Below are 142,008 nucleotides of genomic sequence, written 5' to 3'. Positions count from 1 at the left end.
AAACTTCCAGCATGCAAGATGGTCTCTGGCTAGCAGTGGCTCTCCAGGGAGGTGCCGGGGACTGAGCCTAAGCCCTTCTGAATCAAGCCCTTGGTCCATCAAGATTGGTATTGTCTCCTCTGACTAGCAGTGGCTCCACCGAGTCTCAGGCAGAGTTCTTTCACATCACCTTCCAGGGGATGCCGGGGACTGAACCTGGGACCTACATGCAAAACAGGTACTGCCACTGGGTCGCAGCCCCTCCCTATGGGTGACACTGGGACAATTGCTTCCCATCTCCTAAGGCACGGAATTGTTGCAAGGATAACACGCCTCAGGGAAAGCCAGCCGTTCTGCCCTGAACTCTGTGGAGTGACCTCTAACTGGGCTCTTTTTAACTGGGAGCTTTTAGATATTTTAGCCCTGTGAATAATGCGTAGCCAGTTTTCCCTTTTCCCCTGTAGGTGGCAGTGGCAGAATCCCTGTTAGACCTAAAGTGGTGTAAAAAGCAGCTGTGTGGGTGAGTGGAGGGTCAGGACCAGGGGGATTAGGGGGATCTCTCTGTAGAAGGCAGACCAGCCCAGAGCTGAATGAGTCTGCTGCATCATGACACTCATTTTCATCTAAGTTTATGAATGTTCTGTTGAGGAAGCATTTCTGTGCCTCTGGCCTCACCTTGGCCAAGTATGCCAGCCTTCCGTCTGTGCTTCCTGTGCACTTCTGACAATGCCAATGCTGGACAAATTAGGACAAATTTTAATGTTCACATCTGAAAGGTAAAGGGAGTCACCTCCTCGGTCTTCCAGTTTTGGGGATACATCTACAAAACAAAAGCTCCTGCCTCAGCCTTTAAATATCCTCCAAGGTGCTTTTGCTGGGCCTAGAATAGGATTATCAGCCTCCAGGTGGGACCTGCTGAGCGCCCACCACTGCACGTTATCTCCAAATGGCCAGAAACACTTTCCCTGGACAGAATGGGTGCTTTTGGGGGTGGCCAGTCTTCCCCAGGCTCCACCCCCCCCCCCCCCCCAATCTGCAGGTCTTTCCCAAGACTGGCCTTCCCCAAGAGGTACAAAACAGAAACCAGCAGAAGAAATGCCTGGCATGATGCCACGGAGATCTATAGACCCCCCGTGAAATGGTGGCAGAGAGCCAAAGAGGAAGAGCACCGAAGGTGGCCCACATAGCTCCTTTTGATTTCAGAAGAGATGTCAATTCTTTGGTTAACATTCTAGGATCACACTATCTTCCGCTACCCCCCCCCCCCCACCAGCACTTGCTCAGGATCCCCCACCCAAAGGACATAAAACCAGGCTTGGCCAGAGTCACAATCTTTTTGGTTCTAGGTGCAACCTGGTGAAAAGTTCTCCCTGGTGGGATCAGAACTTCTGCAGGACCTGCAAGACAGAGCTCTTCCGCCAGGCCTACGTCTGAGGCCAGGAGATGAACACAGAGGAAACGTTGGCCTCTCGGCTCCCAAAACAGCAATGCTCCTTCTGGAAAAACACCAACCTGCCCAACAGAAATGGGTTCCCCTTTATAATGGGTGTGTGTATGGAGGGGGGGGGTCAGTTTAATATAATTAATATGTCTTAATTTAATAACTTCATCACTATAACTTTATGCCTTGCATGTGTCTTGTTCCTCACCCTGAGCCAACTGGGAAGAGCAGGCTACAAAAATAATATTATTTTCCTGAGTGGACGAAAGCCTCAGTACAGGATTGCCCTCCCTCTTTCCCCTTCTTGTATCTTCAATATCCCAAAACGATCTCTTCAGTAGTAATAAGATTTAACAAGCATTCAGTTTTTAGTTATGTGGGTGGGGGAAGGATGGAAACATAATAGTATGAACTGCAGTCATGTCTGTAGAAAATTGATGGCTCTTTGGTCCCTATTATAGATTAAAGGTAAAGGTAAAGGTATCCCCTGTGCAAGCACCGAGTCATGTCCGACCCTTGGGGTGACGCCCTCCAGCGTTTTCATGGCAGACTCAATACGGGGTGGTTTGCCAGTGCCTTTCCCAGTCATTACCGTTTACCCCCCAGCAAGCTGGGTCCTCATTTTACCGACCTCGGAAGGATGGAAGGCTGAGTCAACCTTGAGCCGGCTGCTGGGATCAAACTCCCAACCTCATGGACAAAGCTTTCAGACAGCTGCCTTACCACTCTGCGCCACAAGAGGCTCATACCTTTATAGATTAATTACCCCTAATATTATAGATACTAGAAGATAAGCCCGCTGTAGGCAAAATACAGCGGGCGCTAGCAGCCTGTGGCCCCGGCCCCCAGGGGGCCCTGTTCCACGCGTTACCTGTTGGATGGCAGCAGAAAGAGAAGGAGGGCTGCGGGGAGGAGGAGGAGGTACGCAAGGGCGTGCGCAGACAAACGCGGAGCAGGCGGCTGTAAAGGAACTGTAAGGCTGTAAAGGCTGTAAGGCTAGCATGGGGGGTGGCGTCCGAGGCTGCGGGAAAGGCAAAGGAGCAGAGGCCTGCCTTGTCTGTCTGCACGGCGAGTCCCGGCCGGGCCAAGCTGCCAATGGGGACCCCCCTCCCCATTGGCAGCTTGGCCCTGGATGGACACTCGGAGGGCCCAATCAGGATTGGGCCCTCCGAGTTTTTATCCTGGACAGGGCCCGCCCTAACTCCTCCCTGACAGCCCTTACCCTTTTATTTAATCCGCTCCGCAGGAGCGGTTAAAGATTCTGTGATCGCTACCAGTGGAGAACTGCTTCTGCCCAGTGATTTGGGGAGCAGGCTTCACGGGAGTCAGACAACAACTAATGAATCAAATCCATCTTCTCTGCGGCCGGTCTTCATAGATTCGCTACTGCGGCAGCCTCTCCCATAATGGGTCTGTAATTATATGCACTGATTAAAAAGGAGAAGAATTCAGGATATTAAAGTGAAATAACATGCTTAATGCATTCAGTGCCGTTTGGGACTCCAGGTGCATTTGAATGACGGCACACGCCAAGCCCTGGCAACCCAAGTCTGAAGCACTTTTCCTCGGTGGAACAGTTGACAAGTTTGAAGCTTAGATAAAGGGTTATGTGACGAAAATTTATACAATCATGAACAATGTAGACGGGGGGGGGAGGGGGGAGATTTTCCCCTGATGTGGTTGAGGGCAGCTTTCACAAGCAACCCTTGGAGTCAGGTTTATGCCGTTGTGAGGCTGATCCAGTTGAGACAATCCCCATGTATTATTGTACTGTCCATTTTATAGTAGTTCAATGGCCCTATGATCACTCAAAGTGTTGGATGCAGCAGTGAAATCAAATGGTGAATAAAACTAGGCTGGAATGCAATGTTAAGCATGAACCGAATATGGAAAGATAAGGATGTCAGCTTTAATACTAAGTGCTGTCTAGTCAACACCATGCAGAGATGAGCAGAAGACTGGGATTTGGATGGTCCCTTAGGAGTGCAGTTCTTACCAATGAAATTTTTGAGAGGCCAGATGTTAAGACGGGGTCCCTCAGGGGCCTGCAGCTTGTGTGCCTGATTGTCCACCTGATTATTAAACATTTGTTGGCCAGATCGGAGCCCCCCCAGGACCTCAGAATCAAACAAGATTTTGTGGGCTATGCGTTTTTGAGGCCCAGCATTCCCTTCCTCAGATGCAAGTCAGAATGGCGATCCTGGAGTCTTTATATCCCAGACTGAAGGAAACAATGATGCTAATTTTCTGCCCCTGAAAATTTCTTCCCTGTTTTAATCAAGCTGATTATATTTCAGACTGGACCGCTGCATCCTGACTTCTTTCTTTGCAACACTCTCAGACTGGGATATAAGGACTCTGGGATCTCCATGCCAACATATCTGATGAAGGGAGCTCAGAGCCTCGATAGCTCACCCCCCCCCCCCCCGCCCTTGCTGGTTTCCAAGCTGCTACTGGGCTTCAATCTGGAGGCAAATATGGCTGCCCTTTGGACCCATCCCAGGGACAATTACTGCCGCTTCCCCTGCAGACCCCTGACTTCCTGCTCGGACAAACTAAGTCCTGCCCCACAGACAGGAGGGAGGGAGGGAGGACATCTTTTTGATGCTGCTTTCGTCAATGCTCGGCTCTCCCTGTTGGTCCGCTAGAATTTAAGCAGATCAATTCTACTTCAACTTGCTGCTGGAACTGCAGTGTCACCTCTGATATACAAAGGCCACGTCTTACCTTTTCTGAAGGCCCACCAACCCCGTGCCACGCAAGCTTCAGAGTCCCCAGAGTTCCCCACCCTGGCAACTGCTGGAAAGCTTCAAGGGACCTGACAAACCCCCCTCCCCCCACCAAATAATAAAACAGCCAGATGGAGATTTCTGGTGAACTCGAATGCTTGCACATTGGGTTGTGTCATCTTGGCTGGTCCTAATCAAATGGATTATGTGGTAGACAATGCTCACAACACCATCATATCAAGTGACATTATACAAGATTCATGGCTACCAGATCTGAAAAAAGCAGTGGACAGGAGTCTTTGTGGCTTGCCCTTTGTTGTTGTTGTTGTTGCTAAGTGCGAAGTCGTGTCTGACCCATCGCGACCCCATGGACAATGATCCTCCAGGCCTTCCTGTCCTCTACCATTCCCCAGAGTCCATTTAAGTTTGCACCGACTGCTTCAGTGACTCCATCCAGCCGCCTCATTCTCTGTCGTCCCCTTCTTCTTTTGCCCTCCATCGCTCCCAGCATTAGGCTCTTCCCCAGGGAGTTCTTCCTTCTCATGAGGTGGCCAAAGTATTTGAGTTTCATCTTTAGGATCTGGCCTTCTAAGGAGCAGTCAGGGCTGATCTCCTCGAGGACAGACCAGTTTGTTGGCCTTGCAGTCCAAGGGACCCACAAGAAGAGTCTTCTCCAGCACCAGAGTTCAAAAGCCTCAATTCTTTGACGCTCGGCCTTCCTTATGGTCCACCTTTCACATCCATACAGTGCAACTGGGAAGACCATAGCCTTGACTAGTCGCACTTTAGGTAGCAGGGTGATGCCTCTGCTTTTTAGGATGCTATCTAGATTTGCCATAGTTTTCCTCCCCAGGAGCAAGCGTCTTTTAATTTCTTTGCTGCAGTCCCCAGCTGCAGTGAACTTGGAGCCCAGGAAAATAAAATCTGCCACTATCTCCATTTCTTCCCCATCTATTTGCGAGGAATTGAGAGGGTCTCTCTCCCTCCCTCCCTCCCTCCCTCCTGTCTGTGGGGCAGGACTTAGTTTGTCCGAGCAGTCCATTCTTACACCCCTTTCCTTGTCTCTGCCTACTCGAGGGACTGAGCTTGGGCCCCACTGGCTTGGATCTCTGGTGATGGAGCTTCGTTCCCTCTGTCCTCTTTCTCGTGCTGCAGCAGCCTCAGATTCTCCTCCTGAGGAACAGGGCCCCACCCCAAGCCCAGGAACTGCCAGGAGCGGGAAGTCAGGGGTCTGCAGAGGAAGCAGCAGTAATTGTCCCTGGGATGGGTTCAAAGGGCAGCCATATGGGCCTCCAAATTGAAGCCCAGTAGCAGCTTGGACACCAGCAAGGGCGGGGAGGGGGGGATGAGCTATCGAGGCTCTGCGCTCCCTTCATCAGATATAAGTTGGCACGGAGATCCCAGAGTCCTTATATCCCAGTCTGAGAGTGTTGCAAAGAAAGAAGTCAGGATGCAGCGGTCCAGTTTGAAATATAATCAGCTTGATTAAAACAGGGAAGAAATTTTCAGAGGCAGAAAATTAGCATCACTGTTTCCTTCAGTCTGGGATATAAGGACTCCAGGATCGCAATTCTGACTTGTATCTGATGAAGAGCCTCAAAAACGCATAGCCCACAAAATCTTGTTTGGTTCTGAGGTCCTGGGGGGGCTCCGATCTGGCCAACAAATGTTTAATAATCAGGTGGACAATCAGGCACACAAGCTGCAGGCCCCTGAGGGACCCCGTCTTAACATCTGGCCTCTCAGAATTTTCATTGGTAAGAACTGCACTCCTAAAGGACCATCCAAAATCCCAGTCTTCTGCTCATCTCTGCATAGCTACCCTGGACGTCCTTGGTGGTCTCCCATCTGAGTAGGAACCAGGACTGAACCCTGCTGAGCTCCCATGGTCTGATGAGACCCGGCTAGACAGGGCATAGGATGGGCCACAAAACCCAGGTAGGGCTCCTGTACACAGACAGCACTGCGGCCCTCCAGATGTTCATGGACTACAATTCCCAGGAGCCCCTGCCAGCGAATGCTGGCAGGGGCTCCTGGGAATTGTAGTCCATGGACATCTGGAGGGCCGCAGTTTGACTACCCCTGGTTTAGAGTCCTTGAAAAGGCCAGGGTTTGAAACTACCCACAAATACAGCTACTTTTTTGTTTTTTTGCGGGGGGGGGGGGGGGGGGCGTTGGCCAGTGCAAGTTTTTGAACAGAGATCCTGAACTTTAGAAGTTTTAAAAGTCTGATTAATTCCCATCAGTCACTTCAATTAGAAGCCCATTTGCTTCAAAGCCCAGCCGCGTTATATAAAGAGGTTACATAACCTGAACACTGAATCATGATTTCACAGGCAGCCCACTGACAAGCGGGCTGCAAGCTTGAAACGATGCAAAAGGTCATCGGAATGAGACGTTAGATCTTGGGAACGTGAAGAAAGCTGTCCGATTTGAAGGATGCCAGAGAGATGCTTAACTGGGCTCCTCACGGCGGCTGCATTGTTGGCCGCTGCCCGTGGTTACCTTCCCAGACACACCCCGAGGCCCCTCCCGGCAACAGCCGTGGCAACGAAGAAAAGATGGATTAAGGATCCTGGATATAAATGGTCTTGCCAGCGTGTTTGAAAATAATCTAGACCAGTAGTCCCTGGACAGCTGGAGACCCTCAGTTTGCCCACCCCTGGTCTAGACCTCACCCACCCCAATTGGCTACAGTCTCTCCACCTCCCCGGCCCAGGAAAAAGAATGGTAGATTCTCTGCCTTGCATGCAGAAGGTTCAAGCCCATCTCCTCAAGCTGCCCTTTTCTTTAGGAAAGCTGATCTCTGTAGCCTGGAGGTCAGAGGTGATTCTGGAAGGTTTGTGGAAGGTTCTGTCACTCCGCCACGACCTTCCTGCCACGACTGATTTAGTTAGCGAACTGGAAGCTCCATGTCCATTGCTGGGGTTAGTTCAGGCAGCTCTCTTTAACCGAAGTGGACAGATTGCTAGGCACAGTGAGGGTGACCACTTGCACCTTAGACTCCTGTCCATCTTGGTCGTTCAAATCGGGGGGCCAGCAGAGAGGAGGTCCTTTGAGGGAGATTATCAACCTCTCCTTGACATCTGGAGAATTCCCCAAAGGACTTAAGGAGGCAGGGATGGCAGCTCTTTTGGCAGAGATCAGCGGCAGGGCTCCCAGGAGGAGCGGAGGGGTGCCGTCAGCGGAGCCAACAGGCAGGCTCGGAGCAGCTCCCTCCCCAAAATGGAAGCACATGGGCAGCCAAAAACACTTTGGCCACCAGACAAGCAAAGTGTTTCTCTCCGGAGCACGCAGAGCTACTCCCAGCCCAGCTCCAGCGGCCCAAGCGGGTGCCAGGTGGGCCTGGCTGAGTGTGCCCCTGCTGTCCCTCCTCCCCACCCCCCTCAAGTCCATTGCCGCTCCGGCCTCGGCGGCTTCACCTGGGCGCTCTTGCTGCTGCTTCTGGGTGGGGAGAGCCTGGCGAGGGAGCGGGGGGAGGGAAGCGCCGCCTCCGCCAGGCGAGGGCACAGGGCTGGCAGAACGCTTTCATAAAGCCCCGGGAGCCGAGACATTTCTTTTCAAAGCGTGCCGGTCCCGCTAAAATCCGGATGAATGGGCAGCTCACTTGAAGGCTATGCGCCAGGGGTCCTCGAACTTTTAAAACAGGGGGCCGGTTCACTGTCCCCCAGACCGTTGGAAGGCCAGACTACAGTAAAAAAAACAAAACCTATCAACAAATTCCAGCTCTATGCTCCAGAGGAGCTATGTGTCTACGATCCCAGTGCCAGCTGGGGACAAGACCTGCTCAACTTGGCCGCTCTGACAAAATGTGAGCTCCTCCACCCCCCAGTGCACTGTCAGGCAGTGAGCTAAATCTGGGAGATCTGCCTCCAATGATCAGTCCTGTCAGGGACTTGCCGACTGCTCTGAATGCTAAAAGCTGTTGCAGAGGAGTTGGTTCTTAGATGCCGCTTTTCTCTACCAGAAGGGGTCTCAAAGCAGCATCCAGTCGCCTTCCCTTTCCTCTCCCCACAACAGGCACCCTGTGAGGGAGGGGAGGCTGAGAGAGCCCCGATGGTGCTGCAGAGGAACAGCTTGCAGTGCTATGGAAAGCAAAGGCGACCCAGCCGGCTGCATGTGCAGAAGAGCAGGGAGGAACCCCCAGCTTGCCATGTAGCTGTCGGGCCACCTGATCACCCCAAAGTCCTGGCTCAAGAGAAGCCCTTGGAAAGCAGCCTGCAAGACCTCATGCAGCTGCTCTCCCAAAATGTTTATTCCTGCTCCCCATATTGAATGTCCTGGCTCTTGTGAACCGGGGGGGGGGGGGAGTCCAGCTCCTCTGTATCCAACATTTGCCCAAAAGGATCCAACAAAAAAAAAAAAGGGGGGGGTGCCCAGTGGCTTCTGGATCCCGCTTTTAGCAGCTGTGCCAAACTTCCAATCCCCCTCCCCCTGCAGCTACAAAGTGGGGGGGGATCCAGGCCACCCCCAGTCACCCGCGTGGAGCAGCACCCCAATGTCCCCAGAAGCACGGGGGGGGGGGGAGATTTCCATGAGCCTAATTTTCATGGATCGAAGCCAGCTGCCCTTCCAACTGCTGTCCAAGAAGGGCCACCTCCCAACTCATGCTCTCCTGGCTGCCCAGCCTGCCTGTCCTGAGGGCTCTGGTCTCCTGAGCCAGCCCATCTTGAGCTCGAAAGCCTGTTGTACGAATGGGGGTGGGGTGGCAGAAACCTTGAAAGCTGCCTGGCTCAAAGGGCAATGCTCTGCTCTTCCCCTGAGAGGACCCCCTCAGCATGGAATCCCTTCCCCCAGCTCTGCGCAGCTGGAAGAAAAGGGGAGGGCAGCAGGCCCGTTTCTGCACTTACCCCTCTATGTCAATTGAGCCTCTCAGGTGGGGGTGCAGAAGAAACCGCAAGTCTCAACTCTGCGGAGCCAAACCAGCCACTCTCCTGGCGGCTGGCCCTGGCTGGGCTGCACCAACAGCCTGCTACCTGGTGCTCTGAAAGAGCTCTGCGCTGTGGGCTAGCAACTCCATCGCACTCGCGTTCCGCCAGCACTGACATGGCCAGGCGCAACGTGCGGGTGGAGTAGGGCACAAGCCCTGTGAGCCCCACCATCTCTGAGGCTGCCGCTCTGCTCTGAGGGAGCCTCCGGCTCCAGCCCCCCCCCCCCCCCCGTGGGCCATCGATCCCCGCCTGCAGCCAGGCCCAGGTGGAGTGGGGTGGGGTGGGAATGGCCTCCTACCTGACCTCTCCACTCTCCATGGCGTCCTGGGCAAGGGATCTGGGACCCACACACGTGGTGCCTTATATAGGCTCCGTGGGTCCTGGCTCACCCTGATGCTGTGTGTGCTGCGAGAGTCATCCGCTGCTAAGCAAAAACACCTGGCGGGCCGGATAAATGTCCTCAGCGTGTTGCATGTGGTCTCCGGGCTGTAGTTTGAGGACCCCTGCTATACGCGTTCTGAGTCCTGCTTACCTGCGGGACCGCTTGGTTGCTTATGTCCCTAGCAGGCTCTTCGCCCTGGAGGGATGAACTTAATGGTAGTCCCGGGCCCTTGGAAAGCTCGCCTGGCCTTGACCCGGGCCAGGGCCTCTTTGGTCCTGGCCCCAACCTGATGGAATGAGCTCCCGGAAGAGCCACAGGGTCTGTAAGACGGAGCTTTTCCGCCAGGCATGCGGTCGAGGAAAGGGCCGGTTCCTGGTATTCAGTCTGGGATCCCCCATCTCCATTGTGTCCATCTGTTCCCACTCTCACCAGTAGAATAGCAAGAATGTGGCCTGGCTGGTCAAGGGGATAAATTCACTTATTCATTTTGCCGCCATCTTTCCGTCTTAATAATGTTAACAAGGTAATTGGGGTATTTAAGGGGTTTTATTATATTTTATTCTTTTATTGTGTAAACCGCCGTGAGCCTAAATGAGAACGGCAGTATATAAATTCAAGTAATAAATAAATAAATAAGGTTGCCCCTGCAGAGCCCCTAGGACAGCTTCTGCCGGATGACCTTGACCAACTGGGCCTGGCTCAGGATACGGTGGCTTCATGGATCTCATGCATTAACATACAGAAGGAATGGGCACAACTGAACAGTATTTCTCTCCATGAAAAAGCTCTGCTTCTTTCCCCCCATCTTTAACTTGTCCTCTTCCTTTTATCTTTTTCAGGCTGCCGCCCCTCCCCCTGCTGACCTGCAGGGAGGTTGATGGCTGAGCCCAGAGGCCCCTTAGAGACCACTGCAGAGTTTCAGGGTTTAGAGACTTCCCAGAGGCAAAGGCCCCATCATTGCCTCAAATGAGCTTGGGAACTCCTCCCAACATTGGTTGGAAGTCGTCAAGACCCCCCCCCCCCCCAAATGGCTGTCAAGATCTCCCTATGTCGTCTTGTGAGAATTCAGGAGCAGACTTTGGAAAAAAAGACATCTATAATTTTAGAGCAGGGGTAGTCAAACTGCGGCCCTCCAGATGTCCATGGACTACAATTCCCAGGAGCCCCTGCCAGCATTCGCTGGCAGGGGCTCCTGGGAATTGTAGTCCATGGACATCTGGAGGGCCGCAGTTTGACTACCCCTGTTTTAGAGGTTTTAATAATAGTCTTCATATATTCCTTCACATCTAGTTTTTACCCCAGGCATGTACCCCACCTATCTATCCATAGCTGTATTATACACTTGTCTTTTATACTTTGTAATGGCCAATGGCTAAACACAAATCTCTCTCTCTCTCTCTCATATATGGCCCCACCAGGTAGACCCTGCAAGAGCTGTTGTGTGCCTGATCCAAAAGCATATGAAGAATATCCTGCAGGGGGCATCGGAGGAGATGTGTGTTTAGCATAATTAGATCAGGAACTTCCTGCTATTTTCAAGTAATCAGTGTTCCGATGGCCTCATTTGGAGACCTGCTGCTTCCCCTTCCTCCCTGCTTGCCTCAGAACAGGCAGGACGAATGCTGTAGGACAGGTAGGGCTTTCACTCTAGCCTCTTTTCTATAAAAAGTGGTTTCTCTTTCCAATGAAACTGTTTCATTCTTTTAAGCAGTTTGGTGCTCTGCTCCATTGCACACCTTGACTCTACCAACATTATTAGGTGGCTTTTTGATCAGCTAAGATTTAGTCGTAATGATATCTTTGCCTTTTTAATACTGACATGGAAAACAAACTCATCATACCCAATATTCCCATGCCTGACTTGGGATGGCCCAGGCTAGCTTGATCTCATCACGCCTTGGCTGCTAGGCAAGCCCTGGTTGTCTAGGATGGCAGACCAACCGGGAAATCCAGGGTTGCTATGCAAAGTTAAACCATCTCTGAACATCTCTTGCCTGGAAAACCCCACAGGGTCCCAATAGGTCAACTGCCCTTGAGGGTCCTGCCCATCAGCCCCATTATCCTCCTTTGATCCCCCTCTGCCCCCCCTCCCCGTGGCTTCTTTGCAGCTCTCTACATTTGCCGATGCAGACATTTTTGAACATAGGTGACAATTTCAGGGGTGAAATTAAAGATGGGCCTATTGGGCCAGCCTGAGAGTCCTCACTGATGGCCACAGCTGCAGGCAACAGAAGCCACAAGGAAGCTGCGTGTTGGAAGGGACCATGAAAAGGAGTTGGGGAAACAGGGGCGGGGCTGTGCCCTTGAGGGAATGAGCCCGGCGCTAGGGCTTTTGAAGGAGAGCCCTTCCCTCCCTGCTTGGAACAAAGCCATCCTGCGATTAGGATAGATGAGGCCCGCCTTCTCCCCGTCCTTTCGAGACAGTCCCTTAATTAGATGAGAAATGAGTGTGCAAAGCAATTTGCTGAGTGACTGAACTCTGGGTTTGGCCTTAAAGAGCCTAAGTGGCCTTCACACCCAGGAGTTGGGGCTCGACTCCCCTCCTTACTTCTAACCGCAGCCCCCGCATCCTGTCACTGCAGCCCCAGTACGAGATGCAGACAAGAGCTTCCTGTTCCTGGTTTGCATCCTGCAGTCAGTTTTACCTTCCTAACCTCGGCTGAGGAGGAGGGTTGCCAGCTCTGGAGATTTGGGGGGTGAAGCCTGGGGAGGGATCGCTTCAGGTTACAGGGCCACGGAGAACACCCTTCACAGCAGCTGCTTCCTCCAAGGGAACTGATCCCAGCCACCTGGAGGTCAGCCGTAGTAGCAGGAGGCCTCCAGGCCCCACCTGAAGGCTTGGCAACCCGGTCACAGAAAGAGGAGCCCTGAAATATGCTGCAGGTGCCCACGGAAGCTACTTCCTTAGGTGTTCTGCTGCTTGCACATCAAAACAGGGGCATCCTATTCTATCCACTGGTAGAAGCCAATCTCACACCTCCCACACCTGGACAAACTGGAGCATCAGGTGACCCCCTTGCTAACCTGCGAGAGCAACACCTTATATTCCTGTCATTCAAAGAATATTGCACTCCATTTCATGTTTTAGCTGCCGATTTATGAGGCAGATGCTGACTTCAGGCAGCCGAAGAAGTGGCACGGAACGCTTTATATTGTTAATAAAGCTGGGATCAAGTCCTCTTTCATAATGAGAAGAACACACGCTCCTTTCCTGTTCTTGAGAGACTTCTCTGGTGCAAATGGAAGGATTAAAAATAGCAACCTTTCCATTTTGCAATTATCTCTGAAGCCACACATTAAAATCCGGGAAGGCTTTGAACACCCCCTCTTAAGTGTCAGGAATCCTTCATTTAAAATCCATATCCCGTTTCTTCTGTTACAATAAAATCTCAGAAGAACAGAAGAGCACAAGTAGAACCCTGCATCCTGCCTCACACAGAGGCCAGCCAGTTCCTCTGGAGGTCCAGACCCAGGGCAGAGAGGCTGAGGCCTTCCCCTGAGAAGACCCTCAGAAGAGCCCTGCTGGGTCAGGCCAGGGAGGGTCCCTCCAGTCCAGCCTCCTGTCTCACCCAGGGGCCACCCAGTTCCTCTGCAGGGCCAGCCACAGGGCAGGGAGGCCGAGGCCTTCCCCTGAGAAGACCCTCAGAGAAGCCCTGCTGGGTCAGGCCAGGGAGGGTCCCTCCAGTCCAGCCTCCCGTCTCCCCCAGGGGCCAGCCAGTTCCTCTGCAGGGCCAGCCACAGGGCAGAGAGGCCGAGGCCTTCCCCTGAGAAGACCCTCAGAGAAGCCCTGCTGGGTCAGGCCAGGGAGGGTCCCTCCAGTCCAGCCTCCCGTCTCCCCCAGGGGCCAGCCAGTTCCTCTGCAGGGCCAGCCACAGGGCAGAGAGGCTGAGGCCTTCCCCTGAGAAGACCCTCAGAAGAGCCCTGCTGGGTCAGGCCAGGGAGGGTCCCTCCAGTCCAGCCTCCCATCTCACCCAGGGGCCAGCCAATTCCTCTGGAGGTCCAGTCACAGGGCAGAGAGGCTGAGGCCTTCCCCTGAGAAGACCCTCAGAAATTCCCTGCTGGGTCAGGCCAGGGAGGGTCCCTCCAGTCCAGCCTCCCGTCTCCCCCAGGGGCCAGCCAGTTCCTCTGCAGGGCCAGCCACAGGGCAGAGAGGCTGAGGCCTTCCCCTGAGAAGACCCTCAGAAGAGCCCTGCTGGGTCAGGCCAGGGAGGGTCCCTCCAGTCCAGCCTCCTGTCTCACCCAGGGGCCACCCAGTTCCTCTGCAGGGCCAGCCACAGGGCAGGGAGGCTGAGGCCTTCCCCTGAGAAGACCCTCAGAAGAGCCCTGCTGGGTCAGGCCAGGGAGGGTCCCTCCAGTCCAGCCTCCCATCTCACCCAGGGGCCACCCAGTTCCTCTGCAGGGCCAGCCACAGGGCAGGGAGGCTGAGGCCTTCCCCTGAGAAGACCCTCAGAAGAGCCCTGCTGGGTCAGGCCAGGGAGGGTCCCTCCAGTCCAGCCTCCCATCTCACCCAGGGGCCAGCCAATTCCTCTGGAGGTCCAGCCACAGGGCAGAGAGGCCAAGGCCTTGCATAAATGTTTAAATAGATATTGGCCACACACCGTTCATTTGTTTTTTTCTGCCACAGAATTTCCAATTCCTCTGGATGGCCAGCAACAGGGCGTGGAGGTCAAGGCCTTAACTGGAACATAAGAACAGCCCTGCTGGATCAGGCCAAAGGTCCATCTAGTCCAGCATTCTGTCCCCCATGGGGGCCAAGCCAGTGCCCTGGAAGGCTGATCAAACAGCAGAAATCTTCCCCTTCCTAGTACCAATATTCAGAGATTTGCCCATCCCTGTGGCTAGGGCCCATTGATTACCATCCTGCTGGTGAATCTGGCTAAAACTCCCTTTTAAAGCTGTGGCCATTTCTACCTCCTCAGGCAATAAGTTCCACATTTTAATCCCAGCTGGATCTGGCCAGGGGTCCATCTAGTCCAGCCTCCTGTCTCACACAGTCGTCAACCAATTTTTCTGGAAGGCCAACACCAGGCCATCGAGGCTAAGACCTTGCCCTGATGTTGCCTTCTGGCCCTGGGCTTCAAAGGTTTAGTGCAGGGGTAGTCAAACTGCGGCCCTCCAGATGTCCATGGACTACAATTCCCAGGAGCCCCAAACTGTGGCCCTCCAAATGTCCATGGACTACAATTCTCAGGAGCCCCTGCCAGCATTCGCTGGCAGGGGCTCCTGGGAATTGTAGTCCATGGACATCTGGAGGGCCGCAGTTTGACTACCCCTGGTTTAGTGTCTCTGAACGTGGAGGTTCCCCTCAGTCACCATGGCTACTAGCCACTGATAGGCTTGTCCTCCATGGACTGAACTCTGTGATCCTTTCTTCTTTAGATTCCTTTCCCCTCAAACCTGAACAGTGGCCACGTTCAACAGTAAAGTCTTCAGTTGTGTCATTTGATGCATCTTTTAAGAATTAACTTAGACGGGTATATTGCAAATATCTCCCAAAGAATTCACAACAGCCTGTTGCCTAGGATTGTGATTTTTTTTTTAAATGAGTCTTCCCAGATAAGAATCATTCCTTTTCCTTTTTATTCAAGAAGCCCTTCTACTTTACTGATCAATAGAATACGTTTTAAGCTGCCTCAGAGAAAATGAAGAAAGAACTGAAGGAAGTTTATTTTCCAGTGGAGCTTGAAGAAAGGCAGCAAACGCGATGCAGACAATAGGCTCCCTTTTTCTCACTGGCTTTGATAAAAGATGAACTACGGAGCAAAAAAGACAGTCGCTTTGTTTTGCTTCTCTCACATTGTTTGCAAAGCTGGTCTTGCTAACTCACCTCGTAAATCTTTTTAAACTGCCCAGTGTATTTTTTTAGTTTTCACATTTTCTGCAAACCTGGGGCCCTTTTAGGGCTGCCATAACCATCCAGGTTAAGAAAATCCAGAGCCTTTTCCGCAGTTGTGATTGACTGGCATGTTTTCGCCGCATTGACTTCTGGATGCCAACCCTGATTGTGCACCTGGCATTCTACATTCGTGGGTTTCTCCAGGGCCATCCAGGAGTCCATTCACAGCTTGGATTTTATACTTCCTTTGGGAGAGTAGGGTGTAAACTGCATGGAGCTTTTATTCCAACCCCAGATCGATTCAGTCCCTGCCCTCTACACAGAATGCGATTTCCGTTTGGATTTGGGGCGATTTAAAATTTCCTTTTGCAGCAAGAAGGATTGATCCGGTGTGACCCTACCTTTATTGTGCGATATCTTGGAGTGCTTTTAATCCTCAATATCCATTTGGGAAAGAAAGCTCCGTGGTAGAGAACCTCTGATAGGCTACACCTGGTCATGTGACATGCTTGCCTTAAAGGAGAAGCCCCTAATTTCTCTCAATTTCTGTCGGTCCTGGATTTTTCCTCCCTCCTCTGCCTTTTTCGATCCTCTCCCCCACCCCTCCAAGAAAAGAAAGAGGCTCCCTGCCTGGCTCCTCTCCCCCCACCCTTCAAGAAAAGAAAGAGGCTTGCCTCCCCCCCCCCTTCTGAGCCTCCTTAACCACGTGCAGAAGACTTTCCTGTTTCAATGGGGAGGGGGGGGAGAGGAAGAATCTAGTTCAAAGCAATCTGAATTCAACAGGATTGACAATGGAATAAAGAAAGTAAGTGCAGACTCTGCCTAGGTGTTCCTGGCTCCTGCCTCGCCTACCTTCCCTAAAAAAAAATCCGAGCATGCACAATAAAGTAATGGCATAACCCCCCTCCACACACACACACACATAGAGTCTTATTCTTGCATCTTGCTCTCGTCTCCCACCTCTCTTCCCCCTCCTATAGACAAGTGCGCAAGTGCTCCCCTTTTCCATATGCTGTGCAGCTCAGGAACAATGCAAATTAAAAGCCAGCTTGGGGGAAATGGTCCCTTTGTTCAGGCAAGCATCAAAAAAAACAACAACCCTAGTCATTAAACAAAAATTATTTTAAATTTAAACATATGTACCAAAATCCATGCATTCATACCAGAAGAAGATAAACAACCAACATCCAAAGTCCAGGAAATATGGCCCCGCAAACCTGCACCAAATCCCCGCTCCATCAAAATATTCAATAAGCATTTTAAAAAGATGATTTCAGCCACTGCAATAGCAACCAACCCTCCATGATGACAACTTCTCAATCCCAGTCATTATGCTAAGATGCTCTCATGTTGTAAAACAAAGAGGTTTTGTGGGGGGGGTTTGTACTTGGGGGAAGCCTTGGGAGAGGCTGCTGGATGAATATTAACAGGGTTCCTGCCTCCCTGCCTGAAACCGACTGTGGCCCCCTTTCTCTTCATCAAATTGACAAGGAATGTTATGTTGGAACTTCAGTCTAGCTGGAGGGGGGAGATGGGAAGGCAGTGTGTGTGCGTGTGTCATGCTTGCACTACTTTGGGACTGCGTTTGAATGCAATCCTGTTCAAAAACTTTACAATATACAGTGGGGAGGGGAGGAGGGCGGGCAGAGATACAGCATCGCTTGGATCTCAAACGTCATCATTTTGAGGCTGGAAAGAGTGGAGGAAGCCAACGTGACTTTTGAGCTTCCACGTTAGGTTACTGCCAATTAACCCCAGGGGAGGGGGGCCTTTTCAGTCCTGGCCCCCACCTGGTGGAATGAGCTCCCAGAAGAGCTAAGGGCCCTGCGGGATTTACCAGCTTTCCGCAGGGCCTGCAAGACGGAGCTCTTCCGCCAGGCATATGGTTGAGGCCAGGGCAGCTCTCCCACTAATCCATCAGAGGATCCCCTCCAATATTGAGATCTCTAACATCGAGATCATGGTTAGATCTATTGTATTGGTGCCACCCTCTTCTGAACATTATTCTCTCCACCAGGCTGAACTAAGATCAGAATTGTGACCACCGCCGCTATATGTTATATGTAACTTTTGCTGATGTTAATTGGGGTTTTATGGAGATTTTATTGTGTTTTAACTATTTATGTTGTAAACCGCCCTGAGACCTATTTGGAGAAGGGCGGTCTAAAAATTAAATAACAACAACAACAACAACAACTCGCATTTTCCCACCCAACTGGGAAACCCTTCCAGGGCCATCAAGAAATCCCAGAGCTTCACAAAACCCTAGTTGAGGAAGCCTGCTATAGAGTCACCCCCCAAAGTACCATTTTACTCAGAGGAACTGGTCACTGCATTCTGGTGATGGAGTTGTAATTCTGGGAGATCCTGGAATCTGGCACCGCTAGGCCCTTTTCAGGTTTGTAGAAAGATCTCTCTTGCCTGCTCACTGCTCCAGTCACCAGATTTAAATATCCTAAGATTTTATTTTATTATTTATTTTATTTATATACCGCCCTCCCCGAGGGCTCTGGGCCGTTTACATGAAACAAGAAACAATACAGGTAACTCCATTTATTGTAATAACAAGGTGATAACAACAATAACATCAACTTAATAACAACAATAACGTTAAAGAATGGTGGAAACTGCAAAGAGCATCAGCTCATACTGATACCATAACTTTGGTATTAAAAAACAGTAGGGCAAACTCCAGTTTGAGGCCCCTGAAGTGGAAAGAGACCAAGCTGATTAAAACAGCCAGGAGAAGGCATTTTCTGACGGTTAATTAAGAACTCGCAAAATCTGCACACGCACGAAAACCTCTGGATCTTGAAGAGCCACCCCGAATCAAGTGCATCTTTAAATTTACAGCCACAGCAAGCTAATGAGGAAATATAGCATATGCTGGCCAGGTTTGTGCTGAGTATAAGACAAATTCCCCTGTGCTCAGAGATGACTCTGCATAAATATCTCCATTTATTTCCTACCTGATGAGCTTTGAAATATTAGTGTTGATCAGAATCCCTCTGTACTAACTGGGGCTGTGTGGGTGTGTGCTTTGTATGTATGCTATAAACTAAGGATCCTGGAGATCAAGAATTGCAACTGATCTCCAGGTGGCAGAGATCAGGTCCCTCGGGATAGGGTGGACTCTCTTAAGATCCCTGCCCTCTCCAAATTCTGACCTCAGGCTATGCTACAAACATCCTGCTGCATTCCCTCACCCCCAAAACCTCTGCCCCTCCAAAACCCCAGGAATTTCTCCACCTAGCTCTCAAGGGCTGTCAATCAATAGACCGTAATGGGCTCGGTGGAGTACTGCCGAGGCCACAACTGTGTTGGATATACAGGGAGCTGTGTACTTGGCTGTATTACTCCCTAAATACATCCTTGAGCCTGTCAAGACAAAGAGCCTTCTCTGTGGATTATGCGTAAATCCTGCTGCATTCTGTCAGCCAGAGACCAGAGGAAATGAGATCGAGCAGGGAGAAATGCGCACGGAATTTATGTTAAACTGAAGAGCATAAAAGGGGTGGGAGGGTATTAGCAACGCTGGAAAGGGGTTATTTCCCCCATCCCCATCTAGCCAAGCAATGCTTCTCGCCTGGCAGGGAGAGCAGCATCTGCGAAATAGGAGTGGCAAAGATGGCTCCACGTGGAAAGACAGAGACCGAGATGTAGGAGACGGGGAGGGATTAATGGGCCGCTTCTGAAAGCTCTCTTTGTCAAAAGGGCAGGCACATGACCCCCATTTTTCAAGGAGGGGGCAGCTTAAAAAGAAAGCCAGAGCCTAGCCGTGCCCTGAGACAGTTTCTAGCATATTAGGATATTTATCAGAGGAAAATGAACTTCACCAGCTGTGATACATACATAAATGCCAGATTGTGCACTGTATGGCACATTAATGTTCATGCGCAGGCATTTAAAGCTCAGGCTTAAGCAACGGCAAGGAGGCTGCCACCAAGAAAATGGTACTTTAATGTACAAACACTCCCCAAATCTTTTCCAGAAAGCCACAAAGGGACTAATTAGGGACAGGTACTGGGGGAAAAAATCAATACTGCCCTAATAACTAAGGATCCATAGAGCACAAGCAAATCTGATGACCAGTTGTACATAACCCTGATAGGATTACAGATTTAGCCATACTCTGGTCTTGGTGAGGCTGTTCTCAGGGCCTGACAAATTTGTGAACTCCCTTCCCTCACAAAAGAGTATCTCATAATACAAATGAATATGAATCATATATGAATCACAAAAGATAAAACATAGTCATCCATGAAGTGCCATAAATATTAAGTTCCCACTTCACCCCAGTAGGGATCATAACTGTGTACCATCAAGTGGCAATCGGCTCACGGTGACCTCAGGATCATGGGGTTTCCAAGGCAAGAATTTAGCAGAGGTCAGTTGCCATGGCCTGCTTCTGCATAGCAACCCCATTCTTCTCCCCCCCCCCCCAAGTTCTAACCATGCCTAGCCCTCCTTCTCCACTCTGATGCGATCAGGCTAGGGTGGGCTATCGGGCTATTCCTCGTTTCCATAAAGAGGTATCTGTCATGGACCAGCCAGCTCCAGTGGGCTTAGTGATGCAGAAGAATTCTTGGAGGAAGAGGCAGCCTGCAGACCTGACCCAAACCCACAGCCAGGAAGAGAGACACTGCAGGAGGTGGCAGTCTCTGAGGAGACAGGCAGAACAATGGCCCTATAGCCCTGAGTTTGCAATAGAGAGGCAGCTGCCGGCCACTTGACCTCCCCTATTGCTGCGGGGAGAGTGTAGAACAGGGGTAGTCAAACTGCGGCCCTCCAGATGTCCATGGACTACAATTCCCAGGAGCCCCCTGCCAGCGAACGCTGGCAGGGGGCTCCTGGGAATTGTAGTCCATGGACATCTGGAGGGCTGCAGTTTGACTACCCCTGGTGTAGAAGGAAGAAAAGGAGGGAGCTGCAAGACAGAAGGGGCAGTGCCAGATGGGCAGCACAACACAGCAATGAGGATGAGTGGTTGCAGGAGCAGGGCTGAGGGAATCAGGCAGGTGCTTAGCCTGATGGGTAGACAGCAAACAAGGGAGTGGCTGTGTGGTGTCCCTTAGCCCCTGACTGATAATTTTGTCTCCGGCCAGTGCCCCAGCAGTCTGCTCTGGGCTTTCCCTTCGGACCTGATGCTCTGAGTGCTCTTGAACCAGTACCTGGACTTTGGAACGGTATTCTGGCGACCTCGGTCTGCCTGAGACGTGTCTGTGATCAGATCAGGATCTCTTGTCCTCGCCCTCCTGTTTGGTGTGTGGCCAACCTCGGTGCGACTTCCTGGCACTCTGAAGGACGGCATCCCTTTATCACTTTCCTTAATTGACAGGCACATAACTGGCGGCAGGGGGGGGGGAGTGTTTTATCAGCTGGGGCAACTGGAATTGAATCTTTTCAACTTTTCTCCCTAATTAGAGAGACATAATCAGTTGGTTTTTAAAAAATTACCCTTTTCTTTGATGAGTCAGGAGTTATCCTAATTACTCTTGAAAAGACTAATTAATCTTCTGTTTCTGCCTCAGCCTTCTAGTCTCTTTAATTCTCACACAAAACAACCCCACACACCCATTTCTCTGTAGCTGACTGAATTCCATATGACTGTGGATGTTAATATTTATTACATTATTTAGTAAAGGACTGATTCAGCCCAAGTTAATTCCACTGATTTACATGGGCATTGTGAAGCACAGGCTTAGATTAGGGATGCTGGCTAGGAATCTTTGGGGAGGGGGAGCCTGGGGGGAGTGGGGACATTACACAGCACAACACTGTGAAAAGAGTTCCTGGGTGGGACATCACAGAGTCTTGCCCATGGCTCCCATTGAGTGATTGGGGGGGGGGGGGCTAGAACTGTACTAAATCTACCATAGAAACACTATTATTATTATTATTATTATTATTATTATTATTATTATTATTATTATTATTATTTCAATTTATAACCTGCCACTTCCCTCAGGCTGGTGATGGGGTAACAACACATAAAAAACCCATAAACCCCCTAATACATAAAAGCATCCTACAACAAAGCATCATCTAAACCAATACATGATAGCGGCAGCACCCCCAGGAAGGAGACCAGGGAACACTGCAAGATAGCTTGTTCAAATGAGAACAAGATGCAGTTTAATAAAGACAAGTGTAAAGTTCTGCATCTGGGTCAGAAAAATGAAAAGCATGCCTACTGGATGGGGGATACGCTTCTAGGTAACACTGTGTGTGAACGAGACCTTGGGGTACTTGTGGATTGTAAGCTAAACATGAGCAGGCAGTGTGATGCAGCGGTAAAAAAGGTGAATGCCATTTTTGGTTGTATCAACAGGGGCATCACATCAAAATCACAAGATGTCATAGTCCCATTGTATACGGCAGTGGTCCCCAACCTTTATTAGGCTGGGGACTGGCAGGGCATCGGGCCGCGCCCGCGGGGACCGCGCCCGCGCATCAGGCTGCGCCCGCGGGCCGTGCCCGTGAGCCACGCCCGCGGATCGGGCCGCACCCGCGGATCGGGCCGCACCCACGGATCGGGCCACACCTGCACGGGCGCGGCCGGCCCTGATTCCCTCTCCCCGCCCTCCCCGCAGTAAGAAGCTTCCCGGGCCGCAAGCTTGCGGCCTGGGAAGTTTTTTACTGCGGGGGGGGGCGGGGAGAGGGAGCTGCGGCCTGGCGCCATGGCCTTTGTGGCCCGGCGCCGGGCCACGGCCCGCAGGTTGGGGACCGCTGGTATACGGCACTGGTCAGACCACACCTGGAGTACTGTGTGCAGTTCTGGAGGCCTCACTTCAAAAAGGACGTGGATAAAATTGAAAGGGTAAAGAGGAGAGCGACAAGGATAGGGCCAAGGGACCAAGCCCTATGAAGATAGGTTGAGGGACTTGGGAATGTTCAGCCTGGAGAAAAGGAGGTTGAGAGGGGACATGATAGCCCTCTTTAAGTATTTGAAAGGTTGTCACTTGGAGGAGGGCAGGATGCTGTTTCTGTCGGCTGCGGAGGAAAGGATGTGCAGTAATGGGTTTAAACTACAACTATATAGGCTAGATATCAGGAAAAAAATTTCACAGTCAGAATAGTTCAGCAGTGGAATAGGCTGCCTAAGGAGGTGGTGAGCTCCCCCTCACTGGCAGTCTTCAAGCAAAGGTTGGATACACACTTTTCTTGGATGCTTTAGGATGGTTAGGGCTGATCCTGCGTTGAGCAGGGGGTTGGACTAGATGGCCTGTATGGCCCCTTCCAACTCTGTGATTCTGTGATAGCTCTGAGAAGGGAGGGGGCCCGATCTTCCAAAGGAGGCGCCGGCTTCAACAAAAGGCCTGTTGGAAGAAATCCATCTTGCAGACCCTGCAGAAAGTGGGTAAATCCCGCAGGGCCCGCAGCTCTTCTGGGAGCTCATTCCACCAGGTAGGGGCCAGGACCGAAAAGGCCCTGGCCCTGGTCAAGGCCAGACGCACCTTCCGGGGGCTGGGAATCACCAACAAATTTGTTCCCGCAGAGCGTAAGGCCATGCAGGGGGCGCAAGGCGGTCCCTCAAGTATGTGGGTCCCAGACCACAGTGGGCCTTAAACGTTAAAACCAAAACCTTGAATCTGATCCAGCTAGCAATCGGTAACCAATGCAGCTGCCTCAGCACAGGCTGGATGTGGGTCCTCCAAGATGTTCCTGTGAGGACCCTAGCAGCTGCATTTTGCACCAGCTGTAATTTCTGGATCAGGCACAGGGGCAGGCCCGTGTAGAGCGAGTTACAGAAATCTATTCTAGAGGTGATGGATCACTGTGGCCAGGTGGTCAGGAGACCCGTAGGGCGCTAGTAGCTGAGCCTGGCGAAGATGGAAAAAAGCCTGGCCTTCTTGACCTGGGCCTCCAATGTTAACGAGGCATCCAAGGTCACACCCAAGTTCCTGGCTTGGGACGCGATGGCCAGTTGCATCCCGGCCAAGGTGGGTAGTCGCGCTTCCTGAGCTGCCCCCCTCGCCCCGAACCACAGGACCTCCGTCTTGGCAGGGTTGAGTTTCAGGCGGCTCTGCTCGAGCCACCCAGCTACGGCTTCCAACCATCTGGCAAATGGATCCGGGGGGGAATCCAGGCGGCCGTCCATCAGAAGGTACACTTATGATGTACCCTGTGGCATAATGATGGTGGGATAATGAGGTATTGGCACCTCTGCGGAGAAATGCTGCCTCCATCATGTGGTGGGAAGGGGCTGATGTTGGTGACCCTGCAGATTTTCCAAGCCAGGGCTCAGCAGAGGGGTCAGCCTTTGCCTGCTTCTGTGTAGCAACCCTGCTTCTTTGGCGGTCTCCCTCCAAGTACTGACCCCGCTTAGCTTCCTGGACCATCCAGGTCAAGGCATCTCCATCATACCTTTTAATCTTCCAGAAATCTGCTATAGGCCTTCTGTCCAGAGTAGACTAGTATGAGAGCTATCAATAAGGCAGAGTTTGCTCTGGAAATCTTTGTCATAGAAGGATCATGCAACAGGCCAACTTCAGCTCCAGTGCCCTTCTGTGCCATGACTGGGCTCCCTCTGGCAGTAATAGGTTTCCAGGTCAGGGTCATGGCTTGGCACTCACTGCAACTAGGGTGACGCTACCTGTGGCCAGTCCTGTCCTGTTCCCTGTTGCAGCAGCCGTTCATGGGCTGGCAGGATCCTAAGACGACAAAATGAGTGGAGCAAGTGGATCCACGTGGCCCGTTTCCCACTGCTGTGGTTCCCTCCCCCACCACTGGGCATCCTGATTCTGAGACTGATTATGGGCCAGCTCCAGTTTGGGGTTCTTAATCTTTTTCAGTCAAATTTGTCATATTAAGATCCGGGTTCCTCGGTCACCCAGTGGTTTGGCTGCTGGGAACAATCTCGGGAGCCTGCTCTGGCTGGGTGGTCTGAACTGCTCGAATGAAGCGAAAGGACAACTGTGTGGCATGATGATACATGGTTCCCACTGTATATTTTTCTTTATCTCTGTGGTGAGTAATTCTCATGCTACAATCAGGGCATTGAATGTGCCGTTGTTTTGTGGCTGTACCCACCACCTTGTTCTGGAATTCCAATGGTGGCCCCAGACTCAAAAATGTCGGAGATGTTTGGCACATGCAGACCTGGGTCTTGCAAGCCACTGGGGGACCCATTAGAGAAGCGGCTGGTTCCGTAGCTTGTGGCCAATCCCATGAAAGCGGGAGGGCAAAGGCTGCAGATCCCCTCGGGAACTCTCATGGACCCCTGCCAAAAAGCAGCTCTTTCCTCCAGGAGAACTTAATCCTGGCTGTTTGGAGATCAATTGTAATAGCAGGATCTCTCCAGGTACCGCTTTGGAAGGTCACAACCCTAGGTGAGCCCCCATTTTGCTCCCATAGACCATAAACTAGACCATAAGGACGGCCGAGCGTAAAAGAATTGAGGCTTTTGAACTCTGGTGCTGGAGAAGACTCTTGCGAGTCCCTTGGACTGCAAGGCGAACAAACCGGTCAGTCCTAGAGGAGATCAGCCCTGACTGCTCTTTAGAAGGCCAGATCCTGAAGATGAAACTCAAATACTTTGGCCACCTCATGAGAAGGAAGGACTCCCTGGAGAAGAGCCTAATGCTGGGAGCGATCGAGGGCAAAAGAAGAAGGGGACGACAGAGAATGAGGTGGCTGGATGGAGTCACTGAAGCAGTTGGTGCAAACTTAAATGGACTCCGGGGAATGGTAGAGGACAGGAAGGCCTGGAGGATCATTGTCCATGGGGTACCTTGGACTGCAAGGCGAACAAACCGGTCAGTCCTAGAGGAGATCAGCCCTGACTGCTCCTTAGAAGGCCAGATCCTGAAGATGAAACTCAAATACTTTGGCCACCTCATGAGAAGGAAGGACTCCCTGGAGAAGAGCCTAATGCTGGGAGCAATCGAGGGCAAAAGAAGAAGGGGACGACAGAGAATGAGGTGGCTGGATGGAGTCACTGAAGCAGTGGGTGCAAACTTAAATGGAATTCGAGGAATGGTGGAGGATCATTGTCCATGGGGTCGAGATTGGTCGGATACGACTTCACACCTAACAACAACAAACCATAGACTTGAGAAGTTGACCTGCTTTTTTCCTTTTTCTTTTTATTATTATTATTATTATTATATTTATATTTATATTTATATTTATACCCCGCCTCCCCCCGAAGGCTCGAGGCGGCTTACATAACCCCATCCCCTAAAACCATAAAATGACAATAAAAACCAATAATTTACAGTAATTGTAACAGCGATGGCGTAATCTACTCATTTGCTCTCCGCATCCTCATCTACGGAGGGGGGTGACGCTCTCTACCACCAGATTGTGAGGGGGGGGCTGATCTTCTTTCCGCCCGGCCTCAGTTATAAGCCTGGCGGAAGAGCTCCGTCTTACAGGCCCTGCGGAATGCTGGTAACTCCCGCAGGGCCCTCAGCTCTTCCGGGAGCTCATTCCACCAGGTTGGGGCCAGGACCGAAAAGGCCCTGGCCCTAGTCGAGGCCAGGCTGGACTTCTGACCTCAGCCTTGTCAATCTCTGCTGGCTGAACTTGGCCTAAAGGATTCCCATTCCAACTTTTGCCAAGAGTACAGTCAAATCCAGACCTGGCTTCCTCTCAATATTACATTTAAAAATCTAAGTAGGGTTTTAAACCACAGATGGAGAAATTAGTGGAGATTTGCTGGTTGAAGTCTGGGGAGAACAGAGTTTGGGGAGGTGAGCAAGCTCAGCAAGGCCTAAAACCACAGAGTCTTTCCATCAGGGGAACTGATCTCTGAAGTCTTGAAATCAGTGGTAATTCCAGACCTCCAGGCATGACCTGGAGCAAAGCAGTCCTGCTAAAAGGAACCTCAGAAAGAGAACATGAGAATACTTCCATACTCCTGGCACTCGCGGCACAGAGTTAATTCAGAAATTGAGTCCAGGTTCTTTATCTTCGTTTGGCTTATCAGAACTGGCTAACAACATATTGAGCAGGGACTCTTACCAAGGCCTCCGTGGAACTCTTGTCCCGGCAGCTGTTCTGGCCCGCTCCTTCGGCTCCCGAAGCACATCGAAGGCCAGGTGCTGATGCGAGGCCTCAGGTCCCTGGCGGTGGGAGACTGGGGCTAAAATCAGAAACTTAGGAACCGAGTTCATGATTTGGAAACCAGAGCAATTCTCTTAGGAAGACAAATAATCTTTTGGCACCCTAATAAATGCTGCTGCGGACAACCACAGGAAGCCTCCCCTTGGGGCTGTTTTCTTGAGTTTAGACTTCGAAGAATACATTCAGATTCAGATTTAGTTTATTCGTTGGCCATTGGCCATTTCCAGAAAACTGACTGTACAGTACAAAAGTCAGTTAAAATTAGGACATCAAACCGATAAGATCACAGGGAGTAATAAAAGTAATAAAAAGTTACACAGATAAAAGGAACCATAATGATTAGGGTTTTAATCCTAATTGCACAATTTGGACCTGATTTTCCTGGCTGCGAGAGCAAACAGTGCAACTCTGTTGGTAACGTAGGCATCGATATCAGACAATAAAAGGTCATATACTCAGTTTTTGAGTGGCGGGTGGTAGGAAGTATTCTGTTAATAAACTTGCCTCTTGGTTCATCATAGAGGGGGCAGACCATTAAATAGTGGGTGAGGTCCTCAATCACTCCCCTGTCACATTTGCAGATGCATTCAGATAGGGGGAGATGGGAGAACCGACCACTACGCACTGCTGTGGGTAAGGATTGGAACCTTAAATGAGTAAATGGAAGAATACATGATGGCAGCAGGAGGAGCATATGGAAAGCATGCCTCCCTGTTCTGCACATTGATTCACTGACACAGCTGATGTTTAGAAACACGGCTCTGCATTCTGGATGCGAGCACATAATATTATGCAAACATTTGCAAAGGCAGTTTTGTGTCCTGTCATTACTGAGGATGTGTGGTGCCAAGCCTCTTTTCTGACGGCGAAAGGTGCCAGGGGTCTCCGGCACAGCTTCTGGCAGCCGGCTCCTGGCCATACTGCTACGAAAGCTTGCCGGAGGCTCTCAAGTGGTAAGACTTGCCAGCTCTGGGTTAGAAAATACCCGGAGATTTTGTGGTGGGGCCTGAGGAGGGCGGGGTTTGGGGAGGGGCTGCCGCAGGATCTAATGCTGTAGAGCAGCGGTCCGCAAGCAGAGAGCTCCTGAACAGAGGTCAGGCTCGATCTCCTATTGGTAAGCCCGTTCATGAAAACTAGTGAGGCAAACTATTTTAAGGGCAATTTCAGGGGGTACCTATGTGGGTCAGGGGGTGAAGGCCTGCCGGATGCCTTTCTTTTGGCTTTCCAATGTGCTGGCTTGATGTTGCTTTGATGTTTGTGGACAGTTACTGGAGTGTCAAAAGCTATGAGCTTGAGGCCCAGTTCTCAGTGGAACAGGCTTCCTTCGGGGGGGGGGTGGAGATTTCTAAACAGAGGCTGGAGAGCCATCTGATGGAGAGGCTGATTTTGGGGCGGCTCAAGGGGGTGGCAGGTGACAGTGGATGAGCGATAGGGTTTTGGGTGTCCTGCATAGTGCAGGGGGTTGGACTAGATGACTCAGGAGGTCCCTTCCAACTCTATGATTCTTAGGCCTGGACTGTTGTGATTTGCCAGAATGACTAAGGAGCCAATGATTGAAGGGTTGTTATGAACCAACCGATGGCGTGTCTTGTGTGTGGCTTCAGCAGTCGCTTGAGGCCAGGCAGCCTGCTGCTGTTCGGCTCTTGGTGTTCACTGAGGTTGCCTTGTTGTCTGGAGCCGCAGAGCCCCTGTCTGGCCAAACCCACCTGCTGAAGAGTCACTCTTTTCTGAACTGCCTTTTGCTGGTCTAAGCTAGTGGTTCTGTTCTGCTCTTCCTCACTGGCCTTGCGTTCGGGACGGGAACGGACTGGGCAGCCCAGCAGGGTCAGGGGCAGACGGGGTTATCCCCCAAAGGGCTTGTTCAGAATTCCTCCGTGTCCTTTGCAGCGCTGTTTCCTTCCCAGCATATGGTCCACTTTCACCGGAGACAAATGAAGATACTCCCACCAAAGAGGAATGGAACGGCCAAGTGCTCATTCACAAAACCTCACCGTTGCTTGGATGAGAAGTCAGCAACCACCAACCAACCGTCCCTCCCCCCACAGAAGAAGAGCGTTTGGTTGGTTTATTTTAGTTAGCTTTAGCAAAACACGGTTTCTTCATCTGGTTCTTCAGGTTCAGCTACATTGCAGTTTTTACTGCAGGATGAGGCCACTTCAACTGAATCTTCTGCTTCCCGCAGTCTTCTGCACAAGCTATCATGGGTCTGTCCCAAACACAACTTGTCCCAAGTAGGCCTCCGTATGATGTTTTCATTTTATTATACACACTAGCTTCAAAGCCCGTTCCTAAGGGTCCCCTCCCCTGGCCAGGCAGCTGAAGGCCTTGGGCGGCGGCTCACAGCCAGATCAAGTGGGGAGGGCGGGGGCTGGGCAGCTTGTTAGCAGGGCCAACAGAGCTCCTTAGCAGTCAGGTAGTCAGCTCCTTAGCAGTCCTTAATGAGCAATCAGCAGGCCAGGAGGCCCTCGTCAGCAGGCCCAGCCTAGCAGGCCAAGAGGCCCTCATGAGGAGGCCCTCCACAACAACCCTTTGCCCAGGGCCTCTCCCCTTACCTGCTGCTGGCTCCAGGCACTGAGGCGTCCGAGAGCAAAGAGGCTAGAGTCCAGGGATGGAGGGTGGGAGCTGCAGGGGCAGGGCCAATCGGGACAAAGCTGGCTGCACCCTGATTGGCCCTATTCCAACTTGGGCAGCCGGACACGTCCCACCCCCTAGGCTGTTTCACAAATATATAGAGGAACAACAATGGATAAGGAGGTGCAGACCCCATTTCAAAGACAACCTGTTTGCAGGTGGGGTGGGGTGGGGTTGGGGAGAGGAAGGTATAGGTGATTGGAAGCCGCGCGGAGACTCCTTCAGGGAGTAAAAGGTGAGGTACAAAACCCCTCTCTTCGCTTTTGGGTGTGCAGTCCTTGACTGGTGGATTCATATTTATTTTGATTTCAGCCCTACCTTTCAGTGGTCAGCTGGCTCCCAAAGGAGCTCACAGGTATCGGAATCCAACACAAACAAAGTGGAGAGAGAACTCTCAAGTGGTAGGACTTGTAGCATCTTCCAGGCAAGAGATGCTCAGCAGGGGCTTGCCTCTGCGTTGCACTCTTGGCCTCCCTTGGTGGCCTCCCTGCCAAGGCCTAACCAGGGCCAGCCTGGCTTCCTGGTCCAGGTGTGATGAGATTAGGCTGGCCTGGGCCATCCAGTCCAGCTCAGGACAAACCTGGGTGGTTCTGGAAAGTGCCCTCAAGTCAGAGCCCATCTGTGGTGACTCCCAGCAGGCTTTTCAAGGCAAGAGAGGTTCAGGGGGTGGTTTGCCAGTGCCTGCCTGCATCATGGCCTTGGGCTCCCCTGGTGGTCTCCCATCCAAGGACAAAGCTTAGCTTTTGAGACCTGATGAGAGGACAGCCTGGGCCCTTCTTAATGAGGACAGAAAATTGTCCCAGCAGCTTTCTCGAGTCAGAGTTTGCTGCAGGAGCATGGACTGGCTGGGGCTGACAGCTCTTCCCCCAAGCTTAGTGGGAGGGAACCCCTGGGATAGCGAGGCGGGAGGCCTCATGTCTTGGCAAGACCTCTGATCCCCAGTTGCTTCCCGAGGGCAGAGACACGGGGGGGGGGAGGGAAGCTGCCCAAGTGGAAAGGGGTTCATGGTCCCCCTGCAATAATTCCAGGGCTCCCGGGCCCACAGGCCGGGCACCACAGCCCACCAGCATCTTCCCTGGGGCCTGTAAAGTGTTTCAGTACATGGGCAGTGCCAGGCAGGACCGTTGCTCTGCGGGGCTCCTGACTCGCCATTGGAAATCTGCTAAAGCAGGGGTAGTCAAACTGCGGCCCTCCAGATGTCCATGGACTGCAATTCCCAGGAGCCCCCTGCCAGCGAACGCTGGCAGGGGCTCCTGGGAATTGTAGTCCACGGACATCTGGAGGGCCGCAGTTTGACTACCCCTGGGCTAGAGTTATGGGAAGCCCCACTCACCTCCCCTATCAGCCATGTCGCAGTGGGCTCCACCTCCTACAGCTGCTGTCTTGCGATGTGCCTGCTGCCTTTTGTGACAATTCCAAAGGTGCACAACAGTTCCAAAAGGCAGGAGACTCGTGGAGCTCCGAGAGGCCCAAGGCAGGCAGACGGACTAATTTAAGTCCAGGGATATCCCTGTGCTGAGCCATTTCATCAGATCACAAGAGATTAATACTCGACAGAATTTATAGCAAGCTGGCAGCAAGATGGCTCCTCTGTAGTTGATGCCTCTAAGCTGTAACTTTGATACCCTTGACCTAACCCATTTCTTAGAACTGGCAGCAGATTTTTGTTCTAAACTAGTATTTTTCCTTCACTGCCCTACTTTTAATAATCAGTTTGGTTTTGCCTCTTGTCTGTCCTTAGAGGCTCCTAGCTTTCCCCCCCCCTCCAAACTACTGTGGCCTCACAGTCTATTCCCCACCCCCAACCATCGCCAAGGGCTTTCCTTTGCAGAAACCAAGGCCTGGAAATGCTCCGGGGCCCAGGGACCCAGCCCTAGGAGGAAAGCGAACATCCAGCCTGGAGGAGGCGGAGAGGGGGCAGGAAGGCTCTCTGCAAGTTAGCTGAAGGGCTGTCTCTTGCAGGAGGGCAGGGAAACAGGAGCAGACTTGCAGTAATGGCTTAAACTATGCTAGATATGGGGGAGGGGGGATTTCACAGCCAGAGTAGTTCAGCAGTGGGATGGGCTGCCTAAGGAGGTGGGGAGCTCCCCCTCACTGGTGGTCTTCAAGCAGCGGCTGGACGGATCCTTCTCCTGGATGATTGAGGCTGATCCTGCCTTGAGCAGGGGTGGGACTAGATGGCCTCTGTGGCCCCTTCCTAGTCTAGGTGCTATTCCGCACAACAGCCAATGTGGCTAAATCTGTGCACTATTGAAAAGCACTGCAATCAAAAGCAGCAGGTCTTGGTGATGCACACAGCCATTTCTATCGAAAAAAAGGCTCTCCCACTAGCGCTGTTCTCGTAACGCACAAGTTTCTGGTCTCACCGAAATCGCAACAAAGGAGGCGATATTTTTTCGTGCTTCCTCCCGCCCCTGGCCGTCAGTCAAACAGAACAGCCAATTAACTGTTGTGTTCCTGCTTCTCTGTTTTTTAAAAACTTGAAAACACCTGTAGCAGCGCATATTTGTTCATTTGATGTATCAGAAAGACCTTTTTCACTGGTGTAGGAGCTGGCGCTTAATCGTTTACACACTCTTAAACTTAACCCCCCCCCACACCCCGTGCAATTTCTGGCTGAAATTTCGGGCAGTGTTGAACAGGGGTTTGCATTGTGCTTGGAAACTTTACAGACAATTGCTTGTGGAGGAATTTCAGCCAAAGAAGCATCGCTTATTCATTGCTTTTGCCGGTTTAAGTGGAAAAAAATGGTGATCATGACGCCGGAAGCACTGGTGCAAGAGATTAGGGAGGGACATGCTTGCTACCACTGTTTTGAGAACGCACATGTCTTTTTCAGATGTGTTGCAAGTTGTTCTCAAGAGTCTAGTGTTTCAGCAACCTTAAAAGTGCTACAACGAAGTGATTTTTGCGGGAGTGTTACAGGTGTTGCAGATTGTGTATGACGTTGTGTGTAACAAAAAAATATAGCAGTACACAATGGTAATACTTCAGCTGTGCGGAATGGCCCTAGGATTCTTCAAAATATTGTGGTGGTTGCTGAGCCTGCCCTCCAGCCCGAGAGTTGGGCGGACAATCTTTCCTTAAAGCAACAGGCGCTCTTCCTTCTGCTACTTTGTGGCCTTTCACTCCCTTCTCAAAGCTTTCCCTGCCCCTGGGGTAGTGGGTGCTCTCCCGCGTGTGTCCAGCCATTGGCCTTGCCCATCCGCACCCCAGGCACCCTGCAGGGATCTGGGAGACAAGAAAAGAAAGAAAGAAAGAAAGAAAGAAAGAAAGAAAGAAAGAAAGAAAGAAAGAAAGAAAGAAAGAAAGAAAGAAAGAAAGAAAGAAAGAAAGAAAGTCAGTCAGTCCTGGGGCCGGCCTTCGCCTCTGCCGGAGTCCCCTCCTGGGGCCGGATCTGCGGACCCTCCGGGCCTCTGGAAGCCGCCTGTTGCGCCGCCCCTCGCCCTCCCGGGGCGGAGGGAGGGAGGGAGGGAGGGGGTGGGCGGGGCGTCGTCCTGCAGGTGGGGCCGGCGGCGCAGGTGGCGGCGCAGGTGGCGCCGGGGGCGGGGCGGGCAGAGCGCAGGCGCCCCGGGGCCAGCGGAGCAGGAGGAGGAGGAGGAAGGCGGCGCGCAGCGAGTCCCGGGGCGGCCTCAGGTTGTCCCTCCCGGCGCTGCAGCAGCCAGGAGGGCGGAGCGCCAAGGAGCCGCCGCCGCCGCCCACCTCTGCCCGCCTTCCCGCTCGGCGGCTCGGCTGCCTGGTTGCCTGCCCGGGCGGCGGCGGCGGCGGCGGGGCGGGGCTGGGCTGGGGACGCGTCGCCTGGCGAGCCCCGTCGGGGCAGCGTCGCAGGATGCTCAGCTTCCTCCGCAGGACCTTCGGCCGCCGCTCGATGCAGCGCTACGGGCGAGGCGGCGGCGGCGGGGGAGACGAGCGCGACGGGGCGCTGCGCGGGGCCGGGATGGGGATCGGGGCCGCCTCCCCGCCGCTGCACCACATCCAGGCGGTGGCGGCGGGCAGCAAAGCGGCGCTGCAGTGCCGGGTGCAACTCCTCGACGGCGCCGAGCTCAGCGTGGACCTGCCGGTGAGTGGGGCGGGGGCGGGAGGGGGGCAACGTGCAGCCGCGCGCCTGGGCCCCGCCGGCCCCCCCCGGGGAGCACCTGTGGCGGCGCTGCGCGGGCCGTGCGGGGGGGGGGCTCCGGGTCGGGGCCCGCGGGAGAAGGCGCCCGTCGGGGACAGCCCCCCCTCCCCTCCCGGATCCGGCCCCGCCCCCGAGACTGAGCCGGTGCGCGGGGAGCGAGTGGCCTTGGCGGCGCCGGCGCTTGCGAGGGCCCGGAGAGGAGGGGAGGGCTGCAGAGATCGGCCCGGCAGGGGGGCCTCTACGGCCCTGCCCCACCCCGGGCTCCGTCTGTGGCCCCCAGAGGTCGGGGTCTCCCCCCCCCCTCTCTCCTGGCGGGACTTTCCCCGCGGCTGGAACTGCGTCTGGAGGCTCCGTGTTTTGCGCTGCGGGGGAAAGTGGGCACGTGCTCGGCCGGTGGGACTTTCGCCGCCTCGCACGTTTTCAGTGTGGCCCGCGTGGCGGTCCCTGCAGGGTCCCTCCAACCGCCCAGGATTCTGGGGGGGGGTGCGGGGGACGGGGGGGGGTGCTCCGGGTCACCTGCTGGCTGCCCCCGTGGGACCCGCTGCCTCTTGCCGCTTCGGGGGAAGCCGCCCGGGAGCTTCGCGGAGACGAGCGCGGATCGGCTTGTGGCCGCAGGGAGAGAGCAGCGCGCTTTGGGGAGGCTGAACTTCCGCAAGTCGGCACGAACGTGAAAAGGGGGCCCTGGGCCTTGCTTGGGGAAGGTGGCCTCGCGTGGGATCTTGCAGGGCACCCCCCCCCCCCCCAGTCTTGTATTCCAAATGGCTGAGTATTTAAACTGGGGTTCAAATATTGCCTTGGTGATAAATTCAGAGAGCCAAGTGGGGGGGCTGCCTGTTGAGGGGGGGAGGGGGTTCTGAGTGGTGAATATCCCTATGTGAAAACCTGCAGGCAATGCAGCTGGAGCTGTGCATGGGCTGCGTGGCTTCCAGCAGAGTGTGGCATGGCCCTTTAAAGCATTGCAGGCTCTCCTGGGGAAGGGCCTCACAACCCCCTTGAAAAAATCCTAACTCTTCTCAGCCTTTCTGTGTCGGGTTGGGGAGGTTTTAAGTGGGAGATGTTTAAAATGTCCTGCTACGTCTGCTTGGCTTGTTTGTGTGGCTGGAGATGGGGTGCTCCTAGCACTGTCACAGAGATGCTGGACTAGCCTGATCTTGTTGCATCTGGAAGCTAAGAAGGGAGACCCCCGAGGACCTCGAGGGTGGCCCCACAGAGACTGGCCTGGCCGTGGGAAACTGTCTCCTGCTATCTCTTGCCTTGAAAACTCCACCTTCGTTGGATCACCTTCTGTCGGTTGCAGTTTGACTGCACAGAGTTGCTGTTGTTGGTATCGGAGTTTTGCAAGGGGCTGCTTCACTTGGACATAGTAATTGTAGAATTATGTCAAAGAGCTGTTAAAAATCCCCTTCAGGTAACTTGTGATTAATAGAGGCAATTAAGTGTAAAGGTTGTGTATGAGGAGTTGCTGCTTCTTTTCCTGCATGGTGTGATGTGGCAGTTGGAGTGTCAGGCTAGGATCTGGGAGACCCGGGTTCAAATCTCTGCTTGACCTGACCTACCTTGCAGGAAGGGGGGGGGGGCGGCAAAGTAAGTGAAAGGGCCCAACAGACAGTGGTAGCTTCTGCGAACATTGTCTTCCTGTGACTGTCATCAAAGTGCACATGGCAAAGGTGGGCTGCTGTTCAGGGATTTTAGGAGTGCCAGCTATATTGACGCTTGATAGGATGGTCTTTACAGGCTGCCAGCCTCGCATGACTGTTGTTCCAGTGGTGGTGATGGATGTGGCATTGCCTCACCTCTGTAAATTTGCAGCTTGTAACATGGGCTCCTCGTTTGCGTGGCTTCTCCTCTCCTTAGTTTGCCGCTGAGATGATTTGAGTCTAACGGCCTCACTGTCTCGTGGGGGGGGGGGTTCATTTGTTTGTGAGAATTCAACCTGGGTCAGAATCTGCACTGTAATCCGAAGGGCTTGGCTGGCTGAGTTGCCCTCGGCACAGAGACACGGGAGGCCAAAGGGCCTGGAAGCTGCGACTTGAGCTTGGGTTGGGTGGCGCGGGGGGTTAGGAACACCCTAGAGATGTGGGGCTTGGGGTGGGGCCTGTGAATGGGCTGTTGTGCTGTGAAAGCAGCCAGTTTCTCTAGGACAGGGGTAGTCAAACTGTGGCCCTCCAGATGTCCATGGACTACAATTCCCAGAAGCCCCTGCCAGCATTCGCTTGACATTTGGAGGGCCACAGTTTGACTACCCCTGCTCTAGGAGAACCGATTTCTGTCTCCTGGAGATCTCTGGAAAACCTCTCCTCGCAGTTGCCCCTCCTCCATTAGGCCTGGATTGGTGGGCCGAGGGGAGGGGGGGAAGCCAGAGGGGACGGAATGTGAGACTGGGGGGGGGGCAGCAGTTTGAAGCTGCTCCCTCCTGGACCAAGGAAGACTGGGCCAGCGCTCTGGCTGAAAGCTTCTCCTTAACAGAAGAGGCCCTCTGGTTATATTTTTGCACCACTTAACGTACCATATTCTCTTCCGCTCTGACCTGGATAGCCTAGGCAAGGCTGAAGTTGCCAGGTCTCGGAAGCCAACCAGAGTCAGCTTTGGTTAGTACTGGGATGGGAGACAGGAGGCTGGACTGGATGGGCCCTCCCTGGCCTGACCCAGCAGGGCTCTTCTAAGGCTCTTAGCTAGCAAAGGCCTGGTCCTCTCTGCCCTGTGGCTGGCCCTGCAGAGAAACTGGCTGGTCCCTGGGTGAGACGGGAGGCTGGACTGGAGGGACCCTCCCTGGCCTGACCCAGCAGGGCTCTTCTGAGGGTCTTCTCAGGGGAAGGCCTCGGCCTTTCTGCCCTGTGGCTGGTCCTGCAGAGGAACTGGCTGGCCCCTGTGAGATGCAGGATGCTGGACTAGATGGACCCTCACTGGCCTGACCCAGCAGGGCTCTTTTGTCCTTAAGGGTGGATTCCCACATCCTAGTCCAACACTTTAACCAGTGCACCATGCTGACTTCTTGAGGACTAATAAACTGGGGTCTGGTGGCATGAGATGGCAGTGAAAACAGTAAAACATGAGCTTTAGTTTCCATTGTGTCTGAAAGTTCGAGCCTGGCACAATTGTTTAGGGTAGCTTGGTTGCTCATGGCCCTGGAGGAAGGCGGCAAAACAGGAGTCTCTTGGGATTAGCCGTGCGGCATTTGTGAGCCACTTCAAGGATTAAAGCTGGACTCTTTGCCCCAACCTTCCCCCAACTATTGATACAGAAAGGGGACTAGAGGCCCCCTGGCTGCCTTTGGAGGGAGTACTTGATGGCTTCAGGCGGGTGCTAGCTTTGGTGAATTTGACCTCGTGGCGTCTTAAAACGAGGGGTGAGTGGCTAGGGCAGTGGTTCTCAGCCTTCTTTGTTTGATGCCCCAGGAAGAGCATTACGCTCAGCCCGTTCCAACCGACGAGTGACCCCTGGCCCCAAGGAAGGACAGCAGGCCTCAACCAGGGCCAGGATGTTTGGTCCTGGCCTCAGCCAGGAATGAGTTCCCAGGGGAGATGTGGGCCCTGTTGGAACTGGCACAGTCCCTCAGGGCCTGCAGAAAGGAACTTTTGGTTGGGGCCAGGGATCGGAATAATGTCTATTGGGCCCTCCGGAACCTGCCCAGAACTCCCATCAGAATGCCCAACAGGGACAGCTAGGATGAGCCAGAATTAAAAGACTGGACTGGCAAATTATGGCTGTGTGATTAATGACCACGGTAAATGTTGACTCTTTTAAATGATTAATTCTTAATAGACTAATTATTATTATAATATTTATTGTGTATATTCTTATGAGGTTCACTGCCCTGGGCTGCTTGGGAGGGCAGTATACAAATCCAATACATCATCTTTCAGCCTCGGTTAGCGCTCAGTAGTCCCTGCTTCATTATGTTGAGAAACCCATTCGTTGCCTTTGCTGCTTCGTGCAGCCTGTTCCGAAATACCCTCCCCGGGGCTGCATCCAGCGTAGGAAAGTGCCCTCTGCCACGCAAGGCCTTCCTTTGGCTTCTCGGGGCCAGCACTGCCTGCTCCATGTGGCTGCCGCTCTCACGCGGAAGCCGTTCGCATGACCCTCCTCTTGATCCGTTTCAGGGAGAAGCTGCTGAGGATGGAGGACGAAGAGGAGAGCACCATCACAGGGGATTTGGGGAGGGGGTTTCAAGATAAAGGGGCAACAGAGGCGATTGGCCGTTGCCTGTCTCTGTGTGGCCATCCCAGACCCTTGGCGGCCTCCTTCTTAAGAGCCAGCCTGGCGTAGCTCCTGAGGCCCAGTGCGAAGGGGCCAGCCTCAGCCACCCTGTGCTCATGTTCTGTCCCTTAGCCACGGCCCTTTGTGCCCCCCCCTGTTAATCCTGTTCAGGCCTGGTGGGTAGCACAGTCCTTTCATTTTAAAGAAGAAGAAGAGTTGGTTCTTATATGCTGCTTTTCCCTACCCAAAGGAGGCTCAAAGCGGCTTACAGTCGCCTTCCCGTTCCTCTCCCCACAACAGACACCCTGTGGGGTGGGTGAGGTTGAGAGAGCCCTGATATTCCTGCTCGGTCAGAACAGCTTTCTCAGTGCCGTGGCGAGCCCAAGGGCACCCAGCTGGCTGCATGTGGGGGAGCGCAGAATCGAACCCGGCATCCCAGATTATAAGTCCGCACTCCTAACCACTGCACCAAAACGCTTTTGACCTAGCTGGGGTTTGTTTTCTTCTGCTAGCCCCAGAGAGTTTAATTTTAAATTCTTGGGCTCTTTGACTGCAGTTCTGAAATGACCGGCGTTTTAAGCAGATAACTGGAAGGTTTGGCACATCCGTTTGAGCTTCTTGGCTCTTGTATAGCGTGATGTCTGATTTAAGTGAATTGCATCCCCCGTGCTCTTGTTTATATTTGATAATGAGGCTCATTTTCTCCCTTCTCATCCCTGGTGGCAAATGTTGAAAAGAGCCCTCTGCCCCCAGAGAATGACTTCCTTTAGGAAAATGTCATTTCAGGAGACTTTCAGTAATTGTACATTGTGAGGTGAAAATCAGCATTTGTAATAATGCTCTGGACCAGGGGTAGTCAAACTGCGGCCCTCCAGATGTCCATGGACTACAATTCCCAGGAGCCCCTGCCAGCGAATGCTGGCAGGGGCTCCTGGGAATTGTAGTCCATGGACATCTGGAGGGCCGCAGTTTGACTACCCCTACTCTGGACATAGAATGGATAACCGTGAGAGTGGGTGAGGGAAGGGAGCAGTGAATTTCCTGCATTGTGCGGCGGGTTGGATTAGATGACCCATGGGGTCCCTTCCAGTTCTGTGTTTCTAATTAAAATGCAGCTTTCCCCCCCTGGTATGAAGAGCAAAATGCTCCCAAGGAGTCTGGTTGTTGGTTCAAATGATCCTCCAGTTATACAATTGATACATATTGATTTTCCCGTTTGCTGATCAATCTGCGTATTGATTAAAAGATGAGTGAAAAACTTGAAATAATGTTTTTTCTCAGACATTGAAGAAAGCGTAAGCTTGTCAGTAAAGCTAAAACCATTGATGAGTTCCTCTAATTCTGCATTTCAATAACACTAAAATGCCTCCAGCGGCTTCCTCGCTTACAGTGAGCTCCCCCCACAAATTAATCAACGTAAAACTTGAATTGGCTGATCCATTATGGAAAGTTTAGTACTTGAGCATGCTCTCACACATGCTAAATAATGCACGTTCAGTGCACTTTGCGACTGGTTCTTGTTATGGGAAATGGCAAAATCCACTTGCAAATGGGTGCTGAAGTGGATCAAAACAGCATTATTTAGCATGTGTGGAAGTGCCCATAGTTGCAGTCAGGAGTCAAGCACCCGTTCCTCTCTCGTTGGGGGTGGCCAAAGTGTGGCTCTCCAGAGGTCCGAGGACTACAATTCCCATGAGCTGGCTATCCTGCCTCTTCTCCAGCAAAGGAGATGACTGAATTCACATATGAGACAGATCCTCTCTCCATTGGAACGAGTTCAGACTCTGATCCAGAGTTCAGACTCTTATGGCGGTCTTCCCTGGTGCCCCTCGTCACAAGTAACGGGGTCATGGCAGGCTCGAGGTGGAGTACTTGCCACGCAGGCCCATAATCGCTCCACAGGTGATTGCCATAAATTGGGCCAGAATCTTTTAGGGTTGGGCACTTTGGTGTCCAAAGCGGCTGTTTGTGCCCAAAGCAGCCAGTGCCACAGCGCTGGCTGCTTTGGGTACAAATGGCCACTTTGGGCACCAACGGTCCCAACCCTAAAGAGGGAGCGCCAACCCCCTATTTCCCCCCAGCCAGCCTGTTCACTCCAAAATCCTTGTCGTGTCTAGTGAAAGCACAGACTCCAGATGTGGCTTTATTCTTTTTCTGTAACATGCTGCTGAGCCCGGAACTTTGCGTCAGAGTTCAGAGACTGCTTTTTTTTTGGGGGGGGGGCTTAAATGCTGGTTGCCGTAGGCCAGGGACACGGTCTCTTTGCACTTAGCGAATTGCATAAGTGAAGGCCGGGCGGCTCTCTGGGAGTTGTGCAACTCAGTTGGCATCGAGAGCATGCGGGAAGCCTGTTCCTCTGTCATGGTTTTTGTTGCTATTTGTGGCATATGGAATGTTTGCCTGAACCAGGAAACTGCCCTCCGGCACGGAGGGAGCAAACAGAGCGAGGGATTCTTTCGTTTTCGTCATGGGGGTGTGGACAGATCACCTTCGCTGTGCCGTCCGGCAGCAAGAAAGCAACCCTGGCGAGGGTGGGGGGAGGCTGGACTTAGAGACCTGCCAATAAGGTTCTCATCCCATCTTTATTCTGTAACCTCCCCCCCCCCCCTGTCCCTCTGCCCTGTCCTGGGAAAGGCACCCTGGGGTGCGTTTTGTCAACCTCTTTGAGGGGGTCAAGGAGGGCCCCATCTCCTTCAGACGGTTACAGCTGTAGGTTGGCCTGAAGGTCTCCCAGATCCAGCTGACTGTTCTTGATGCATTTAATTGAATATGGGCTTGGAAGGAGACTCTGCTGCCGCGGAAGCAGTCCTTGGTATATAATTCTATAAACGCTCTCTAATGAGACTATAATCTCCGGGCTGGCTGGCCTCCCAAGACGCTCTCCCTGTGTGTTGGCAGAGCGGCTGGCTGGAGCCGTGGGCTGGACAAAGGGCACCTTTGAGGAGGAGCGGGATGGAAACATTTGGAAAGACACCGGGCTTCTGCCTCGCATGGCAGGGCTGAATGCCAGCCCATGCCAGGCTATGCGACCCGCTTTCTGTGGGCTGCATCTTCTGACCCCGGAGACGAAGACTCCATTTCAAGACAAATCTGGAGAATCCAAATGCCAGGCAAACTGCAGGGGCTGTTTTTGGGTGTCCCCATGGGCGAATCACTTCTGGCAGTAAGGTGATTTTCTTGGGCCAAGGGAGATGCTCCTCCTGCAGGAGGAAGGCTCTTCTGCTACTGGGATCTGGCCCACCTTACTTCTAGTTTCCTGTGCTACCAAAGCCTTCTTCCTTGCCCCAGAAGTGGGCCTGAAAGGCAGAGAAGAGGACTTCAAAGGATGTTCTTGATCCATCGGCTCTTCCTCTGAAGACTGGAAGGGGCCATTTCTGCAACAGCCATGTAGCCAGTGTTCTCTGGGAAAACTAAACATCTCTGGAGCCAGCTGTTCTGAGTAGCCCTTCAGTCCTAAGGAGACTCCTGGGCCTTGGCTCTGTTTCTTCCAGGGCCCTGCAGCCCTCTAGGGCAGTGGCGCATTGGGAACTGTCCCTGGAAGTGAAATGGCCAGTCTACCCTTGGGTGGTCATAGAGGAAAGGGCCAGATTATAGAATCCCAGAGTGGGAAGGGGCCACCCAGGCCATCTAGTCCCACCCCCTGCTCAGGGCAGGATCAGCCTCAAACATCCAGGAGAAGGATCTGTCCAGCCGCTGCCTGAAGACCACCAGGGAGGGGGAACTCACTGCCTCCTTAGGCAGCCCATTCCTCTGCTGAACTAATCTGACACTGAATTCTCCCCATTATTATTATTATTATTATTATTATTATTATTATTATTATTATTATTATTATTATTATTATTTGAATTCCAGATGAATTCAGGATCAGGCTTAAGGTGTTGGTTATCACCGTCAGGTCCATACGTGGTCCGGGCCCAGTGTACCTGAGGGACCACCTCTCCACCTACACTCCTCAGAGAGCTCTGCGCTCTACTACATCCAACCTCCTGGTGGTCCCTGGCTCCAAGGAAGCCCGCTTGACCTCGACCAGGGCCAGAGCCTTCTCTGTCCTGGCCCCCACCTGGTGGAACGAGCTCCCAGAGGAGATCAAGGCCCTGACTAAAACAGTTCCACAGAGCCTGCAAAAAGGAGCTCCTCCGCCAGGCATTTGGTTGAGGTTGACCCGGACCATCGCTTCCAATTGGCCCTCAGCCCCCCCCCCCCACTCCTATTATATCCGCCACTAGTCTGCCTGGCACTCTGGGTCCCGGTGGGAGTTGAGCTGCGGCTCCTTTGCAGTTCATGTTATTGCTGTTATCATGTTGGGGTTATTGTTGTTGTACTGTTGCTGTTGTCACCTGTGTTCCTCATGTTATATGCATCTGTTTCCTGTTCCCTGTAAACCGCCCCGAGCCTTCGGGGGAGGGCGGAATATAAATATAAATGAAATATAAATAAATAATTAATAATAATTATTATTATTTAATGATGATCCCCTACCCCCTTGTCCAGATCATTGATAAAAATGTTGAAAAGTACCAGACCCAGAACTGAGCCCCCGTGGTACCCCGCTGATGAAATACCATTGACAATCACTCTTTGGGCCCATTCCCTGTGGGTTTTCAAGACGAAAGGTGAGGCCAGGTGGTCTTGTCCGTGGCTACCTCTGTGTAGCAACCGTGGACTTTCTTGGTGGTCTCTCATCTAAAGAAGCTGCTCAGCTTCTGAAATCTGACAAGACAGGGCTGACTCTAGCCTATTCAGGTCAGTAGAAGTACTTTAGATATATATATTTAAAATTATAGCTTGTTCCACCTGTTCTGCCCTGGCTCAAGTACACAGAAACCAGAGGTCTGTGGCTGAAACCGCCTGGGGAAATGGGCTCTGTGTTAGTCATGTACAGACCTGGGGCTGTGGCCTACACAGATCTTGGTGTCCTCGCTAAACTTTTGGCCCAAATGTGAAGATGATTCTGTTTGTTTAAGAGACCAGACCTTGCATCTGGGTAGTCTGGCACAGCTGCTGCTTGATGTCACTTGTAAGGGACGGGAAAGAAAAGTGCTCTGTGCGTCTCAAATTTCTGTGAAGTAGGTCATGGTGGCAGCGGGGTGGATGCTGCACGGCAAAGGGAGGCGGGGCGCAATCTCTTCTGAGTCTCCCTCCCTGCTAGAGATTTTTAAATTTCCAGAAATTTTAGAACCATGGTAGTAAAAATACAAAGATGAAAAAATTCGGGGGATAAATTGAAATAGATGCAATACTGACATTCCTGTCAAACAAAAACCTGTTGCTGGGTGTTTAGCAATATACGACGTGTCATTTATCTACCTCAGGGGTAATCAAACTGCAGCCCTCCAGATGTCCATGGACTACAATTCCCAGGAGCCCCTGCCAGCGTTCGCTGGCAGGGGCTCCTGGGAATTGTAGTCCATGGACATCTGGAGGGCCGCAGTTTGACTACCCCTGATCTACCTGTTACCATATACAGCTGCAGGATTCTTCAGCAGTGGGGGCTGGGCGTGACTTGCTTGGCTGTTAGTGGGGCCATTGCCCGCATGCATAAGCCCCCTCTAGATCATGACTAGACCCTTGTCTGCCCTGCTTTCCGTCTGCTGCTTGCCTCTTGCAGCATTCATTCCAGCGTGAAGCCAGGGCAGGTGGGGTTTGGCTGCGGGTGATACAAGCCATTTGCGTTTGCCCCGTCACCCTTTTCCTCCAAAGCACTGCTTGCTGCTCCTGGGTGGGCAGGAGAGCGGGTTTTGGCCTTGGTAGCTGGCCCTTTTCGACGGTGAAATGCAAGGCTGCTGATGGGGGAAGAACAAGTCCAGGAAGGGGAAGAAGAGGCTGGAAACCTGTGGTTTCTAATTCGCGGCGATGGCAGGCGGACAGGTAGGATGGGTTCTCCTGCTTCTAGGCTGTAGCGAGTGATACAAAAGCCATCCATCTTTGTGGGGAAGGATTGAACAGAAGAGTCTCAGTCATGACCACAGAGGTTGCTTGAAAACCACAGTTGGTCCAGCCTCGCTTGTCCAGGGGGCTGGGCCTGCAGTTAATCCCAGGTGTGGCCTGGAGTATGTGATGGGAGCTCATCGGGGATTGCTTGAAAAGGCACAGACTGGGGCTCTCTCGCCCTTTCTGCGGCTTGCCTGATAGCTACATTGGGCTGCCAGCTTGGTGGAGCCTGGGGCAGGTAGGATTTGGGGAAGGGAGGGAAGTCCGCATTCCATAGAGGTGTTTTCTCCAGGGGAACCAGCCTGGAGGTCAGGTGGGATCCTTTGTGGTCTGTAGGAGTCCCTCCTGCCAATCCAGAGACTAAGACCCCGCTCTGAACCTCTACGCTGGCGTGACCCTTTGGCAGTCCTGAATGGGGCAGGGCTTGTGGGCGCCCACAGGACGAAGGAACACACTCAGCTTAGGATAGGGACGGGAAGGCCAAGGGGCAAAAAGGGAGCATTGGGGGGTCCTCTATTTTTTCAGCAGTCAAATTAGAAACCTGGTGGGATCCGGTGGGATGGGGGCTGCTGTGGAATATTCCTGCTCTTGGAATGGGTGTGGTATTTTTAAAGATGAGGGTTTTTTAAAAAAGATAAAAAGCTGCTGTAAGGCTAGCGTTAAATCAAGATCATTAGATGGGACGGCCTACAGCTGGCTTTCTCCACTAGGGCTTCGGGAATGCCTGGGGTTTGTTGACAGCCCTCGAAGGGTTTCCCGAACGGGTAGGTGTCAGTTAACGCTCATATATATTTTAAACGTGTTAAACATCTGTCAGGTGATATGACCATATATGGTCATGTCAACCTGTTTCCCCCCCCCCCCAAGTGGCCAATGATGGGCCTGGAGGGGATGGGAAGGGGAGGGGCCCAGGTGGGCGTGGACACAGCTCTGCTTCCCAACCCTATTCTGCCCCATCGTGCCACTTCTGGGGTCTCTGGAAGCCTGAAGGATGTCTCAGGAGTTTCTCAGTGGTAAAAATGTTGAGGAAGGCTGGCCTGCAGCATAAGATAATTCATGCAGACTAATCAGATGCATCAACAAGGATATCTTTATTGTTTAAATGATTTTGACCTCAAGAGATATACTATGCTTTGTGTATGCTGCTGGTATGTGGTCGAAGAGGTCAGGTGTGCAGCATTTAATCCCATATCCAAGTCTGCTTATAGTCCTTAATACACATGCCAGCATACCTGAAGAAGGATCCTAAAAGCTTCTTCCGTTTTCAGTAAGTGGCTCCTGTTTTCAACCCCCCCTCCCAAGATGGCAGAAACTAAGATGTACCTAGAAAGAGATCAGAGGTTTGAAGTGTCCTTGTTCTCTCCATTGCATAGGGTTTGTTTGCCATTTTGTACAGACAAAATAAGGCATTTATACTATTAGATTTCATCAGTATGTCAAATATTACAGCTTATAGTGTTGTTTAAGCTGTAAAATAAAATGTAAGTTCAATAAGAATGTAGTTATTGCATGTTTCAGTTCCCTCCTACCCCAAATCTCCATTAAAAATACTGTAGAGAAAGCAGACCATGTTGGTGTGCGTTACAATGGGTGGAGCTCACCCTTTGGCCCTGGTAAATTCTCTTCTGGTGGAATCCATTTAAACAGCTCCCTAATTCTGCCATTTAGAGCCAGTTTGTATAACCAAAGGAACACTGTTCTTGCAGAATGCATGAGTTTCTGAGACCCTGTGTGGTGCTGAAGCGTCACTCTAGGGCAGAGTCTGCACTTACTTTGTTTATTCCATTGTCAATCCTGTTGAATTCAGATGGCTTTGAACTCGAGTCTTCCTCTTCCCCTCCTCCCCATTGAAACAGGAAAGTCTTCTGCACCTGGTTAGGGAGGCTCAGAAGAGGGGGGGAGGCAAATAGAGACTCTCTGTTTTCTTGAAGGGGGGGATAGGATCCAAGAAGTCAGAGGACGAAGGAAAAAAACCTTTCTTTTCTTGAAGGGGGGGGGGGGTAAGAGGATCGAAGAAGGCAGAAAAAAAATCCAAGACCCAACAGAAGTTGAGAGAAATTAGGGGCTTCTCCTTTAAGGCAGGCTTATCACATGACCAATCATGGGTTCCCTATTCAAAACAATGCGATTTTAAAATATATTGAGCATTAAAAGCACTCCAAGATATCGCACAATAAAGGTAGGGTCACTCCGGATCAATCCTTCTTGCTGCAGAAGGAAAATTTAAATCGCCCCAAATCCAAATGGAAATCGCATTCTGTGTAGAGGGCAGGGACTGAATCGACCTGGGGTTGGAATAAAAGCTCCGTGCAGTTTGCACCCTGGACCAGAAGATTACTAGGTCACAAATCCCCAAGTGTCACGTGAAGTTCCTTTGGAGACCTGGAGCAACCTAACCTACTTTACAAGGTTGTTGTGAAACTGAGGAAGGAAACCTCTTGTATACCTCCTGAGGTTTCTGGGGGCAAGTTGGGCTAAAATTATGGCTTCATGCCTGGTTGTGCAAACAGTTTGCTTGCTTGGGGTGCACGGGGGTGGTGATTTTGCAGTTTGTTGACATTCATGTTGTGCTGCAAGATACTCTTGTGGTTGCGAAACTCCTCTGTTAGGTGCCAAACTTCGCCCATATCCACATTTCTCAATGTCAGTCTGTTCCCTGAATTTAAGAGGAAGCAAATTTGTGTTTTAATAAGCTCGTTTCCTTAGAGACCTGTCTCGCTCTAGCACACGATATTTGTTTTTAATTGCCGATACAAGGGGGAAAAAGACTTTAGTAATTTCATAATTCTATCCCAAGGCTCCTTTATGACGGTGTGAAAAAAGTGTCCAATTTTAGCCTGCTGGTGGCAAGGGAGGTGAAAACCAAGTAATCTTGGCAATAAAAACAGTCAACGGCTGGCTTAAACTGATATTACCTTAGCTATGCTGGGCCTTAGCCACATGGAATGTTAAGCATTAACACATGAAAGGATTATGTTGAGGTTGGAAATGCACTCGATGACATCAGCACACAAAGGAGGCGATTTACTAACTGCTTTCTACTGTTGGGTTCTTGAGTCCTTCTAGCATAAAGGTTGGATTAATAGCCCCTGCGCACACGTGACACCTTCTAATCAGCTATTTTACGTGAATAGCAATGAGCTCTTCCGCCCTTTATGAATTCTAGAGTAGCAAAATGGGCATTGTCAGGGCAGGCAGAATATCTACAAGTATCTGTGTGTTCATGTGCCTGCACATGCGCAATGCAGTTGCTTATTAGTATCTCCTAGCACACATACCCCATTAGGGCGAGGAGTCCCCAACCTTTTTGCGCCTGTGGGCACCTTTGAAATCCTGACACAAGAGTTGTGAGTGCAGCCACACACAAAATGGCTACTGCAGGAGGCAGGGCCAGCCTCAAAATGGCTGCCGCGGCTCACTTTCAGTCCTTGTGCTGTGAAGGGGACTGCTGCCAAACACGGTTTTTAAAAATCGGGCCAGCCAATCAAATCTGCAATAGCCAGCCTGTAGGAGGTATACCTGGCCCTGATCCAGGCCAGTGCCTTGTTGGTCCTGCCACAGACCTGGTGGAATGAGCTCCTTGGAGATCTGAGGAACTTTACCAGTTCTGCAGGGGCTGCAAGATGAAGCTCTTCTACCAGGTCTGAGGTCAGGGCAGTTAAGATCTGGGATCCTCCTGAAAGGGCTAGAACCACTGCCCACCCCTTTTCCAACAGTTCCCTCGAGGCATGTGGTTTTGGGCTAGTGGTAAGCCCATTGAGCAGGCTGGCTTTTAAAAGAAGCCTCTTTGTTTTTATAACTTCCTTTACTTGTTAACTATGCAAGGCTTTTTTAGACTTGGCAGTGAAATGCTTTCTGCTTTCAGTTAGTGTGTTCTATTAGTGTGGCTTTATGCATAATTAGTGTAGTTTTATACAACTTCTAAGCATCCTCTCGGAATTTGATTCTCTTGTGTTTCCCTTTCAGCTTTCTTTTAACTTTTCTCATTTTTGTAAAGTTCCCTCTTTTTAAATTAAGCGTGACAGTTTTAGACTTTCGGGGTTTTGGACTTTTGGACTTGACCAGAATGCTGAACGTAATAGTATTGGGGTCCCTGTTCCCCATTAGTGCAACAGCCTCTATGTCTCTGACAAGTCTTGAGACCCTCTCAGAACCAAGTCCAAGATCACTACCCTTCAGGCTGGCCCAGTTCAGAATCATTGGTGATGTCTAGGAATCTCATTTCTACAGCACAATCAATGTTAAGGTAGTTGAAGTCTCCCAGTATAATGACACGATCTACTTTATCTACCTCTCTTATTTCCTTTTCCATCCCAAGACCTGCCTGAAGGGTTTGAATATTGAACCAGACCATTGATCCTTCAAAGTCAAGAAGTAAGTTATTTATTATGTGTTATAGCCACAAGCCTTAACATCATACAGTAGACAAATTAAGATAACAGTAACATGCAATTAAAATACTGAAGTAATGCTGAAGTAAGCATACAATTATAAAAGTACAGATTAGGCTTAGCCATAAGATAAATAAAACACAGACATACCTACTTCAAGAACTGACATGAACAAATTATTTCTAGCCTTGCGTGTAATACAAAACTGATGTATTTCCTACTCAGATTGGCAGCAATTCTCTATGGTCACAGGAGGGACTTTTACACACCCACTGAACATTAAATGAGGTATTCCCTTTACGCATTGTGGCTGCCAGCCACTGATGGACAGACAGACACACACACACACACACACACCATATTAAGTTGAACCTTTGCCACGTTACGTACAGGCAGCCCTGAAGTAGTTATTTCTGGCTCTGCAACTTACCTGAGCCAAAGTCTAGTTAGCGCTTAAAGTGCGAAGTGGAGTTGTCAACCTCCAGGCTGCACCCTGATGAGGTCCCCAGACTCCAGCCCCTAAATTCCAGGTATTTCCCAGCCCAGAGGGGGCAGCTACCTGCCAGGAGAAAAGAAACGAAGGTGAAATGCAGAGGGTTGGGGGCAGCCCCGTCATTCTGGGGCTGGACCGCTCGAGAAGAGGCCATCAGCACAATAGAGGGACAGTGCAGACGTTGGCCTGGGCTGGCTTGAATCCAGGGAATGGCTGCATTTGCAAACCAGCAGTTAACAATCCCCTGCCTATGATGGCTGTCGCTGCCCCTCTGGCTGCCAAGGGCCGAGCCAGTGAAATGCCTGGAAGGAACCCAACGGGAGTCTTGTAAGTCAATAGTCAACACGGTGATTATGTCGGCATTAAGAGAGGACCGGGGCAGGCCTGCGGAGCGGCCATCTGGAAGAGAAAGCAGAATCCTTCCGCAGAGCCCGGCCTGGCTGGCCTACAGCAAGACACTCCCTTTCTTTGCAGGAAATGCCGCCTCTGCCGTTTGCCTGGAGAGAATCCGGGTCTGGGCCAGCTGTAACTTGTAACGATGTGGGATAAATCAGGACCAACCTGAATGTCTCGTCTTTGGTTTGGAGTGCTGAAATGCCGTGCTGAAGGCTGATATCTGGCATGCCTGCTGAGGAGCAATTGAGGGGGTGGGGGTGGGAGTACATTTAACTCAGCAAGGGGGAGAGGAGAGCCCTTGGCAACCGATGTAGTGGTGCCTGATGTAGCCCTTTGAATGCTCAGTTGCATCTTCAGTAAATACACACCCTGTCCTTTTGAAGAAGCTGCGTCCAGACTGTGTCGTCTTGCATATTTTGATTCAGCTTCTGAAAACCTGGCCTGTGTCACAGAAGCACAGCACTGAATAAAGAGGCAGGTGGATCGCCACGTTGGTCTGAAGGCCAGCTCTCCTCCTCGGAAGACGTGTGCAGACAAAAGTTTATGCCCAGAATTAAACTGTGTAGGTCTTGAAGGTGTCACCGCACTCAGACTTTGTTCTGGCAGTGAATAAGGCGCAAGCAGAGTAGTATGGCATACAAATGCTCGTGGATCCCTTGCTCAGTCCCACAAAGAGAACCACAAGAGCTCTTGGCTTATATTTCCTCCCCTGAACCGAGGAGTGGGGCTTGGAACCATGAATTGCTCTTTCTCTCTTGCCTGTAGAACATTTGAAGGGTAATTTAGCTGAATGTAACCTGAGTTAGAGGCACAAAAGCCCTCTGCCTGGCGTTTCAGAGCGGCTGACTTCTGCCTAATAGGTTTTCTTCTGTAGGGCTGCTCGGGTGGGATTCGATGACTTTTGTCAAGACTGGGCTAACCGCTCAGCGTAAGTATAAGGTTGGCCAGAGTATCTGCTGTCCTCCAGCAGTCGGCAGGGCCGTGAGCCAAGCATTGTCCGTCCTTATCGAGATGTAATCTTACACGGTTAAAATTGCTGACTCACCACCGGCTTCTGTTCTTTGTGCGGAATAACAGGCCCGGCTGGGTCCTTCGGTCCTGGTTGGGGCGATTTGTACCTTCTGACGATATTTCTTAACACCGAGTAAAACAAACGAAGGCTAGAATAAAGCTCTGTTGAAATGGGGCACAGATTTTCTTTTTCTTTTCTTAAATAAGGACTTTTAAATGTTTGAATGTTTCTCTGTCCTCATAGAAATGGTTGATTTAAAGGCACAATATTGTGGGAAGCCCTTAACGACATTCTCTCTGCACGCTGTAGGGGCAGTCCAGCAGATTCAGAGGGGCTCTCCCCCTCTTAACAGAGTGTCCCCCCAGGAATGGTTCTGATGGTCCGTCCACCTGAGCAGGGCGGCCTTTCAGAAGCGTCCTCTTCGTAGGATGCTATGACTTCTGCTCACAGGACGTGGACTGACTCCTTTCCTCTCCCACTTCAGCATTTGGGGCAGGAAGGGGGAGGTGAGAAGGTCAGGGGTGTTCCTGGTGACCTGGGGACACTCCTTTGCATCCCAGCCAAATGGTGCTTTGAAGAGAAAAAAGGGCGGTGACCCCCCCTGGGAGGACGTGGGGGAGATCTGGGAGCACAGTGGGGGGGCACAGGCTCTACCTTCCCATCCCGGGCACGGCCATGTTGGGCTGCAAATTTAATCAGCGAGTTGATAAGATGCTTGATGGACAGGCCTGTGAGGTAGGTGAGGCCCAAGGTCACCCAGCGCACTGCCTGACACAAGTGGTCTCCCGGATCCCTGCCCAACCCTCTAAACCTGGGTTGTGCATTTCGTCCGCCAAAGCGCACAACCCTACTCTAAGCCATTATGGCGCTCTGGCTGCTCCCCTTTTCACTGCTGGGAAGACAACCAGGAATATTATATCTGCAAAGAGTTCTTTGAACAGTCAGATAAAAAACAAACAAACAAATAAATAAATAAATAAATAAATCCCATGGGTTGGATTCTGCACACCCATTCCCTCCATGGAGGCATTTTCCTGAGAGAAGACTTCCCCTCTTGCAGGAGGCCCAGTTAATAACTACTGTGTAGGACTGCAGATATCTTCTCCTTGGCACCTGTTTTTGCCAGCTGCCATGATTCCCCAGTGGGGTACGCAGCATGGTGCTGCCTGTTGGAAGTCTGTGCGCACGCATGTTCCTTGCACTGTAGTCTTGTTAGGCCGTGGTTTATGCGCCCTCTCGAGGTGCCTGCTGGCTGGTCTGTCTCATGCCCGGGTTGAGCTCCTTAACGGTTATGGGTCTTCTTATTGCTGCTAATTATTCATTTGAAGTTTTGTGGAAAATCTAGAATGTGCTGTGCTGAAGTGAAATGTTTGTGTGTTTCCTTTCCCCATTGAACTTGATGTTCTGTGAGATCTGACCTGTTCCCAGAGGCTATTTTGAAGCACGCTGTTTGGGTTGACTTAATTGGCTCTTTTGTTCTACTTCAAAAATGTACGTTCAATATCCTTTTTCATAATTCTCAGGACCAAACAGGAGATGCCAGGAGAGGCCTTACTGTATCTGCTGCAAGTTTGCTTTTGTTCAGGGGAAAGGAACAATCAGGTGCAAATATGAAATGTCTTTCCAAAATCCTAGGCATCAGCTGTGAGCAAGATGTGGGGGCTAGCCAATCAATCGATCATTGATCGTTTATCGATTCCATTGGGAAGAAAGAGACTAGGCCTGTGGAGCCACAGGGGAAGTGGGCCCCAGTGACGGCTGGGTGTCATCTGTGGGCGTCTGCACTTCTGGGAAAGGCCGGCTAGCCCCTTGGGAGTACTTACGTAGCCCCAGGGTTCCCCGGACCCCCAGTTGGAGATCCCTGCTCCAGTGCCTGCAAATTAAGCATCTACTGCAGGGGTAGTCAAACTGCGGCCCTACAGATGACCGTGGACTACAATTCCCACAAGCCCCTGCCAGCATTTGCTGGCAGGGGCTTGTGGGAATTGTAGTCCATGGTCATCTGGAGGGCCGCAGTTTGATTACCCCTGGTCTACCAGAATTTGTTCCCACGCCAGAATATGAAGACACAGGGTCACATGTTTTTGTCACGGTCAGATTTGGTATGCCATGTTTTGTGGAGCTGCTACGTCAGTCAGTGCTTGCTCTATCCATGGCTGGGAGGGCGATATCTGTCAATGGAGGATTTATACGATCTGTTCCCTGTGTGTTGTATCACTATCAAAGACTGTATGAATGTCGTCTTTGGTGCTAAAGGGAGAGGTTTCTTTTTGGCTTTAGGAATCCTTCTGTCTGAAACGTGAAAGTATTAAAAATGCTTTTGAGAAACATATTTACATGTCGGCCCAGAGAACAAAAGGTGAAGTTGGTGTATTATTATGCCGCTTCCCAGCTGTCTGTTTCAGGCAAGTGTCTTTTCTATGGGAGTGTTTGGCTCAAGGCCCTGGGTGATAAAACCGCCACCTTCTAAAGGGGTCGTTCACCCAGAAGACCATCTTGAGTCGTGCTATTTCAGCGAGGCGGAAGTTGTGTGCATTGTAAGGAAGGGAGAATAGATACCTCTTAAAATGTCAGGAAACGCCACAGCGCATGCCTCAGCCGAGCGTTCGGGGTAGGTGAGACTCAGATAAGGATGGACACCTCCTGCTAGTGCCCTTTGACAGGTGCTGCAAGCAGAACCCATTTTGCTTGCTACTGATTGGCTGAGAAGTTGTTTTCCGTCTGCAGCAAGCTGTCTGACAGGGCAAAGTGCAATTGCAAAAGAGGAGTGCTTGTCTCTGTATAATATATGCATTAGATGACTATATTGCCTTTAGGGCAGAACATTGGCTGTGCGGAAATCTGCGGCTTTCAGTCTAAAAAGCTTGCGGCAAAGTGGTCTGGGGAAGCAGCTGCCAGGATGGTTTTAAGGCAGACCGTGAGACTCACAGAAGCAAGGAGACGTTGACCCGCTTGACCAAGCAGGAGAGGTTGACGGAAGCTGCTAAGCCAAGGTCAGCCAAGTATGCAGGCTTCGTGTTCTTGGCACGCCTCCCGGGCACCGTGATTGTGGCAACAGGCTCTGTACATTGGCCGTGGGCACACCTGAGAGCTCTTTCGTGGGTCCTTCCTTCTGCACGTCCAAGAGCTCAGGGGGAAGGGCAGTGCTCGAGTGAGAAGCGGTATGGACCGCAGGGATTCACTTAAAGGGCGGGAAATTGTTCACGTTTTCAAAGTGTTTCCGATAATGGTCAGATTTTTGCAGATGGACATTTGTCTGTCCTGAGGCAGGTGCCCCGGGAGGTTTCGGAAAAAGAGCAGCTTTAGCAGTAGGCAGACACAATGCTTGTTCTCATCCTCACCTCCTGGTGCCTTTTCTCTAGAGTCCCTCCCCACATACGTGTGCAAGGCACAGGGACAGGGACACACTCGGTGCCGTGTGAATTAGGAGTCCTGCCCCCTGTGCCAGGCCTGCATTGGTGGGATAGGAAGCAGGCAAGAGGGGGGTTTGCTTTGCGTTCCAGTTTGAATTCAACAGGAGCATTTGCACTGATTCCTGTGCTTTTGGTAGGCATAATATGGTGTTGGCTGAAGGCGCTTAGGACACTGGCCAAGCCTCACACCTCCCCCAGGATGCCCTGGTCTTGCTCATTTCTGGTTCCTACATGGTGCGGCCACGCAGATACCGAATTTGCATGGGTGTGATGGCAGCATATCTCCATATTAGGTAGGCGTGAGGCTCGGTTGCTATCCAGAATGGTGTCCACATGGGCCTTAGGTTGGTGGGCCTCCCTTCATTTCGTCTTGGCTCACGGCCTGGGCGACTGCCAGTCATGGGAGAGTGCCAACAGAACTGCAAATAGTTCCGAATTTTCATGGAAAGCTACCAGAGGCATCGAAATTACTCCTCAGTACTGTACAACAGTTTTTCCCTTCTCTTTGCATGCTGGATAATTAATAATTCTGAAATCTTCCTTCAGCAAGGAGCGCACAGATTTCCCAGACACTTTTGCAATGTTCTCACTTTATAGTTGATGTGGGATGTTTTATTACTTGACGTGTTGCATCTTGTGTTCCCTGATGTGTGCGCGTGCCATGCACCGTCAGACAGGATTGAAGAGAAACTGGCCTAATTCAGCTTATCCACTTTCATTACACAGATGTCAAAAAGGGGTGGGTCTGTTCTCCCCAGGTGCGCATCATATATGTACGCAGAACTGTGTTCCTCTTCTTCACAGTCAGAGTAGTTCAGCAGTGGAATAGGCTGCCTAAGGAGGTGGTGAGCTCCCCCTCACTGGCAGTCTTCAAGCAAAGGTTGGATACACACTTTTCTTGGATGCTTTAGGATGCTTAGGGCTGATCCTGCGTTTAGCAGGGGGTTGGACTAGATGGCCTGTATGGCCCCTTCCAACTCTATGATTCTATTCTATGATTCTTTAAAAAAAAACCCACAACTATATATTTTTTTCTTACAGAAACATGCAAAAGGGCAAGATTTGTTTGACCAGATTGTGTACCACCTGGATCTTGTTGAAACAGACTACTTTGGCCTGCAGTTCATAGATATGTCCCAGGTGATGGTATGTATGCAGTTTTCTTATCACAGTAATTGTGGTTTCTGGAAGGAATAATTAGTACCTTGACAAAGGAGAACTTTTTCATAGGTTCTCTTGTACAAAAACATTTGGATTAGCAGAGGTAGCAAACTTAAACCAATTTAGGCTGGTCTTGCAGAGATGGAAATGCGGATTTAGGAAGGCTAGATGATAGAGCTGGAAGTATAGCGGCCTCCCTTATGTCTTACAGTGAAGAGAGAAAAGGTTTACAGTATTGGCACAAGCTGAGTTGGGCTTGGATTTGCCACTTTCTTTGTACTTCTGAACAACGTTTTGAGTCCAGTGGCTCCTTTAAGATGAAACAAAATACATTTTCCAAGTATTTAAGCAGCATACACACACACACACAAACAAAACCTGAGCCCCAGAACAAAACTTTGTTGGTCTTAAAGGTGCCACAGGACTCAAACTCTGTTTGGCTGCCCTCCTGATCCTTTTTGCCTCTGTTGTTATTACCCGAGTTCTCTAACAGGCAGAGCCGAAACCTTCTGGATAGCCTCCCTAAAGAATGCTGGTGCAAGTAGGTTTCCAGCTCTGAATCTCATAACATTTTGGAAGTTATTTTTCTGTCTCGCATTATTTGCATGAAGAGGGCTTACATTCAGAAGTGTGGATATATCCGGTGGAACCAAGGCAGCGACAAGAACAAGGTGCTCTTATTGATTTGTTTATTTATTGGTGGGATTTGCAGGAGCTCAGGTGATGCTGGCCTTAAAGGCAATCATTAGAAAATGTGGAGAAATGGCAGAAGTCACAATGTTCTTCATTAAAATTAATAAACAAAACAAAACAAAACAGCAGGATAAAAGGGACAGAAGAAAGGAGGAGGGGCTCTATGGCAAAGCACACATATCAAAAGCCATTCTAGACCATCAGAAGTATAGCAAGAAGAAGCTTCTCTCCCCAACATCCCCTTCATTATAATCCTCAAAACAGTCCTTACAAAATACAATATTTCTTACTTGGAGCATTTTAAATTTCAGATTTTAATTTTTGATTTCATAACCAGTATGTTTCATAGCTATATATTATGAATTATTAATATTAATAATTTCATCAGCACTGCACGTTCTGCATTTCTTCTTTCCACATCGTACTGTGGGCAGAAGCAGTGCAGCCTGCAGGGTGGGAAGGACAGACTTGTTGGGAAAGCAGGGAACCTGCAAGGCAAGAGAAGGCAGGCAGGGACCGGATGGGGGAACTGGAGTTCATGTGTGAACAGATAAAGAAGCAGGTCATGTTGAGGGAGAAAATGCTGCAGGTGGGAAAGGGTTAACCTAGAGATGATGGTCATGGGTAAAATATGCCGGGACTGGAAACTTGCATGCTGACCACCAAACTGTGCTGTGGACCCAGATCCGTCCTCCCTGTCACTAACTCCTTCCCCCAGTGGGGAGAGTCTGGGATCTTGAATTTGACTTCAAGGGGAGCTCTGCAGGCTCCATAGCTTGACATGACAGGAGATGAGCTACCCCTGTTCCTTCTAGGCTCTGAGTTGGCCAGGAGGCAGGGACTTACCTGTGTTGTCCTCGGCGACTGCACCGTAGAGCCCTGCAGAGACGCCATGTTCTTTGGGGAGAGGCATGACTCAATGGAATGCAGCAGGTCCCATTTTGACCCCTGGCATCTCCAGCTAAAAGGGTCAGGTAGACAGTGATGTGAAAGACCTTTGCCTGAATAGCCACTGCTGGTCTTGAGTAGACGGTACTGCCCTTGAGGTCTGATTCGGTATAAGGCAGCTTCATATTTATGGCTATGTGTATGTACACATCCTAAATGGGCAGGGTGAGTTGACAGTTTGAGTTTGAGGAGCAAGGGCATGGCCACACTTGTGGAGAGATGAGGGAACCTCACAATGGCAGTGGTGGTGAAGAGGTTTGGGAACTGTTTCAGAAGTTAACTGAATCTTGGCTGTCACTTGGCTTGGCCGTCACCATGGCTTGTGCAACTGCATGAAAGTCCCGGTAGTGGGACAGGAGGGTCATCAAATAGGACTGTCCTTGTATTCCTGCCTATGTCTGTATTGAATATATGAATCCAAACAATGCTTTGAACTGTCATTATGCAAGTCCTGGTCCATTCCCATTCCATTTCGTGAAGATCCCAGGAGACCAACAAAAAAGAAGAGGTGTTGTTGTTTTTTGTACTTCCAAATAAAGTCTGGGAACAGAGTTAAAGTAAAAGCATGCCCTTATTGCTGTTCATGGTTCCAGAAGGGTGGCCACACTGATCTATCGTCGTAGCAAAATAAAATGGAAGAATGGTAGCACCATAAAAGATTAGCAGAGTTTATTCCAGCTGCAGATTTATTTATTTTTTAGTCATAGCTTGCTTCTGTCAGATGCCTCTGATGAATTGAGCTCCATCTTGGCAACATTTACACTGGAATAAATTTTGTTAACCTCAGCTTTCTTTTTGTGTTTCTCTGGGGAGGGGGACTGTCGAAAGTTCCCTAGCTCTTCAGATCAAATCTCGAACTGTAGCCCCATCAGCTCCACTCACATGTTGCGCCAGGGTTGAGGGTAGCTCTTTATGGCGTGGTCCAGAATTAAAACAATACCCTCAGCGGCTCCCCATTTGCTGCGTGGCCCGGCCTCACCTGGGCTGGCCAGGGAGTCACCACTCAGAGGAAGAAGCCTTCCCTGACTGTAAGTCCGCCGGCTGGCTTCCCCTCACCCTCGGGAAAGGAGCAGGGACCCCACGTCAAAGACGCGGCATCCCTGCTCCTTTCCCGCCCCGGGTCCCTTTACGCTGCAGGGGGGGGGGGCGCAGAAGGTAGGGGCCTTCTCCCTGGCCCAGTAACAGCCTCGCCGTGTCACAGACACAGAGAAGGCCCCAGGTAGTGGCCGGGTAGGCGGGCGGGTGGGGGCCTTCTCCCGGTCCCGGGGACAGCTTCGCCACATTGCAGACGTGGCGAGGCTGTTCCTGGGCCCGCCTTATGGCCCTGCCCACTAGCGCCCGCTGTATTTTTCTTACAGCAGGCTTAAATTCTAGTAGATACATATTACAGCTCATTCTAATAATGAGGAAATTACAGCTAAATTATATTACTTTTGAGTTCAGGGTTCAGAAAAACAACTGCAAAAGCCTACTTTCCAGCCGTTATAAATAGCTTTTGATCGTAGAAGACCACATGGGAAATGAAGTTAAGCATTAATGAGGAAGGATGTTACAGAAGCTTCTCCCAATGTGTGCTGGGCATTAAAGCTGTAGTTTGGATAAACATGATTCCATCTAGGTTACATTAAAATAAAATCATTGCAAATCTATCTATGGCAATTCATTCAGAATTAGTAAAATTTACCCTGGCATTGAGAATAAATGTTCATTGCACACAAAGAAGTCAGATCCTTCATGTAAGTAGTTATGCTGCCCTAGCCAGCCACGCCCCGTGGCCGCTGTGCCAGTAGTGGAGCCGCCCTAAAGAAAGAACGCTATTGATAAAACGGACAAACAGTCATTTAGCTTTTGATTCTTTGGTGCTGTTGAATGTCCTTAAAGGGACAATATAGTTTTGGAGGGGAAAGGTGTCTTCTGGTTTAGGCACTGTGCCTGCACGCAAGAGCTCACGCCTTGAATAAATTTTTGTTGGTCTTAAAGGTGCCATTGGCCTCAGATTTTGTTGTGCTACCTCAGACAGACATGGTGACCCACCTGATTCTAACATGGTGGTTGTCATTGTTTCAAGTGTGAGGCTTCTCGAAGTTTGTGGAAGGTGATCCTGGACCAAGAGGTGTGATCTAGGGTTGTGTGCTCCAGCAGGTTCGGCTGCTTTGGCGATCACTGAAGCCCGAGGCAGCCAGTGGCGCGGAGATGAGGGACTGTGCAGGTGCGGAGCTGGCCACCTCGGCCTCTAGCAATTGCCAAAGTGGCCAAACCACGCTGGCGTGTGCAACCCTAGTGTGATCCCATTTGAGCAGCATAAACCATGGGGCATAATCTGGAACTGCCAGTGGTTCCCCTACCCAAGGCGGTGTCTATACTGAATGTCAGATCCCGAGTTTTTAACCCATCCAAAGGGAAGCCCTGGGGGCCAGTGGGTATTGGATAATGGTAGAAAAGCCAGAAATGACCGGCAGCCTTTTAACTTTCCCTGGTAATTAATTAAGGCAGCGTGGGCACAGGCCCTAATGGAAGGCAAGGGAGATTCAACTTGCAGTATTATTCCTACGTGGGTACAGATATATATATACAGAGTTTTGATGTGTAATAATGAGCATTTGTGTGTGTGTGGATATGCATCTCTTGCTTTTATTCTTTGCAAACAGTTGACTCCCCAACAGTCCCTCGCCCCTCGTGTATGTTGGTTGTAAATGAGAAGAGAAGATTTTTTCCCTCTCAACAAAGTAGACTTGGAAAATTAAGAAGGCAAACGGGTCCTGCGGTTGTGCAAAATGTGTAGCAGTTCGGCCTCTTGCCATTTCGGAGTCCTTTCCTCCGCACAGCCATTTCCAGGTTGATCTTTATGCTTGACCGGGATTGAATGAATGGGCTGAGGAAAATTGGATCCCACAGCTAGTGAGACGCTGTTTATTGAATAAGAACTTCCAGCGAGGCTGGCCCTGGGGGTGGATTTTGCACAGCTGACTGTCTGTAAAAAGCAGAAGGTAAAGCCCGTCCCAGGCCCTTTACCACGGACGTCTTCCAAAGGAAGCAGCTTTTGTCTGTGCAGGAAAGGTTCCTGCAGTGTTTCAAGAAGATCTATTTGCGTGTGCGCCTGTGACCCCGCTGCCCATTCCAAACGGAACAAAAATAGAGTCCAGGAGCACCTTTAAGAGCTACAAAGATTTATTCAAGGCGGGAGCTTTTGAGTGCAAGCACTCTGTTGGAATCTATTGGAATCTGTTTTTGTCGTACGACTTCAGACCAACCCAGTCACCCTCTTGAATCCATTCCAAACAGAGTCACACTTTTGCAGCAACACCCCCTCCCCAATAAACAGAGAACCTGGCCTGCTTTGGGGCCATTTGCTGTATTTGGGGCTTGTGATGACGCCAGAAGCCTGGGGCGGGTGGACGCCCACAAATTAGCAGCAGTAATTTATTGCTGAAGCTGATCTTCCATGACATTCAGCAGGCACTGGCCGAACAGCTGTGTAATGATCAGTCGGAGGCAAAAAGCGACCCTGTTGGGAACAGGGACTGCTCTTGTTTTTCTCCAGTCTTCCCTGGGCTCCGGGGGGCGGGGGGAGAGGCAGGGGGAAGGAATAAATTGAGCTTGGGTAGGATTTTGGAGGACTGACCTCCAAGGAATCCCAAATACTTGACTGCATCAGTGACCTGGACCTGGATGGCCCAGGCTACCTCAATCTTGTCATCCAAGAAGCTAGGCTGGGTCAGCTTATGGTTGGCACTTGGGTGGGAGATCCCCAAAGAAGCCTAGAGTTGCTGGTAAGAGGCAAGCAATGGCAAACCATGGCTGCTGATCTCCTGTCCAGACCTTGATGTAATCAGATCTCAGAAGAGAAGCAGGATCAGCCCTGGTTAAGATTAGATGAGAGATCACCAAGGAAGCTCGGGTTGCTGTCTTTAAGTATTTGAAAGGTGGTCCCTTGGAGGAGAGCAGGGAGGGGTTCCTGTTGGCAGCAGAGGAGAGGACCAGCAGGAATGGGTTTAAACTACGTGGAGAACGATATTGGCTAGATAGCAGGAAAACCATTTTCACAGCCAGAGTAGTTCAGCAGTGGAACGGGCAGCCTAAGGAGGTGGGGAGCTCACAGGTAGTCTTCTCCGGGATGCTTGAGGCGCTGATCCTGCCTTGAGCAGGGGGTGGGACTAGATGGCCTGCATGGCCCCTTCCCACTCTAGGAGTCTATGGGTCTAGTTCAGCCGTGGAAGGGGCTGCCTAAGGTGGTGGGGAGCTCCCCCTCACTGGTGGTCTTCAGGCAGTGGCTGGACAGATCCTTCTCCTGGATGCTTGAGGCTGATCCTGCACTGAGCAGCGGGTGGGACTAGATGGCCTGCATGGCCCCTTCCCACTCTAGGAGTCTATGAGTCTAGTTCAGCAGTGCAATGGGCTGCCTAAGGTGGTGGGGAGCTCCCCCTCACTGGTGGTCTTCAGGCAGTGGCTGGACAGATCCTTCTCCTGGATGCTTGAGGCTGATCCTGCACTGAGCAGGGGGTGGGACTGGATGGCCTGCATGGCCCCTTCCCACTCTAGGATTCTATAAGTCTAGTTCAGCAGTGCAATGGGCTGCCTAAGGTGGTGGGGAGCTCCCCCTCACTGGTGGTCTTCAGGCAGTGGCTGGACAGATCCTTCTCCTGGATGCTTGAGGCTGATCCTGCACTGAGCAGGGGGTGGGACTGGATGGCCTGCATGGCCCCTTCCCACTCTAGGATTCTATGGGTCTAGTTCAGCTGTGGGATGGGCTGCCTAAGGAGGTGGGGAGCTGCCCCTCACTGGCCGTCTTCAGGCAGAGGCTGGACAGATCCTTGTCCTGGATGCTTGAGGCTGATCCTGCATTGAGCACGGGGTGGGACTAGGTGGCCTGTTTGGCCCCTTCCCACTCTAGGATTCTATGACTCTATAATCTTCTTGTAGGATAGTACAAGACCTTTTACGTGGGGTTTCTCTGCTATTCCTAGTGTTGTGGCCCTCCTTCAAGAAAAGAAGTGTGATGATTTTTCTGTTCAGGCCTTTCGAGAATTTTCTTAGGGCCTAACTGCATTGCTTCCTAAAAATAAATTCATTTGGTCAGATGTACAGAAATTATATAGCAAAACGTTTTTTTTTTAGCTTGCAGGGAAATAAGAATTTCAGTTTCTGAATATTTGGAGTGCTTGCCAAGTGTCCAATCCAGAGAGTAATATATTTATCACGTGACTTTTTACAATAGCAGCAATATAAAAAAACTAGGGGCAAAGCCCGTTGTCTCCAAGAATACAACGGGCGCTAGAGCTTGGCAGTGGGAAGAGGAAGGGGAGGAGTTATCCAGTCTGTAAGGGCATGGGGTTGAATGTGTGTGTTGTGTGGGAGGTTGGGGTGGGGTGGTAGCAAATGAGGGTGTGGGTGTGGAGAGATGGGTGTCAAGAACCTGTGGTTTGGAATGTTGGTTGAGTGTGGGAGATGACTGGCCTTTGGGAATTGTGGCATAGTGGTTACAGATGAGCTAGCAAGAACCATGTCTTCAGATGTGTGAAGGGAAAATCAGACTGGAGACTCTTCTTAGGGGAAGATTACAAGGCAACCAATTCATCCCAGTTCTGCATCATTTCTCCTCTTGTGTGAATTAGGCCACAGAAACTGAAATGCCCCTCTGCCCTAATACACATAGGGTAGTCACAGTACACAGGTGTCCACCCTGTTCCTTCTTCTCCATTTTTTCACTGTTGATAAAATGTTATGTGCCCACATGCTTCTTTCATGATTGTTCCTTAGAAGAACAGATTTTTGTACCCTGTTGTTTACTACCCGAAGGAGTCTCAAAGTGGTTTACAAACATCTTTTCCCTTCATCTCCCCACAATAGTGAGGGATGTGGGGCTGTGAGAAGTCTGAGAGGACTGGGAATGGGCTGCAGTGACCCAGCAGGCCTCAGGTGTCTCAAAGCATTTTCCAATCGTCTTCTCTTCCTCTCTCCATAGCAGACTCCCCATGAGGGAGGTGAGGTAGAGAGCCTCGCATGGAAGCTGGCAACCCTAAGAGTAAGACTGTGCACAGCAATCTTGACCTTAGTAAGGTTTTTTATACTGTTATTTTATTTACCAGGCCAAGGTTGAAAAAAGTTAATTCAGTTCCCATGTATCTCCAGCCATTTACTTGTTCACTATTTACAGTTTCAGACTGTAAATATTTAGATCTTCCTGCACTGTCCAGACTCACAGGACTGATGCTGGTCTGCTTGTCTGCACCCCAGAATACAAACTGTTGCTGGTAAGGGCTGGCCATAGCCCATAGCCCAGGAGGGACACACCTGCACCACTCCCTCTCAACTGCAGGCAAAAAGGGCTCCTTTGAAGGCTGGACTCTGAGGCATTGTACGATTTTGAAGTCCCACCTCCAAACCTCCAGGAATATTTCCAACCCAGGGGTAGCCAACCTCCATGTGGAGGCTGGAGAGCTCCTGGAATTACAGCTCACCTGCAGAGTATAAAGATCAGTTCCCCAGGCTGAAAGGGCTAATTTGGACAGGGTTGTGGTAGAGAAGAAACATTTAAGGCCTCCCACACAGGTTGTTGTTGAATTGAAAGACTTGAGGCCTATTGCACAGGGTTGTTGTGCAGATGAAACAGGAGAAAAAAAGAAACTCTGCAACAGTATCCAGTTTAGTCTGCAAAATAACGCTGTGCAGTGGGCCTCAAGAGTTGCAAAGAAGAAAGACACATGGCTTGGCTATGTCTAACCCCGGGCCAGAGCAGTATTTGAAGTGAGAAGGGGCTTTTCTGTGGCCTCCCTGTCAGGCAACTGTTTGGCAGAAGGGGAAAGTCCCCCCCCCTCAAAAGCAAGGCCCTCAAGCTCCCCTGCGTTGCTCTTGGAAACGCCTCCCTCCCCTCAGTCAGGGCCTGTCAGGGGCTCCTCCGCAGCAGGCCTGAAGGGAGGGGGGAGGGAGGGGGAGCACTCTGCAGCCTCCTGCCAGCTCTGTCAGGGTTCTGAGGCAAAGTGACAGTTGGACATGACAGTTAGGACAGCCTTGGGGCAAAAAGGGCTGGTGCAGCCTGTCCAAGACTCCGTTCTCATCCCCCTTGGCAGCCCTACTGACCTCCTCTCCCTGTAGTGGTCAGGAGCAGACTGGCAGCCATTTCTCCAGATTGCCCTGGAACTCTGGTCTGTCCTGGGGAGGGCCCAATCGGAAGGCTCTTTGCACCTTCCGATTGGCCCCTCCGCTTGTCAGTCTGGGGCCAAGGGGCTAATCCAGGAGTTTTGATCCTGGACTCAGCCCACCCCACCCCTTCTTACTGTTTTATTAAGAGGGAGAGATTATTAAGAGGGAGAGATATGAAATGTGCAATCTGGTAGGTAAAAACAAAAAACACAGCTTCAGTTTTCTGATGGAATGGTTTTCAGCCCTCCCATCATTTCAGCTGAGTTAAAAGTGTTATATCACCCTAACATATATGTTTGTCTAAATTCAGGAATTGTCAAATAATAAAAATAAGATTGGAGAGTAAACACCTTCCTAAGCACGATGTTATTATGTAGTGGAGAGCATTTATGCTTTGCATCGGTAATTAACAAACCCCAGTTGCTTTAAAAAAACTTTTCCTGGATGCATATAAAGATGCTATTTAGCTCTGTAAGTAGGGAGCCAACTTTTGAATCAACTACCTTGAACCAGTACAAGGAAGGAAAATTGGGTAATTAATCTAGGTCAGCAAGGCGAGTTCTAAATTTAAAGACTTTCATCCCGGCTAGAGTAGAAACTTAAGGAAGACCAAGCTCTGGCTGAATTACCGAAAATGTGAAAATGAGGAAGAAAGCTACAAAAAAAATTCTGCAGTGCTATATCAAATAATTGCAGGGGGCCAGGAACCCATATTGCAATAAAGTAACTATAGGGGGTGCAAGGTATATATTGTGCCTACTTAGAGTAAAAAACAAGAACAGCCTCAAAGTTGATAACAATGAATGAAGCTTCTGAAGAACCATTTTTATATGCACGGTCCATGAAAGATTATAATTAAAATAATCCCCAAGATATTTAAACTGATGATTAACAAATTCAGTGGCATTTCCATCCATTTTCCAGGGTTTTGACCTTTTTATTCCTTGGGAAAAAAGTATTTTTGATTTATCAAAGTTGATTTCTAGAAGTTGACGGGAATGAAATCCTTAATTGATTTTTGAAGTGCCACAGAAGTATGATTGAACAGAACAATATCATCTGCATAAAAGAAGCATAGGAATAGAATGACCTTGAACAGAGGCATAATAACTAGAAAGCTGAGCCCTGGGGTAAAACCATTGAAATATAAATTGAAAAGAAATGGGGCAAGAACACATCCCTGTCTAACACCGTTGCCAGCTTTTGTAGGCTGTGACAAAGGAGAATATCTTTAGGGGTGAATGTAGACAAGGTTGTCAAAGTAAAGATCATTTATTAATATTAATATTAACAGCCTACCAGGAACTGGTATAGAGCAAAGTTTATCCCACATTAAATTATGTAGTACAGCATCCAAAGCCTGACAAAGATCCAGAAATGCAGTATATTGCCATTTTTACATTTAAAGTACTTCTGCGAAATAGAAGATACAATAAAGCAATGATTTATACATGAGCATTTTCTTCTAAAACAAAACTATGATGGGTTCTAGGTGCCGGGTTTGTCTATCCACTGGGATAGTCTCTTTGAAAGAAAAGAGGCATAGATTTCCCCAATTATAGATAGTATATAAGCACACTGGACAATAATTTGCCAGATTTATCCTGATACCTGTCTTAAAGATTGGCAAGATTATAGTTAGACTGTTTCTGCATGAGGAATATGCTCTGCGATAGCCTCCAGTTGCTTGCGGCTTTTAGAGCCGCCTCCACGCGACGTTGACTGTAACCGAAGGCAGTTGCGGGGGTGGCACAAGTTTTAAGTCAATTTGTGTTGCGATGAGGCCAATCGGCAAAACACAATTCACCACTTGGATGCTTTAGTGGTCCCCAGCCTTTTTTTCACCGGGGACCACTCAACGTCTTTTACTGAGGCCCGGTGTGGGGGGGGGGTAGTTTACTCCTCTACTCTCAACCACTGCCCTGACGCTCTCTGATCACTATGGTAATGTTTAAACATCCCTTCAAAATAAGATACAGACACGCCACAACAATGAACATAAGGAACATTTTATTTTCATGGAAATTTTAACTCATGACAATGACAAATCAATGGGAACCCTGAGCTTGTTTCTGTGCAATGAGATAGTCCCATCTGGGAGTGATGGGAGACAATGACACCCGAAGTGTGTTGTAAGGGGCCGGGGGAGGATGTAGTAAAGGGCCGGGGGGGGGGAGAGAAGGCGTCCTTCGGGGCCCACCTCCAATTAGTCGAAGGACCACATGTGGTCCGTGGCCCACAGGTTGGGGATCACTACTTTAGGATGCTTAGGGCTGATCCTGCGTTGAGCAGGGGGTTGGACTAGATGGCCTGTATGGCCCCTTCCAACTCTATGATTCTATACCACCCGCTATTGCGCTTCCAATCAGGAAGGATCCCCATATGGAGGGGGAAACACGCAACAGTCTCGCCAGCCTTGTCCTGCCCTTGCACCCGCCCTCCCCTCTCCATTTACTACTCTGAGTAATTTTTTGTTGAATGGTGATTGGTTGCCTCCAATGATTGACAGGCAGGTGAGCTGCCACCCAACCAGCATCAATACATTCTCTCTTGTGAAATGCTGTTCTCTCGCAAAGATCAGGGAGAGATGGTGGAAGGGTGTGCCACTTGGTGGGTTACAGAGGTCACATGAGGGTGTTTGTGGGACATGGATTGGCTGTTGTCGGAACAGCAGGCCCCAAAATGACAGGAGAAAGTGAATCCCTATCATAAGTCCAATTCAGTGGGTTAATGTAGTGCTATAAACGCATAGCAATGAATAATACTCCTTTACAAAAAAATTAAATTCCGGTACTCGGGGGCCCTTTTGAAGCCCTGAAGCCTCCGCTAAGAGTTGATTGGTCACTTTCTATGATTGTCAGGTTGAATGGTAAGTAAAGTTCACGTCTCTCTCTCTATTAGGGTTGGGCGCTTCGGCATCCAAAGCACTCCACCCTACTGTACTGCCTAAGCCCCTGCCTCATATGGAGGGGAAAAGGCACAAAGTGGCAGCAGAGAAATGTGGGAGTGGGCTCCCGTATGGTGGGCTGCAAATGCGAGGTTTACAATCCCGTGTTTGCAAGTGGGATGCCACGCGCATTTTACCCCACTGTGCAGTTTTCAACAATCAGGGACTGTTCCGGAGATACTGATTTTAGAAAGATGTTCACCAGTCTGGGTGTTATTTCACTAATTCAAGTAAATGGCTGCCCTAAGAGGTGGAGCCAGATATAAAATGTCAGCCAGCAAAGTTGTATATGATTCTGATTGCACCTCATCAAAATTTCAGGCAGATGCTCTGTTTGACAGGATGGCTTTTAGTCTGCATAGCCAGTCAAAAGCCCCACTTACCCCACCACTTAACTTGGTGGGCACCATGGTACCCACGGGGACTGCATTGGGGACCCCTGAGCGACAGTAAAAGACTAGCAAAACCCTGCTATTTTTTCTAAACAATGGTTTTCTTTTCCTAGCACTGGCTGGACCTCTCAAAACCCATCAAGAAGCAAATAAGAAGTAAGTCTCGCAAGCCGGATTCTTTTTTCTGGATAACGTCTGATAGGCTTAGGTGCCCCATTGATTTTCATAGATCGTTCATTTCCTGGCAACAGGTATACCTCCTAACATTTTGGCATTTCTATAAAAGTAGAAATATTGCAGAATATTGACCCCGTTTTATCTTCTCAATAAAAAGTGTTACCTTTGGGGAAAGGCATGCTATAAGAAATTATTATTGTTATTATTTACTTTTTAACATTATCTGTTTAAAAAACAAACCTTTGATTGATTCTGCATAGATAATTAAAGAGAAGCAATTAACTGAGCCAATTAAGTGCCGTGTCCAAAGTAAAAAGACAAAGCATCCCTTCTAAGAAGCAAATAACAAGACTCACACATCGACCAGTTTCCAAAATTGACCCTCGAGTCCCCATTTCTGAGTCCCTGGTCCATTCTGCTCCCTTTCTGCACCAGCACCACCCTTGGCTCTGTGCCCTCCCACTCCTTCCTCCTTCTTCACCTCTGCCACCAGATCTGTGCTGTTCCAATCAGAAGTTTATCAACCTTACCAAATGTCTTCTGACACGGTCATTATCTCGAATCTTGCCAATTGTTTGGTTTCTATTTCTTTGTGTAGTCGGGCCACCCTACATGTTGCAGTTCCGAATCAAGTACTATTCATCAGAACCGAATAATCTCCACGAGGAATTCACAAGGTAGGAAGGCATTGTGAATTGCGACCCTTAATATATGTTATGAGAGGCGGGGGGGTGGGGGGGATAGATTTTCGGTTGTTCCTTTTGTGTAGCTGCTCAACAATCAGAGATCTGCTTGAAACAGCTTAAAAATAAAAACCAGAAAATGGCTGTGGATTGGTTTTATTACCTGGTGTGGCCTGGTTTGATTTGTTATCCAGTTTCAGCTAGGGTTGAGTGCATGGGTGCAGTTCATAGAGGAGGGGGTGCTGGCTGAAATGGCTGATGGATTCTATGATTCTATGAACTGCACCGAAGCACACAGCCCTAGTTCAACCCCTGTCATTAGGGCTTTGTTGAGTCCACCCATTAAATTTGGGCAGAATTTGTGCAAATGATTGTATCTTCAGTATACTTGTCATATGTCCCCTTCCCTTAACCTTGATAAAAAGTTCAAGAGGTAGCTGTGGGACCTCATGCACGCTCTTCCTCTGTTCTCAAGCACAAATTTCCCAGCTGCCACCTTAATTTCATTCAAGGGATGCATCTGCTTAGAGTTTAAAGCTGTCTTCTGTAGAACTGGACCATGTGTGGTTGCTCCAAAGGGCTTTGGCAGAGGGCTCTCCCGGTTCCACTCTCTGAGATGCTCCTCCTCAGAACAACACGGTTTGTGAAGCCCTGGCTTTCGGCAAGTGCTGCGCTGGGCTTTCTCACTGAGCCACAGTCCTTTCCAAGTGAAGCCACAGTTCAAACGCATGCAGGTTAATTGTGGTTAACCATTGTGCTGGTTTAGGACTTAACGACTGGGGGGAGGGGAATTCACAGGCCAGAGATAAACGGCTGTTTATTACCACTAGTGGTGTAAGGATTTGCGGGCCCTGGCAGAGTACACTTGCGATGGGAGCAGCCAGACTGGGGGCAGAGGGGGCCTTCCACAGTGGATTGGAGTGGCACTCAGAGGGTCCTTAAAGAGGGGAAAGGGGGTGATCCATGGGGAGGTGGGGGGAGAGGCACCATGCAGAGCCCCTGGAAGTGCAGGGTCTGCAGCAGGTGTCGCATGGATAAACCAGCCCTGCTCATTACTTGATGCTGCCATGACCGGTCAAGCTGAAATGTGCTTCAAGGATCGGATATTCAGTGTGTTGCATCCAAGTCAGTTTGAGGGAGATGCTAGAAATCTGAGTCGCAGGCTCTTGGGGAAGCAAGCCGTTTACAACTGGTTTTCTCCCACATCACCAAAGAGAAGAGAGGTCATCTTCTTAACCTTCCCACACATCATCAAAATGCTTTAGTCCAGGGGTAGTCAAACTGCGGCCCTCCAGATGTCCATGGACTACAATTCCCAGAAGCCCCTGCCAGCATTCGCTGGCAGGGGCTCCTGGGAATTGTAGTCCATGGACATCTGGAGGGCTGCAGTTTGACTACCCCTGCTTTAGTCTTAAGCTGAAGTCTTGCTTTCCACACAAGCACTGGCTAATGTCACAGCAGTTCCCCTGAAAGTCATTTTTGTTCTCTGGTTCTAATGGATGGCCCAGGAAGCAGGTGGGGGACTGTCCCACGTAAATCCACTGGGAGGTGGGGGCGATGTCTGCTGACACCCCCTCCCCCCGCACCATTTTGGGTGGCATTTAGAAGATCAGTGGGATGGGGGAACAAAAAAGTCATGTCCCTTCGATGAGGAAATCCACCAGTGGAAATTTCTGATGGGTCCAAGCCTCTGTTGAAGTTATCCAGCGACAGAGAGTGCAGGTGCCAGGTGCGTAGCCACGTCTCTGGAGACGGAGAATGAAGTTTACCTACTTGACTGTTTTTCCTTCTTGCCTTGTGTTACTCCCTCCCTGGTAGTCATGAGAACGCAGAGCAAGGAGACACAGTGGAAGAGAAAATACTGCAGGATTACTTGTTTGCTTTAACAGTTTTTGCCTGATCCCCCCACCCCCACTTGAGATTAAAGGTATTGTACAAAAAAACAAAAACATAATTTTGACAAGTGAAAGAAATATAGACAATACAACGTCTTGGTCCAGCCCTGAATCCACGGGCTCTAGCAATTCTGGGTCACCCACTGAGAGCCAAGAGCTCTTGGGGGTTTGTCAAAAGCCTGCCTTTTCTGGACAGACCCAGACTTCACTACCTGCCCCCAGGAGGAAAATAGCCTGAGTCCCTTCCTGATCTCCTCTTTCTCCTGCTACCAACTTGAGAAAGGAGCACAGGTCGTTTCACACTATGCGTGTTTGATACGGGGCTGTCAGCCTCAGGGTACCGCGGGGGTCCCCAACATTTTTGAGCCTGCGAACACCTTTAGAATTCCAGCCTGGTATGGTGGAGGCAGCTTCAAAGTGAGTGCCACAAAAGAGCGGCCTCAGGAGGTGGAGCAAGACCTGAAATGGCTCCCACAGGTTGACTTCAGTTGCACAATGAAGGTCCTTGTGCAGTCGCAGCAGCAGCGGTTGCCAAAGCCACCGTCTTAAAAACCGGCACAGCCAATCAGAAGCCTTGCTGGGCAAAAGCCTCACTTGCCCCACCCACCTCCTAAAACACTTGGTAGATGCCTATGTGGACCACGCTGGGAACCTGCTTAGTATCCTCAGATGAAGATAACGGGTTGCTCGGGTGTTCAGAGCTGGCAGCCTTCCTTGAAGTGTTGCTTGCTAACTAGCCTCCACCAGGGTTGGGCGCGGCGCTGGGTGCTTCGGGCTGGAATGGCGGCTTCGGCCGCTGAAGCACCCAACCCTAGTTTCCACCTTGTCTTACAGTAGCCTGATTTTGCCTTAGTTATGAATCCAGGTGTATTTTTACTTGGCGTTTCTGTACAGTGGAACAGCTAGCAGGAGCAGCTCTCAGATCCCCTTCCCCTCACGCGGCGAGGAGATGCTGGGCGACTTCCTGTAATACTAATACTAGGTGGGGCGGGGCCACAGAGGTCCTGGTTGTAGCTCAGCCACTTGAGAAGCACTCTGTCCTAGGCAGTTTCACTGCCACGCTGCGGTTTGGTTTGGTCTTGAAAAGTGAGGTTTAGTATTGGTTGTGCTGATGCTGTTGGGAGTCTTCCTGCTGTAGATTTCATGGTTGGGACTTCAGGTCACTGAGGTCAGATGAGGACTCTGGTTCCCTCCCTGTGGGGAAGCTGCCTGAGTCTCTCTCTCATGTGGCTCTGGATCATCTGTCCAGTAGAGTAAAAGGTTTTACTAGTGGGTTTTCTGTCTGTCTTCTCTACAGGCAGATGATCCCTCCCACCCTGGTCTGGAGTCCCAACTATGAGCGAGGCATCTAGGAGTGGCATGGTGAAGGCAGGTCATCCTGGACAAGGTGATATGGTAGTGTTCTTGCTACCTAGGTGCCTTGTGCCTCCTGATTCCCTTGTTAGCTGGGTTACACTGAAAAAAAGCCCTAGGCTTTCCTGTCCAGCTTCTTGTAAAAGCTAGAATAAAGGTAAAGGTAAAGGTATCCCCTGTGCAAGCACCGAGTCATGTCTGACCCTTGGGGTGACGCCCTCCAGCATTTTCATGGCAGACTCAATACGGGGTGGTTTGCCAGTGCCTTCCCCAGTCATTACCGTTTACCCCCCAGCAAGCTGGGTACTCATTTTACCAACCTCGGAAGGATGGAAGGCTGGGTCAACCTTGAGCTGGCTGCTGGGATTGAACTCCCAGCCTCATGGGCAGAGCTTTCAGACTGCATGTCTGAAAAGCTAGAATACTTAAGGCCTAATCCAGCATTCCTGGTCCAGGGAAAGATATGGAGTGCTGAGCATTGTTGTCTTTTATTCTGGGAGGAACCCGTCTGTCCCAGTCTGCTGCCCAGGCTAGGTGCTGAAGGCGAAGAATAATGAATAAGCGCTGGCAATATGTGCTCCTTCTGGATGGACCAAGGCCTGGTTGTTGAGGTGGATCCTCACGGGCTGCAACTGAAGTATAGTTCAGATGCACTTTTGGAGCCACAACCCTCCTGGTTCCTCCATTAAGAGATGCTTAGGGATTATGAGGGGAAGGTCTTAACCCTTGTTGCTCTTTCTGGGTGGCACCTGGGACAGCTGCCAATGGCCAGGAAGACCCACCGTTCCCACCTGTTGATGTCACTCAGTGGTTTGGTCATTCATCCGGATGGCCAGGAGCCAAGCAACCTATGGCCAGGAAGGGTGGGGGGTGTTCTAGCCTGTCTCCTCTTTTCTTCAGAAAAGATATAGCATTGGAGGAGGTGCAGGAAGAGGATAGAACACCTTCCCTATGAAGGAAGGTACAAGAAAAGACTTTGTAGCTTGGAGATTGAGGGGTGGCGTGATGGAGATTTCTAAAGTTTGCATGAGATATTGAAGGTAGAGACACAATTCATGGGCCCTCAGTGGAATTCATGAGCAGTGGGCTTAGAGCAGAGAACAGGAAGTCCTTCTTCACCCAAAGAGTAAGGCACACATGGAATTCAGGGCTGCAGGAAGTGGTGGCAGCTTCAAGAGGGGACTGGATTAAAATCGGGAGCAGGAGCCCTTCAGTGGTTCTGTGTGCTTGGCGCTTGGTGCTGGGGGGGGGGGAGGCTTCTGGAGGTGTGCGCTTCGGCATGGTTTGGCAGCCAACACTGCAGCACGGAGAGGAGGGGCAGTGGCACACCAGCCAGTGGCCACACGCCGCCGCTGCTTCTCTCCACACTGTAGCGCTGGCCTCCGACGCACCACTTCGGGAGGACGAGCAGAGCCAAAGTGCACAACCGTGTTCTGGAGTTCTGGTCCTGATGGCAGACCTCCTGTTGGCTCCTGGTCTTGGCCACCGTGTGACACAGAGCATCGGACTGCATGGTCCCGTCCAGCTTCTGTTGCATTCTCATGGGGCAGTGAAGATGGATCCCATTGAGGGGGAAGCTCTGCTGCTTCCTCGTTTGCTCGCTGGGTGAGGCGGCTTCTGACCAGAATGTCCTCCAGAGCAGGGGTAGTCAACCTGTGGTCCTCCAGATGTCCATGGACTACAATTCCCATGAGCCCCTGCCAGCATTTGCTGGCAGGGGCTCATGGGAATTGTAGTCCATGGACATCTGGAGGGCCACAGGTTGACTACCCCTGCTCCAGAGCCACTAACTGGCCCGGAGCCTGCCGTCAGCAGAGATCCTTCCTCCTCCTGCCTATTAAAGCGTCATTCCTAATGTACCAAATGATACTGTCCTTCCGACGCTAACAGGAGCAAATAGCAGGGTGCTGTTGCGAGGTCATCCATCATGTGTCATTACGCTCCGTTCTCTTTGATTCCGCCCTAATAACCCGATGGCTGTTTTTGCTTTCTTCAGAGCCTGGTGGCGTAAATAGCCCCAGTGTGTTTCTTTATAGATTTGCGTTGTGCAGGCCCTGCAGCGGTTCCTGGCACCACCAGTGCTGGGGGAAAGCCTCTGTTCCCTCCTGCACTGGGAGTAGAACTGAAAATGGGGCATGAAACTGGGAAGAACCTTGAGGGGGGGGGTCACCAGGCAGCAGGTTTAGCCAGCCCCCCCCCCCGAGTCCATTTATTTTTCTTCTGTCCAGCAGCCACTTACTCATGTTGGGGAATGATATTGTATCAGTGCCGTTGTGCAGGATGAGCCCTGGTTCGTTCTTGGATGGGAGCCCTCCAAGGCCGCCTCCCAGCTGGAACAGAAGGGGCAGGGTTGTACTGGACTTCAGTTCTATGGTTGGGAGGACTCTGCAGTCTCAAAGCATTCTGGAGCTCCCCGAAATCAACTCTGCTGGTGTAACTGGGGGAGCTGGAAGTGACCCCAAGGGTCATCTACTCCAGCCCCCTGTCTAGTTGCTGGTTCACAGGTGCAGAGGCTAACTTCTTTTAGGAGCAGATGGGCAAGAAACCTTCAATAAGTTCTGCGGGTAGCAAGTCTTCTACTTCCTATAGATCGGCTGCTTAATAAGTGATTGTGGGAACTGGGAAGGCAAGAATGACCCTGGAACAATCCTTTGGCAGGCTCATTTTGAGTGCCTGTGTATGGCACTCCCATTTATGGTTTGAGAAGTTGGGTTTTCTTATTATCTGCTGCATGGTGATTTTTTTTATTTCCCAGAATGGGCACAGATTAGAGGTGTTGGGGAAGGTGACTGCCATTTTGCTTGTATGTTGCCAGGTACCTGTTTGTATTGCAGCTACGGCAGGACATACTTTCGGGCAAGTAAGTACAAACCTTTATTTATGTTTATGCTATTTGAATTATGCTTCCTGTCAGGAGGCACCCAAAGTAAAATAGAATAGCCACTGATTTAAAAAGCCCTGCCTTTTATTGCACAAAATAGTCTCTTTCTGCTACACCACACTTTGGTTAGTGATAACACAGTCAAGGATCATGTACTTTCTCCTTCTATCTGTACTCCGAGGATCCCTGTTCCATGGTCTGAGGAAGCGTACCTGCACACGAAAGCCCACACCTGGAATAAATCTTTGTCGGTCTTAAAGGTGCCTGATTGGACTCAAATTCTGTGGTCAGAGTAAAGTAGCAGTTTCTTCTCTCTGTGTAGCAGGAAAGAACCACAGTCCGGGAGCATCTTAAAGCCTAACAAAAAATATGGTGGGGGAGGAGCTTTCCGAAGTCCCTAAAGTGAGCAATGACTTGTGAAAGCCACACATTTTGTTAGTCTTTAAGATTCTCCTGGACATGGGCTCCTTGGGGCTGCTACAGGCAGTCTTTTGAAGAAACCATGGGGAGCTCCAGGCAAGTGCTTTACATCCCGACACAAGGGTAGAATCCTAGAGTGGGAAGGGACCTCCAGGGTCGTCTAGTTCAACTCCCTGCACAAGGCAGGAACTCACAACGACCTGCCCACCCACAGTGACCCCAATGTCATGCCCAAGTGATCCCCCCACCAAGAATCTCCAGAATCCAGCCTGGCCTGGAGGGAATCCGCCTCCCATCCCACAGTGGCAATCAGCAATTCCCTGGGGAGGCAAGGAAGAGCCACACTGGCACATCCCTTCCTGCCCACCCACTCACCATCTGCCCGAGTTCATGAAATCTGTCAAGAGGAAGCTTTTCGTCATAGATTTCCCCAAAGTCAGTTTCTATTGTTCTGAGCTCTCAGTTTTGGGCTCAGTACACAAAATGCTTTGAGCAACTTTCTTCTGTGCATCTGAGACCTTTTCTGTGATGTCTGAGGTGCTTGTGGCCTATGGCCATCCGGAGAGGAAGGGAAGGTTGCCTTAAGACCGGCGTCACAATTATCTCCCCCCCCCCAACTGCAAGTTGCTGTTGTGTGTTTTGATCTCTGTTTGAGAGGAAATACTAACCAGGCCCAACCCTGTTCAGGTTCCAATGTAGGAGGAGATCAGGTTAGCATGAGCATATGGTCAGTTTTCATCCATCCCCTGCCCATAGAAAACTAGCCTGTCAGGGAGAAGGGCTCTAGCCTACTCTTTGAACATTCTAGTTATTGTTGTATTTCTTTATGCAGGAGCACTGGGTATGTAATTGTGTAGGTAGCTGACTCAACTGCAGCCTGTGAATTGGATCTCTCTCCCCCTCTCCCCAATTCATGGGTGTTAATGAGGGGTGAGGAGTGCCTGCTCTTCCCTATGAGAAATGAAGGGTCTTGACCAAAGCAAAGTGAATTGTGCACGTGTGTGTTTCTTCACAGACTAAAATGTCCTTATGAAACTGCAGTGGAACTTGCAGCCTTGTGCCTCCAAGGTAAATTCCAGTCTCCAGCTTGATCGTTTCAAAGTGTCGGTGGCCGTTTGCAGTGCAATAAACACATGTTCTGCCTTTATCACTAAACATTAACATTTCCAAGTTGTATAAAGACGCCTCACCGGCTACCAGATTGGCCCTCCAATAGGGAGCATGCACTCCACCATAGAGGGCCAATGCTGGGTCTGCCTCACCCCCGGGGGCCTCTCCCTTCCCCTTTTTCCACCTGGAAGAAGAGCCAGCCTTGGCTCACCTTCAAAGGGTAAGCCACCCAGAGGGGAGGGATGGCTTGGAGGGAGGGAGGGAGAGGCTGGGCTGCAGGCCAGCCCCAGGGAGCCCAGTCCGGCCTTCAAGATCCTGGGGTGGGGCTGGGAGTCCAAGAAATGTCAGGTGCGGTTTTCTCTCTTATTGGAAAGTCTAGTCTAAATTCACCTGAGGAAGTTTGTTATGTTCCGTGAACATTGAAATCTTTTCTGGGCTCTACAAGAAAGATAACGGACATTTGGAATGACTCTCCTTACTTGAAAACGCTGGGGTTCACTCCAGTCCCAGATTCCTGGCCATTTTCCTGTGAAATACGCCTTTTAAAAAGGTAGCAATTGGGGTTGTTTAGAACACTCAGATTTGTTCCATCAAAGTATTATTTTACAGGTGCCGTGATGTTTGGCATTTGTTCTCTTTTCTCCTTCAGAGTCTATAAATAAATTCCACTTTATCCAGATTTTAATTTTTTGGGGGGGTGGGTCAAATACTAGAGCAGGGGTAGTCAAACTGCGGCCCTCCAGATGTCCATGGACTACAATTCCCATGAGCCCCTGCCAGCAAATGATGGACATCTGGAGTGATGATGGACATCTGGAGGGCCGCAGTTTGTCTACCCCTGTACTAGAGGGAAGCTAGAATTGAAATAGATTTACTGTATTAATATCTGTTGGGAAGGAGACCTGATCCCTCTACTGGGAAAATTAAGAGAATGAATCACTCATTTGTAGAACATAAATGTTATTGAAGATGGCATTCATAGGAGTAGGGGGAAGAGATAAGTGAACAATATGGTTGTGATTTCAGAAACTGCCTTTCCCAAGTCTTTCGGGTTCCCAAATATGTTGTTAAAATATTTGAAAGTATGAAAGTCATTTTTTCTGTAGAAAATGACTGGATTAAGGAGAATAAATTCGGAAGTGTTCTCCTCGGGTAGAGAGGTTTATCATGAAGTGAAATGTGTATCTGGATTTTACTTTCTAGTAGTCAGTGCAGCGTGGTAGTTAGCGTATTGGACTGAGAGTTGGGAGATCTGAGCCCAAATCCCTAATCAGGTGCAAAGTTCACTGGGTGATCAAGGGCCGATGTTGTACTTTCCGCCTTCACCTATTTCACAGGGAGCCCCCTTGAAAGTAGACTTTCGCCCCTGAGGGCTGAGTGGACTAAGAAATTGGTGGGAATCATCTTCTTCTTTGCAGGATACTAACTGTTTTTTTGCAATTTGCACCTTTGGCAGCTGAGCTTGGTGAGTGTGAACACCCCGAACACAGTCCAGAACTGGTGTCAGAGTTCAGATTTACGCCGAACCAGACAGAAGCCATGGAATTTGAGATTTTTCAGAAGTGGAAAGAATTCAGGTATAGAATTGATAGAGGTCTGTGGCTGTTCGACTTCTGTTGTGCAAATTTTAGACGGGGTTTTCTAAAAGAATTTAAAGAGCCATGCATTGTCCTCCTCCAAATGAGATTAAAAAAAAAAAGAAACAAGTCAAAAGGAGAAAAAGAAGCTTTTAGATTCACCTGACTCCGCCCCGCCCCCCTTTTCACTTCTAGGGGAAAGAGCCCAGCCCAGGCTGAAATGTGCTACTTGAACAAAGCCAAGTGGCTCGAGATGTATGGGGTGGACATGCACATCGTTAAGGTAAGAAGTTTTCGTAGCAGATGGGGAGGTTATGACTAAATGTGATGATTTCTCCATTTAATTATGTTGCGCTTACAAAGCCTTTGCTAACTGTTTCCATTTTCTCTTCTGACGAATGGAGCGTTAACTCTTGAACGCTCACATCCCGAGACCTTGGTGGGTCTGCAGGGTGCGACTGGGCATGAATGCCGCTCTGTGACTGCAGACCAACACAGCTACCCTGTGAAACAGTGTTCTGATATAAGCCCCCTGCCTGAAATTGCCTCAATCTTGCCTTGCTTGTAGGGAAGAGACGGCTGTGAGTACGCCCTTGGATTGACGCCAACAGGAATCCTGATCTTTGAAGGAGCAAACAAGATAGGCTTGTTTTTTTGGTGAGTCCATCGTGCTTTCGTTTCCGCACCTTTTCCTCTACACCAGGGGTAGTCAAACTGCGGCCCTCCAGATGTCCATGGACTACAATTCCCAGGAGCCCCTGCCAGCATTCGCTGGCAGGGGCTCCTGGGAATTGTAGTCCATGGACATCTGGAGGGCCGCAGTTTGACTACCCCTGCTCTACACCATGCTGGGTCTTGCATGCAAGTTTGATGCAGAAAAGGCAACAGGTGTGTCAAGGGCCTCAAGTTGTAGCCGACTTAATGGCAACCCCAGCCAGGGGCTTTCAGGGCAAGGGAGAAGGAGAGCTGGTTTCCCATCACCTTCCTCTGCAGAGTCTTCCTTGGTGGTCTCCTTTCTAAGTCCTGCCGAGATTATGCTATGCCACACTGCCTCCCCTCCCAGGAGATGGAATCCTGTCTTCGGAAAATTGTAGATTCTTCCATAGAGCAAAGTAGAGGAACTTTGGGTGGAAAAAAAGTGCTGCCAATCACTTTTCCAGGAAAGAGACGTTCAGAGGCGGTTTGCTTTCCTCTGCATCATGACCCTGGTAGTCCCTGGAGGTCTCCCTCCTGAACACTCACCAGGCCCCACCCTGCTTAGCTTCTGAGATCTGGTGGGATGGGACAAGCCTGGGATATCCAGGTCAGGGTATAAAGGCTCTAGGCGCCTTAATTGCATGTGACTTGTGAAATAATCTGTGGTCACTTGTTTCCTTTCTCCTTAGGCCTAAAATCACTAAAATGGACTTCAAAAAGAGCAAACTGACCCTTGTGGTGGTGGAAGACGATGACCAGGTACCTATCGCCTGGAGCCTGCCCTGTCCTGGGGCTCTCTGGTTTCTACAGACCAGGGGGCCTAGCCTGCTGCCGGGTCAAGGGCTTTTCCTGTGGCCCCGATTGGAGCGGGCCAGCATGCCTGGGAACTTACAAGCGTTCTGTTTCTCACCATTAGGGCAGAGAGCAAGAACACACGTTCGTTTTCCGATTAGGCAGTGCCAAAACATGCAAGCACCTATGGAAGTGTGCAGTGGAACATCATGCCTTCTTCCGGTTGCGCACACCGGCAAACACTAAATCTAGTCGGTCAGATTTTATCCGGCTCGGTTCCCGCTTCAGATTCAGGTACCTCATTGTATATGCAGACTGGCTGATCAATTCACAAGAATTGCTAGCTGACTTTTCCAGACTAGTTTGCTCAGCTGCACACGCCTGTGTGGTCAGTTTTGTGGTGTTTTTGATGTCTGAAGGGGGGCGCGGGGTCGGCTTTCTTCCATTTTGAAAAGTTCTCCTAAAGAGTCTCCTGGACTCTTGGCTTATCACAGGTGGGAGGGGCCGTGGTTCAGTGGCAGGGCATCCGCTGGGCATGCAGAAAGTCCCAGGTTCAGTCCCTGGCATCTCCAGTTGAAAGGAGGAGATGGGAAAGGCCTGAGATGCCGCAGAGCCGCTGCTAGTCTGAGTAGCCTTGATGGACTAGGATGGACCAAAAGGTCTCTTTCAGTATAAGGCAGTTTCCTGTGTTCATGACCAGGTAGAAACTTGAAGCTAAAAATGATCCATCACCATTAACTGGATAGGTAAAGGTATCCCCTGTGCAAGCACCGAGTCATGTCTGACCCTTGGGGTGACGCCCTCTAGCGTTTTCATGGCAGACTCAATACGGGGTGGTTTGCCAGTGCCTTCCCCAGTCATTACCGTTTACCCCCCAGCAAGCTGGGTACTCATTTTACCAACCTCGGAAGGATGGAAGGCTGAGTCAACCTTGAGCCGGCTGCTGGGATTGAACTCCCAGCCTCATGGGCAGAGCTTTCAGACGGCTGCCTTACCACTCTGCGCCACAAGAGGCTCAATTAACTGGATGCGACATCCTTTCTGCTTTCTTTGTATTTCATCTGCTCTGCTTCAAAAGTGGAAGGAAGTCTCATTTTCTGAGAGGGAGGCATTAAAAAAGAAGTTTGAAAATGAGTTGAAAATTATCCTGTTTTGTGTGTGTGCGTGTGTGTGTGTGTGTGTGGGGGGGGGGTTGACAGTGTTGGTTCAGTGGTTGGTGTGGCCTAGTCAGAAGAGGGATGGGATTGGCCTGGAGAATCCTTGTGCTGAGAGCATTGGGCGGGGGGCGGGGGGGGCATTTTGGTTTTTAGATGAGCAGCAAAGCAGTTCTGATGGAGAACAGAGAGGGGCTGCCTTGTCCTGTGCGTGGAACTGGTGTAGGGAGGCCACCAAAGGGGTTTAGCCAAGACTGGCAGACCTTTTGCTATGTGAGCTGCTTGTGAAAACATTTTAAAGCAGGTCCTGATGGCACGTTTTGAGGAATGACTTCTAACTGCTGTTGTTTTGGGCTTTGTTATTTTAAGCACATAAGAGAAGCCATGTTGGATCAGGCGAATGACCCACCCAGTCCAGCGTTCTGTGCCACACAGTGGCCAAAACCCAGGAGCCCTCAAGAGGCCCCCCAGTGGGGTCAGAACCCCAGAAACCCATGCCCTCGTGTCCCCCAAGCACCAAGAATATGACTGCCCCAGAGAGAGTCTTCCATCTGTGACCACTGATGGACCTCTACTCCGGATGTTTATCCAGTCTCTGTAATCCTATAAATCTGAATGTTGTGCCTACACGAGTTTCTTCAGAGTTCCATGTCTGTGTTCCTTATATGCCATTTTGCTTTTTTATGGGTCAAGCAAAGGTCCCCTATTCATGTTTTTATGCCTTGTGTGTGTGTGTGTTTTGTGTTTTGTTTTTGGGGAGCTGGGGATCATGCCATGGATCTAGCCTTTGACACCAATGTCCCCCCCTCCCTTTTTTGAATCAGTGGGAGAACAGAGTACCAGGCAACGCATGGATCCAGGTTGCGCAGAAGCAGCACGTTTGAAAGGCGGCCGAGCAAGCGGTATCCCTCAAGGCGGCACTCAACGTTCAAAGGTGGGCTATCCAGAGCCAACCTCTTGGTTAGTTCGGATGCTCAGCTGAACTCGTAGCTTCTTTCTCCATTTCTTTTCCCACAGTATAAAAGCACCTTCGTCGCTGCCTTCACTGCTGAAGGGAGGTACTAAGGCAGGGGTAGTCAAACTGCGGCCCTCCAGATGTCCATGGACTACAATTCCCAGGAGCCCCCTGCCAGCATTCGCTGGCAGGGGCTTCTGGGAATTGTGGTCCATGGACATCTGGAGGGCCGCAGTTTGACTACCCCTGTACTAAGGGATGAGCAAAGTGATAGTTGTGCCAGCTTCCTGTATTCTCTCCCCCCCCCTCCAATTCCCGAGTCTGTCTTTTCGGAAACGCCCAAGAAATCCTCGAGTCAAGCAGAGCTTTTCTACTTAATATTTGCTCAGTTGGGAATGTCGAGGGCGGAGGAACATCAGACCTTGAGGTGTTCCAGGAGCCAAAGAGAAGCCAAAGAGCACCCCCGGCATCGTTTGGCCGTCAGGCAGTTCAGGTTTCCCCCGCTTTCTTCAGCATTTGAAATTTTCTAACCCTGTAAAAAACAAAAGGGCTCCAACTGCATACAGAGGCTAGATGGCTTTAATCATAATAATAATTGTAAATTTTTATTTTGAACCTGCCCTTTCCTGAAGGCTCAGATTGAGTAACAACACATATAAGAACAGTAAACAACAATTGCCACACTGAAACGTTCATTTCAAAACACCCGATAATTGGATTAATGTAAAACCACCTTAATTTCCCAGTGGGCTGTTGCAGGTGTCAAGTACGGTGAAACTTTCGTGGATGTTTCAGGCAGGGAGGCCAGAATTTTGGTGTGGAGGAGGCCATTGTGTCATTGTAGGTGCAAATGGGGCATTTCCTTCCTCAGAGTGTTCGATGCTTTGGCACTTTGCAAGTAGTCATGAGGAGACACGATGTGAAGTATTCCAAACTGGTCCATAGGAACCAAATTGCTCCACTCTTGTTCCCTCTACCCTGGCTTCCAGTTTACTTCCTGGTTCAATGTAAGGTGCTGGTATTGACCTTTTAGGGTAGAGGGCAGGAAGGCCTGGAGGATCATTGTCCATGGGGCGTGATGGGTCAGACAGGACTTCGCACCTAACAACAACAACATTGACCTTTTAAGGCCTTTAGGTCCTGGGACCAACACCCCTCACGGACTGCCCCATTCACTACAGTCACCCTGGGGAGGGGGGGGGGGCTTTTTTGGTTGTCCATGCCATTTGAAGACAGAAAGGTGGCAACCCAGGAAAAAGCCTTCACAGTTGTGGCACCAAAGAGGGCATAAAAATATTTTAAACACAAGTTTTCTGCTTTTCCACATAATGGTTCTCACTCTTGCTTTTCTTTGCTCTCTCTTTAGCTAACAACCCTATGAAAGTATCTCCACTGTGGTAAGTGTTTGCAGCTCCTCTTTCATTCTTTGCCTTGGTATCTTCTGCCCTTGACTTGGGCCCAGTAGAAAGTTGCCTGCCATAAGGAACCCGGAATTACACCTCTGGGGTCGGAGCACAGCCCAGAGACAACACACTTGGCTTTCAAGTACCAGTGTTTTATGGGTCACAAAGGAAGCAGATACAGCCTTTTGAGGGTGGCAAGGAGATAATCATCCCAAATTCTAATCTATGGCTTGTGGGGTCAGCCACAGCATTGTGTGCTCTGCCCCTCTTGTGTGTGCAGCTTTCCATTCCGGGACTGCGCTGATGCCAAAATGAACAGTGGTCAGAATTAACTGGGGTTGGCTTGGGGGCTGCCGATACGGTTCCGTTTCAGAGCCATTCAGCCTACTAATGAAAGGAGGCGCGGATACGTAAGGGGCGGGAAGAGGGAGCCACGGCCCGCTGGTTGGGGACCAATGTACCAAATGTTCCGCAGGTCTCTGATTTTTTAAAAAACGGCAACACCCAAGTGCTAGGAATAGATGGGAGTTTGTTAAAAAGGAGTTAGGCCTCCACTGGAGCAAGCTGTACTGCATTGGTCAGCAATTAGGTTGTGTGTGTGTGCGCGTGTGTGTGTGTGTGAGAGAGAGAGAGAGAGAGAGAGAGAGAGAGAGAAAGAGAGAGCAAGAGAGAGAGAGGTTTGGTTTGTGAATATTATAAATGGGTGTGGTGTTGATGGGGATGTGTGTGGGAGATCAGTACATTCTTGGCCTGTTTCACGCATGGACAGCATGAGCTCCTGTGAAATCTTTCAGAACTTCTGCAAAAACACGCAATCTGTATTTTCGTTTCAGTACGAAAAATAACCCAGAGGTCCATAGCTACCAGGTAAGAGGCATACAGGTTTGTTGTTTTACAACCTTAATTAAAGGCCCAGTTCCGTCATGATCACTCCCCTTCTTGCCTTCCCACTCCCCGTGTTAGAAATCTGGTCCCTCCACCGCCCCGGTGCCCGTTGCATGCTTCCCATTCATTTGCCAGCGTTCCTCAGGGGAGCAAATGAGATTCTGTTCAGCAGGAACTCGTGTCTGGGAGCTGGTCTTCAGAGAGTTTCTGTTTTAAAAAAACCAAAACTGGAGGTTCTGAATACAATCTGTCAAAACAGATTCTTTTTTCAGCTGAACACTTAAAAGGTTTTGGAGTCACACTTGGAAACATAAAAGTGTGAACATGAGAACAGGCTTTTTTTTTATGTGAGCTTGTGCATGATCACGGCTGAGGATTCCTTCTGGGGCCAACTGATCTATTTGTGTCTTGTAGAAACCATTGGGGAGGTCAAATTGGTCCTCCATGATGGCCATTTAATGACTTGCTTCCATTTGAGATGCCACTGTGGGGTCCTCACAAACACTATGGTCTTGAAGCATAAGAAGAGCCCTGCTTGATTAGAGCAGTGCTCCATCCAGCCCTTGTTTACAATCCCACCTTTTCCCCCTGTGGATCCAGAGTGGCTTACACTGTTCTCCTTCCCTCCATTTTACCCATTGAGATAGGTCAGCCCAAGAGTGTAGTTGGCCCAAGATTGTGCAGGAAGTTTCCGCAGCAGAGAGGGGAGTCCAACCTGGGTCTCTTGAGTTCTAGCCTAACCACTGCACCACACTGGCTGGGAAGTTCTGAAAAGCCAAACACAGAAAACGAACTATTCAGATGTTCTCTGTTGGGTAGTCACGTTGCTCTGAAGTGATAGAAGAAAGTTTGAGTTCAGGGGCTCCTTTAAAACCAACAGGTATAAGCTTTCATGTGTGTGCAGACCTTTAGGTAAAGGTAAAGGCATCCCCTGTGTAAGCACCAGGTCATGTCTGACCCTTGGGGTGACGCCCTCCAGCATTTTCATGGCAGACTCAATACGGGGCGGTTTGCCAGTGCCTTCCCCAGGCATGACCGTTTACCCCCCAGCAAGCTGGGTACTCATTTCACAGACCTTGGAAGGATGGAAGGCTGAGTCGACCTTGAGCCGGCTGCTGGGATTGAACTCCCAGGCGCATGGGCAGAGCTGTCAGACTGCATGTCTGCTGCCTTACCACTCTGCGCCACAAGAGGCTCTTGTGCAGACCTCTACCTGTATGTAATTGTTAGGGAGTCTGTTTCCCTGCATCTAAAGAGGCATGCATCATAGGGACGCTTGTATCCGAAGTTTAACTTGCTGGTCCTAAAGGTGCCAGTGGACCCCAACTTCTAACAGAGTGGGCATCAAGCCTGCTGCCAGCATCACGAGGGGGCTGCAGCATTCCCTGGGGTGAGCGTCTGGCCGTTGGTGTGCTCGTCTTTCTTTAGATGCTATCTCAGGCAAGTCAGACAGCGCAGCTCAGTTGCGGACAGTCAAGTAACCGAGGTTCGCTCTTTGTTTCTAGCCCCTGTTCCACCCAAATATGCCCCTGGGCCAGCCGCACTGGCACCCCCATCCACCTGGGAATGTCAGGTAAGTTCAACCTGCTTTAACCTCATCTGAATTGTGTGGTGGAGGAGAATTGATCATGAAGAGGGGGGGGGGGAGCAGCCTGGAATCTTGGCTGCATCCTACAAACGCAATGGGCCTTTTACTCAGGACAGCAATGAGGTGTCAGCGGTACAAAATGGAGGTGTGTCTCCCGAATGAACCTCAGGATGGCGCCCTGTTTAGTTTTGCCCTGAGTCACACCCAGCACCAACCAAAAACAACAACAAAGTTTATCTGGACCAGGGGTAGTCAAACTGCGGCCCTCCAGATGTCCATGGACTACAATTCCCAGGAGCCCCCTGCCAGCGAATGCTGGCAGGGGCTCCTGGGAATTGTAGTCCATGGACATCTGGAGGGCCGCAGTTTGACTACCCCTGATCTGGACAATCCTGAAATTTCTTGCAGTCCATAGTAAAGATTGTTGAGCTGGTCACATACTTTGACCATTCAAAAGCATTTTACAAATAGCTCATTTTGCCCAAGGTCATCTGAGGTTCTAGTTATGTTTGAGGTAAAACCAAAATAATGTGTGTAGGCTTGGCTCCAGTTGTTTCAGTGGCATTTGCACTGGATGTCTTTTATTTATTTTATTTTTTTTGGCATCAAACCTCAACCAACAGTTGGCAGGAGCTCATGGTCATTGTAGTCCATGGACATCTGGAGAGCCACAGTTTGGCCACCCCTGCCATAGGGCAAGCTAAGCACTGGCTCTCCAGATGTTAATGGAATACAGTTGCCAAGAATCCCAACAGTTGGCAGGAGCTCATGGTCATTGTAGTCCATGGACACCTAGAGAGCTAGCTTGGCCACCCCTGCAGTAGGGTTTTCAAGGCACGAGACATTCAGAGGCAATTTGCCACTGCCCACCTTTGTGTAATATTCCCGGGCCCCTCCCTCCAAGCACTGCCCAGGGCTGGTCCTGCTTAGCTCCCAAGATGGGAGGAGATCTGGCTAGCCCGGGCTGTTTAGGCCAGGGGCACCGAGGTCATGTGTCAAAGCTATTTCGTGGCAAGAAGCTAATGATAAACACCAGGGAATATCTTGTGGAGCATGTGTTCTAGAGGCTGCAGGTGGCTTCCAAATGCTTAGGCCATGGACACACGAGACCCCTTTATCAACTTCTTCCCATAATGTTGTCCTTTTGTGGTGCGGTGCGTTTTTTTTCACTTTACATTGCGCAGCACCAGGTCCCAGGAATGAAATAGTGCATAATGCAGACACTATCACACAAGTGATCAAGATAGGCTGCTGTGTTAGTCTGTCTCTAGCAGTAGAAAAGAGTCCAGGAGCACCTTAAAGACTGACAAAATACATGGCAGGGAATGAGCTTTTGAGTCAGTGACATAGATTTTGTTAGTCTTTGAGATGCTCCTGGACTCTACCTAAAAGCTGTTTGTTTTTTGTCTGGCATGCCCCCAGTAATGGTTATTCGCCCTCCTTCTCCATTTGCAAAAAAAAACAAACCTTCATCTGTTGATGAAAGACCCCAATAGAGGGAGACAGATGACTCTCCTGCGGAAGGGAGTTCCAAAGGTTTGGTGCCACGACCAAGAAGACCTGTCTAGCCTCAGATGTGAGGGCAACCCAAGTGGGGGCCTCCAAAGATGACCAGAGTTCTTTGTAGTTGCAAATTTAATGACTGCTGACTGCAAAAAAGTATTATTACTACTACTACTACTACTACAATTATTTCTATGCTGCCTCTGCCCGAAGACTTGAGGCGGCTTACAACATTATTATATATAGCAATTAATACATATTAATTAAAAACTATAAATATTAGTTGTTAGGGTTTTTTTTCATTTTGCTCTTTTCCTGCTTAGGAGGGGTGGGGCATGCAGCCCCCAGGAAAAGTGGAATGCTTTGGCTGTTGGTTAAATTAACCTTGTCCATGTTTCTCTTACACTGAGATCATTTCCAGAGAGAGAGAGAGAGAGTCATAGGTTGGCGCACAATAGAAGAGCTAGATCTGAGTCCAGGAACATCTTAAAGACCATCAAGATTTTTAGGGGAGAGGTGTTTGAGACTTGAAAGTGGAACAGAAGTAGTGAAGTGCAGCCCTTCAAGAAACTCTTCTCCACACATCCTGTTGCAGGGAAGGAGACTTGCCCCCCCCCCCTTCAGCTTGGCTCCCTGCCTCCCTCCCTCCATAAGTTTTGTTCCTCATTGTCTCCTCATTTTGTGTGTTTGTGTTGAACCCCAAGTGACAAACTCATTACTTTTCATTGTTCCTAACTGTGGTTTTGCTTTTGGCTTTTTGTTTACCTTCACTGTGCGCATGATTCAGGCCACCCTGTCATGAGGACATTCTGTACAGGAAACCCAGTGGTGAGGACAGCAGTTTACGGTATATCCAGGAACAGAACCAGAAGAACTTGGGTGGGCTTCACAGTCTTTTGTACCAGGATAAGCTCATGACAACCCTTTGAAAAAACATCGGGATTTCACGTTCCATCTTCTGTCTTCATTACATTCCATGAACTGTTATCCATGTGAATTGCAAATGCGGGGTAGTAGTCGGGTCGTAATCCATGAGGTGCTCTCCAGGTTCCCTTGCAGGTGGTTGTTCCTAGAACTTTGGAAGGGGTTAAGGCCTTCCACTACCCAGAAATCTGGCAGGTTCACTCATTCTCTACCCCAAGGTTTCGTATGGCAGTCTTGATTCCTTGCCCTTTGTGTGTTGATGTAGCGCACACAGCTAAGCCATTTAAATGTCTGGTCTCTCTATTTTTTTTTTTTTGTGCTTTGAGAAATTGGGAAAATTGTAGTGATCAAGCATGACTTAATGGCCAGTTAGTTGTAAAGGGATCAACCTGCCCTTTTATCCCAGACTGATGTGCTGGTTCTCGTGCCATATCTAACAAGGGTCAAGAAACCACTAGACTTGTTTTGCATAGGCCATCCATGTGGATTTTAGTGACCTTCATCCCTGTGAAGTCAAATAGTGGTGCCGTGGCAGAAAGGAGACACACCCCAGAAAAGTGGAGTTTGGTGCCATAGACGATGGGCCCCCATTTCCATGGCTGTGAGTTTGGGGCTGCGTCTTGGGCTCATGGGCTTGCCCACCTGCCCTCCTCCCCCAAGTCCAGAAAGAGCAGCTATGCCTAAATGTTGCAGGCCATCATTCCAGCTCCACTTAGGGGGGGGGAGGCAGAGGCGGCGCACCCATGCCCAACCCCACCCCACCCGCATCATACAAATGTCTGAGCAGCCCCTAAAAGGGGTGGATAAAGGATAGTTTAAACCAGGGGTAGCCAAACTGTGGCTCTCCAGATGTCTATGGACTACAATTACCATGAGCCCCCGCCAGCACACTCATGGTAATTGTAGTTCATGGACATCTGGAGAGCCACAGTTTGGCCACTCCTGGTTTAGACAAACTCATCTTGAAGTGGGGTATGACTAAATCAAAAGTCAGATATATATTCTGCATGCTCAGGTTCTTTAAGTAATCATGATTTCCTCATTAGTTTTTAACTCTCTCAGATTTGGAAATGACCGAGCCAGCTTTAGCAAACACATTGATTTATTTTTATTTGGCCTTAAAGCTGTGATGATCTATTGAAGTTGATCAGAGTAAGGAATATCTTATCGGCAATGCTAGTGTTTTTAATATGATTTTAATTGATCTGAATTTATAAACAGGGGTAAGTCTCAGAGCAAATATGTGAGAGTTTAATTTTTTATTTAAAGTGTTTTACAGATGCTATTATGTCATTTGTTTTAATCTTTGTATGTGCTAAGTACAAATAATAATAAATATGCATATTTTCATTTGCCCTGGAGTTCTGTGTTCTATGTCCCTTTTGTCTGTTTTCAACCTTCGAAAACTAGACCTAGATCCCCAGTGCATTTGTACCAGATCTGTTAAACAAAAAGAATAAATTAGTTTCCCCAGCTACCTAAACTGGCTTCAGATTTTGAGAGGAGGTATGTCCTGCAGACAGGATAGTTCAGAATGGTAAAAATTCTTTCATGGGTATTAAGTCAGCAATAGTTGGCTCGTAACGGAGAGAAAGTGGGAGCTCTGCCAACACCAGCATGCTGCTGGCCTCTGGCCCTGAAGATGTCCACCTGGCCTTGACCGAAGGCCAGGCCTCTTCCGCCCGGACTCCAGCCTCGTGGAATGAGCTCCCAGGATGAGACATTTGGTGGCAGGAGGTTGGCTGAGATGGGTCAGGCAGTGGGGAATGCTGGGGAGAACATGAAAGTGCTCAAAACCAGAAGCCATCGAAGGGGACCAAAGGCCCCTAAGGGGAAATGTGCTTGTGGGGTGGGGGGAGAGGAACAGAGTCCAGTAAATGAGAAGGGGGGTAGATTAAGCAGAAACTCATGTCACAGAATTCCTATATATTGTTGCCCTCATTACAAAAGACTTCTGCTGACCCCATAGAATTTTCAAGGCAAGAGAAGTTCAGGGATGGTTGGCCTTTGGACGTCTCCCATCCAATAGAAAACAAGCCCCTACCTGGCTTAGCTTCTGAGATCTGATGGGATCTGGCTAAACTGGGCCACCCAGGTCAGGGAAAGTTAATATCTTGTGGGAGGGATACTGTTTCCTGTCACTGTATCCCCCCCCCTCCCCCTGTGTCTGAACTGTTTTCTCAGCAACACTCTGAGGGTGATCTTGGAATGGAGTAAGGATGGGTGGTAAAAACCAAGCTGCACAGAGAAGAGAAGCCAACACGGCCCGACCTCCCTCTTCATGGCCATTTTGCCCTAGTGGGACACATGGGGTGAAGAGAGAGAGAACACCCCACCCTGCACACACTGACACATGCACACGGGTTGCTTTATCTTAGGTTTCCTGTCCTTGTGAAAACTGCAGCACATACAGCACCAGGAGTCTTTCGTGGGCAAAGGATCCAACTTCCGGCACAACTGACTGCTAATTCTGTGCCTGAGAACTTACAGCAGTACCCCATTAGGAAGCTTCTCCTGGGTCCACCTTCCGAAAGCTTTAGGATGCTTTGGGCTGATCCTGCGTTGAGCAGGGGGTTGGACTAGATGGCCTGTATGGCCCCTTCCCACTCTAGGATTCTATGATTCGATGAGATCTGGACAACAACAGTTGATCTAGGTCTTGGTTTTGTCCTGGAGCTTTCATTGTTGCAGTTGTCTTAAATGCTGTGGCAAGTGGCTTTGGATCCCATTGGGGAGAAAGGCACATCGTAATTATTCCGCCTGGCTCAGGAGGGAACAGGCCTGCTTTGTCTGATGCAACAAAATACCTGGAAGCAGCCTTGGTTGCTGGCCAGCCCCCGTTCAGTTCAAAACGGTCTGTGCAGGTCTTTGGTTTGTTGAAGATTAAAGGTCATTGCCAACTACATCTCACAATGGAATATAAAACTGGATGTGTTTCAGTCTCTGAGACAAAAGTATGTATCGCACAACAAACAAAACCATCCAGTGTGATAGTCCAAATGTTTTTTCTGAGCAGGAATCCCCATATTTGGCCTCTGAACTGTGTTTTGGATGTAAGTCTGTGATACTCTTGGAATCTAGTTTTTGGGACACTTCAGGCTGCGGGTGTGGGCTTGCATGAAGAAATGCACTCCAGGAAGGGGTAGAGTCCTGCATGTAGAGGGCTTGCCCATGAGAGAGGAAACTAGGTTACGACCTCCATAAGTTGCAAGGATTTTTTTATATGGAGGAACATTCAGTCAGTGACCCCCATCTTTGTTCTTAAAAGGAGTGCAGGTTTATTACCTCTGAGAAGAACTGCAAGGAACTAGAAGCTTCTGAAGAAGTGGATGAGACTTGGAGGAAACACAAAGCATGTGTTCTCATAGTGGTTACCGGTCCTTTTTTCGTTTTAAAGATATCAGGTTGCATTGATTTCTATCAGCTCTACCCTCAGGACTTGGGAGAGCCCCACCCCCCACCCCCCAATGTGCAGGTAAGTCCTGGCACAAACAAAATCCTGGTGGCAACTCCTATTCTTTGAAAGAGTCAAAAGAGCCTTTTCAGCAGCCATTTTGGTTTGGGGCCTGTTCAGAGGGCGAGATACGCCATGGTGACCGGGCCAAGAATAACAGAAATATGTCTGGATTCGGGGGTTGCTGTGCTGGTCTGAAGCAACAGAACAAAGTTTGAGTCCAGTAGAAACCTGAAAATGAACAGAAGTTTTGTTCTGGAGATTAGGTTCCATGTGCATGCACACTTCTTCAGAAGGTTCATCCCCAGAATTAAACTTGGTTGCCCTTGCAGGTGCCCCTGGACTCCAGCTTTGTTCTGCATCCTTTTCCCCTCGCAGATGGCTATGCTGTTGCTAATGCCTTTCTGTCCCGTGCAACGTGTTCTGATTTGGACCCGGTTTGTGCTTGACAGCTACCCTTTAAACAATGCTGAACATCACCCATTTAACATTGAAGAAAACGGCGGGACGCCCTGCGCAGCCAAACTGGCCGGACGGCATCACCACCACCACCACCACCATTACCACCACCCGCACTCCAGCTACGGAGGACTTGCCCCTCCTGACAGCAAGGACGTGGTTGCTGCTCTTCCAAGCCCCAATAGTAAGTCTGCCCGTCTGCATTCATTTTGGCTCCAGCGTGGGGTGGTGGCTACAGAGCAGGAGGGAGAACCAGGTTGGCTTCCTCGCTCCTCCTCTGCATGCAGCCCGCTGGGCGGTCTTGGGCCAGTCCCAGTTCTCTTGGGCTGGACTCGCAGCCCCACCTGCTTCGCTTCACAGGCTGCCTGTTGTGGGGAAAGGAAGGGAAAGGTGTTTGCGACCTGCTTTGGGGTTCCTTCTGATGGCGAAAAGCAGGCTACAGAAAAGCTTTTCTTCTTCCCAGGAAGGAAGTGAAGCTGGGGGGGGGGGGGCAACGCTCAGCCACATCCCTTAGGCAACTGCTGCTGTGATCAGGTTGGTAACTTGTCCAGCCTGAGGCCATGGGGCTATTGCTATCTAGGCCAAATTAACTGAATGTTTTTGTACAGTGAACTCAGGCATTATAAGGGTTTTTGTGAGGGAATCTACAAGTCAGAAGAAGAAGAGTTGGTTCTTCTATGCTGCTTTTCTCTACTCGGAGGAGTCTCAAAGTGGCTTCTAATTGCCTTCCCTTCCTCTCCCCACATCAGACACCCTGTGAGGTGGGTGAGGCTGACAGAGCCCTGAGATTACTGAAGAAGAAGAAGGCTGGTTCTTAGATGCCGCTTTTCTCTATCTGAAGGAGTCTCAATAACCTCCAATCACCTTCCCTTTCCTCTCCCCACAACAGACACCCTGTGAGGGAGGGGAGGCTGAGAGAGCCCTGAGATTACTGAAGAAGAAGAGTTGGTTCTTCTATGCTGCTTTTCTCTACCGAAGGAGGCTCAAAGCGGCTTCCAGTCTCCTTCCCTTTCCTCTCCCCACAACAGACCCCCTGTGGGGTGGGTGAGGCTGAGAGAGCCCTGATATTCCTGCTTGATCAGAACAGCTTTCTCAGTGCTGTGGCGAACCCAAGGTCACCCAGCTGGCTTCATGTGGAGGAGGAACGGGGAATCAAACCCAGCTCAAGGCTGGCCTGGGATTTCTTTTTTTCTTTAAAAAAATGCTTAGCCTCCTGCAAAAATTTGAAAACGGTGTTCCAATTAAACCTTCTGCCCTTGTCCCTTCCCTCCGTCCCTCTGGGATTCTTCCTCCGGATGGCTCTCTGTAAAAGCTTCTCCAGATTTAAGAACACCGTGTAATTTGCTTCCCAGGATGCCTCAGCAATTTTCAGGGCACGGCTCCATCTTCGTGGGAGTGGAAATGGATTTTTGAAATGAAGAACTGTCAGTCCTGATAGATAGGATTGATCAGATCCGTCAAAGGAGTGGGCTAACAGCTCATGGGATGTTCAAGAGGCTTCATCCATCTTTGCTGGCCCAAGATCTTGATTTCTTCAGCTCCTTGTGATAAGAGCTTTTCTATTGCCCCACTGGAACCCCTTCTGTGGAAATCCTTCATGACACTTACTTCCCACCATTGCATATCTTCCCCCCCTTCTGTTTCTGAGATCTGTTTTGTGATGGGGTGACTACAGCCATATCAAAAAAACCCCTTTTGTGTGGGTTATTATCCTCCAGGCGGGACATGGAGTTCTTCCGAAACATTTCTCCAGACTACAGAGATCAGTTCCCTGGAGGAAATGGCAGCTTTAGAAGGCAAATTCTATCTATGGCAGGGGTAGTCAAACTGCGGCCCTCCAGATGTCCATGGACTACAATTCCCAGAAGCCCCTGCCAGCATTCGCTGGCAGTGGCTTCTGGGAATTGTGGTCCATGGACATCTGGATGGCCACAGTTTGACTACCCCTGATCTATGGTATACCATAAAATCCCTCCCCAAGTTCCCTGCTGCGCTGGTACTTCCTCCAAATCTCCAGGAATCTCCCCGGTTGGAGTTGGTAACCCTGCATTCAGTCCTTTTAAAAACTTGGTGGCTGTAAATGTTGCAAGGGGAAGGAAATGGGTGTGATTTCATTTTCCCACCATGCTTAAACTCTGTCCAGTGCCAGGGTTGCTTACTTTGCTTTCAGACTCTTTTCTTTGCACATTCCGGACACCCAGGAGTTCCTCGCCTTTATGACGATGCTTCTGCCCATCTGAAGAAGGTGGAAGCGGAGACGGTGAAAGCGGTTGGGCCATGGCCAGCGTTGCACATCGGCATGAACAAGGTACCGCATGGGAACCTTCTTATTCTGACCTTCAAAACAGTCCAATAGAACCTCCTATTATAAAATTCACCATGACTCCAGATCTTCAATAGCCCATCAAACCGGGTCTCTGTGAGTTGCATCAGACTGTTTTGAAGGTCAGAATAAGAAGAATCCATTGGACCATATGTGAAATTTGTATAAATAGCAATTTCCCAATAATCAGCAAGCTATATATGAGCCACCTAGGCCGGAGGCTTCTAAACTTGGGTCCCTATGATGTCTGGACCAGAGCAGGCCAGATTCACCAAAGGCAAATCAACTCTGGATCACGACGTTACCCTTTACCATCTTGCCAAGAAATACTCCAAAGGCAGGAGTGGAAAGCCATAGATCTTAAAAGTGCTTTTGATTCAATCCCTATAGACTGCTTATGGACCCAACTGAGCCACCTTGATATGGACCTGATATGGAATGTGATGCTGCAGGCCATTTAAGTTCCACTGTAAACTACAACAAAGGTGTGAAGCAAGGTGGCATCCTAAGCACCACATCTTTTCAACTGTGCATTGCAGAGCTGTCCATGATAAACAGTCACACCCCAATAATCACAGACCGGAGAGTCCCTCTTTTACTATATGTAGATGACAATGTCCTTCTATCCTGCATGAAGGCCTCCTCCACGCTTTTGTCTCCTACTGCAGAGCCAATGCTGTAGCTATAAATCAGGAAAAATCTAACATCTTAGTCTTTGGAAGATCTAGAAAGGTGTCTTCTTGTATTGATCATAGGGTGAAGAGAAGAAAGCTCTAGAGAAGAGCCTCCACCCGCCTCCAGCGTCACCTTCTGCAGCACCGGATCACTTGAAATGTAATATCCTCAAGGCTCAAGTAGAGGCTGCCTTTCGAGTGGGGGCTCAGGTGGGTCTCCTATCCATGTCAGCTCCTTTCCTACCTTCCTAAACTGTCCTCTGCGGTTGGCCAGGGTGTGCATGCACGTGTGTTTGTGTTATAATATCTTGATGACTTGCATGTATGAATGGGCTACCAGAGGTGGTAGCTAGGGTGGCCAATCACCACTTGAAGGTCTCCACAGCAACAAGGTCAGTTCGCCTGGAGGGAAAAAGCTGCTCTGGAAGGAGGGGTTCTGTGATATTATACCCAGCTAGGGTCCCTCCCCTCCCCTCCCCACCCGAAACCCTGCCCTCCATCCATCTCCAAACCTCCAGGTATTTCCCACCCCAGAACTGGCAACTCTAAATGTCTGGTAAGCCCTGTCCTGATCGGGTTGCCAACACCAGATGGAATAAAAAGATGGGGGGGGGGTGGAGCCTGGGGAGGTTGGGGCTTGGGAGGGAAGACCCCTCAGTGGGGTGCAATGCCATAGAGGTCTCCCTCTTGAGCAGCCATTGCTCCAGGGGGACTGGTCCTTGTTGTCGGAAGATCAGTTTTAATTCTGGGAGGTCTCCAGGCCCCACCTGGAGGTTGCCAAGCCAAGATCGCCTCACAGAAGACTTGGCAAGGGCCTCATTTCACACCTCCAGCGGTTAGGCATCACAGATCAAGCATTTGAAGGCTGCTTGCTGGTGCGTCCTAATGGCTGGAACTCAGGTGCAGAGAGCTGAGCTGGCTGGGGGAGGAACCCAAACAAGCATTTGAGAAAGACATGTTTTTTGTCTTCTCCTCACCCCCACCCCCACCCCCTTTCCCAGCTGCATGCATCAATGCCTGAAAATGTCTACTCATTCTATTCCTCCTTCTCCAAAATTTATCCGATCTGTATATAGAGTTGGTTAGGATGAGACACTCTGATGGGATTTGTCTTAAACACTGCATGTGATAGCAAACCTTAGAAAAAAACTTTTGGGGGGAAAATATTCTTCTCCCCCCATCCTAATGGACCCAAAGGTTGTTCTGTGCTGGAGGCTCAGATCCCTGCTTAACCTATTGATGTGGTTGTGAAAAGGGGCAGGGCTACACAAGCAGAACACACTCAGTCTCTGCAGTCCGGCACTGGGCTGTGTGTGATGTCGTACAGGAGACAAGTTGTGCCTTTCCCAGCTGGATTGTCTCCTTGCAATCTGTTTTTGTTTTCCCATCTCCGTCTGAGTAATGGCTGTCTGTTTACTCATGTGGAGAAAGTAAATGGCAGAGGCAGCGGCCCGTGCCCTCAACAGCCCTGTAGCACCCAGCAGGATCCAGGCAAAATATATGTGGCTCTGCAAAATGAGTAACGTACAAACTCCTCATTAACCACTGCTATTAATTCAGTCCCTTGATTCAATAGCGACAAAAAAATCATGCAAACAACTATTCAGAATTGATGGACATAGGTAACCAAATCTTATATTCTGGAGAAGGTGAACTCCCAGGAAGACCCCTGACCTCCAGACTACAGAGATCAGTTCCTCAGGAGAAATTGGTGGCTTTGGAGGGTGGTGTATCCCAGTGAGGCCCTCCCCAAACCCTTCCCGGACTCCACCTCCAAATTCCCAGGAATTTCCCGAGCCATGTGGATTGGATCCTAGAGAGAGTCATGTGTGCAGAATTCTCCCTGAGGGAAACAAAGTGGATTTGGGGTTACTATTGTGTCCGTCATTGCTTCTTCTGCTCAGGCAGTCAGATCTCACAGAGTCTCTGCAGGAAATACAGCAAGATCTACCTGGCAGACCATATTCTGGACAGTGCAACAAGCTCTGCATCATGTCGCTTGGGGTGGGCAAGGAGGCAAGCCAAGGCAGGATTCTAAACATCAAGCCAGGGACTGTGGCTCAGGGGCACGGCGTTTGCTTTGCATGCAGAAGGTCCCAGGTTCAGTTCCCGGCATCTCCAGTTGAGTCAACAAGACTGACCTTGATGAACCAGTCACTCAAGCAGCTTCATGTGTCCTGAGGAGGGGCCATGGGTCAATGGTAGAGCATCTGCCAAGGCTTCATGTACAAGGTCCCAGGTTCAATACCCAACATCTCCAGGTAAAAGAACCAGGTAGTTGGTGATGTGAAAGACCTCAGCCTGAGATGCTGGAGAGCCACTGATAGTCTGAGCAGACAAGACTGACCTTGAAGAACTGCGTGTCTGATTCATTCGAGGGCTGCTTCATCGGTTCTTCTGGGAGCCTATCTCTGATGCATGAGCTACACCCTCTGCACCTGTCAGAGCTGGACCTGGGACCCTCTGCATGCCAAGCAGACAGTCTTGCCTTTCACTGGATTGTTGAGCGTTTAGGGGGGAAGAGGGGGGAATAGACAGGCCTTCATTAAACAATATTCATATACAGAGATACGCAAAATCATTTGAAATGTGTGATGGTACTTCATCAGAAGTGATAACGCACGGGCAGCCCATGTGAGGACTGTGTGTGATGATTTCTTAGCCATCTCCTGTGCGTCTTGTAAGACACCCCCATGAATCCGCTTATCTTGCCGTAGGAGACTTGTGAGTAATGCAACAAGAGGAATGGCACCCTCCCTCCCACCTTCCTCCTTGTGTTCTGGGTTCCTTGCTGCTCTCTGTGGCCTGTGCTATGAGTCACCCCCGTGGAGGAACAATGAATAGGCAGAGCTCATCCTCCCTCCGTTAAGCAGGACGGTGCTGCCACATCCTCGTGAGGTCCTCTGCTCCCACCCGTGCGGTTCTTACATCAGCAACCTTGACTTGTGTTTAACAGTTGGGTTACCTTCTGCATGCAAAGCAGAACAGTTGGGTTTGAATCAGTTTGTTGACATCGGAAAAGGTTCAAAGCTTATTAATGTTGGAAGCCTGGGTGCCAGGCAAGCCAGGGACCGACTTGAGTTCTTTAACTGGCGTTGCTAAACCAAAGGATCGATCCATGATGTCCTGACCTGGCTTGCCCAGGCTAGCTCTATCTCATCAGATCATAGAAGTTGAGCAGGGCTGGCCCTGGTTAGTATCTCGATGAGAAATCACTCAAGAAGCCCAGGGTTGCTACGCAGGGGCAGGCCCTCAGTGGCCCACCACCTCTGTTCATCTCTTGCCTTCTTAGTCAGCTGAGACTGGTGGCTATTTCCACCCCCCGACCCATGATGCAGGGGCCTTTTTGAGGCCAAGGGCAGACACATGTGGCTTCTGTCTTCCTCACAGTTCAGAATTTTCTGCTTTTTTCACTGCATCAGATGCTAACTTTAGAATCTGAAATTGTGCCTGACATTCTGCACCTGCAGTTTTGTTCTGTCACCGCCTGGGACTGCACGTGCCACGTGTATTTTGTATTTTCTTTGGACGAGTGGGCAGTGCCATCTCCCATCAAGCCCACCTCATTTTTAGGCTTTTAAAAAAGCTCTTGCATGCACAATAACGCAATCATGCAGTAACATAATTTAAAATGTCAGCTACAAATGATAGCATGCATAAGCTTGCAGGTTGTGAGTTCCATGCTTGAAGTGGAATTTTATGTTCTAGTCCGGGGGTCAACAAACCCGGTCCGCGGCCCGGTGCCGGGCCGCAAAGGCCACAGTACCGGGCCGCTGCCAGCCGCGCCTGCCTTCACCCGCCCACAGTGAGAAGGAAGGGAAGAGGCAGGCGCATGCACGTCAGCGCCCCCGGTGGTGAAAACGCGCATGTGCAGCAATTACGCATGCGCGTTTGCACAGCACCAGGCTGTCAGCTCTCCCCTCACCCCGGAGGCGGTCCCTGACCTGAGAAAGGTTGGGGACCACTATCTAGTCCGTCCTTGCACAGGCCCAGACTTATTGTGACCCCTCCCCCCGATTCCTGTGATACTTGAATCACGCAAGCATGGGGGGAGGGGGGAGTCTCATGCCCAAGTGTGCTCCATCACTACACTTGCATGAAGAGAAAGCACGTTGGCCACCATTACACAACTGTTTATCAGCACAAAAGAACAGGGCGACGTGAAATGAAAGTTTTAAAAAAATGAACATTAGCCTAACAAAAATTCAAATCTGGGCTCAGCAGCACAATGACATTCTGTGAACCAATTGCCCATTTCGCAGTACTATTTACCTAGGAAAATGGGAAATGACAACTTTGGTTACATCTCTTGAACAGCATGGAGTTCTGGCGGGAGGGAGTGTGATGAAAAAGTCAAGTGCCCCGTTGCACCTTCAGTCTTGAACGTGTGTTTAGATGCTGGAGGGGGCAACGGGGGGGGGTAGGTGGGGGGTGCGGAATCCTAGTTCTTGGCAGCTGCACAACTCTGAATGACTTCTCCCAAGGTTCCCTCATGAAGGAAAATTTCTCCTCCTCATATCAATAGGGGAGAAAGATGGAGCAGAAAACAAAAATTTATGTAGGATCATATTCTGGAGTGTTCCCTAAAATCGGTCCCTATTGCCCCAAATTCACATTATAATGCAATCTTGTTCACTTAGGGGAAAAAATACAGTGGGGAGAGGAGATCAGGCCGGAGGAGAGGCAGGTAGTAGGTGGAGTCAGTAGGTATCTATGACGACACCACTGGAGGTGAGAATGATAGAGAAAGGAGACAGACTCGAATCCTGAAGCTCCTCACTGGATAACCATGAATTACCTTCCACCAGGGCGAAAAAAATCAGTATTTTGAAGATTCACAAACTGCAGCAGAAACTGGAATTGCATTCGGATCTACTCCGTAAGAGCCAGATTTTTGTGTAGAAACTGTAATATTCCAGGGGTATGAAAGGGGATTTCACTGAACCGCAGAAACAGGCACAGACAATATAGTCCTAGACTATAAGGCCTTGCTTATCACATACAAGACTCCCCCAGCCCCTAAGACCCTCTTTTGGGCCACCCGGACAAATCTTTTTTTTTTTTTTTTAAGAAAATTTTTATTTTTATTTTCCAGAGTTAAAGACAATGAGATACATGCAATCTATATTGTCAATACAGAAAAAGGAGGGTTATGCTCTTCATTTAATACACTTAGTTCCCTGTTTCAATCCCCTTTGTATTATTTTCTTAAATAGTTCAGGTAAGGGCCCCATTGTTCTTGAAAGGCCTCTTCTGTTTTTCCGTTAACTATCAGTGTCAGTTTAGCCATCTTGGCAAAGTCAGCTAGTTTATTCAGCCAGTCTTCTGTCGAGGGTAGTTCTTGCGTTTTCCATTTCTTGGCCAATTCTAGTCTTGCTGCCGTCGTCGCGTAGAAGAAGAAGCTCTGTGTGTGGGTTGGGAGGCACTGCGGAGGAACACTTAATAACATGGCTTCAGCTTTCATAGGGAATCTAAGACCCCACATTTTCTACATAATAGTATGTATTTTTGCCCAAAACTTATAAACTTTTTCACATCTCCACCACCACCCGGACAAATCTTGATGGTGGCACCAACAGACTCCACCTGGGAGGGGGAGGCTAGTTACAAAGAAGGGCCAAGATGCTAACAGCCCGCCTTTGCCTCCCCTGGGAACATTTCCGTGCCTTAACCGAGAGGCTTGTGTTGTTCATGGCCCCTCTGTGTCCTGTCTCAAGCGGCAATTGTAGCAGGCCTTCCACCTCCAGACAAGGATATGAAGGTCTCAGATGAAGATGCTTGTACTTGGGGCAGTTTGGTTGGTCTTTTGTATTTTGTTCAACTGTAGCAATGTTTGACTTACCTCAAAAAGTCATCCCTCTTTAAAATGTGCAACGGTTTCTGGATGGGGAGTCTGCTTAACTTTGCACAATTCTAAATCACGGCTGTTGTTTCAACAGATTGGAAAAGAGGAAACGTTGCTGGGAAACCCTCCCAAGACTTCCAGGGACCCTAACGTGAGGTCTGTTGATGCTTGCTTGTAAGGCTGAGATTCTGAACAGGAAGGAGTCACATCTTCCAGGAATGCATGACATATCTTCCGGGGGGGTGGGGGTTACCAATCCATAGAATAAATAGTGTTGCCTCTCCCTTCAACCACAGGTTGGTATAATTAGCAAAAGGGAGGGGGGAGAACTGTTAAGCAAAATGCTTAGTTATCCCTTAATGCTCTGATCAAAAATTGGGGAAATTAGCTATGCAAGAAGGGATAATTCTGGCCCCTACCTGGTGGAATGAGCTCCCGGGAGAGCTGCGGGCCCTGCAAGATCTTCCATCGTTCCGCAGGGCCTGCAAGACGGAGCTCTTCCGCCAGGTTTACGGTTGAGGCCGAGGCTAACATCTATGCCCCCCTGGGGACCCGGGACCTGGGATTGAGATTGGGGATTAGTACTATCAGTATCCCCTCTCCACCTGCTTGTAGTAGGAGGGGGAGGTTGATTAGCCTATCTTGCCAGGTTAGCTTGCTAACTGATAATGTTATATTGTAATTGTTGTTGAGGGATTTTAATGGATTTTATTGGGGTTTTTAAAATGTTGTAACCCGCCACGAGCCGTAAGGGAGTGGTGGGCAATAAATTGAATAATAATAATAATAATAATAATAATAATAACAACAACAACTAGCGAAATCTGTCTGCACAGTTTACAAGGTAAATTCATCCACGGGAGACCACAAATACTGTCAAAAATAAGGTGTGCGCTTTATTTAAGAACGCAAGTCACACAACAACACCAAGCAATTGCACTTCACACGTGTCAGGGAGGAAATGAGACAGGAAAGGGCAAAGTTCTGAGGGGAAAAGGGGGCAGCAGAAATTATACAATTACCTGTCTAGGAGATGGTGAAGTGGGGTGCGTCAAGGGAGGGGGTCAGCAACACGAATGAAACCAGCATCTGATTTGGGCGCCACCAGAGGGGAGTGAGCACCCTGTGGGCTCCAAGGAAGGGTATTCATACCCTTTCCGTAGCCAGATACGTGGTAAAAGTCACGTAGGCAAAATTGGGCTTGGGACAAAAGGGTGCAGATGCTTCCTTTTGATGTGGGCCCAAAAGGTTGATTGATCCAGGATGTCCAGGATCAAAGAGATCTGGGAAACTTGGGACCTGGTTTGATCTGGGTGACTAGAGAGAGCAACAAGGCTCTTGGCAAGCTGGCATTAGGTTGGGTGGATAGGAAGGGAGTTTCAAAGGCAAGAAGTGTCTTCTGAGGTCTGCAAGTTTAAGGTCGGGAAGGAGGATGCCCTTTGAAGTTGCCAGTACTGTGCATGGAGGGTTCACGAGGTCAGTCAGTCATGCCAGGCTCCACTGATGCTTTGCAAAGACAGGTTGGCCTGACTTTTGCTTTATGTCTTGTTGTTGTTGGGTGTGAAGTCGTGACCGATCCATCGCGACCCCATGGACAATGATCCTCCAGGCCTTCCTATCCTCTACCATTCCCCGGAGTCCCTTTAAGTTTGCACCGACTGCTTCAGTGACTCCATCCAGCCACCTCATTCTCTGTCGTCCCCTTCTTCTTTTGCCCTCAATCGCTCCCAGCATTAGGCTCTTCTCCAGGGTGTCCTTCCTTCTCATGAGGTGGCCAAAGTATTTGAGTTTCATCTTCAGGATCTGGCCTTCTAAGGAGCAGGCAGGGCTGATCTCCTCTAGGACTGACCGGTTTGTTCGCCTTGCAGTCCAAGGGACTTGCAAGAGTCTTCTCCAGCACCCGAGTTCAAAAGCCTCAATTCTTTGACGCTCGGCCTTCCTTATGGTCCAACTTTCACAGCCATACATTGCAACTGGGAAGACCATAGCCTTGACTAGACGCACTTTTGTTGGCAGGGTGATGCTTCTGCTATTTAGGATGCTGTCTAGATTTGCCATAGCTTTCCTCCCCAGGAGCAAGTGTCTTTTCATTTCTTTGCTGCAGTCCCCATCTGCAGTGATCTTGGAACCCAGGAAACTAAAATCTGTCACTACCTCCATTTCTTCCCCCTCTATTTGCCAGGAATTGAGAGGGCCGGATGCCATGATCTTCTTTTTCTTGATGTTGAGTTTCAAGCCAACTTTTGCACTCTCCTCCTTCGCCCGCATCAAGAGGCTCTTTAGTTCCTCTTCGCTTTCTGCCATTAGCGAGATATCATCTGCATAGCTGAGCTTGTTGATGTTTCTCCCTGCAGTCCTGATCCCAATTTGTGACTCATCTAACCCCGCCTTTCTCATGATGTGCTCTGCATACAAGTTAAATAGGCAAGGCGACAGTATACAGCCTTGCCCAACTCCTTTCTCAATTTTGAACCAATTAGTGATTCCATGCCCAGTTCTCACTGTTGCTTCTTGACCTGCATATATGTTTCTCAAGAGACAAATAAGATGCTCTGGTATTCCCATCTCTTTAAGAACTTGCCACAATTTGTTGTGCTCCACACAATCAAAGGCTTTAGCATAGTCAATGAAGCAGAAGTAAATGTTTTTCTGGAACTCCCTAGCTTTCTTCATGATCCAGCGTATGTTGGCAATTTGATCTCAAGTTCATCTGCCTGTTTGAAATCCTGCCTGTACTTCTGGAAGTTCTCGGTCCACATATTGCTGGAACCTAGCTTGTAGGATTTTGAGCATGACCTTGCTAGCATGAGAAATGAGTGCAATGGTGCAGTAATTTGAACATTCTTTGGCATTGCCCTTCTTTGGGACTGGAATGTAAACTGACCTTTTCCAATCCTGTGGCCACTGTTGAGTTTTCCAAATTTGCTCAATATGAGTGTAGCACTTTTACTGCATCGTATTTTAAGATTTTGAATAGTTCAACTGGAATGTTGTCACCTCCACTAGCTTTATGGTTGCTCGGACTTTTTAAGGCCCATTGACTTCACATTCCAGGATGTCTGGCTCCAGGTAAGTGACGATCCCATTGTGTAGTCAGGGATGTTAAGCCCGCTCTTGTATCTTCTGCATAATTTTGCCACTTTTTAAAATCTCTTCTGCTTCTGTGAGGCCCCTATCATTTTGGTCTTTTATCATACCCATCTTTGCATGAAACGTTCTCTTCATATCTCCAATTTTCTTGAAGAGATCTCTGGTCCTCCCCATTCTATTGTTTTCTTCTATTTGTTTGCACTTTCATTTAAGAAGGCATTCTTATCTCTTCTAGCTATTCTCTGGAATTCTGCATTCAATTGGGTGTATCTTTCTCTTTCTCCCTTGCCTTTCACTTCCCTTCTCGCCTCAGGTATTTGTAAAGCTTCCTCAGACAGCCATTTTGCTTTCTTGCATTTCTTTTTCTTTGGGATGGTTTTAGTTGCTACCTCTTGTACAGTGTTGCGAACCGTCCATAGTTCTTCAGGCACTCTGTCTATCAGATCTAATTCCTTAAATCTATTTGTCACCTCTGCTGTATATTCGTCAGGGATATGATTTAGTTCACACCTGAGTGGCCTAGTGCTTTTCCTTACTTTTCCCTTCCCATTGTCCCACAATGAGGTCTGTTATAGGTGCTGAATCAGTGTTTCTAGCACCATAGAATTTAAGCCTAAATTTTGCAACAAGAAGCTGATGGTCGGAACCACAATCAGCTCTTGTTTTTACTGACTGTATAGCAGAGCACATAGTCAATCTTTGGCTGCAGAGCACATAGTCAATCTGATTTCTGTGTTGACCGTCTGGTGTTGTCCATGTGTAGAGTTGTAGAACTGGTCAACTTCATCCTCTTCAGCAGCAGTGGTTGGGGCATAGACCTGGATTACTGTGATGTTTAATGGTTTGCCTTGTATTCGAACTGAGATCATTCTGTCATTTTGGGGATTGTATCCCAATACTGCTTTTCCTACTGTTTTATTGATTATGAAGGCCACTCCATTTCTTGCCCACAGTAGTATACCTGATGGTCATCTGAATTAAATTCACCCATTCCTGTCCATTTGAGTTTACTGTTTCCTAAAATGTTGATGTTCAGTCTTGTAATCTCTTGTTTGACCAAGTTTGCCTTGATTCATGAATCTGAAGTGGTTTGCCATTTCCTTCTCCAGTGGATCACCTTTTGTCAGAGCTCTCAGCCATGACCTGTCCGTCTTGGGTGGCCCTGCACGGCATAGCTCATAGCTTCACTGAACTACGCAAGCCCCTTCGCCAAGACAAGGCAGCAATCCTTGAAGGGGGCTTTATGTCTAAGCCAGAGTAAATGTCCAGAGTTCAGAGTCTTGCTTGAAGAGCACACAGGTGCTATTCTTATCCCACAATGAGGTCTGTTATAGGTGCTGAATCAGGGTTTCTAGCATTATAGAATTCAGCAGGGGTAGTCAAACTGTGGCCCTCCAGATGTCCATGGGCTACAATTCCCACGAGCCCCTGCCAGCGAATGCTGGAGGGCCGCAGTTTGACTACCCCTGGAATACAGTCTAGAGGGTCTGGTTGTCACTGGTTATAATCGAGGGTCTAGTACAATTCAGAGGTATTGCTGCATTGGTAACAGAACAAATCAATAAATTATTAAATATTACGTCTTTAAAAGCATGTGCATGGCTAACATCAACACCCCTCCTGAATAATGCACTTTCAGTTCACTTTCAATGCACTTTGCAATTGGATTCTACTGTGTGAAAACAGCAAAATCCACTTGTAAATGATCGCTAAAGTGCATTGGAAGTGGATTGAAAGTGCATTATCGTTTTTTGTTATCTATGGACCACTGCATAGGCTGTTTTAATTGTTTTACTGATCTTTGATATTAACTGCTATGATATTGCTAACATTGTAATGGCCAATGGCTGGAAACAATAAAGTCTTATACATACATACATACATACATACATACATACATACATACATACATACATACATACATACATACATACATACATACATACATACATACATACATACATACATTATTCAATGTGTGTGAAAGTGTCTCAAGTCGTGTGTTCATATCACCCATCAGGATTAACTGTATTGTTGGATGTCTAGCAGACACGTTATCCTCATATTTAGAACATATTTAGAACTTTCTATTAAGAGTTAAAACTCTTAAACAAATAGCCATCTAACTTGATTGGGGTCTCTTGTAACCATGGAAATCCTTTATGTTTTCTATTGTCTTCCAATCCTCTTGTTTACTGAAAGCTGGCACAGCTTTTACACAGAAGCCACAATCTCTGGATTCTTCCTCAGAGAAAGGAGAAGTTACCAGCCTCCAAGGAGGACCTGGGGATCTCCTTGAATTACAGCTGATCTCCAGAGGAGGGAGGTAAATCCCCTTGGAGTAAAGGGCTGCTTTGGAGCGGGGACTCTTTGGCATTATGCCCTGCTGAAATGAAACCCTGCCCTTCCCAAGTGACACCCCAAATTCCCCAATCCAGAGCTGGCAACGCTGCCTGGATTAAACGAAGCAGCTGTGTGTCTGAGTGACCCCCATAATCTATGTTTCAACTGAGAAACAAATAAAAAAGACTGCAGAAGTTGGTTTTGAGTCCTCATGAAAACCCAAGTGCGCAGAATGCTCGATAACCTTCTTTGGGTGTTTTGTCATTTATGCCCAGTGTTGTGCTTTTGCTGGCAGGATTTCGCCAGGCTTTGTTTTGCTTTTAAATTGACTGAGCTGCCCTGTTCCCCTCTCTCTCTCGCCTGCCTTTCAACACTTGGGACAAGAACCAGGCTTTGTATGCCAGTCAGGCCCATTCAATGTGCACCTTTTGGTATGCTGGAAGAGTCGTCTGTTTTCTGGTGACTGGCAGAGCTGCGGGTCTGAAAGGAGCACTTTGTATGTCTGGAGTTCCCTTTTGTAAAAGGAGAGTTCACACAAGGGGAGGAAAGAGGACAAGATCCACCTTCTCGATCCTCCCCCATTGCGTGAGCAAAGTGTCTGGGCCTGTCTGCACTGCCAGCTCCTCCGAATAGTCAGACTGAAGCAGGCCTGGCCTCACCTCAGGGCAGCCTTCCTCAACCTGGGTTGGCTGAGACAGCTCTGGAAGGGCTTCCCGAATGAGTAATAAAGTTAAAAAATCAACAAATATTCTGTTCATCTTTAGCCAAAAAAAAGGGGGGGGAGAAGAAATTATGCCCTCAAAGGCAAATCCCTTCTACCTTAAAAGATATTTTCCCCATATAAACATATTTTCTCTATAGAGTCTTCTCAAAATTAGTCTTTACCTTCCCTTTAACCTGAATCCCCATATAAACTTATCTTTCCAATATTTCTATATTTTGTTTGAAATCTCTCTTTAAAAATAATTTCTTACCCCTCCCCCCCCAAAGGTGAGTTCCTTCTTTGATCAGATCTATATGGAGGTTTTCCCTTGTGCTGCAGATCTAATACATGCCCCTATAAAATTTCTGTTACCTTCTTGTAGTTGCAAGTTCTCATTATATTATCTGTATCTCATATATCAAGTCTCCAAGTTTCATTCTTTATTCTTAATAAACTCTAATTTTGCAGACCTTAACTGAACAGTATAATTATTTGTCACCCACCCTTTAATCACATCTGTCCCCATTCAACAACTCCTCCCTAATATATATAGATCATATAGTTTATTATAGCTTAATAAAAATAATTTATCAAATATTTTCATAATCATGTTAGCTGATCCAAATTTAATATAATGACCATTCATTCACCCTTTATATTAAAAGAATTTGTCCATTATAAGTTTCACATCTGTGTGTCCCACATAAACATTAAAAAATCCTAATCCCATGTTGCCAATTGTCTTTTAATTTTTTGTTATGTGTTAAAATAGGATTGTGATGATAACATGAGGTGTTTCATTGCCATTTTGACTGATCCTGATTTTGTATAAAAACTGTTAACTGGTTTTCAACTGCGGGAGAGATCTGGGCTCCATAGCAAACACTCAGAGCTATGTCCTTGAAGCCTCTGCAAAAGTCACAGTTTTCAGTGCCAGGGCTAAACTCCGTTTGATGGAGGCTGTAATGAGGCCTCTCCAGGGCCACAGATGTCCTGGGATAACAGTCCATAGCAGTTCAGAGTGCTGGACCAGGATCCAGGGGGCCCAGACAGGCTTGATTTGAACCCTGCTCTGCTACGGAAGCTAGCTGGGTGACTTTGGGCCTGTCACTTGCCTGCAGCCTAGCCTACCTCACATGGTTGTTGTGAGGGTCAAATGAAAGAGAAGAGAATGAGGTGAGCCACTTTGGGTCCCCGCTGAGGAGAAAGGCAGGTATAAAGACTGTACATTAATTAACGGATTGTTTAATAAGGGCAAGAGTCATCGGCAATACATTCTTTAGTCTGTAGACAATCCTAATTTTCACCTTTGGTGTTGTTCTTAGGAGCCCGGCTCCTTTACGGCCCGAGACGACCCAGGCGGACAGCAAGCCGGACAAGCAGGAAGTGAAGGTGTCTCGTGTGAGGAAACTGACCAGGCAGTACAGCTTGTGAGTGCCTTCTGTGCAGAGGCCACCATGCGGACAGAAATTCAGGCAACGGCAGCCAGGGACTGAATCAGACCCCGACGGACACTGGCCCTCCAGCACCCAGTGCTGGCCTTTCACGTCCCCTAGACTGGAGTAGGATACTTTCAGCTGGAGAGGCCAGGGATCGAACGTGGGCCCTTCTGCAAGCCAAGTAGATGCTCCGAGTAATGCGCATGCCTGATTTATCACACAGGTCTAACGTGTTTCAATTCACTAGATGAGCTGGCTGACAACTGGCAGAGCCAGATGTTGGTCACCATTGATGTGATTGCTCCCAGCATCCTCTCTGCCTCCGGCTCAAACGAGCCCCCTGCTTTACGGAGGAGCTACATGAGAGAAAATGGGAGCTGAGTCAGCGAGAACAAATGTGGAGGAAGAATAAAGCTTCAAACACATCTTATAGGGCGCTTATGAAAGCCTGTGAGATGGCCATGAAAACTGCAAAGTGTGAATTCTACACAGCCTCCATCGCATCCACTAGCTCACACCCAGCACAGTTGTTTAGAGTAGTTTGGTCCCTAACTGCCCTTAAGGAAGGGAGCCAAAATATAGTCAACTGGATATCAGCTGCGAGGCACGTGCAAGCTTTTTTGTGGACAAAACCTTGACGCTCTGCTATGGCCTTCCCCCAATTAGAGGCCCCTTGGCTGCCCTCGGAGGGAGTCTTTGATGGCTTCAGGTGACTCATGCTGACCAAAGTAGATAGATTGCTAACCTATAAGGCCCTATTTGGTCTGGGCCCTGTGTATCTGGCGGGCCACCTCTCCCAATATGTCCCCTGCAGAGGACTATGTTCTGCAAACACCAATTAGCTGGTGATCCCTAGCCCCACAGCATGTGCCTGGTTTTGACCTTTTTGGCCCTGGTTCCAACCTGGTGGGATGAGCTGCCTGCTGCGAGTTGTTCCCTAATGGGGGTGTCAACAGTGCGCAACAGCACTCTTCCACCAGGCCAGGGGTTGAGTCTTGGGTATGCGCCTCCCATAGAAAAAGGAAGCAAATAATGTTATAAAAGGGAGGTTGGAGATGTACCAAAATCCAGGTCAGACATGGGTACACATGCCCTTTAAGTTTCATGACGACCTATTGAGCTTGCAAGCACGCATGAGGTCAAGAACAATACGGTGTGCGCTTAATTTCTTTTGTAAGAAAATATAAATTGTTTCAAGAGAAGGGAATTCTATTTTATGGAGTCATTGGGGCAAATTCCTGGTGTTCCAGCTTGCTGCCGGCACCCACGGCCACAGCACTTATGAAAGGGGATTAGAGTCGCTGCTGTGATTTCCCAGTGGCTGCGGATCCGTGCAGAGTTGGCAGGCGACAGGCGAGAATTCCACTTCCGTCCAAATGAGGACGGGAACAGATTTACCTGGCAAGACTGGGGATGAAGGCCAGATTGTCCCTGCTGGGTCCGAAGGGGAAAGATTTAGAGAATGCCCAGCAGCCTTGAGACGAAATAAGGATTAACTAGGTCAGGAACCAAAATCTGTCCTTTTGCATTAATAAAGGGCCAGCACCATTGTGCTTTCTCATAAGCAAGGAAAGAATGTGCCTTCAATGGTTCTTGCGTGCTGACAAATCTAATTCCATTTTTGTGCGTAAGAACAAGCTGTGCAGGAGACTGTGTTATGGCAACTAGGAAAGCAGTGGGGGACCATAACAGAGGCCCAGCCTCCTTGCCGAGCCTGTCCCCGTTCACCCGCCCCAGTTGGGGCTTCTCTGCGGCATTTGCACATGTTTATTTGCCACTTGCCTGCTGTCCTTGTGAGTGTTCTTGAAGAAACTGCCCTAAGCCGTAGGGGAGGGCGGTATAAAAATCTAATAAATAAATAAAATCCATAAGGCAACCGGAGGGCCAGACTTCAAATGAGAGCCATCTCAGTGTCAGGGGCGAGAGCAGTGGACTCTGAACTGGAGAGCTGGGCTTGATTCCCAGCTCCTCCTCCACCTGCAGCCAGCTGGGTGACCTTGGGCCAGTCCCAGTTCTCTCACTCAGCTCCACCGACCTCTCAGGATGCCTGTTGAAGGGAGATGAAGGGAAGGCGATTGGAAGCCACTTCGAGACACCTTCATGTGAGCCATTGTTTTGGCTTCCCTGTTCGTGAGGGAGGTGAAAGTTGAGCGTTACAATTATTAACTGCCCCGGTTTGGTAATCCAGTCTCCAATACACGCTAGGAGGACACACCTGAGTTCAAAAGGCTTTGTTTGCAGGTTGTGGAAATTTCCCCTCCCCCCAATAGATAAATAACTTTTGTCACTATTTTCAAGCCTTTTGAATTCAGGTGTGTGTTTCCAGTGTGCCTTGGGGGTCCCCGTTACGAGTGTTCCCTGCTCCTCTTGACCTTGTGCTGCACACACTTAGGAAGACGAGTCTGTTTCTATACTCTGCTTTCCTTTATTTTAAGAGTCTCAAAGCAGCTCCCAGGGCCCGTCCCTGGCAACCCCTGCTCTGTGTGGATCCCCACAGGAGCCCGTGGCAGCGACTGGTTGTCTCTCCTGTTCTGAATCAGGACCGGGGGCTTCCTTCCTTCCCCACGTGAACAGCGGCTGTGGCTGGACCCAGGCTGGGTTGTTGTTTTTTTTAAGGTTCTTGTGAAACTCAGTAAAGGTGTAGGAAGGCTGCACGGATGTGCACCCAGGAATGCTGGAAGGTTTTAAAGAGTTCCCCGGATGTTGCAATGAGCCAAGCTTCGTGCTCTTTTTCCAAATGCAGTGACGAAGACGACCTTCCCCCGGCACTGGCCGCAGCAGTGGGCGCCTCTCCGCCACTCCCGTCCACATCACCCGGCTCTCAGAAGACATCTGGAGGACAGTTTTCTTCCTGTGCAAAGGTACAAGGGCCAGTTAGTGGCAGGTGCAGCAGTGGTAGGGGAAGCCTAAAAGCAACAACACTTTATGGTAAGGCCGGGCAGTTCCAGGTTTTGGGGGTCCCCAGGGAGAGAGTTTGCCTGGGCCTCTCTGCCTACTACCAGGTCCCCCCGGTCCCACCTCCCCTTCCCTCCAGCTGTGGGCCCCCACTTCCCTGTGTCCTTCTCATTTGCAAACCTTCCCACCCCCTGCACTCACAGCGGTCTCCACCACCTGCATGCTCTTGACCTGACAGCACTGCCATAGCCAGTTTGGTGTAGTGGTCAGGAGTGCAGACTTCTAATCTGGCATGCCGGGTTCGATTCTGCACTCCCCCACATGCAGCCAGCTGGGTGACCTTGGGCTCGCCACGGCACTGATAAAACTGTTCTGACCGGGCAGTGATATCAGGGCTCTCTCAGCCTCACCCACTCCACAGGGTGTCTGTTGTGGGGAGAGGAATGGGAAGGCGACTGTAAGCTGAGACTCCTTCGGGTAGGGTAAAGCGGCATATAAGAACCAACTCTTCTTCTTCTTCTTCTTCTTCTTCTTCTTCTTCTTCTTCTTCTTCTTCTTCTTCTTCTTCTTCTTCTTCTTCTTCTTCTTTTTCGTCTTCTTCTTCTGTTGCTGCCACCGTGGCTGCCTGGTTCATTGTTGCCATGCACCACCTGAGCAACATGTAGGATCTGGGGCCAAAGGACCAAGCCCTATGAAGATAGGTTGAGGAACTTGGGAATGTTCAGCCTGGAGAGAAGGAGGTTGAGAGGGGACATGATAGCCCTCTTTAAGTATTTGAATGGTTGTCACTTGGAGGAGGGCAAGATGCTGTTCCCATTGGCTGCAGAGGAAAGGACACGCAGTAATGGGTTTAAACTACAAGTACAGCGATATGGGCTAGATATCAGGAATTTTTCACAGAGTAGTTCAGCAGTGGAATAGGCTGCCTAAGGAGGTGGTGAGCTCCCCCTCACTGGCAGTCTTCAAGCAAAGGTTGGATACACACTTTTCTTGGATGCTTTAGGATGCTTTGGGCTGATCCTGCGTTGAGCAGGGGGTTGGACTAGATGGCCTGTGTGGCCCCTTCCAACTCTATGATTCTATGATTCTATTCTATGATTCTATGACAGATGCCCTGGTAGAGGCCAGGGTCCCCAGCTGCCAGGCTCCACATCTGGTGGGGAAGGGAACTTACTCTGAAAAAGAGGGAGATCCATCCAACATGCAGGGATGTGACTGGAAGTGATGACATCACATTCGGGACATCAGGATGATGCTGTGGCATTTGGGCAAATTTACCAGACAGCATTTGTCCAAATACCGGAGTGGAACCTGACATCCCAGGCGTGATGATGTCACTTCCAGATCACATGGGCCTCCCTGCTGCTCCTGGTAAGTTTTCCTCTATCCCCTGAGAATCCGAGCAAGATATTAAGCTGCCAGCACAAGTAGTGGAGCGCTGGTGAGCAGATGGAGAAGGGTCAGCGTGTAGATAGGGGGTTGGGGGCAGTGGGCCCCACCCAAAGCCCTGGGCAGTTGCTCCACTGCAGAGTATGCTGGTGCCAGCCCTGTGATACGGACTGGTACTTTCTGCTGTATTTTGCTTGGGACAATGCTTGGAATCTCACAAGAGAAGTGCTTGAGTGATGCATCACCAGAGAACTTTCTGCTTTTGTATCTCAGAAACAGAAATTTGGGATGGGCCTTAGAAGGAGATGCAAGAAGCATCCATGTTTATTAGGGCTGCCCAACCCTCCAGCAGAGGCAGGGGTTCCCTGCCTCCAGGCCCACTGGAAGGACTTTCCCAGGAAAAGAGGAGGCCAAGTTAACCTTGCACTGACGTGTCGACTTCAATCCCAACTAGGATGTGCATTTCGCCTCGATTTGGCTGCCTCAGCGATCACCAAAACCTGAGGTGGCACATCAGAGGCCAGCGCTGCCTGCCTTCCTCTCCGTGTCGTGGAGCTGGCCTCCTATGCACCGCCTCAGGCTTCGGTGATTGCCAAGGCAGCCAACCCCAGCCGAAGCGCACATCCCTACTCCCAACATGAACAGAAAGTGACATCATTGCACTGGCAACATCATGGCAATGCTCTGGTCCTGGAGCAAAATCTCTGGGGTAGAACAATAGAGTTTCTGCCCAAATACCCAAGCATCACCCCAGTGGTGCTGCATGGTGACATCACCTATGGGTCCCCTCAGAGGTGCCATAGACATGTTGCTGCAAAGCCCACTGTATCTCCCTCCTACTCCTGGTGTGCCTCCCCTCGCATCTCCCACTGGTTGCCAGAAGGGGCCACCTGGCCACCCTAATGCTTGTGGTCTTCAATATCCCCCCCCCCCCCATGAGAGGCAGGTTCAAGGTTTGCAGCAGGATTTGGAGTGTGTGTGTGAGGGCGAGGGAGAGGAAAGCAAGACCAGTGCGTGCTTTTAATTTCCAGAATTGGGAAATCTGGGTGCTGGGTGGGGATGGCCATGCTCCCAAAGTACAAGGAAGTAAGTGTCACAATATGGAGGGTGATTCTTCTGTGCAAGAGGCCAGGAGCTTTCCAAAAGCGCAGCGGCTGGGACGGTCCCATGCTCTAGTACCAGCCTCTATGGTGAGATCCGCTGAGGCTGTAAGCTAGCGCATCACAGAATATGCGAGCCTGAAACACCCAAGCCCATGAGTGTATAAGCTCAGTTCACTCTTCCTTGAAGGGAAGGTCTCAGAGAAATGGAGCTTCCATGCCAAATAGGTTTCCGTGTCGTGCCCATGGCTAACAAGTTCTGTTCTGTTCAGGGTGGGTGGAGGGAAGGGGCACAAGGCCTCCGGTCACCAGACCTGGGCATTATTTTGTGACCAGAGTAGGAAGCTAAAGAGAAGCTGAGCAGTTCTCTTCCTGTTATTGTTTGGGAACTTTCCAGTGTGAGTACGGCTAAGTTCACCCACGTTGGGTCATGCATTTTCTATGTGCTTTAGCATTCCTTTGCAGCTGGACTTCCATGTGCAGCAGGAAAATCTACTTGCTTAAGGACTTTGAAAGTGTGTGAAATTATATATACGACTTAAACTTGGTAGGTTGGTTCTCCGAATTAAAAGTGTGGATTTTGGAATCCGAAGAATTTAGATAGTTTCAAGCTGTTCAATTTTGTGCTTCAGAGCCCCACAGATGCGGGACCTACATTTGCCCTGGAGCCAGGGGATCTGCTGATGGACTTCACCGAAGCCACCCCGATGGTAAATGATTTCATTTTGGAGCCTTCGAAGATTAAGGTCTGGAGAATTGCTTTTTGGTGGAAGTGGTTACTGGGGCCGTGCTTATAGCGCCTTGCCAAAGGAGGCCTTTGTTTCTGACGTTTTGTTAATCTAGTTACTACAGTGGTCCCCAACCTTTTTGAGGCTGGGGACCGGCAGGGCCCGCCTGCGCATGCCGTGCATGCGCGCCCGCGCCCGCGCATGCGTGATGCACGGGCACGGCCCTGATTCCCTCTCCCCCCCCCCCCCCGCAGTAAGAAGCTTCCTGGGCCGCAAGCTTGCGTCCTGGGAAGTTTTTTACTGCGGGGGGGAGAGGGAGCTGCGGCCCGGCGCCATGGACGGGCCACGGCCCGCGGGTTGGGGACCACTGATCTAGTTTACATATTTCTAATCTTGAGCCACGGTTTGACCTGATTTCTGATATTGATTGGGGTAAATTTCTTTGTCTAGCTTAAGACTGCTCAAAAAACGGTTCCACGGTGTCACACTTGGAGGAAATCGTGTTCTTGTAAAGATCGGACATCTTTTCAAAAAGCTTTCCTAAGTTCTCTTTGTGTCATTGGACAGTAGACGTTGCTGATTTCAAGGCTTGGAGGCCCCAGAGACCAGATTGGGGCTCAAGCAGTTGCTTTAATATATTTGTAGGGCAACTTGGCTTAAGCGCTGCTCTTGAGCTATTGCCCCAGATATTTAGATGGCCACATTTCAAGGGTCTGATTACTTTAAGCGTTACGCAACCTGAGAAAAGCTGAGAGTCCACAGGTGAAGTTTCTTCCATCAGAGGGCCAAGGCGATGATTGGCCGCTTATTTCAGGACTTCTGATTGGCTGTAGTTGTTCATCCAGCACATGTGCAGTCTACGTTCTTTTTTTAAATAATAAAAAAAACATCATTGCCCGCTTTTCCCCAAGACAAATGGGCAAGGTGCACAGAGACCTGCAAAATCGAACAGGCGCGTCGGAAAAGATCAAGGCTTCAGGGGGTTGGACTAGAGGGCCTGTTTGGCCCCTTCCAACTCTATGATTCTGTGACTTTATGAAAACCAGACAAAGTGGGGCGGCGAGAGATAGCTAACAAAGGTGTGGGAAAATGGGAAAAAAGAAACTGTAGCCAAAGGAAATGAAAGTGGGACTTTAAGACTGTCTGGCTGACACATGAAGGGTGTGGGATTGCTGGGGGGCGAATGCACATGCCGTGATATCTCTGTGATGGAGTCGGCTACATGAAACCATAAATGAACATTTGTGCTACTGGGAGCCGAACAAGGTGCTACCTTCTTAAATGCCTTCTCGTATGTCTTCACATGCTTCCTCGGCCACTCTGCAGCTGTGAGGAACGGCTTCTAAAGACAAACAGTGAGACCCAAACGGGCTTGGTGCAGCACTGTAGGGGGAGGAATTCTTTCTGTTTGCGCAAATCCCTCCTGGTCATCAAATGTTCGGCAGTGGAGGGGGGGACTAGCATGTTCAGTTCCATTTTTCAACACCTAGAGCCAGCGGCTCTTTGAAAATAATTATTTCAAAACAGTGCCATGATAATGAAAATAATTGTGAGCAGTGTCTTTTCCTTGCTACAAAGTAAAAAACAGCACTTAACCCCTCTCCTCAGGAAATGAAGGCCCACAATTTGTGGTTTATCTGTGAGCGGCCCCAGAGAAAGGCCCTGTTGAGTACAAAGGCCATTCCGCACAATGACCAATGTTGCTAAATGTTTGCAGTATGCAGCAACGCTATGTTTAATAGTGGAATATCGGCATTCCGCACACCTTCAATGTTAGCGGAATTTTGAAGTCCCAGTAGCGGTCTATTCATTCCCCACAGGTTTCCGGTCTTGCTGGAATCGCAACAAAGGAGGCGATATTCCCCCCCGCTTCTTCCCACCCCTGGCCATCAATTAAACAGAACAGCCAATGAACTGTTGTGTTCGTGCTCCCGAAAAGCCCCTTTCCCCTTTAAAAACTGTTTTTTTAAAGCCGAAAACACCAGTAGCAGCGAATATGTGTCCATTCATTGCCTTAGAAAGACCTTTTTTGCTGGTGTAGGACCTGGCGCTTAATCGTTTACACGCTCTTCAAGTAAAAAAAATTGTTTTCCCCTGATGGGTGCAATTTCTGGCCAAAATTACGCGCAGTGTCAAACAGGGGCCTGAATTGTGCTCGGAAACTTTAAAAACAGAAGAGTTTTACTGTTAAGCACTTCTGAATTGCTTGTGGAGGGACTTCAGCTGAAGAAGCCTTGCTTATTTGTTGCTCTCACCGATTTAAGGCGATTGCATCTCTGGAAGCTCAGGGGAGAGAGCTAGGGAGGGACATTCTTTCTATCGCTATTTTGAGAATGCACATGTCATTCGCTGATGTATTGCAGCTTGTGCTCAGAAGTCTAGCGGTTTTTTCGGGGGGATTCCCCCAGAAGCGCTACAAAAATCCGTATATTGATGGAGTTTGATGGGAGTTTGGCAGTTTGTAGGCGGTGTCATGCGGAACGTTAAAAAAAAAGTGTTTACAAACTGTAAGACTTTGGCTACATTTAACTTGTGTGCAATGGCCCCAAGAGTCAACAGGCGGAGAGCAAAAAAATCCTGTGGGGAAATGGGATCTTTCCTGAAGGGGGCTTTCTTTCAAGCCAGTGTGCAGCAGGATGAGACCTGCGGCTCTGAGGAATACAGCACTATATTGGAGGGGTCATGTTTCAGTTTTGCTTATTGCTGGATGCTGAAAAGGAACTCTGCAAGCCCACAAGGGGGAAAGGCTGTAGTGTGTGAGCCATCCATGGTTTTCTTTATTCCATACACACAATGGGAATCTGTAAGAACTGAGTTTGCTTTCAATAATTTCTCTGCTTATCTCTCTCCTGCGTTTGGTTCTTGGCGTGATGCTGGTGTAGACTCCATCTTGGATGAGAGCAAGAGAGAACCCACAGAACAGAACCCACAGGGGCTGTTTGCCCACCTTTACAGCCGCCAACACAATATGTTCAAAACCAGAATAAATAGGAATTACGGCATTGTTAATCTCTGTTTTTTTAACACTTAGAATCATTTCCTCTGTGGGATTCCACCAGGCTGTGCATTGCACTACGCAATTCTGGTATGTCTGCATTTGCAAGCAGTTTTTTGGGGGGAGGGGGAATGCGATTGGTTTCTGGTACTGCAAACTAGATTTTGAGGGATGTGGCCTTTCCACGTGAAATATAGAAATAGCCAGATGCAGCTGGTCCTATGTTCATTCTTCCTTCTTGCCTTCACTTTCCTCCACAATGGGACCCAAAGTGGCTGACATTCACCCCTCTCCTCCCCAAACCCCACCTTTCCCACTCTCCACCTCCAAATCTCTAGGAACGCAGAGGTGGCCCCCCAAGGCAGGGCAAGCAGCCTCTAGGGTGGCTGATTCCAGCAGGAAAGCAAAAGGATCCTCCATACCAGTTTGGAACGGCACTTCCTGAATTGGGACTCCAAGAGCCTGCCAGGTGCTACTCTTTACGGAAGCCAGTGGCTGTACAGGCAGATTGTTCAGATGGGGGGTTAAATATGTCCCGCTCTTTTGATATCTGACACAGGCTGAATCCCCCTGTCTCATCAATGATCAGCACCGTTTCTCATTTCCTGATTGTGTTCATAGAATCCTAGAGTGGGAAGGCTACCTAGTCAGTGCAGGATCTGCCTCAAGCATCCAGGATAACAATCTGTCCAGCCCCGCTTGAAGACGGCCAGTGAGGGGGAGCTCCCCACCTCCTTAGGCAGGCCATTCCACTGCTGAACTACTCTGATTGTGAATTTCCCCCCTCTGATATCTAGCTGGTCTACACGTAGTTTAAACCCCTGACTGCAGGTCCTCTCTTCTGCTGCCAACAGGGACCTTTCCCTGCCCTCCTCCAAGTGACAACCTTTCCAATACTTCAAGAGAGCCTTCATGTCCCCTCTCAGCCCCCTCTTCTCCAAGCTGAACATTCCCAAGTCCCTCAACCTTTCCTTATCTCAGGCCTTGTTCCCTTGGCTCTGCATCATTCCCACTGATCTCCTCTGCTCCCTCTCCATTTTGCCCAGTTGTATATGGCAGGGGTAGTCAACCAGTGGTCCTCCAGATATCCATGGACTACAATTTCCATGAGCCGCTGGCAGGGGCTCATGGGAATTGTAGTCCGTGGACATCTGGAGGACCACAGGTTGACTATCCCTGGTATACGGGGTCCAAAACATGGTCGTCCAGTTGGTTTGACTCTTAGAGCCCTGCTGCTTTGCACCACAGCAAACAGCAGAAGCCTTCTGGTGCTTGACTGAATCATCCAACCATGAGAGAGATGAGTGGAAGTTAGTTTCCTATTGATATTCAGGAGTCATGTTGGCAGGTAAAAAATTGCTAGGCGACAACTGCATCGGCCCAGACTCTCATGTGCAGCTTTTAGTCCCCTATCAAGGAACACACAACGGTAGTGGATCCGGGGTGTGTAACGTATTTTCTCACTGGCTGCTCTCTTGAAAGGCCAACTGCGCTGAAGAGAAGCCTCGGGGTTGCCGGGGGGGGGGGGGAAGGGGGCCAGAACGGCTTCCCCGCGGCCCACTAAGCACACCCACCGCCTCGAAGACTGTTGGGAGTGCTTGGCAGGCCACGGGGAAGCTGTGGAGCGGCTGGGGGGGAGGGGTGTGTGGATGGCTTCCCCATGGCCCACTATGTGCACCCGCAGCGGCTGAGGGGGAGGGGCAGAGACCTTGCAAAGTCTTTGCAGCTAGTAATAAATAAATAAATAATCATTGTGCAATCCTGCTTTCATGTGCAGAAAACATGAACTGGTGTTTAGAGAATACTTTTAAAAGGGGGGAAAAAACCCTGTGTCGGAAAGTTTAAAAACAAAAGTTGCTCCTTTTGCTCGGCAGCCTTGTGGTCTCAAAAATTCTCACGCCTCAGCTCCCTTCGTTCATTATTGGAGGGAGGGGGAGAAGGAATTGCTGGCTCTGGGTGGTCAATTATAATTCCAAACTCAGTCATCTCCTGATTGCAATCTAGACACAGTTGACCGCGACAAATCTCGGTGGCACTTGATGAATTAGCAGATATTATTTGCCGCATGGCTGTTGGAAGAGCCGTCGTGTCTGGTGTACAAAGAAGACGACCCTGCAGGGGGCAGCAGGAAGGCCTTTAGGTAGGCTAGTGAGGTCTTCCCCTTCCCCCCTGTCGTTCCTTGTCTGCCTCCAGATTGTTGCTCCCAGGGCCATTTCCCCCCTGCTTCTAAGGGCCACACTCAGGCGTTTCCTCACCGAGCACTCTCTCAGCCGCCGGCCGGCCGGGATGATGCAAGTTCCGCATTAGGGGCCTTCCTCCCTCTTTCCCCTCTTGTTGCCCCCAGATTGAGCCCCCATTTATTTCCACACTGAAGCAGGGGGGACAAGAAGAGGAGACCTCCCTGCTGCCTTTTGTTTTTTTTACTTGTTCATCTTCGTCATGTGACGAAAACACCCAATCACCTGCCAGCACCATTTTGTAGCCTTCTAAGTCTGAAATCATTCTGATGTTTTAAAAATCAACCCTAATTGTGTTATGATGCGATTCCAGGATAATGAAATTGCTCCCCCCCCCCACAGCCACCACCCCAGGCAGTGAAAGGGGGTCCGTTGTGCAGTCAAGTTTCCACAAGACTTGCCCACACTGTGTGCCGCCTCCACCCTGCATGAAGCCTTGGGTCGGCGTACAGAAGATGCATGGGAGCAGAGCAGGTGGGTGGGGGAAAATTTAGTGGCTCCAGGTGGCTAAATTATGACACGCACACACACAACTAATTTACAACACACACTCACGTGCCCTGAGGCTCCAGGCAGCGCCCTACCTGTCCCCCGAACACCTAGCCACAGTGATCTATGCAACGGTCACCTCCAGAATAGATTTCTGTAACTCGCTCTACACGGGCCTTCCCTTGTCCTTGGTCCGGAAACTCCAGCTAGTGCAGAATGCAGCTGCTAGGGTCCTCACTGGTACACCTTGGAGGGCCCACATTCAGCCAGTGCTGAGGCAGCTGCACTGGTTGCCAATTGCTGCCCGGATCCGGTTCAAGGTTTTGGTTTTAACCTCCAAGGCTTTACGCGAGTTGGGACCCACATACCTGAGGGACCGCCTATCGCCCTATGCCCCCCGCAGAGCCTTACGTTCTGCGGGAGAAAATCTGCTGGTCGTTCCCGGCCCCAGGGAAGCACGCCTTGCCTCGATCAGGGCCAGGGCCTTTTCGGTCCTGGCCCCTACCTGGTGGAATGAGCTCCCGGGAGAGCTGCGGGCCCTGCAAGATCTTCCATCATTCCGCAGGGCCTGCAAGACGGAGCTCTTCCGCCAGGTTTACGGTTGAGGACGAGGCTAACATCTATGCCCCCCCCCCGGGGACCCGGGACCTGGGATTGAGATTGGGTATTAGTACCATCAGTATCCCCTCTCCACCTGCTTGTAGTAGGTGGGGGAGGTTGATTAGCCTATCTTGCCAGGTTAGCTTGCTAACCGATAATGTTATATTGTAATTGTTGCTGAGGGTTTTTAATGGATTTTATTGGGGGTTTTAAAATGTTGTAACTCCCTTACGGCTCGTGGCGGGCAATAAATTGAAAGATAATAATAATAATAATAATAATAATAATAGTAATAATAATAATAATAATAATAATGTGGAGGCGGGGGGGTGTGGGGAAAGAATTTTGTTATACTGGAACTGCATTGTAACACAACTAGCCATTTGTTGTTTTTAAGGGTGGGGAAGGCTGGAAGACCTGAAGACAGAAGGGATGCAACGGGGTGAGGGTGGGGACAGGGTTGGACACGCTGGGAAAGCCCGAATGTCTATGCTTCCACATTTGCCACCCCCATTTAGGCCCTGTTAGGCCCCGGTTCTGAAAGTGAAAACCGGATTGTAGAGGATTCCCTTCCTGCTGTGGGGCAAGCGAGGGGGCAAATTGGGTCTGTGCTGAAAAGGGGAATCTCATTGTGGAAATGGATGAAAAACGTGGCCCTCTGCGAATGCAAATCTGAGCCAAACCCTAGTGTGGAAACCGGGTCGGTCTTACCCGTCTCCCCTATCAGCTATGTTAATTCCTGAATCTTTATCTACTCTTGAATCAGGTTATGCATTCCTTGCTATGTTAATTACTCGGCCAACCATCTCGATCAGGAGTCTCCCTTAAGAGCTGAAATGGGAAGTGCTTCTGTTAAAGTTATCCTTGTTTCTCCCCAGCAAAAGCACCGCTAGTCTAGTCACTAGGTCCGCACGAGAGTTTCCTGCTTTGCACCGAGAAATGCCGGGAGATTTTGGGAGTGGTGCCTGAGGAGGGTGGGTCAAGGAGGGGAGAGACCTCATCAGGTACCATGCTGAAGAGAGCCATTTTTTAGGGGAGCCGTTCTCTGTCATCTGGACATCAACCGTAATACCAGGGGATGTGCAGCCACCACCTGGAGGCTGCAGTCCTAGCCAATAGACTATTCCTAGCCCAGCCAGTCAACTACTAGTTCCCTGGCTAATTGACTGAGATCTCGGCTGTGAGGATATGAAACAAGGCCTGATAGCGGCGGGTAAGGAAACCTGCACAGCGGGGCCACCCAGGACTAAGGGTCTCTGGAGGACTGCATCCCTAGACAGCGCAGGCAAAGAGAAGTCAAATGGGCAAGCAGATCAGACCCAACGGGGAGGGGGAACGGGGAAAGTAATAGGATTTCCCGTGCTCCATCAGTTCTTGCAGTCCTTCCCCTCGCATATTAACATTTGTATGAAATTAACTTTCTTTGTGCATGGCTAGTTGATCTGTCAAAACTCAAATAGCAGCACAGTTTGTGCATTTCCCGTGGCTGGCTTGGGGACTGCATCAGCCTCGATGGAGGTGTGTGATCTCTCCGCATGGATGGAAGGGCTCAGCTGTTCCCCTTTTCTACACGCACCTGATGCCCATTTTGGAAGCAGTTGGAGAAGGGGCAGCAGATTGGAGCAAACTGGAGCTGGGGGGAGAGGGAAGCTGCTCTTGCAAAGCACAATAGCCAGGCTGATCTGGGAATGCAGACAACGAGAGAGATTATTCCCCCCCCCCTTAGTGGGAGGCTTTCCTTCCTCCAATCTGTTGACTCCCCAAAGGGGTTTCCCTGGTGGGGGAGGGGGAGGGGAGTCAGACCAATCAAGTTATTTCCAGTACCTCTCAAAGATATTAGAAGCATCAAACTGTAACCTCAAATCGAGAAAGGAAGGACATAAGAATGCAAACTTTACCATTAAGGTCATGAGTGAACTGACAAATTTAAAAGTTCCCAGGTTAAAATATTCCCACCACACCTTGGCAGCAAATATCAGCAAGTTATAAAAGAAGGGAAGGTCCAGAGAAGTCGTCATCCAAACCCTGGTTGAGGAAGCATTTAAAGAATGTCTTGTGCTCAGTGAGGGTATTCGTAGGCCAAGGCAGCTTTGTTTTATAAACATTGTTTTGGGTAGAACAAATGATCTCAGTCCAAACAACCATTGATAAAAGCAGATTAACGTATGGATTTATTTTGTTTTATTGGCAAGTCAAAAGGCTTGTTTCTGATGGCTTGTTTCTGCTTGAGAGCTCTCCTTGCCTTTAGCGTGCTCTCTGAATGGGAGAAGCCATCCGAGTGCCAGATTCCCCCCCCCCATCAGTTTAATAATGGATCAAATGGCAGGGCTGAAGCACCACATGAAAGTCAGCTCTTCACATGAAAGGCAGCCTCCTAACGCTCAAGACAGGTGCCCCAGGAGGAAAGAGAAACCGTGTTTTTCTCCCCAAGCAAGCAGGAGCTCATGGCTGAATGGAAAGTGGGATCCCTGGCATAGTCAACAGGGATTTCTTTGCCTTCATCAAATGTACCTGTGGCAATCTAGCCCTCTTCCCTCCCTCAGCCGCAAGGTTTTCCCTCAGTTTTTTCTACCTTTCTGACTGAGCAGCCCCTTTAATCTCTGAAGCAAGGCCTCTGAAGAGGGCCATAATGGTTGGGCAATTTAATTAGTTATTAGAAGGTCGTTGAGATATGTTGGGTTTGAAGGTCAAGACCAGCCCCTTAGATTGGCCAAGACTGGGGTAACGTTGTCCCCGCAACACACTCCAGTCAACTTCCTGCAGCCCTTGGGTGGGACCAGTGCCCCTGCAGCTCCAGAGCAGGCTCCTTCCAAGATGCTTAAAGCTGTTCTGGAACTGATACAAGCAAATCCAGGGATATTGGAGGGAGCATACATTCACTACATTTATCCCTTGCTTTTCTCCCCAGTGGGGACCCAAAGCTGCTTACACCATTCTCCTCTTCTCCATTTTAGCTCCATAACAACCCTGGGAAAGGTGGTGGCTGGAAATCTGCTATTTCAACTGATCTCAAGGCAACAGATCAGTTCCCCTGGAGAAAATGGCCACTTTGGAAATTGGGCTCCGATATAATATCCCAATGAAGCCCCTCCTCTCTCCAAACCCTGCCCTCCCCAGGTATGTCCCACCCAGGGGCTTACTTGTGAATTAGCTCAGACAACAACTGGCCCACGATCACACAGCAGCCTGTAATTGGGAGAACTGATTTGATTCCCCACTCCTCTTCCACATGAAACCTGTTGAGTGACCTTGGGCCAAACGCTGTTCTCTCCAAACGTTCTCGGCCCCTTCTGTCTCCCAAGTGGCCTATTATGCGGGAAGGAAGGGAAGGCGATTATAAGCCGCTTCGAGGCTCCTTAAGGTAGAGAAAAGTAAGGTATAAAACCAGCTCTCTTTCTCAGCAAGTGCACCACATTGGCTTTCAGTATGGTGGCATTTCAATAGCGGATAAAGTGGGGAGCACATCTGCATTGCAAAAGAAAAGAAATACTGTCAAATCAGGGCAAGCCACGTCTTGGAGAAACATCACCTCGGGCTGCTGCCTAGTGTTTGCCTCAGGGCAGGTTGCCCCACTTCTTCCAGGCTCTGCATGGGGAACGTTTGGCCCTTGTACCAGATTTGTGCTCCCGCACAGCTGCCGGAGCAGCAAGGTTCCAACATGCTGCAGGCCTAGGGCCTTTCTGTTTGTTAAAGAACATAGTATTGTATAACAAAGCAATACCACATTCTTAAACAAACAAAAAAATGCCCCAGGTGGCTCTGCTGCTCTGCACAGCACAGTGGAACAACCTGGGGCATTTCTAGTCTCTTCTGAGACTCCATACTGGGCCACGGGCGGGGAGGAACCGGCCCAAGACAGCTTGACTCTTCTGCAGCTGCAGCCCGACATAGGCCCCATTGCGCCCGGTTCCCCTGCCGCAGGTAGATGAGGGCCTGATGCAGGTCAGACCTGGGACAGCCCCAGACAGGTGCTGACATCATGTGGAACTGGGAATTGGCTCCACGATTGAACAAGGGGTGAGTCGGGCCAAGTTCCTGATGCGGAAAATCCTAATGCGGATTGTGTGTAACAATACGGCTTTGCAATCAACCCAGCGCCCACGGAAATCAGACAGCTGAGCCTGCTGAAGGAGCCACACAATGTGGGGAATAGTCGAGGGGCCGTCATCAGATACGTGAGGGGCAAGGGGGAAGTGTCCTGTTGAGGTCGCAGAGAGCTCACAGAATCCCAGAGGTAGAGATTTTGGGGAAGGGGATTCCAAAAGGTTTCCTTTTGCCATGATTCTCCCCAAGCCCCCAGAACATATTAATTGCTTTTTATTTTGACATAGTAGACCAGTTAGTGGGGGCAAGGATGGGGTCTGGCAACTTTGGAAGCTTAACAGAACAGACGGTCTTTGGGGACGTTTGTTTTCCTGTGTAGGTTTGGCAGATGACCAGGGTGATGGACAGTTAAAATTAGAAGGTAATAAAGGAAATTAAGATGCCAATATGATCTGACAAATTAAAATTGTGAACATTGTTGACTATTATTATTATTATTTTATTTTAAAATTATTTTATTTTAAAATTATTTTATTTTAATTAAAATTGTGAACATTGTTGACTATTATTATTATTTTATTGTTATTTTTATTAGATTTCTTACTCACCTCTCCCCGGAGGCTTGAGGCGAGTTACAATGCTTAAAGCCCCAGTAAAAAAACCCTATACACAATAAAACACAATACAATAGCTGAATTTACCCCAAGTAGTAATATTGATAAATGGACTGAAAATATTTAAAAGGTGCCTTGCATCTTTAGCATAGCAGCCGAGGGCTTCAGATTAGGGTTGTGTGCGGCTGCGTCCGAATTGGCCTCTCCAGGCCGCCAAAGCCAGCGCCTCACCGCAGCCGCGCACCCTACCTCCCCCCCCCCAATAATTCGGCCGATTCGGACACGGAGCGTTCTCCTGGGGAGCCAACAGCATTTTAAATGTACTCTTTGGGGGTTCCGTGCCGCAAGGCAGCATTTGTGGCCCCGCACACTGATAAAGAGCTTCTCCCTGTTGCAGAAGATTAACTAAATTGCTTAAAACTGTCTGTGGACTAATCTCACCTAATCCTGTTACTATCCTAACTAAATACTTCATTTGATCAGCTTAATCCTGTCCTGTCGGAGGGCTGGCCAACAGTGGCCATGACTTCTGCTGCCCAGAGTTCTGTGGGGGGGGGGCAGGAGTCTGGGGAGCATGGAATGCCCCCCCCCCACCTGTGGAGGGTTCCCCTGTTTTCTGCAGTGTGCCCTGTACCTACTAAAGACATTAGTTTTATTTAAAACATTTGCATGCCACCCTTCCGCCCAATCAGAGTCTACAAGGTGGCGTACATAAAAACATTTGAACGATTAAAAACAATAGTTAAACCCTTCACTTTATGTCACAGAGTGGGTGTTGGCCTAATTCTAATTAGCCAATCAAGGGGAGGGCAAATAATGTAAACCCCCCACCGGGCCAGAGCCCAAGGTGATGATTTGACCAACCCAAAGGGCTTGTCAGTTAGCCAGGTGCACTGCAGCGGCATCGGAGTAAAATGAAGCCACACCTGTCTCCCACCTGGGAACTCAGGTGCTAATGTGATGGACCACACCCTGTCCCAGGTCCTTGGCGCTACCAGGCCTAATGGGATGGCCGGCAGCTGGGTTACCTGCCACCTCTCTCTAGTTTCTAGCAGCTTGCTATGCTTTAGAGAGGGGAGGGTTTTGCTAGGCCAATAGCCTGAACCAATGTTGAAGCTTGAATAAGATACTGTATAGAAAACACGGTTTCTTGACAGCCCCATGTTGCAATAATCTAATTTAGATGCTATACCACAATGCAAAGTTGTTTACAGGTGGGTGTTAGTTTGGTACTAGGGTTGCCAGGTCCCCCCGGCCCCCAGCAGAGGATTGGGGGGGGGGAGGTTTGGGGCTGGAGCCTGGGGGGGGGCAGGGACCTCAGTGGGGGGCCATAGCAGCCGTTTCTCCAAAGCAGCCGTTTCTTTCAGAGGAACTGACCTGTGTATTCTGGAGATAAACGGTGGTTTCAGGCCACCCCAAGGCCCTGCCTGCAGGCTGGTGTTCCTATTCGTTACAGCAAGGCTTAGCAGGTTCCCTGAACGATTCCACAGTGGAATAAATTGGTTCATCTCAGGTGCCACCAGACCTACTGAGTGTGTATGGGAGGGTCCCTGCACTGAAATGAATGGAGACCACCAACACGATGCTATCTTTTAGCGATTTGAATGTTATTACTGACGAATTAGGGCTAGGGGCTCTATTGTTAGATTGTTTTTATTTGTTTTATGATGTATGTTTTTTTAATTCATTGTATGTAAATTGCCACGAGCTATCATCACTGGGAGTGGCAGTATCCTTATCCATTATTGTTCCTCTTAATATTTGTGAAACAGCCTGGGGGGTGGAATGGTCTGGGGTGTCCAAGTTGGAATAGGGCCAATCAGGGTCAGCTGGCTGCACACTGATTGGCCCTGCCCCTACAGCTCCCTCCCTCCCTCCCTGGACGCTAGCCACTTTGCTCTGACGCCTGAGAGAGACACACAGAGACAGAGAGAGCTCTGCCAAACCGCAAATGACCCCTGATTACCTGCTATGGCTCCTGCTGCAAGGGAGAGAGAGACAGAGACAGAGACAAACTGCAAACAAGCCCCAAACTGTAAAGGACCCTTGCTTCTCTGCAAGGAGCCCTGATTACCTGCTATGGCTCCTGCTGCGAGGGAGAGAGACAGAGAAACAGAGACAAACTGCAAACGAGCCCCAAACTGCAAACAGCCTTGATTCCCTGCTAAGAAGGAGCCCTGATTACCTGCTATGGCTCCTGCTGCGAGAGAGAATCTTCGCCTGCCGGTGTCCCCTGGGCTCTAGCGCCCATTATATTCCTGGTTGCAATGGGCTTTCTTGCTAATATAAATATAAAGATAAATAAATAAAACAAGTATTCATAGATATATTTATCAGAACAGTGGTGGTGGTTGAAATGACTCTGTTTGAAATGGAAATATATGGGTTTTTCATTTGAATGCTTCGTTTTAAGGTCTTGGCCCGTAAACAAGTATTTCTGGTTGCCTCAGCTCAGTACAAGGCCGTAAAAATAGTACAGTGATAACCTAAGATGTGATGTCTCCAGATGACTTGTTCTAGCAAGCATTTGCAGGTTGAGTTTTGGACTTGTCCCTCTCGGGTCAATACTGCTGTTCATATCTGGAGTTTTCTTTAGGAGCTGCGGTTAATGCAAATGTCTTTCACATTGGGGTTCCTGAGCACACTAAAGTGTAGCAACAGCTGAGCTGGCCTTTGGGTCCACTCGGAAAATCCTTTGAGTGGCCCTAGAGATATGTGCCTTACAGTGAACATCCACGTTCCTTGGGGCAGGTCCCTGCAGACACGTGCCGGCAGCCAAGGTTTCCTTCGCATGACTGGCAACGTTCAACAGGGGTATTTCTCTGGACAGTCACAGGACTTGTGTGGGGATGTCAGTGCTTGAGGGTCCATGTCAGCAGGAAGAAGACTGTAAAATTTGTTGCCTCGACCTGGAGAGCTCCGGTTCTCATCAGATCCTGGAAACGAAGCAGGGTTGGATGGGAGACCACCAAGGAAGGCAGACGTTATGGGCCAGCCTCATTCTGAGGGCCACCCCCTCCTTTTCTCTCTCCTGCCCCTCAGCCAAACTCCGCACCCCTCAGCCCCCTTCCCTTCCCGCCTGCAGGATTTCACCGACATGAAAGGAAAGTCCCCCAAGGAGCACAAGGGAAGAGGACTTGGGGGGAGGGGGAAGGAGGCTGTTTAAAGTGAGGGTAGGTGTGCAGGCTCCGTCCCTATCCAGGCGTGGAAACCGCAAGGGAACTTGAGCTCGGGAGGTGGGGGGGAGCAATGGGCCAGTTCCTTCGCTTGAAGCAGAGTCCATTAAGGTAGGACAGGAGGGGAAAGACCGCGAACCCCCTCCAGAGATCCCACGAACCACCAGGACTCCAGGGGGCGCCAGCTGGGAATCCCCGCCTTAGTTGTTGTGGGGAGGAATGGGTATTTGGTGGGTGTGAAAGGGAGCGATCCTAGGTAGTATTGTGGTTGCCTTTGGGAATGGGAGAGAAATGACAGCACCTGGACCAAGGGGGATTTGACCTAAGGATGCCAGCCAGCTCCTGGAGCACATGGCATCCAGCTAAATCAGGGGTAGTCAAACTGCGGCCCTCCAGATGTCCATGGACTACAATTCCCATGAGCCCCTGCCAGAATTTGCTGGCAGGGGCTCATGGGAATTGTAGTCCATGGGCATCTGGAGGGCCCCCGTTTGACTACCCCTGAGCTAAACTGTACACTGTCCCCCGCTTCTGCATCTACTGCTGTTCGTGGTTTTGTAAAAATGACACACCCATTGATACGATTCTGTTACCAAAATGCCATAGCTAAGCAGGCTGCTAGCTGAATGCCTGTAAGCATGGCCGAAGGGCGTTTCTTGGGAAACCACTCCTCTTTGCCGGGAGGGGGCCGGCCGCTAACCAAGGTCCCCTCCTTCCAGAATTTGGGTCACTTTGCAGGGATGAACTTCCCACTTCTCACTGAGGGGCAAATCCGCAAAGACCCTCTTCCCTCGCCTGGCCATCCCACTGGTAGAAAACAAAAGCTGACCTTTGTTATGGTAGATTTGCTCCATTAGGCTGTGATCAAACATGCTTGTGAAGCAGCGTAGTCGCTTTGTCCAAGCCAGTTCCTTCCATTCAGCCTTAATATTTTGGAGTATCTGAAGACCTGCTCGTTTAAAATTCCATACTGGACGAAGGTTGCCAGCTCCAGGTTGGGAAACACCTGGAGATTTGGGGGATGGAGAGAGGGGGAGGTGGGTTTGGGGGGGGACATCAATGGAATACAGTGCCCTAGAGTCCACCCCACTTTTCTCCAGGGTGCTTCACCTGCCACAGTGGCCGTTCCAGCCCAAAGCGGCCAGTGCCATGGTGCTGGCTGCTTCGGGCTGGAATGGTCGCTTCAGGAGCCCAAACACCCAACCCTGGTCTGGAGATAGTTGTAAACCAAGGAGAGCTCCAGGCACCACCTGGAGGTTGGCAGGCATATCCAGGACTCATCCCGTGATTTAAATGCAAAATCAAAGAGGCCTTGGATTCTGTCATTTCAGATCATTTTGATTGGTTGCTGATTCAATCTTTCAACTTTTCCTTCGCCTAACATCAATTCAAGACTTTGTTACTCATAGGTAGAGTTGCCAACTCAGGATTAGGAAGTTCCCAGACATTTGGAACCTAGGGGTGAGCAGGGTATGGGGAAGGGGGGACCTTAGCGGGGTGCAATGCCGTCAAGTCCGCCTTCGCACTCTGCTATTTCCTCCGGGGAACTGATCTCTGAAATCCGGACATCATTTGTAATCCCAGGAAATCCCCAGGCCCCACCTGGAGGTTGGCAAGCCTACTTTGGCCGCTACCTGCTGGACTTGGATGTGTTGATCCCGGGACAATTTCTCCTCGAGTTTTTCTCTGTGCTTTTTCTCACTAACTGAAAGAAGTGAAAACTGAGACTGGTGGTATTCTTAACGTTTGACTGGCTGAGCAGACGTTTCCGGTAGACCAGGGGGTCCAGTAATTATTCTCCTGGCTCAGATCTCAGCCAAAGCCAGTAGGAGAATCGCCTCCAGCAGACCGTTGTTGGCTCCTGCACTCTCCCCTGTGGCCCTCCGAGGAGGAGGAGGAGGAGAGATTGTGCCACCGGGAGCAATGCGATGGTTCCTTCTGTTAACCCTCAACTTCCATCATGCGCCTCTCCTGCACATGCGTTTGGGGGGGGGTGGATTTGAATGCTGTGAAACCATTTTGCCATTGCTGGACGTTTGCAGTGCTTCGCTTCATATTATCCCCCCCCCCTTGTGTATGCTATGAAAATAACATCTTTTTCTTTATCTTCTTTAAAGATAAAGACATTCCCCGCTGCTACATCTAATGCTTTTTTCGATCCTTTTCCAACACTACCGCAGTTTTCTGTAAGTAGAAAATGCAACTGGGGGGGGAAATTCCATTTCACACAATACTTGGAAACCCAGTTTGTTTATTTTTCAATTGTACATTAACCAGTGTCAATGGAGATGCGTTTCAGCTTTGGGCTCAGCCTGAAAACCAGATCATTAAAAAGAATGACAGGTAAAATTGAACCATCCCGTTAAAGATGTCACACTACCCTACCTCCTGCAGGCAGGTGAGGAGGATTTCTGCAGGACGGGCGGTTTTAGAGTAAGTGGGAGAAGCAGGCAGCATTGTGGGCTTACCCCTTAGAGCAGGGGTAGTCAAACTGCGGCCCTCCAGATGTCCATGGACTACAATTCCCAGGAGCCCTCTGCCAGCAAACGCTGGCAGGGGGCTCCTGGGAATTGTAGTCCGTGGAAATCTGGAGGGCCGCAGTTTGACTACCCCTGCTTTAGAGCCATACCTTGTGTTAACAAAGGAACATACTTCTGTGGCTATTATTCCTCCAAAATCTTTGGAGAGGTGACCTTTCTGCTCTATGGGGCTCTGCTTTTCTGACAGCAAAGCACATGGCTACCGTATGGCTTAGAAGAAGAAGAAGAGTTGGTTCTTATATGCCGCTTTTCCCTACCCGAAGGAGGCTCAAAGCGGCTTACAGTCGCCTTCCCATTCCTCCCCCCACAACAGACACCCTGTGGGGTGGGTGAGGCTGAGAGAGCACTGATATCACTGCCCGGTCAGAACAGTTTTATCAATGCCGTGGCGAGCCCAAGGTCACCCAGCTGGTTGCATGTGGGGGAGCACAGAATCGAACCTGGCATGCCAGATTACAAGTCCGCACTCCTAACCACTACACCAAACTGGCTCTCAGTTAGGACAGCCACCCTTCAGATGGAGGTCTCCAGGATTACAGCTGCTCTGTAAATCAGGGGTAGTCAAACTGCGGCCCTCCAGATGTCCATGGACTACAATTCCCAGGAGCCCCCTGCCAGCATTCGCTGGCAGGGGCTCCTGGGAATTGTAGTCCATGGACATCTGGAGGGCCGCAGTTTGACTACCCCTGCTCTAAATTATAGGGATCAGTTACCCTGGAGAAAATGGCTTATTTGGAGGGTGGACTCTGTGACATTTGATCTTCCACAAGTTCCACCCCCAAATCCCCAGAAATTTCCCAACCCAAATTTGGCAACCCAGTTGTGGCTGCCCCTGCCCAGGCACCATATCCCTAATTCCCAGTAATTTCCCAACCTGGAGTAATTTCCCAACCAATGCTTCAGCCTTTTTGGTGGAACATGACTTTCAGTGAAGTTCCTCGTCGTAAGAGAAGCCAAGTTGGACCAGGCCAAGGGTAATAAATTGAAATAAATAATATTAAATAATAATAACACTCTCTGTCACCCAGTGGCCGTCAGGGGGTCCACCAGTGGGCCAAGACTCCAGAAGCCCCCCCCCTCCCTGTTGCCCCTCAAGCATCAGGAAGATGAGCATTCGCATTCTCATTATGCCCCAATAACTCAACTGTGCCTGGCAAGAGATAAGCAAGTGACCACTAGTCTTGCTGTCTCGGCAATGGGGTCGCATTCTCCCTTCTCCTGGTTTGTGGGGAAGTGGAGGCTCATAAAAAGTTCCCATCCCATTTTGGCTCCACACGCAGCCTTGCCACCATCTCCTGCAAACCTAGCTTACTGTGTACAAAACAGGCATATATGAAGGCTGAGTCCTATGGACATGTATGAAGACCAGTACTCTGGCCGCATCGTCCCTTCCGTTCTGTGTCGCCATGCCAGCAGTCCTGCATGCCCCAGCCCTTTAGTGTCCCCGCAAAATGTCACATGCCTGTCTTTTGCCCTGGGACGAATTCCGGAACAGGCACCTGTTTCCGCGGTCCAAATATTTTGCTGTCATCCCTAATCTCATTTGGTTGCAGATATCTGTGTATCCTTTCAAGGCTTGTCTGTTTAAATGTGTTGTGTTCTTTCCTTTCTTTTTGGGCTTGTGCGGGGAAGCCCTTCTGCTTTCATAGTGCTTTGTTTTGCTTCTGCACTCCTGTTGCTTAGAAACAACACATTACATTTTCTCTCTTTATGGAAAAGTTTAGTTTGAATTGATTTCCACTGTATATATATTCAAATCAGAATTTTTTAAAAACAGGGATTTTAACCAGGAGGGGGAGGGGGAATATTTATTAATACGATTTCATCCTTCCATCCTGTCAAAGAGCCCAAGCAGCACATGTGGCTTTGCCCTTTTCCAATTTATCTTCACCCTCCACCTCTGTGGAAGATGAAGCAGAGAGCAAAACATTGGCCCAAAGTCACAGGGGTTTGGCCCTGGGTCTCTGGGGCTCAACCCAACGCTCCATGCCGTAGACCTACTAGCATTGCAGAGACCAACGATCCTTTGGGAGTATGAAATCCCTTTGTGTTATTTCCTCTGCTAACTTTGTCCTTGGAGGATCGTTGTCCAGGGGGTTGCGATGGGTCGGACACGACTTTGCACATAACAACAACAACAACTTTGATATAGTATTTTCCCAGAACGCAATGTGAGCAGAGGCCTCGTAGGAGTTCCCTCTACTTTTCCAAACGTATACAGCAGTTGATACAGCATCTTTCTCCCAGCCCCCCCCCCCATTGCTAAGAACTCTAGTAACCCATTGAGATAGAGCTGTCACAGACTCTTGTTTTTAAAAGATTGCATTTTATGAAGAAACATTTTGCAGAAATTAAAGGAACCCTCAGAAGTGATTTCTTGAGGTTTTCTAGAACTTTCAGCGACACGATTCCCAAAGACGTGACACTCTATAGGCTGCCTCTCTGCACAGTTATTATGACTTCTTATTTTGGTTCTTGTCTTCAGCATCTTGTCAATCCCTTGTGTAGGAAAGAACATTTCTGAGAAAGGGTGTGAGTATAAACGTGGGGAATGGAAAAGAAGCCGCAGCAATTTATCAGTTCTGTCTTTTGCTTTCCTTTTCAGGCGGAGTTTCTGGACAGCAAACTACAATGCTGCGTGGCACAATCATCCCCCAAGATGTTAACACCAGCACCCATGCCGAGGTCTCTGGGAGAGTCCGGCCCCGCTCCAACCGTGCAGACCATCTACTCGCCACACAAACCCATTTCTCTAGCAGACAGGTACGGGGGGGGGGTCATCTTCCTGCACGAAGGGTATCGGTCAGGTTGCGTGGACGTTTTGCCCAGGGAGGGACTGGCCTCTGGCTGAGGGAGCCCACTGCTCATGTGCGATGCTCCTCCAAGAGAAAAGTCCCTTCAGGAAGAGGGAAATAACTTTGCTAGGAGAGTAGAGCCACAGGATTCAACCCAGTTGCTCTGATTTTCAATTAGTAGGCGTTCGGGGGTGGGGACGGGGGCATGGCGAGGTAAGATCTGAGTAGAAGACATGGGAGAGTTTGGAAGGGTTTATTGGCTTGCTTCCAAAATATCTGAAATCTCAGGTGTCTTCCACCATATCCCTTCCTTCAGAATGTCATGGCTCACATATATTTAAGTGTCTGGGTTAACCCAACTGCCATGATGAAGGGGCAGCTGACTGGAAGACCTTCCTAAGCCTGCGGGCTCCTTTGGGGTCAAAATGGCTGCTCCAAGAGGCAGAGCCAGCGATAAAAATGACTGCTGTCACAGCTTCACAGGGAAGAGCCTTGTGTTGTGGTGGCAGCTGATTGTTTTTGACGATCCAATGCCCGTCTTCCATGCCAGTCAGAAGTGTTGCTGGTCAAAAGGGTCTCCTAGCCTGGCCCGCTTTCTAAAACTATTTGGGGAGCACCAGGAAAGATGTTGGCAGGTGCCATGGGCACCATGTTGGGGAACTATGTCAACACAAATTCTGGGTTTACTGGGTTTACTGTGGCAAGCTGGTTGCTTATGCCAGCCTTTCTCAACTTTTTTTACCGTTGAGAAACCCCTGAAACATTCTTCAGGCTTCCAGAAACCCCAGAAGTGGCACAATTGTGCAGAATAGGGTTGGGAAACAGAGCTGTGGACATGCCTACTCAAGGCCCCTCCCCTCCCCGCCCCCTCCAGGCCCATCATTGGCCATTTGGGAGGGTCAACATGACCATGTAGGGTCATATTACCCAATAAATGTTGAACAAATTTAAAAAATATATACAAAAGTCATTAACTCCCACCCATTCAAGAAGCCCTTCCGGGGCCATTAAGAAACTCCAGGGTTTCATGAAACCCTGACTGATAAAGCCTGGCTTATGCTGAGCAAAACTTTACCTTTGCAGACTTGAAAGCAATTTCTGCCACTTCCATAGAACATCGTGGAATTTCTCAGAATAAAAATACAAAAATGTTTAGATTGTACCCCAAATACATGGGATTTTCAAGCAATCAGCCATGTAGAGTTGCCAACTGTGGCTTGAGAAATACCTGGGGACTTTGGGGGTGGAGCCAGGATTGGGCAGGATTTGGGGCTGGGATTACTGTGGAGTTGGCCCTCCAAAGCAGGCATTTTCTCCAGGGGATCTGATCTCTGCCGCCTGGAAAGGAGCTGTAAAACTGGGGGATCCCCAGGTTCCAACTGAGGATGGCATCCCACAAACCATGCTAGTGAGAAGTGTATTCTTTTTTACTGTGTCCTGTTTTTCTCCTTATGAATCAAATGCAAAGCACAGAGTAAGGAAATTAGATTTCTGAAATGATGTCCAAGCATTGTGTTGCTCAGTGATCCAGGTGTGGCTGCCTTTGGGGGCTCCTTGGCTCTTTCCTGGACATATACTTATGGGGCCCATTTATTTCCCCATCTTTTATGGATTTCCATTATGGGTTTCTTTTCCGTTGGTTGGTTGGCTTGAGACCCTTCTTCTGTTGTGGGATTCTAGATTGTCTCCATCGCTGTCCTTAGGAGTTGCCAGTGCTGGATGGTGAGCTTCCTGGAGATTTGGGGAGGGGCAGAGCCTGCAGAGAGTGGGGCTCGGGGGGGGGGGGAGGGACCCCAGCAGGACCTAACACCATGGAGCACCTTCCAAAATAGCCATTTCCTCTATGACCTGGAGGCCAGGGGTCACTTCAGGAGATGGCCGGCCACCATGGGACGTCTGTTCTTTTTGATTTCAGAAATTTAGTTGGGTTTGCATTTTCTTAAATACTGAATTCAAAAGAGCGTGATTGGTTTCTCTTAATGCTTTTAGCCGCAGTGTGTTGCGCGTTGTTCCTGAAATGGCGTGTGTGTTCATTAACCCCACAGTGCCGAGACTCTGAGGCGTGAACTTGAACGAGAGAAGATGATGAAAAGATTATTGATGACAGAGTTATGAAAATTCCCACTTACCCGTCTCATGCGGAGAATGGATCGGGGCCTTTCCTGTGCCTTCTGTCTGTTTACATTCCTTTGCTTCTGCGTACACACACATAATTCAACACTAACAATGTGAGATGCTCCAATCTTTCCGGAGTCATCACAGATGGATAACATTAAATCTGAGTCTTAAAAACTTGGAGGACTTTCTTTGTACATTTGATATTACTGCCAGGGTCCAAAGAACTGCGGAATTGGCCTCATGAGTCTAAACAGGATCCCCCCCCCCCATAGCAAAGCTTTCCCCCCCTCCGCCTATATTACATGGCAAACTGTTTCTAAAGCTGAGGGGGGTTGCAAGATCTGTTTGTCGTATTCCCGAGGGGTTGGTTCTTCAAAGAACAAAACGGGCAGCCATTTCAGTGGATTGGCTCCAATCCATTGTTCTGAATGAAGCAGATTAAATTTCCCACTAGCGGAAGGGGAGGTGTGATTTTTGCCAATTCCACCTTCTGGATCCTCCCCCCCCCCCTCCGTTCCTTTTCTAGAGATCTCCTGTCCCCCAAGGGAAGCATTTGGGGGAGATCAGTGAGCTACAGTGGAAAGAGAAGGATGTTTCATTGATGGAAATACCTTCTGGTAGCAGACTTGGTCTCAATGCAACCCACTGGATCCCTGCCCGTGATTCCCTATGCCCTTGTTTCTCCCAAATATTTAAGATTTTATATGACTGTTGAGGTGAGGTTTTCATAAATCTAAGACAAAAGGACCTCCAAGGAATATACATTGATTTCTACTCAGATATACTGTTTTGTACATATGTTAATAACTGCACAGAGATCTATGTTATGCAGAATATTTTGATAGCAACATATACAAACATCATTTTTGTAGAACTGAAAATTGCACCGAGCGATTGCTGTTTGTTAAAGACTCGTTTTTAAGTGGGTGGGGGGTGGTGGGAATAATTATTACAACTTTCCCCAGGACTGTTAGTCTCCATAGAAAAATTAAAAACTGTCTTGTTTTTTAATTGCTAACTTCTATTAAGACACAAGGAAACTTGCTTTGGGGCAAAGAAACCCCGATATATTTTAAAACCACACCTTCATTTATTCAGATTTGCTGTCTATCTGTCCCTATTTTTATCACTCCAATAAAGCTGAGTATTGAACTTATTTCTTAAGTAAACTTGTAATCCTCCAAAGATATGCATGCACATTTATCTTCAATATGTCAGTCATCCTACTGGAAAATTGAGCTTGAAATCTCAGTTGTTTGAAAGTGATGCATCAGTGTCAGCGGGAGGAGACTGGAGTCCTTCACAAAATGAACTGTGAAGTTTTTGGGACAAAGTCCTGTCCCCCAAATGTTATATGATGCCGAATATTTTTCAAAGCAAACTGAGCCAGAAATTTGCTTACCCCTCTCCTTTGAACAGACATAGAAGCCCAGTGCTTAGGGTGCCAATCCCCAGGTGGGGACTGGAGAACTCCCAGAGTAATCTGACCTCCAGAGGTCAGTTCCCCTGGTACAAACGGCTGTTTGGGGGGGGGGGGCACACTCTATGGCACTGAGTCCCTTCCCTCGTCCAACTCCACCCTTCTAAGTTGTCACCCCCCAACTTCCAGGAATTGTCCAACAAGGAGTGGCAGGGCCTCCTTAAGGGAGAGCGTCCTCAGGAGTGGCTTGTGTGCCAGCCCTGTCCCATTGGTGAGTCTGAAATGCCTCTCAGTGGCAGGAGACTTCCGAGGGTCACACAGGGTGACTGGCAGAACGAGAAGCCCCCCCCCCCACCCCTGCCACCAGTTTCTAGACCAGGGGTAGTCAAACTGTGGTCCTCCAGATGTCCATGGACTACAATTCCCAGGAGCCCCCTGCCAGCATTCGCTGGCAGGGGGCTCCTGGGAATTGTAGTCCATGGACATCTGGAAGGCCGCAGTTTGACTACCCCTGTTCTAGACAGCTCAACACTATTAAGCAGCCCTTACCATTTCTGTAAAAGACAATTATCACCTTGTGATTGGAATCGGTTGAATGAGGAGTGAATATCACAGGCCCAGTCGAGTGAAAATTAAGCATTTTATGCCCCGCTTATTTCCATGGTTAACCCTTCCTTCAAAGCCTGTGCCTTTTCCCTTGCTGGACTGTGCTTTTGGGGCGTTCCACAATTTCAAGCCAAGAGGGTTTTTAAACATCCGGCCACACAGGCCTTCCTTTGAAGGAATCAAAAGAAAAAGAAGCTTTAAGAACATCGTATTCTCCGTGTTGTATTAATTCCATCCATTACCTTTCCAGCTGCGCAATTTGAATCTGAAATAGAGGGTTCATTTGAAGAAAGGAGGGTAAATTTCTCCCTTCAGGGATGCAGGACGGGGTTTTGCCTTATATCCCTGGCCACTAGGCTAGTCAAAAAGAAAAATGGCTTGAGGTGAGCCAAGCCAACAAGATCCAGGAGTGACGTATGTGAATTGGAGATGTCAAGGTGACGCTCTAGTTTTTGTGCAAAACTCTATAGTAAAAGCTAAGTCTACCGTAGAGCGAGCTTCTGCCCCAGGATGAGAGCATTGCCCCCACTTGCCTACATCACTCCCGGGTCAGGTTGGACATCACATTGGGGATGTCACTGAAACATCCCTGCTCTCGGTAAGCCCACTCCCCTCTCCCACCTCTGCTGGCTGCCCAGAGACCCTGCTGAGAAGTAATTAGCAGGACTTACTTCCAGGTAATTATCCTGCTGTTCTCAGTAATAGTTGTAGCTGGCTTCAGATAAGGACTAGTTCCTCTGTAGAGCTACGGCAGCAACTGAGGAATTACTCTAGTCTCATTGTCAAATCATTCCTGGGCACAAGGCAATGTTATCGGAGAGCAGGAAATACAAGGCAAAAGCCAGCTAGGATGAGATCCTCACCTCTTGATAACTTATGCCTTGCTGTTGACTGTGACTGATTAGCTTTGGTGGCTTGTCTTCTAACCACTGTGTAAAGGGAGGTTCCACTTAAATATTAGATCACATTTGCTGGCCGTGAGGGCTATTTGCAAATGGAGCGAGCTGCTTTGGAGGGGGGTGGAGTCTCCCCTTTGAGGAGGAGACGGGATGAGCCCGTCAGGTGGGTGTGGTTTTTAAGTCCCCCAAAAGGTGGGGGGCTGGGCTGGATGGCCCTCGCTGGTCTCCTCTGTATGGTTCTGAGACTACACTGGGGCCAAAGCTTCTTTGTCAAAACAGGCTTCCTCTGTATATTGCCTTAGTTATTTTAGCGCAGGGGTAGTCAAACTGCGGCCCTCCAGATGTCCATGGACTACAATTCCCAGGAGCCCCTGCCAGCGAACGCTGGCAGGGGCTCCTGAGAATTGTAGTCCATGGACATCTGGAGGGCCGCAGTTTGACTACCCCTGTTTTAGCGGATGGAAGTTCAGGCGGGACCATGATGACCAAATGTCCCATCAGAAACCTCCCACCTGCCCACGTACTGCTTGCTCAGGGTGCTCTTTCATAGGGCAGTTGTCAGGGAGGGACGCCTCTTGAATTAGTGCATTGGCCAAGCTGGACTTGATCTCTTGGAGTGGCAGGCTACTCATCAAATCCATTGCCTCTCCTTCCCTTCCAGCAGGCTCTGGAGACTTCTGGAAGGGTGATACTTAGTGTCCTGGGCGTTCCATGAACAAAATGCCACAGGGTATGTGAGGGGTGGGCTGCTCTGGGGAGGAGGAATTGGCCAACATCCTGCTTCTTGGCAGCTCTGCTACTAGAGTTTCCATAGGAAGTGGCCAGGCTAAGAGTCAGAGTCTCTGCTTTGATCCCTGGCAACTCCGGTTAAAAGGACCATGCAGTAGGTGATGGGACAGACCTCTGCCTGAGACCATGGAGAGCTGCTGCCGATCTGAGCAGACACTGCCGACCTTCATGGATGGAGGTTCTGATTCAGCATTAGACATCTTTGTGCTGGTGGAAGAGGCTCCATCAGTGCAATTAGGAAGTGTTGGCCTTGCTCTGTCCTTTGTAGGAGGATCACTGTTTGTAGGGTCCAGCCGACTGACGCTTGGATGAAATGTGCTCAGGAAACTGGCAGGTCCACATGGGGGCCTCTTTTTGTGAGAACAGTGCTTCCACCATCTCCTTTGCAGATGCTTTTTTTGAGTGAGGGGGAGTCCCACTGTATTTTATGTAGAATGAAGTTTGAGTCCAATGTAGGGTTGCCAGGTCCCTCCTGGTGACTGTTGGGGGGGGCTTACTGGAGCAAGAGGCTCTTCTGATGTGCATCATCATCCCTTCCTCACTGCCCTCAACACCCAGAACTGATGTCATACTTCCGTGACATTTGAGCAACGCTCTGGATCTTGGGCAAAAACTCCATGGTAAATTTGGCTTCTACCAAGTATCAGATGATTGGCCTGATGTCCCAGAATTGATGACCTTACTTCTTGGTCATGTAGGCAGTAACGTGGGCACATTGGTGTGCCCCCCCCTCTTTTTCAGGAACACAGAAGTTTATACACAGAATCAAACTTTGTTGTTCTTAAAGGTGCCCCTGGACTTTGTTCTGCGGCTTCAGACCAACATGGCTGCCCACTTGGTTGTATTTTTGCTAATTACACTGAATTTCCCATTTTGCAACTTGAACGTGTCATACCTTAGTTTGGAGCAGGTTTGCCAGGATGGCATAATACCCCGACATCCTGTTTCTTTGTAGCAGGAAGCATATCACAGCTGAATTAATTATGTCTGATGTTTGTTATTTTATGCTGTTTATAACTGTTTGCAGTATAACTCCACGGCTCAAGGCAGTGGCTGCATTGCTGTGTAAATGACAGTCGTATCTTTTCGTGCTGAACCCCAGAACTCCGATCAGAGTTTGTGGGGGTCGAGTCCCAGGATGGTCACGGAACCAAGAAGGGCTTTTGCAAATCAGCTCCCCCCCCCCGCCCCGCAGGCCGTGGAATCCTCGTTGCTACAATACAGGGTTGGGGGTAGGTGGGTGGGTTTTTTTGTTAATTATAAATTGAATAGGAAACTAAGTGCAACTGGGCTGGGTCCCTGTGGAGTCGTCACTGGGTAACCTACTTTTGGGTTTCAACAGCGGGTAACGCAGTAAAAATAGTTTAATAATGTTTCTCAAGTACAATTTTTACTGGAAGGTAAAAGTGGAATTTTTTTAAACTGTGTGGTCTGTCGCTGGATCTGATGGAATGGACAAACACTGTGCAAAGTTCTGAATCGGCATCAGGATATGGATTCAATGGAGAGTGATTCTGTCGAGAGAAGGATTTCCCTCCCTGGTGCATGGTATCTCCATGCTCTAGGCCAGGGGTAGTCAAACTGCGGCCCTCCAGATGTTCATGGACTACAATTCCCATGAGCCCCCTGCCAGCGAACGCTGGCAGGGGGCTCATGGGAATTGTAGTCCATGAACATCTGGAGGGCCGCAGTTTGACTACCCCTGCTCTAGGCCCAAAGGCTCCCCTCCCAGAATGCAGCATTTTAGGGGGAGGGTCAAATTTGGGACTGAAATTGGATAGGAGGTGGGAATGCTCTGCTCTGCATGGAAGTCTTTCTGTCCATGGAAACACTCTGTGGAATCCAAGCCATGATCTCCTCCCCCCCCCCCATTGGGAATCATTCACCTGATGTTAAGTTCTCCCCTAAAATTTTGTTATAGGATTTACTTCCCCTGCTATTGAAACGCTACAGCAAATGCTTCAGCCAAGCATATTTTAGTTTTGTTGGTTTTGGAGAGCTCATTTTCATCCCCATCCGGCTATCCTCTTGGTTTAAACAGAAGATGAAAGCTTGTAATAATACAGTGGAGTGTTGCAGTTTCAATTTCCTTTCAACGTCCTGATGCTCAAGAAGTCTGCAATAAATATACTGAGACTGATCTGTTGTTTTGCATGCGAGATCAGCCCCCCCAAAATGTGGCGTTTTTGTCAAGTGATGTAATGGAGTCGTGGGATGACAGGTGGGGGGCTGCTGCTGCAGCACTGGGTGACTCGGTGAACGTGGTGCCCCCCTGTGCCGAGTGCAGCCGCATGGGACGGAAGACAGCATGGGATGGCCCCTGTAGGTGAGCCGTGCCCTGAGAGAGGCTTCTTGTGGCTTCCCTGTTCCTGTACTCATGCCTGCAATAAAAGAGACGAAAAGTGAAACAACGGCTCTCTGTGTTTTCTTGGTGCTTGAGGGACATGCTCACTTCTTCACTCGGGCTGAGCCCACAGGAAAGGCATGGATTCATTTACATGTCCTCACAATGGGAAACTGGTCAGCAGCGAGTCCTGGCTTTCAAAGTCTAGTCAAATTAAATGGGAAAGGAAAAGATGAGCTGGAGTAAGGAAGAGTGAGGGGGTTTCTGCACAAGGACCAATGTTGCCAATTGGTTCCACAAAGCGGAAACGCTATTTTAAAAAGTGCAATCTTGGTGTTACGCATACCTGCATTTGCAGTGGAATCCAGTAGCGTTTCATTCATTTCCCACAGGTTTCCAGTCTCGCAAAAATCGCTAGAAATGAAGCAATTTTTTCTGTGCTTGATCCCGCCCCTGGTCGTCAATCAAATGAACAGCCAATGGGCGGCCGTTATCATGCTCCCGAAAAGCCCCTTTCTCTTTAAGGCAGGTTTAAAAACACACACACACGCGTTGCAACGAATCTGCGTTGATTCGTTGCAACGGAGAGACCAATATAGCTAGCAGGTGGTGTTTGAGCTGCCGTTTCATCGTTGCCACGCTCCCCCCGAGTGAAAAAAAATGCACGGGCACGATTTTCGGCCGAAAATAAAGTGAAAAATAAAGGGATAATAAACCAGCAAACGGGGCTGTGTGGGGCTTGGTGCTTGGTGACTTTAAACAGCTCTGGGGAGGGACTGCAGCCGGGGAAGCCTCGCTGGGTAAACGAAGGCTTACCGGTGCATTGATCTCCGCTCGCTCCGAGAGAAAAAAATGGCGATCGCTTCGCCGGAAGATCAGAGGAGAGAGATAGGGGGAGGGACTTTGCAGAAACCGCAACAATGGTAACGCACAGAACTTTCCCGCTAGTGTTGCAGATTGGTTGCAAGAGTGTAGCACTTTCCGGAGGGTGAATCCACTTTTTGGGATTTCCCTGAAAACGCTACAACTAAGCGCTTTTTGCGGATCGGTTTCAGGAGTGTGGTAGATTGTCAACGACGTTGTGCATAACTGCAAATTAGTAGCGATTTCAATTTGCAACCATTGTACAATTTTGAACTAGTGCGGAATGGCCCTCAGGTTCGTATCCCCACTCTTGCGGTGGATGGGATGCTTGCTGGGTGAAATTAGGCAAGTCATGGACATTATTTTCTGGTGTTCTACTGAGTGCTTTTCCTAAGACGAGTTATCTGCTTGGGAAGAAGGGAGTCAGTATGTGACACAAACAGGGTTTTAGTTAACAACAAAATGGCAGCGTTTAAATGAACAGGGGAAATTCAGGGGACAGAGCATGCTTAGAAAATGGAGGCTAGAGCTGGAAGGGCTTGGCTCACCCGTGGTAAGGCAGGTTGGGAAGTGGCGCACCCAGTTGGTGGGAATTTAACGAAGCAAGTTTGCTAATTAGACTATTTGTCAGGCTGACAGGAGAGAGACTAAAAGGCAGCATAAGAAATTCTAGGGGAAGCAAAGAAAATGCCAGGGCTAAACTAGGCAAATCCAAACCAATGCCGATGGCTCTGAGCAAATTTCTCCTGTTCCCTTTTTGCTGCGGTGAGCAAAACAGAGAAATGGATCCCAGGTTGATTTAGCGGA

The 142,008-nt window shown here is 49.6% G+C and overlaps 1 protein-coding gene across 4 annotated transcripts; it reads left to right on the top strand.

Moving 5' to 3' along the window:
* The first annotated feature begins 32,569 nt into the window (after positions 1 to 32,569).
* On the top strand, positions 32,570 to 136,047 carry EPB41L4B (erythrocyte membrane protein band 4.1 like 4B). Of its 4 annotated transcripts, XM_077302657.1 has the most exons (26): positions 32,570 to 33,059; positions 53,994 to 54,098; positions 66,347 to 66,389; positions 67,009 to 67,087; positions 73,157 to 73,201; positions 74,658 to 74,710; positions 76,209 to 76,329; positions 76,525 to 76,612; positions 76,898 to 76,986; positions 77,715 to 77,784; positions 77,942 to 78,111; positions 79,796 to 79,905; positions 81,293 to 81,323; positions 82,163 to 82,196; positions 83,720 to 83,787; positions 90,136 to 90,326; positions 92,344 to 92,450; positions 93,221 to 93,349; positions 99,079 to 99,140; positions 106,446 to 106,550; positions 109,303 to 109,420; positions 112,576 to 112,653; positions 115,703 to 115,756; positions 128,944 to 129,012; positions 131,972 to 132,129; positions 134,207 to 136,047. In XM_077302657.1, the coding sequence occupies exons 1-26, from the start codon at positions 32,829 to 32,831 to the stop codon at positions 134,274 to 134,276; spliced, it is 2,478 nt and encodes an 825-aa protein (XP_077158772.1). In that variant the 5' UTR covers positions 32,570 to 32,828; the 3' UTR covers positions 134,277 to 136,047. The 4 variants fall into 4 exon arrangements, with proteins under 4 accessions (XP_077158772.1, XP_077158773.1, XP_077158774.1 ...); XM_077302658.1 differs by lacking the exon at positions 115,703 to 115,756 and having other exon boundaries at positions 32,571 to 33,059; XM_077302659.1 differs by lacking the exons at positions 115,703 to 115,756; positions 128,944 to 129,012 and having other exon boundaries at positions 32,571 to 33,059; positions 134,207 to 136,046.
* The last annotated feature ends 5,961 nt before the right edge of the window (positions 136,048 to 142,008 follow it).

Source organism: Paroedura picta, chromosome 11 (assembly GCF_049243985.1).
Source record: "Paroedura picta isolate Pp20150507F chromosome 11, Ppicta_v3.0, whole genome shotgun sequence".
NCBI classification, from domain to species: domain Eukaryota; kingdom Metazoa; phylum Chordata; class Lepidosauria; order Squamata; family Gekkonidae; genus Paroedura; species Paroedura picta.
The sequence above is the reverse complement of the archived record's forward strand: the minus strand, read 5'-3'. Positions and strand labels throughout refer to the sequence as shown.

Excerpts from the sequence above, each read along its gene's own strand:
- EPB41L4B (XM_077302657.1), top strand. The coding sequence starts at position 32,829 with ATGCTCAGCTTCCTCCGCAGGACCTTCGGCCGCCGCTCGATGCAGCGC. Across the intron at positions 76,987-77,714 it reads AAGATAGGCTTGTTTTTTTG|GCCTAAAATCACTAAAATGG; the intron begins GTGAGTCCATCG and ends CTTTCTCCTTAG. Across the intron at positions 129,013-131,971 it reads CAACACTACCGCAGTTTTCT|GCGGAGTTTCTGGACAGCAA; the intron begins GTAAGTAGAAAA and ends TTTCCTTTTCAG.